Source organism: Urocitellus parryii, chromosome 7 (assembly GCF_045843805.1).
Source record: "Urocitellus parryii isolate mUroPar1 chromosome 7, mUroPar1.hap1, whole genome shotgun sequence".
Lineage (NCBI taxonomy): Eukaryota > Metazoa > Chordata > Mammalia > Rodentia > Sciuridae > Urocitellus > Urocitellus parryii.
In genome coordinates, this window is record NC_135537.1 from 117,348,575 (window position 1) to 117,492,753 (window position 144,179).

At 41.5% G+C, this 144,179-nt stretch overlaps 1 protein-coding gene and 1 pseudogene across 1 annotated transcript; one reads left to right on the forward strand and one right to left on the reverse strand.

Moving 5' to 3' along the window:
• The first annotated feature begins 11,698 nt into the window (after window positions 1-11,698).
• Window positions 11,699-100,171, forward strand: LOC144255848 (uncharacterized). Its single transcript, XM_077800860.1, has 6 exons — window positions 11,699-12,059; window positions 28,308-28,383; window positions 69,817-70,032; window positions 70,139-70,235; window positions 96,590-96,699; window positions 100,158-100,171. Exons 2-5 carry the CDS (start codon window positions 28,337-28,339, stop codon window positions 96,650-96,652), a joined length of 423 nt encoding a protein of 140 aa, XP_077656986.1. The 5' UTR covers window positions 11,699-12,059; window positions 28,308-28,336; the 3' UTR covers window positions 96,653-96,699; window positions 100,158-100,171.
• Window positions 64,465-65,283, reverse strand: LOC113178249 (bromodomain and WD repeat-containing protein 1 pseudogene; annotated as a pseudogene).
• Window positions 100,172-144,179: the final 44,008 nt, after the last annotated feature.

Genomic DNA, 144,179 nt, shown 5'->3' on the forward strand with positions numbered 1-144,179 from the left:
CAGTACTAATGAATTCTTGTTTCTCTTATAGACCACCTATCACTCGAATGGCCCTCCAGCCTATTACTTCTCAATTGGACTGTTAGCATGGACCACTCGATAGACCCGATATTTTTAAGGGGGACTCCAAACTGCTTGCCCCACACCGTCCCTTTTCAGCCTGAAGAAGCCAGAGAGATCATCTTCGTCCCCCTTCCTCACAGCAGTAAGGAGTTCCCAAATTAGAGGGGGGGAATGAAGCCAGATTTAAAGTTAGGTAGTCAGTGTAGTTAGATAAATTGGGGTCTAATATCGAGTGAAATCTAAAATGGAGGCCATGCTGGGAATGACTCAGGGAAAACACAGGACAATGGATATAAGATTCTATCCATGATAAAGAAAAAGGGGGGAATGAAAGACCCTAGCCCAGTTAGCCCAGTTACCTAAGGCCAAGATATGAAACCAAGATATCAGGCAGGCCATAAACAGGTTCAGGCGCCAGGCATGCTTTCCGCCAGGCATGCTTTCCGGACAACCGGTTGAAGAACAGAGCACCCGCATCCTGAGGCATGAATGAATAAACCGGAACAGATAAGCAGGAACAGAAAGAATAGAATGCAGACCTGTACCCCCTAGGTGGCCTATATGCTAGATTTAAACAAACCAATAAGAAACCTGTTGCTTCCCGCGCGCGCGAAACCTGTCCCAAACCCTATAAAAATCTCTGTATCCCCAAGCCCGGTGTGCCAGTTCACCAAGGCTCCGGCTGAGGTTCTACTGGGCACCCGCAGGCGCCTGTGTCCCAATAAACCCCCTCGTGCTTTTGCAGCCAGTGTTTCGTGTGATTCTCCTTGGACAGGGAAACGGGGGTCTTTCATAAACGGGGTGCCTTTCACTACAAGGTGGGTACAAGCATGTCCTCATTTTCAAAGATAAGGGAACTGAGTCACAGAAAAATGAACTTAACTTACTGGGAGGCAGAGAAGCTGAGAAAGAAATGACATCCGCTCTCATTCAGCAAACTCAGGATGCCAGGGCTCCTCCTTGGACCCCTCTTCCAACATTTCCTTGGTACCTGATGTTGGACTTGAGAATGTTAGCTTCAAAGATCAGCTCTACCATTTGTTGATACTGTGACCTTCTGCAACTCTTCCCCAGACATCAGTGTCCCCATGGGCCCTGGTGAGGGAGTGCCTGATCTTTCCTTCTCTGCCCACAAGCCCTTTAGGAATCCTTTCCTTGGCTGGATGGCAGCTCTGCTCCCAGGGGCAGGAGAAGGTTTGGGATGCAAACACAGACTTCCTGAATCCTCCCCTCACTCCAGCTGTGGCTTTGGCTCTGGGCAGGGGCTCCAGGGCCTCTCCCAGTGGGTGCTGGAGGCCAGAGCTGCCTTTGTCTGCCCCAGGAGCCAGCCAGCCCCTGCCCAGGCCTGGGAGATTTTTTTTTTTTCCCTGTGTGTTGCAGCTTGGACCATTTATAATAGGAAAAAAAGAGATCGACCAGGCCAGCCAGCTGGAAAATAAACAGACTTAAAAAGAAAAGGGCTAGGCCTGTTCTTCTCCTGTGGAGGCTTTGGTTAAGCAGAAAGTTTTAGTTCCTTTCTGAAAGGCATTTGGGCTTTTGAAGTCCCCTGCAGGAGCTCCCACTGGTCCCTGGGAAGCCAGGCCCTGGCATGTCCCAATGTGCCTGGCCAGGATGGGGCCAGGCCACTCAGAGAAGGCAGCAGCAGGCCCTGGGAAATGTAGCACCAGACTGGGTCCATTGGGGCCTTGGGCCCCACCCACTCTGCTCCTCTCCCAGTGGGGCCCAAGCCCCATAACCTCCCTTTAGTGGCCTCCTGCCTGAATTTCCTCTGCTCCCTCTGGCTTTAAACGCTGGCTGGGTGCCATTTGGGCCAGAGGGTGGGAATGGACTGCTTCTTCATTCAGAGAACCAGAGAGATTTTGCAAACAGGGAGACTGAGGCAGAGAGGGCTTACCCCAGGCCATTCAGGAAAACTAAACACACTGAGTTGTCATTGTCCTGTAAATGTGAACAACAGCTACCATTTCTTAAGCACATATAATATGGAAGGATGCAGTTGTTGAATCCAGGAATTCACCTGGCAGAGGAAACCCAGCCATCTGTCTCTCAAGGACACTGCCTGGCTAGCTCTCTTCTAGTCTTATTTAGTTCCAGTCCTTGCAAATGAGCCTCTTCTTTGTGTGGCCACCCGTCGCTAGGGTCTCAGCTACATCTATTACTGATGAAGGAGCACTATCAAAATATATCTAATAGCTGGGCATGGTGGTGCACACCTGCCCAACTACTCGGGAGGCTGAGGCAGGAGGATTGCAAGTTCAAGCCCAGTTTCAGCAACTTAGCTGAGAATCTGTTTTCCAAAAAAAAAAAAAAAAAAAAAAAGTCTGAAGATGGGGCTCAGTGATAGAGTGCCCCTTGGTACCACAAAATTAAAAGGGCTGGGGATGTAGCTCACTGGTAAAGCACTATAATTACCAGTACTGCAAAAAAGAAAAGAAAAGAAAAATTAACAACAAGCACCTACTAGGTGCAAAGTGTCATGTGCTAGACTAGACATGTTCCAGCTTTAGCCCCCTCTCTGCTCTCCACACAGCAATGAGCCTGGTCACTGTGGTGCTACCCTTCCAGGGCACCCCCCTCCCATGACCTACTTCCTCCAACAAGGCAACTAGGCCCTACCTCCTATAGTGTCCACTACCTCCTGATGGTTTGTTCAAATATGTAGATTGATTCACTGATAAAGACAGAGCCCTCATGATCCAATCACTCCCCAAGCCCTGCCTCTGAACATTGCTGCTCTGGGGACCAAGCCTTCAAGATAGGAGCCTCTGGGAAAGGTTTCAGGTACAAAGCGCAAAAGCTGGTAAATAGCACGCCTGGGATTCGAATGCAGCCCTGCCTGGTTCTTTACGCAATATGAGCCTGTGTGCTATGTGGCGGCCCTCTCTGTCCAGTGCCCACCTCTGACCTCTGGGCATTGCCCTGACAGCTACTCCAGTCATCCCTCATTCACTGGGCAGGGAGTAGCACCATGATGAGATGGGGGTATATATCAAAATCTAGGCCTCTGTCCTGAAAGAGCTTTTGGTTTATTTGGGTGGGCCAAGCTTTCTACCCCTGGTCCTCTTGTCCACTAGAGAGCCTTTATGTGACAGTGGTTGAGTGCACTGTATATGGACCTCTCCTCTATATGCCAGCCAGGATGCTGGTCTTTCTCTTGATGACATCACTGCATTCCGAGCATCCGTAGGGCACAGGGGATGTAAAGGGAGCAGTAGACCCAGAGTGGATGACAGCATTTCCCTCCTTTCTGCTGGTGGTGGCAGGGTGAGAACTAGAAGCAAAGAAGGGCATACGCTCTTCTCTCTTGCCTTACACTCTTGTGAATGCCTAGAAACTTCAAGACCAGCTGGGTGTTGTGGCACATACCTGTAATCTCAGTGACTGTGGAGGCAGAGGCAGGAGGATTGCGTGTTTGAGGCCAGCCCAGGCAATTTAGTGAGATCCTGTCTTGAAAGAAAAGGGGCTGGGGATGCAGCTCAGTGGCAAAGCGCTTACGTGATGTAGGGAGAGGTCCCAGGTTCAACCCCTATGACCACAAAAAATGAAAAGAAGGAGAAGCCAAAACCTCAAGATGAGGAGGCTGAGGCAGGTGGATTGCAACTTTGAAGCCAGCCTTGGGAACATAGGGAGGCCCTGTTTCAAAATTAAAAACAAAAAGGACTGGGAAGGTAGCTCAGTGGTAAAATGCCACTTGTTTCAAACCCCAGTACCAGAAGAAAAACCCCCGTCAACAACAACAATACAACCTCAAGACCAGGTTCCTGGGGAAGAAACCCTCAATCTGCCCAGACACTGGCACACTGGGAAAGGAGCAGCCAGACCCATCCTGGTGGGTGGCTGCATGTGTTGTGCCTGGCTACCTGACAGATTCAAGGAGATTACATGGCCATTGCTTCCTTACTGCCCCCTTTGACAGGATGCCCAGGGAAACATGGATTCCACAGATAGATGTATCATTAAATGCAACAAAAACACACAATGCTGAGGCTCTGGGTTCAATCTCAAGCAAAAGTGCCCAGAAAGCATACTGTCTCCTTGGTAGACCTAAAGCGGTAATCTTCTACAAAGCAAACACAAGTCTGTCTCAAGAGAACATGAGATGGGGGAGTGTCTGAATGAAAGGAGGGAATTTACAGTTATGTGGTTGGCTCTCTCTAAAATGGCATTGACCTTGGCGTGGTGAAGGTGAGAGATGGGAAAGGAAGAGAGGGAAGTGAGGCCTGGTAACAGCTGTCTCATGGCCTCTTTCTAGGCTAGACAGGCAGTGCTTACTGACATGAAATTCTCAGGACAATCTCATGAGATCTGTGCTATCAATGCTCCCATTTTGCAGATGAGAAACTATAAACACAGACAGCCCTTTTCTTGAGGTTCTCCAGTGAGGCAATGAGGAAGATGGATTGGAAAGGGGATGGAATTGGTTATAATGCCTCCTTTGGTTCTTTGCAGGAGCTGTGACAACTTTTCACTGCAACCACCCAGCTTCCTCTCACCTCAGGCCCTTTGCACATACTGTATATTCTATCCTTTTCCTTGACTCCTTCCTTCTCTTCCTTCAGCATGTTAGCCAAACCACTTTTGACCCTTATTTTTCTGGCTTCATTTGTACTATCTTTTTTTCTTCTCGGGATTTGTTCAAAACTGTTTAAACCATTATTCTCATGATCTTCTATTAAAAGTTAGCCCTTAGGGCTAACTTTTAATACCACTAAGCCACAACACCCCCCTCCCCTGCCCTTAGGGGCTGGGATTGTAGTGATAGAATGCCCGACTAGCATGTGTGAAGCCCTGGGTTTGATCCTCAGAACCACATAAAAATAAATAAATAAAATAAAGGTATTGTGTTCAACTACAACTAAAAAATATATATTTTTAAAAAATAGTAGCCTTAGTTGGGTGCGATGGCACACGCCTGTAATCCCAGCGGCTAGGGAGGCTGAGGCAGGAGGATTACAAGTTCAAAGCCAGCCTCAGCAAAAGCGAAGCACTAAGTGACTCAGTGGGACCCTGTCTCTAAATGAAATACAAAACAGGGCTGGGGATGTGGCTCAGTGGTGGAGAGCCCCTGAGTTTAACCCCTGGTATCTATCCCCCCAACAAAATCCTCAAAAAAAAAAAGGCTTTTTCACCACCCTAGCAAACAAGCCCCAGCAGGGAAGAGTTATAATCCTTCTGCATTGTTGTACCCTCAGTCTTGGCACACAGTAGGCACACAATCAATAAATAAATGTTGAATAAATAAGTGAACCAAGGAAGTTATAAATCTTCCTCCCCAAAATGACTGATTTTTCAGGGGCTGATGCAAGTTCTCCCCTCAGACAGTGAGACTTTCAAGTAATTAAACAGCAAGCAAAAGTTGCAAATTTCAGATTGCATATATACAAGTGACAGGTGTCACTTAAGGTAAGTGTGCATGTGTGTGTGCACATACAAGTAGAAATATGTAGGGGAGAAGGTGGTCACTGGGTCACTTATTGCAAAGCATCTTTTTTTTTTTTTTAAACTGGTAATTGGGACTTGAATCTAAAGATGCTCTACCACTGAGCTCCATCCCTAGCCTTTGTGTTTTGTTTTGAGACAGTATCTCCCTAAATTGCCGGGGCTGGTCTTGAATTTATGCCCTTTTTGTCTCAGCTGCCCTGATAACTGGGATTACAGGTATGTGCCCCTGTGCCTGGCTTGTAAAGATTCTCGTAAAAGACTCTGGGAATTATTCAGGATCTAATTTAGAGGCCACAAAAGGCACTCTAACATAGGATTTTGTTGGGGGTGGGGGGTGGATACCAGGGATTGAACTCAGGGGCACTCAACCACTGTGTCACATCCCCAGCTTTATTTTGTATTTTATTCAGAGTCAGGGTCTCACTGAGTAGCTTAGCACCTCGCTTTTGCTGAGGCTGACTTTGAACTAGCAATCCTCTTGCCTCAGCCTCCTGAGCCACTGGGATTATAGATGTGTGCCCCCGCGCCAGGCTCTACAGTTTTACAGGTTTGTTTCTGTTGCTGACTGGACTCTTGAATTCACCAGATCGCTCTGGATGATTCACTTGCCTCTTCTTGGAAATTCAGAGCAGCAGCCTCACTTGCTCTATATTCAGAGACACATTCTCAAGATGTATCATTTGGGAGAATGGCAGCTCTTTGGCTTCCCCTCCTCCAGCTACCTGATGACTGAGGGAAAATGCCTATTTATGTGAGCAAGTCTTCTTTGTTTTCAAAATCATCAATTTGTAATCTTTCTTGCATTTATGATGTTGGTTTCTTACAGTTTACTCTGGGTTTCAAAACCACTTCTCTGAGCAGGGCAGAAGAAGTTGCCTCCTCTAAATCTTGATCCACCTAAAGCAGATGAAATTGAGGTCAGAAAATGCCTTTAAAGTGTTATAATTGCCATGTGCGGTGGCACAAATTGTAATCCTAGCAGACCTGTAATCCTAGCAGCTCAGGAGGCTGAGGCAGGAGGATCACAAGTTCAAAGCCAGCCTCAGCAAAAGCGAGACACTAAGCAACTCAGTGAGACCCTGTCTCTAAAGAAAATAAAGCTGGGGATGTGACTCAGTGGTAGAGTGCCCCTGGGTTCAATCTCCAGTACAAAAAAAGTTATTGTTTCTATTATTATTATTATTATTATTGGCATTGTGGATTGAACCCAGGAGCACTCTACCACCAAGCTACATACATAGTCTTTATCATTTTTTATTTTTGAGATAGGGCCTCGATAGATTGCACAGCCTGGCCTCAAACTTGAGATCTTCTTGCCTCAGCCTCCTCAGTGGCTGGAATAACAGGCAGGCACCTTGGGCCAAAGGGACCTTTTTCACAAGAGAGGGGCCCTAAACCCTGGATTCCCTGCTGGAGGTAGGCAGATGGTGTAAAATACATCACCTAAAAATGACTTTCTGGTACACAGTTACCAGATTGGTGAGAAGCAAGGCCCAGGCTTCAACAAATGTCCCTTGAGACCCTTCTGGTATGAATCCAAGCTCAAAAGGGCTAGGGTAATAAGGGGGACAGTACTGATTTTTTGCAGCTCTGAGATTTTCCTTATAACAACATTTTTTTTCCGGAAGGAGTTTAAAATGAAACAAGCTTTAGAGGAAACAGGAGAAAGGAGGCTCCAGGAGGTCAAGCTCCCTCCACACGCTGACACACCCTGACAGGGACACAGCAGGGTGGGGGCGTGGTGAGGGTCTAGTGGCAAACATGCTTCACAGCAGGGCGCGCAACTCATCCAAACAACAACAACAACAACAACAACAAAAACTTTGTGTGCTACTCCAGGACCCTCATCCTTGAGGATTAGTTCCAAAAGGTCTTTGGTCATCCCTGTCACCCTCTCCCCACCCTCCGCAATTCCCCCGTTTCCTGCCCAGTCTATTCTGTCACCTCCACCTCTGAGCCTCCTGCAGTTCCCTTAGGACAGAGAAAGGGCAGAGGCACTGATGCCCCTTCCTGGCGGATGACCCCCTCCTTTCCTCCAACACAACCCATCCCCACCTCGCTATTTTTGTTTGCCCCCTCTCTCCTGGATGGGTACGATCCGCAGTTTCCACCCCCCACCCCCGCCCGCCCCCTGCCCCCAAAACCCGGAGGGCAAGCTGGGGCTTGTTCTCCCCCCTCCCCAGGAGAGGCAGCCGGGACAGGGGCACCCCAGAGCCTAGGCCAATCCCCCCCTCCCCCAGTGTGTGCCATGTGCTGCCTGTCAGCCTCTCTCCAGGGGGCGCCAGTGGGAGTGTGGGGGGCGCTGCTGTTTCAGCCCTTCCTTCCTGGCTCTTTCCCAGGGGCCTGGCATGGGCCCTTGACACTCTTCAGTCTAACCCTGGCCATTCCTGGCTGCAGGAGGTGGCTCCTTGGGGGATGTTGGATATTCTTGGACTCACAAACTGGGGAGGGCGGTGGCTGAGGGTGACAACCCTATTCCGGAGAAGGGGAGGACCTCAGGGCCTAGGTCTTACTTAGTGAATGACCTGGCCTTAGCCTGTCCACTATCCTCACGGTCCGTGTGTTTGCCTGGGCATTGCATTCCTCCAGTTGTTACCGCTGTTGACCGGTGAGTCCTTGCTTCCCCGATGTTGAAGAATAACACCAAAGAAGCACGCTGAGGCAAGGTCAGAGTAGAAATTAGAAATTTATTAAAGGACAGCAGAAAAGACTTCTCCCGGAGGAAGAAGGGGACCCAGAAGGTGGAATCCAGTTAGCGGGCAATGTGTTCCCCTTTTTATAGGTTTGGTGATGGAATGTAGGTTGGAGGGCCGGAGGGGTGGGACACAGGTGGACATAATTATCACCTTTTGGGATGGGATTATCACTTCTCTGGGATGGGCTATCTCCAAATCTGTTGGGGCTGTTGGTTAATACTTCTTCCAGGTGGACTTTGGCCTAGGGCCTTTTCGGAACTTCATTAACATTCCATGAATTGTCGTGTTTTCCCTGAGTCATTCCCAGCATGGCCTCCATTTTAGATTTCACTCGATATTAGACCCGATTTACCTAACTACACTGACTACCTAACTTTAAATCTGGCTTCATGTCACCCGACTGTACCTCGGAGATGGCCTTGGGCGCATGCACAGGGCCCCCCTGCCTAAGGCCTTTCTCAGCATCTGCTGGCCTGCTCTCCCTAGCAGCAGGGGTGTGGGGGTGGCATCTACCTCCGCAATCAGCCCAGCACAGGGTTGGCACGCAGGGCCCGGAGGAGGGACTGCTAAGCTAGCTGAGGGGGGCTCGGGCCAGGCTGGCGGGCAGGCAGGGGAACCACAGGGTGCAGGCACCCTGCTTGGGGCGGCGCTGCTGCTGGGCTGGCCCAGCGCTTCTCTCTGCAGGCAGCGGGTTTTTCCGTGAAAGATTGCCCTGTGTAACTCCATTCCTAGGGGACACAGCCCTCCCCTCTCCAAGTTGCAATTTATCAGTCCCAGAGATTGATAACCCCTAGCGCCAAGCGGCACACGGGCTCTCCGGGCTCAAGGCAATCCGGCCCAAGGTGGCGTCACTTGCCTGGGAGGGGGAGGTGTAGGGGCCTCTCCCCTACCCGGGACCTGGATGCCTGCAGCTGGCGGGGGAGGGGGGGGAGGGGACTCGTGCTAGGAGATCTGAGCCTCAACTAGTTCAAGAACTACAGGGGGGGCTGGGGATGTGGCTCAGATCCCCAGCACCACATACCAACAAAGATGTTGTGTCCGCGGAGAACTAAAAAAAAATAAATATTAAAAATAAAATTCTCTTCTCTCTCTCTCTATCTTAAAAAAAAAAAAAAAAAAACTACAGGGACTTGAGGCGCCCCCTGGCAAAACTTTGTGGAAAGTAGCAACTGGGGGCTGGGGATGTGGCTCAAGCGGTAGCGCGCTCGCTTGGCATGCGTGCGGCCCGGGTTCGAGCCTCAGCACCACATACCAACAAAGATGTTGTGTCCGCTGAAAACTGAAAAATAAATATTAAAAAAAAAAGAACTTCCTCTTAAAAAAAAAACCTCGGAAGGAAGGGGTGCTATTGCAGTTTTCTGGAAGTGCGCACCAGGCTCAAGAACCCTACAAATGAGGGTATAGGCTAGCCCAGTGGGGTAAGAATGGTCTTGGAACACCAACCCATCCTCAAAAGTCAATTGAGAGGGAACAGCTAGGTCTGAAGATAATTCTAGTGCGTGGGGCACAAGAAGCAACGCTAGGATAGCTAACCTGTTTGCTCCTCCATTCTTTCAATTTTTGCAGTTTGTAATGCTAATGCATCTGGCTGAGCTTGACAGCCCGCGTGGGGCTTCTGTTCCCTCCTCCCGCCCCCGTGCACCCAGAGCCCAGCCAGCGTGGTGCCTGCCACCGCTGCGGTTTGGGTTTTGCGGGCGGCTGGAGCTGTATTTCCAGCGCTGTCCATTGCTTGGTGCTGTTGGTTGGCTCTCTCCGTCTGATCCAGCCTGAGCAGTGCGGGGCACCCCACGGATCAGAGCTCCTCCGCTCCTCACATCCTCCTGCTGGGTTTCCAGCTAAGCCTGGCTTTATTATGTGTCTCTGCAGTGCAGCCCCAGCAGCCGGATAGGGAGGAGGAGAGCCAGCCACCACAAAGAAGACAGGAGCGCGAGGGAGACTGGCGGGCAGGCCGGCAGCGGCTGGAGCGCAGAGGAGCCGGTGAGCAGCCTCCGCTGCCCAGGAGGACTGGAGCCCGGTTGCAGCCGCTGCCTGCTCGTCCTCCTCCTCCGCCACCGCGGCAGCCGCCTCCCCCCTCTCGGAGACCCTGGCCCATGGAGGCAGCTAGCGGGGCCGCGACTTGGCATCGGCCTGGGGATCGGCTGCGCGCCCCGCCTGAGGGCCCCCGCCGCCCCTTCCTCCTCTGGGGGGCCTGAGCCGGACCTAGCAGAGAGCCAGAGAAGGGGGCCCCAAGCCGGGGCTTCGGAGCCACTATGGTTTTGAGACTGAAAGACCCTAGCCCAGTTAGCCCAGTTACCTAAGGCCAAGATATGAAACCAAGATATCAGGCAGGCCATAAACAGGTTCAGGCGCCAGGCATGCTTTCTGGACAACCGGTTGAAGAACAGAGCACCCGCATCCTGAGGCATGAATGAATAAACCGGAACAGATAAGCAGGAACAGAAAGAATAGAATGCAGACCTGTGGTTTTTGGAATGCAGACCTGTACCCCCTAGGTGGCCTATATGCTAGATTTAAACAAACCAATAAGAAACCTGTTGCTTCCCGAGCGCGCGAAACCTGTCCCAAACCCTATAAAAATCTCTGTATCCCCAAGCCCGGTGTGCCAGTTCACCAAGGCTCCGGCTGAGGTTCTACTGGGCACCCACAGGCACCTGTGTCCCAATAAACCCCCTCGTGCTTTTGCAGCCAGTGTTTCGTGTGATTCTCCTTGGACAGGGAAACGGGGGTCTTTCATTAGGGGTTGTTTCCCGGGCTTGGGGATACAGAGATTTTTATAGGGTTTGGGACAGGTTTCGCGCGCTCGGGAAGCAACAGGTTTCTTATTGGTTTGTTTAAATCTAGCATATAGGCCACCTAGGGGGTACAGGTCTGCATTCCAAAAACCACAGGTCTGCATTCTATTCTTTCTGTTCCTGCTTATCTGTTCCGGTTTATTCTTTCATGCCTCAGGATGCGGGTGCTCTGTTCTTCAACCGGTTGTCCAGAAAGCATGCCTGGCGCCTGAACCTGTTTATGGCCTGCCTGATATCTTGGTTTCATATCTTGGCCTTAGGTAACTGGGCTAACTGGGCTAGGGTCTTTCAAGACCCCACCCCCAAGTAGGCTGAGTTGAGGTACCCTCTGGCCACCCATCCATCATAATCTCCAAACCGGGCGTTTGGGCATTTTTTGAGCCCTTAATATTTATTTGTGTGTGTGTGTGTGTGTGCGGCAGGGGATATTTGAAGCCTTTTTTTTCCGGGGGATACTGAGCTCCAGCGCTCCCAACCGCCTTCCGGTCTCCTCCCCTCCTGAGACCCTCTAGACTCCAGCCCCGTTCCCCCTCCTCAGATGGGTTCATTGTGAGCTCCGCAATGGGGCTGCAAAATCCGGCAAGGGGCGGAGGAGGAGGAGTAGGAGGAGGAGAGTGAGGGTGGCGGTGGGGTGGGAGAGGGAGGGACGGGCCGCAGGGGGGTGGGGAGGAGGAGGGGGGCGGCTTTTTTTTTTTTTTTTTTTTTTTGCATAACTCGTTTTTGCCGAGTGGCCTCCAGACTCCCAGCCACCGCTGCTGGGACCAGAAGCCCCTCGGGTACCTGCATTGCAACAGGCAGGGCCCCAGCGTGCCCCCGAGCGGCCTCGGCCAGCCCGGCCGCCACCCCCAGGGAGGCCGCCCCGGACCTGCAGTCCGCTCCCCACAGCAGCCGACCAGGCTGCAAAAAAAAAAAAGAAAAAAGTTTCCGAGAGACAGGTGGAGAAAAGGGGAGAAGGGCTACCCAGAGCGGCGGGGGCGGGCGGGGGAGCCAGCCGCGGAGGGCAATGGAGCACCCGGAGCCCCGGACAAGTCCAGGCGGAAGCAGGTGAAGCTGCACTTGGTGAAAGGTGAGTGAGCAAGGCGCGATCCAGCGAGGAGGGAGAGAGAGGGCGGAGGGACCGGCAAGCGGGCGGGCTGCTGGGGACCCGCGCAAGCCAGCGGAGAGAAGGAGGAGGGGGAGGAGGAAGCCAGGAGAGGGAGGCCGGCGCAGTAGAGGGGGGCACGATGTGGACACCCTACCAGCCCGGACCCTTTCCGGGCCTCCAGGAGCCACCGCTCGCCAGGGACCGGGCCTGGGGTCACCTACAAGGGCCCTCTCGCTCCCCCCTTGAGGACCCCTGCCGCGTGGCCAATCAAGGGGTTCGGCGGGACTTGGCGGGGATTGCAAATCTCGGTGCTGGCTAGAGGAAGGAAGAGGCGGCGAGGACAGTAGCCAGGGAGGCTGGCAGCTTCGAGGCTGCCCTTGCTGGCCCCGAGCCGCGCTGGCTTTCTCCAGCCCCCTCCTTGTTGCCCGGAATGTGGAGAGCTGAGGGCGCTGCCTGCCCGCGCTTCAGGCGCGGCATCCGGCCGGCCACCCGGCTCCCCCTCCCCGCCCCCTGCCCAGGCCGCGCTCCCGGCTGGGGCCCCCCCCGCACTTCCTGCCTGCTCAGCAGAGGCCAACCGAGCTGGGAGCCTCCACCTGGAGTTCATTGTCTGCGCTGCGCGGTGGGTCGCAGGTCCTCTAGGGAGCGCTGCGATGTCTGCGCAGTATGCCCTTTACTCACCTTCTGCACCCCGCCAGCTTCCTGCACCAAGTCCCCAGGGTGTGCACGTTTATGATGAGCTATGGATGTATAGGTACACACACACGCACTGCACTCCTTCTCCTTGCTTTGCTTTCTATTTACACGAGGGTCCCGGCTCCAGGGGCCCCTGGAGAGCAGAGGCCCTGGGGAGAGGCAGTGCGCAGGTCGAGCCCCACCTCTGCCCTTTTTCCCTAACAGGCCGCCCTCTCCAGGCCTGGCCTGCTGCTTTGTCCCAATTGCAGCCCCTCTGATGGTTGCTTAGCTGCCTGGACACACTGAGGGATGACTGAGGAACAGGATGAGAGTGGCTATATGCCTCTGAAGCCTTAAAGTCCTGAGGCCCGTGTCCTCTCCCAACTCCCTTGATGACCTCTGGCCGCACCCAGTTCTGCTCTGAAAAGTTCATTTCCTGAAGGCCTGAGAAGGAAGGCGCTGCAACCGCACTCTCTTCCTGCCAGCCTTGCTCTTGGCTTGAGTAGTTGAGACTGAATCTGGCAACTCTGATGGTACACTAGCCACCTCCCTCCTTCTAAAGTCCCAGGAAAGCCAGTGGCAGCCTGCCTGAAGAGACGATCCCTGTCATCTTAGAAGAAAACCAACTCAGTTCAACTTTCAGCAGCAGGACTGCACCTCTATTATGCTTTGGGAGAAGATGGTCTTACTTCTGCTCCTTGTTCTGAATCCCAATTCGGAATAGCCTGTTCTGCCCATAGAAGTGGGGGTACCAAGGGTGATCTGATCAAGAGAAGGAAACCAGAAGAGAGACTCCCAGAACAGAAGAGGGAAGAAGGGTCGATGTTTGTCCTTTACTGAATAGAAGGGCACCCACAGCTTTAAGTAATATTTGATTTCTTTTCTCTTTTCCTGGCTTATTGCTCACTCCTTCCAGAGCCACTTAAGAAGAAGATATTGGAATTGGAACTACTGGATGCAAAAAGAGTTTTCTTTAAATCGGGCAGTTGATTTTGGGTTAAACTTGCAGATTTTTTTTTTTTTTTTTTTGGTAAAGATGCAAAGCTTGCTTACCTATAACCTGGCAGTGTGTCTTCAGATCTCCTTATTTTAGAAGGCGAGCCACAGAAAGGAAAGGTAGAACAGTTTGTAGTGAACAGATGGGTGGGTGTTTCAGAGTTGCTTGAACCGAATTCTAAAACCACTCTGTGGATCTCAGAGAAAAACTCAAGAATTGGTCTTTAGCCTCTCACGAAATGAGCCTTGAATTGATTTTAAATGAATCTACATGTACATGTGTGTATATGTAGCAGATAATTCAAGCAAATTAAGGAAGAAAGATAGCTAGGTGGAAGAAGACTAGTGAAGGCATTTTGAGAAGTGTTGTACCTACCAGCCACACAATCTTTCTGCAGAACCTTGGCATCGGAAGCCCCCTGATTCTTCCCATGGAGCTTTACATTTTCTAAAAGCAGCCACAACCTTTGTCTCTCACCATTTTGCCTTTTATTCAGTTTACTGGAGTGCATAGGGTGGAGATGTGGCCACTTATCAAAGGAGGAATTAAGAGAGTAGATTATTTGAATAGATAAGAGTTATAGCAGGTGAGGGATTTATTGCTTTTCAAGAACTGCCCCCCTTCTCGAAAGCAATATTAAAAAATGTGTGCTTAAGTGTGGACAGCTCCGCACCAAATGTTTGAAGTGGCAAGGTCTTCACCTTTAAAGATGCTTGAAGGTGCTTCTTAAGGAACAGTGGTGCCTTTTACATTTTATTTTATTTTATTTTGCTTCCACTGCTGTGTGTCAGGGCTAATGTGGAGGCATTGTGGACTTCCCCAGCTCCATGCTTTCTGCAGTGGAAGTTGCTTGACCATAATTCATAATTTATTTTTTTTTAATTTGTAACTGAACTTTTTTTTTTTTTGGTGGTGGTACTGGGGATTGAACCCAAGGCCTTGTGCATGTGAGGCATGTAATTCATAATTGATCTTGGAAATATGAAAGCCTGTAGCAGGAAGGAAAGACAGAAATGTAACAATTTTGAATGGATGCTCAGAGAGTGTGATTTGAAAGCATAGGCGTTGCTGCTTTGAAAATCAAACAGGCCTCAGAGGGGCTCACTTCCCACTTCAGGGACATAGCCTCCCTCTGGAGTGGGGGGTCATTTGTCCCCACAAGATGTTTGTCCTTCTTTGGAAAACCCAGATTTACCGGAGGGAGGATACCCAACAGATAGAGAAGGGGCTGGGGTGGTAGGGCAGGGAGTGAGCAGCCTCATTGGTTTTCCAAAGCCTTGTGATTTTGTTAAAGAAAAAAACCCAACAAATCCATGAATGTTACCAAAGTCGCATTTTCTGACTTATTTTCTACACCCCTTACCCCTTTTTTGGGTCCTGGTGGTGGGGCGTGGTAGTTGCAATGATTTGTTCCCTTTGATAATTTTGGCCTCATTCTATAGGATGTTCCCATCTCACTCACTGATGTTATTTCGGCTGATGATATCAGATGGTTTGGTAATGATTACCTCGCAGTTCCCTCTGTCAACGTTAAGGAGCCCTGTCTCCCTTTACCCTATGGCTGGCTGCTGCTGGCTTCCTCAGATCCACACAACAGCTTCTCTCATTTCTATGGAAAAGGAATACATCTTTTTTCCCAGCCTCAGTTTAAAACTTTTGAATAATTTGTACTGCTGTCAGTTTTTCTCCATCTAGCAACTGCCTGTTAATTACAGTTCTTAATATTAATTAGCACTCAGGCTGTGTCCACATACCCCCACCCCAACATCCAAAACTACCCCCAGTGACTTTTCTCTCCTTCCCTCCCCTTCTTTGTCTTCTGCCAGCCCCGAGCTCCTCCAAAGTCCATTTTATAAATTTGGTAGTCTAGGGATCTGGGAACAGTGAAGCTTGCCATTGCTAGCGTTTCCATGGAAATAATTGAGATGTAATAAATAAAGGCATTCTGAGGTTACAGGTTTCTTGATTCATCTGAGACCACATTACAAGTGTAAATTGTCGACATTTGTTTGGCTAAATGTACATGATCTTGCAGGAAGGGCAAAACAAATCCTTTGTACATTCCATAGCTTTCTATGTGGACTCCGGTAACTGATATTTAATCCTAATATTTAATCCCCCCAATTAAGTTACCTATTCTTAGCTTTGGAGGGCCTGTTTCATTCTAGAAAACATTCTTTATGTCTAGTAACTGCTGTATAGATTCTTATACCTATTTCTTTGCAAAAACTTAATAAGCAATAAAATAAGATAACTATGTGCCTCTGGCAGGAGAATCCTGCTAAATGTTTAACCATAAGGTGCCGAGTGTGCATTAATAATGAAAGGTGCAAAATGCTGGTGACTTAACAGTCATAAAGAAATTCCACAGAACCCGCCAGCCCTGGCAAATGTTGTGGCCTGCTACAGCGCGTTCACAGGGGAGGAGAAGGGGGAACCATGCAAGGAGGAAACCGCAGCTAGGCATCTTGGAGTACAGCTCTCCTGGCTGGAGTCAGAAGGCTGGGGATCTGGTTCAATCTAATACAAAGTTGCAGTAATTGCTATATCAGTAGCCAACTCTTAAGCTGGTGGCTGTGGAATTCTTTCCCTGATGTAGGATTTAATAGTCTGGCAATTAGATGCATTGATTTCTCTCAACTGTTCATTTGGATGTGTAAACGAAAGGAACTCACCACTGAGGCCAGCGTGCAGACTTGCTGCCAGCTCTGGAAAAGACTCATTTAGGTGGCAGTGGTGGGAGAGTGTGTTTTCAAGGCAGCGTTAGGACCAGCTCCCTTTTCTTTTAACATTTCTCACCATTTTAGCGCTGAAATGAAGGGAGCCTGTTCTTCAAACACTGTTTAAAAAGACACAACAGTGTCTACTTCTGTCTGGAAAAGTAAAAGCAAACATTGCTGTCTCTGGTGCTTCGAAAGTAACATCTTTCTCTCAGGGTGACTCCACTTGGTTGCATACTTTTGGCATGTGGTCTGTTGGATATCAGAGGGACAAAACACTTTGTCTGGGCTCTTCAGCAGAGAGCCTTTCTCTCTTCCTCTCCTCCTTCACAACATTCTAGGTCTTGGAGCTACCTGTACCAGGAGCTCTGTCAAGCCCTGAGTGGGGGTGACCTCCTTTGGGTGTTAAGGCCATCATCTTGGACCTTTTGGAAGGCTGGTGGCTGGATACATCAACGGTTCAGAAAGTGTGTAGACTATAAACTCTCTTGAACATTAGTTCCCCCTTACTTCCTGCTCCAGGACCTGCAGTTTTCCTTAAGTGTCACTAACTTACAGCATGCAGGCATCTTAACTGTTTTGAGGTAATTTAGTGGTGGATGGCTGGGTTTCCTGATGGCCCCATCCATTTTGCAAGGTGGGTGGGTGGCTTTAGGTGCTTGTTTTTCCTGAAACCTGGCTGAAGTAAAGTCCAGACTTGTCTATGCATGGTACACTGATGTTTGCAAAGAGTATTATTTTTATTTCTTGAAAATATTTGTATAGATATCAGGGTTTCTTCCTATCTGAGTGAGTGTCTAGGGTAATTAAAACTGAAGAGTACCTTGGAAACTCTTAGTGCCTGGTTATAATAGGTAACCTCAATAGGTGTGGTTGGGCCAGTTTGTCAATTTCTGCAAATTCCCATTGCCTTGCAAGGGCGTTTTGTATGTAAATATATTAGTCTGTTATCAGAGTAGTTTTGCACTCAAAATGGACTAGTGAAGCCTGGATTGGTTATATATCCCACTTGAAGTTTTCAGCACTGGCTGTCAGTTCCCTTAGCCTGCTATGGGCGCCAGGCAGGGTGAAGTGAGTGGGGGAGATGAAGATGGAAACTTTTGATTCATAGTGTACCTGCCAGGATGGGGTGGCAGCCAGCGACTGGGGTTGTACACTCAGTAAATAAAAATACTGCTTTCAAGGATCACCAATTATCTGATTGCTCCACATGGCTTTCTTTAAGGAGAGTGCTGTTTTACCTATCTTCTTGTACAAAGGTTTGATTTTTAATGTCTTGTGAAAAGGGTTCTCTTTATCTTGATTGATGTCAGGAATAAAAGCATGATAGTAATATCCCTTTGAAAGCTATTGTATTTTCAGCCCTGCCTGACAAGCGGGAGGGCCTCCCAACATTATAGATTAGTGCTGTGAAAACAGTGACATTTTCTTTGTTATGTTGCTGTTGTTCTACTTGCAAAGTCAATTACAAAATGTGGGAGCTCAGTTACCCAGTTGACTTTGGAAATAGCAATGTTTTCATTGTCTTCTTAAAGATATAATTTTGTATTGTTATTGTTGTTTTGTTTTCTCCCTTTCCTTTTGAACCTGCCTCCCTCCCTGATTACCTCCCCTTCCATGTGCTAACAGCAACCCCCCACATGCCCCCCCAGAGTCTGAACATGTGAGCAAGGCAAACACTCTGGTTTCAATTGTGACCGTCCAAATTCAAAGACCTCTACATTATTATCTCTGAATTCTTCTGCTCATTCACATCTCAGTGGCTTCTTATTGATATAGTGACTACAGCAGCCAAGATACATAAAAAACCCATCCAACGAGATTATAGTGTTGATAATCTCTTATCAAGTGGGTTGTTCTCTGGACTGGGGGTCACTAAGGTTGGCAAATTCAGAGCTTGCTTTTTTATTTTTTTCCCTCCTCCCACTTCCTAGAGCCTGCAATTCGAGCTGAACCAGGTTCCCTGGTAGATGGGCCCCTGGCAAACAGTTTTTGTTGTTGTTGTTGTTGTTTTTTGTTGTTGTTGTTGTTTTTAATTATTATAGCAGATGTAGCATTCAGCTAGAGCCATTGAGTTTGGGATTTAGGATCCTGGATGGCCTTTTGTCACGGGTGGAAGTTGTCTCATAGGAGAAGCATGCAGTTCATTCTCCCACTGCAGATGACAAATCAGGTTATAAGGTGTTGTTCTGAGGGGATTCCAGTCTGCCTTTTTGGGCACACTTGGGCTTGGGAAGGATTTAAATCCCTGTGTGAAATCTTGCTAGTGAATGGAAGGAAGCCTCCACATGTCTAAAGCTGAAAATGGTTCCAGAGGGTGTTTTTATTTACCTGCCATCTTCACCATCACTCCCTTCTCCAGAAAATGTGAAAGTCCTGAGTTCCCTAACCTGGTCACAGGAGCAGGGGCTCGCAGAACCGTCTCTCTCGCCCCACAGAACAGGGTGTAGGAGATGCGCTGGTGCTGCCCACCACCACCACAGACTGCAGATGACGGGTTCCATCAGGAAACTCTGTCCGAGGACACTAATTGTGGGCCCCTGAAAATATTATTATGAACCACCAGACAAGAGCCTGTGTTCACCAGCAATTTGTCAGAACTAATTTTGTTTTTCTCCAATAATTGACAATTAATGTCTTGAAGTGAAAGCAGATGTTCATTTCATCTTCTTAATTGGGATATAAAATGGGGCTCTGAGGATGTGCTCACTAATCTAACAGCAATTTCCCTCTCCTCCATAATGGGGGTTGCTTGGCCTATGTCACATAAGGCCAGGAACTGGGAGCTGAGAGAAGGGGGCCTGGGTGGCACTCCTTGTGCTCCTTGGGGGTTTGTTTGGGAGGGAGACTGCGCCAATAAAAATCTTTTTGTTTGAGCTCCTGGAGAGTTCATTGTTGAGGATGTTCAGTCACTGGAGACATATTTGCTGAGATAATTCAAAGCATTGTGCTGGGATAGGTAAGGGGAGCCCTGGCAGGGGGAGAGTGGCTTCCTACAGATTTGTGGGTCCCCAACTGTCATGTCCTTTCGCTGTTTCATGGTGAAGGTGCTTAAAGTCATGCCTTCCTGAGCCTGGATCCCAGAGACCTCTGCTCCCCTGGCTGACCTGAGCAGGGGCTCAGGACTCTGCATCCCTCCTTTTTTAAAAATGGGGGTAAAATATGCATAATACAAAATTTACATCTTAACCATTTTTAAGTAGTATTTAAATACCCAACATTGCAGCTGACACCACCCCCAAGTAGTGATGGTTGGGGGAAGGCCATCAGTTCAAACTTCAGTCTTCCAGGGCAGATGTGAAAAAACTGGCTCAGAAGATGATGTAGGGTCTCAAAAGCTCACGGTTCTTTTTCTTAGTCCCGAGTGAGAGGTGAGTCAGGTCTGCCTGCTGCTAAGAGAGAGCAGGAGCCCTGCCCCATCAGGGCCAGTGGGACTGGGATGCCAGGGACAAGGACAGGAACTTTCTAGTGGTCTGGTAACCATTCCCAGGATTAGAACATTTGTCCTCTCTTTGGGGGTGCCATTCTTCTGGAGACTAAGCCTGGCTGGGTGTGAGCTCCCCTAGTGGCCCCCATAGGCCAGATCTTGAGTGGCTCCCACACTTGCCTGCCAGGGCCCAGGCAGCATCGGCTCACCCAGCCCAGTGCACCTGGGGCAGTTTTGTCTGTGATGGGGAGAAGGGAGGAGCAGCTGTTACAGGACAGCCACCTGGCTGCCTTGATTTGTAGTGTCCTTGAAGCCCCATGTTGGGCCTGCAGGTCTGGGCTTTGCAGGTGTGGTCTCCTCCTCCTCCTTGAAGCCCCATGTTGGGCCTGCAGGTCTGGGCTCTGCAGGTGTGGTCTCCTCCTCCTCTGCCTCCTCCAAAGTGCTGGGAAACTTTTTCCTCCCCTGATTACCCTGTAATTGAGATTTACCCTTTCATTACCTGGGCATGAATTATTTTGTGCAGCGTTGTCATGTTGTCATTCCCTGTCCTGCTGTGAGGTTTATCTCTTCTGTTGATCCTAATTAAATAAAACATACTGTTCACCTAACTCCTGCTGCACCAAATTTTACTGCCTGAAGGCAGAGTGATGGCCATCTGGGCCTAGTCAGGGAGCAGGGCATTCCTGTAGATAGCGGGGTGGGGGGGGTGGTGGCAGATGAGGAGCTGTGCCCCTTGGCCTGGGTGCAGTGGAACTATGGAGCACCGGCAGCATACAGTGTGTTTCTGCTTCCTGAACAAGAGGTTTGGTTTTGTCCTTAGCCCCCATGGGGCTGTAGGTTTGAATTTGGGGAGATGGGAGACAATCACCAGCTCCAGGGACTCCCCAGGGAGAGGACAAGGGAGGAGAGCAGGCAGGGAAGATGGAAAAAAGGGACAGTTTCCCGTGACCTGAGGTGGAGGCTGCAGAGAGCGCTGGGTTCTCTGGGGTTCCACGAGCAGTACACCTGTTCTTGGTGTCCCAAGAGAGCTTCTGCAGATGCCCTGTGCCCCCTGGTCAGCCAGGGCCCTGGGCATGTACATTGGGAAGATTCAGGCCTTTACTGTTGTTGCCTTTGAATCTCTCAGAATTCTGAAAACCACGGAAAAGGGATCCTGGAATTCCTTCATTCAGACGTGTGTGTGTGTGTGTGTGTGCGCGCGCGCGCGCACCTGGACCTGCACACTGCTGTTCTCAGGAAGTTCTCTCTCTCTTTCTCTGTGCCACATCCGTGCATCTTTAATTTCACACATCCATCTGCAATCTGGCTCCCACAATTTAAGTGCATGGGTACTCGTTCCACCTGTTGGGGCCACAGAGAACTACTCAGGTTCCCAGTCCCCAGAGCAACCCTGTTGAGAGCTGGTCGGGCTGGTCCTGCCTTCCTCATGGGAGAGCACCTTGCCTGGCACAGGGCAGCCTGGGGGGGGCCTCTGGGACCTCATGCTCCATCACAGATGAGGACCCAAGCTGGGATTCTGGACGACTGTGTTTAAAAATAAAAGGACTTCTGAACTGAATGAGTGAAGGTGTATACTGTTGAGGGAATGAACCGGTGAGCAAGCGAGTAAGTGAATGATCAGGTCGTGGCTAATGAATTCCTAAGAGAAACAGAGAGTGGGTGAGCACCCAGGCAGGCCTTGGGCTCCCGTGGGTGTTACTCTCTCTGGTCTCTCCTGCCCTCCTGGTCTCCCTCCGCCTTTTTTCCTGCTCAGGAGGTGAGGCTGCCAGCCCTCGTGCCCCGGAGCTGGGGGTGGCTTGTGCCATCCTCTTCCTCCTCAGGTGCTCCATGCAGTAAGAGGGTAGTTGCTGCTCACGGGGGACCTGTGCCCTGTATGGTGCTAGGCTTGAAAAATAGTCTTTTAAAACTGATAAAAGCAATATGAGATTTTTATATTAATTTGAAATGAAACAGAATGTTAGACTCAATAAATTCCCATCCTGCTGCTTATGGTCATCCTGCCACAGAGATTCAGGGGTCAGATGGGACATCCTTAACTGGCTTGGTGCTGGGCAGTTCAGCTACCATTGAGTGGCCTTCAGGGCCCTCCTCATCTTTCAGGGAGGGTTTGCCCCAGGATTAGCCCTAAGAGTGAGGGGTAGGGTTGGGAGAAGGAAGCAGGAGGGAGGAAATGGGCAGTACTCACAGGGAAACCAGCTGCCCAGAGTAGAAAACCAAGGCTCACTCTGAGCTGGCAGAGTGGTGCATGCTTGTGATCCCAGCAAGTGATCTCAGGAATCTGAGGCAGGAGGATTGGAAATTTGAGGCCAGCCTTGGCATTTTAGTGATGCCCTTAACAATTTAGCCAGATCCTATCTAAAAATAAAAAAAATAAAATAAAATAAAAAGGGCTGGGGATGTAGCTAGGTGGAAAAGCACCTCTGCATTCAATAATCCCCAGTTCTGTAAAAACAAACGAACAACCCTATCTCCAAGGTGAGGCTCAAAATGCTTTATTTTTCTTGTGGGGGATGAGTGTGGGTTGGAGGCAATGTGTTCCATGATCTGGGGCAAGATAGTGTCCTCTTTCACTCTCAGTTTCCCTATCTATGAAATGGGATGGAACCAGTTGGATCAGCTGCATGTCTTAGGTGGTATAGGATTTTAATTCCTGGAACACAAGAAGCGACAAACACACAAAACTTGGGTTTTAAAATAATGCAGGCTAAGCTGGGTGCGGTGGTGCAGGCCTGTAATCTCAGCGACTCAGGAGGCTGAGGTGGGAGGATCACAAGTTCAAAGCCAGCCTCAGCAACGGTGAGGCACTAAACAACTCACTGAGGCCCTGTCTCTAAATAAAATATAAAATGTTGCTGGGGATGTGACTCAGAGGTTGAGTGCCCCTGAGTTTAATCTCCTTTACCAAAAAAAAAAAGGTTTATTTTCCAAGCGCTGGGGCCACAGTGGATACATCTGAGTTGGCTGCTCTAGGGCTTCTGCTGCAGGGCAGCTGGGTCCTTTCTAGCCCTTTATAAGGTTTAGGGTGAGCAACAGATTGGGAGAGGCTTGAGGCTTGACGGTGATGTTTCCAGGTGTCTAAGAGGGAGAGTTGGTGGTGATGGGCATCTCTGGTCCCAGCTGGGGGTGTCCCCGGCTGGCTCTTTGGCTCCAGGTGTTCTGCAAAGCATTGCTGGTCTTCTGGGTGCTGCTGTAATCCAGTGGTGACCAGGCCAGACACATATCCATCCAGAGTCACCAGCCCTGATCCCTGGGGAGGACACACAGAGGGACAGTCAGGACCTGGCTCTTTGGGCACCATGGGGCTCTGTCTTTCTCTTGTCCCCCATTCCTCCATGAGATTCTCACAGCAGCTTTCTGATTTACTTATCTCAGTTTCACAGGTGCGTAGTCTGAGGCACAGAAGTCCCTTGCCCAAGGTCATACTGCTAGAAGTAGTAGAGCTGGGATTTGAGGGCGGGCCTTATCTAGGTCCAGAGCCTGAGTCAGTCACCACCACCTTTATTTATAACTACCTCTGCGGCTGTGAAGGACAGCAGAGGCCCACCTCTGGTCTGGGTGAGACAGCCATGAATAAAGGCACCCAGGGGGAGCCCTCCTTCCCACCCATCTGTCCATCCGTGGAGTTCTGCCTTTAGGGCTGTCCATGTTCCAATCTGGGGGAAAAAATATCGACATCTTAAAAAACAGTCCCGCTCCTTTTCCAGAGCACTAGCATCCTGGGTGCCCCCTTCCTCAGGGCCTTTTCAGTGGTGCCTTTACACTAGACCTGGGTGTGTACACCTGGATGTGTCAGTTTAAACATAGATGGTGCCTGCTACTCCCTGGCTACACTGACTCTCATTCCATATTTTCACGTCGCAGAGATTTCAGTTTGGGTTGCACAATTACCATCATTGTAGGCACTCAAAAATAAATAAATAAATAAATAAATAAATAACTTGACCTGGGCCCAGCCTCTGGAGTCTTTGAGGAGGGGTTCCAGGTCAGTGTTTCTTTGAAAACTTCTTGGGAAACTTGAATGTGCAGCCAGGGTTAAGGATTGTTGGTGAAGGAGTTAGCACCACGTGTGCGTCACTCTTCTCCATGTTACAGCCATAGGGGCTCTATGGAGAGGATGCACCAGAATTATTGATTATTTTCATGGTGTTGGGGATCAGACCCAGGACCTTCAGTACCCTAGGCAAGAAGTGGACCACTGAGCTACATTCTCAGCCCTCTAGAACTTACAGTCCTTTAGCAGTGGACATACAGTTGCTTTCTAGTGTTTTGCTGTTAGTGACAGTGCTGCAGCGAGCATTCTCAGGTATCCATTTTTGTGTTCTTGTTTGAGTATTTCTTAGGCTGTACTGTGAGAAGTGGAATTGTTGGGTCTAAGGGTATCACTAAAAAAATTTGATACTTTTTTTTTCTTGTACTAGGGATTGAACTCAGTGGGTACTTGGCCACTGAGCCACATCCCCAGCCCTATTTTGTATTGTGTTTGGAGACAGGGTCTCATTGAGTTGCTTAGTGCCTCGAGTTGCTGAGTCTGGCTTTGAACTTGTGATCCTCCTGTCTTAGTCTTCTGAGCTGCTGGGATTACAGGCTTATACCACTGCGCCCAGCAATTTGGTAGATCTTTCTGAGTCACCTTGTGCAAAGGCTGTGTTGGGGAACTCTTCCACAACAGGGCCCAGGTGCATGGCACGTTCCTCTGAACCCTTTCCCACCTAGGAGGCTTTCTTTCTTCTCTATGTTTCTGTCATCCCCCTTGCCCTTTTTTCTTTTTGCCCATCAGGCAAGCAAGACATTGCACATTGTTTTTGTTTGTACTTCTCTTATTATTATTAGCAAAGCTGACCACTTTGGTTTAATTTCTTCTCCGGGCAGCTGGGCTGCACTGGGTGCAGGGCAGGCTGCACCCAGTAGGCATCTCTTTCCTTTGGTGAGTCATTCAGTCCTTCCCCCACCTTCCTTCCATACATCCATTTTTCCATCTAAATCCAGAGCATCTTACCAGCTGAGCTTAGCCCGGACTCCCAGGAAGATGCCCGAGAACCAAGAGGAAGCCATGTGTCCAGGGAGCCCATAGACTGGAAGGGGAGGAGGCCTCAAGCCCCAGACCAGACAGGGCAGTCCAGCATTGAGGTCCAGGCTTAGGGCTGGGGAGGGGGTAGGGGAGTTGGAGGAGATTCTTTTTGATAGGGGAAATAAGGCAAAGCATAGGGAATGGCAATTTGTTTGGACCCTGAAGGGTGAAAATCAGACCACAAGGAGAGAATAACATCAGAAGAGCACCCTTGGGTACAGGTGCCTGCCTGTGTTTTTTAAAGACAGAGTCTCATTTAATATTGGCACTAATTGACACTTAGGCAGGGGCCTCAGGCTTTCTTTTTCATGAGCAACAATGGATCTTGGAGAATCCTCAGCTGAGCATTCTTCTCATATGGATGGTCAGACTTGCCCAGAGAGATGCAAGCCAGGTGTCCAAGGTTATACAGTGAACTTGTGGCAGAACTGTGCCTAGGGGAGGGGCAAGATGTGCTGGGGGAGCTTGCTGTGGCCAATGACCCAGGCTAGGACCCACTTTGGAGACTGCCTGGAGACCCCCTAAGCTTCTGGAGTGTGAGGGAATTCTGAGCAGATGGGTCTGGGCTCCCAACCCTGCTCCCACACACCCTTGCTGTGTTCCTGCTGAGTCTTAGTTTATTTTCCTCCCTCCCAGGGGAAGTGTGAGGATGGCTCCCTGGAGCCGAGTGCAGGCTTATAATCCTAGTGATTTAGGAGGCTGAAGCAGGAGGATCACAAGATCAAAGCCAGCCTCAGCAACTTATTGAGGTCCTAAGCAACTCAACAAGACCCTCTTTGGCATTTCCTGTCTGCCTCCCTTTCATTTTGCACCCAGGCTCCCCAGGGGTTTCTCTGGGGGGGAAAAGAGCCTACTCTAACCTTTCTCCCTGGTGACAGGACCTGAGTTGGCCTGGCATTGCTGCGGTCCCACTGAGCCTGGGGTTTGGCTGGACCTCGTCTCCCTACATTTCTCCGCACCCACCTTCTGGCTGGGCAGCGGGGTCCCAGCCGGGCCCCCCTCCATGTCTGAGACAGAGAGCCACGGTCTGAGATGCTCCTCAGAGACCCCTGGGCTGGGGCCAGTCATGCCTGTGGGCTCCGGAAGAGGCTGAAGGGTTGGGGATGAGGAGAGGCAAGCACTGGCCTTCTGGGGCAGGAGCCAGGAATGAGGACTCTCTGGACTTAATTCTGGGGCGGTTTTGAGGACCTCCAAAGCCACAGCACCTCGCTGCGCTCCCCGCCCCCCAGGCCCACCCCACAAATGGGTTTGCCTTTCCAGGCATCCTCCCCTGGTCCCCTCCCCCTGGGTGCCTTCTTGAGCTCCCTGGGCCCCTCTCCCAGCCCTCCTGGGCCCCCTCCTTCCTCCTTGACCCACTTTAGTCCCCTGTTGCTGGGGGAGGGGAGCTCACAGCTGGTGGCTCTGATCCTGGCTGCCTCCCCCAGCATCCCTTGGGGCTGGCTCTGGATGGAGCCAGCAGGCTGAGCCGGCCTGGCCCCAGGGACTGGCACAGTGCGTGCTCCTAGTGGCAGCCTCCCTGCCCCCTCCATGGACAGACAGTTCTGGACAGCTGCCCTGCCCAGGCCCTGAGGAGGCCCTGCCAGGACCCGGCTCCAGTTCCCCCCAGCCCCAGGGAGCAGTGGCTTCAGAGGTTCCTCCTACCTTCTTGCCAAGCACCATTCCCAGGGGAGAGGGGGGCAGGGCCAGGTCCTGGCCTCCACCTATCCTTACCCTAAGTCTCTGCTGGACAGCCCGAAGCTCCAGTCAAGTCCTGTGTCTGCTGTTAATCTGTGTGACTTGGGGAGCTCCACCAGCCCTCTCTGGGCCTCATCTGTGCATTTAGGGAATGGAGCAGATCACTGACGTTTATCAAGCCTCACTGTGTTCCAGGGACTCGGCTAACTGATGTACATTGTGACCTCAGGGGCCCATGGGAATGCCATGAACACACTTTCCTATTCAGAATGTGAGGAACTGAGGCACAGGAAGGGGAAGGAACATGCTTTTGAGATCACTCATACATGGGGTCCCGGGCAGCCTGATGGGTGACTTGTCTTCACTCTGCCATTCTCTAATTGATCCTGGCACTGGGACTATTAACTCTTCAGGGACTAGGACAGGGCCCACTGAGGACTTGAGATGGGGGCTTCTCCCTGGGGGGGGGGCATTCATTGTGTCCTTCTCAGGTGCCCTGCCGCCCTGCCACATGACAGACTGTGGGAAGCTGAGTCCCCAGACATCCCAGCTGGGGACACCCCCTCCCCCATCCTGAGTCCTAGTCCTGGGGTTCAGGGACCTGAGTCCAGCCTGACTGTGCCCTCGAATGAACATCACCCCCAGCACAGGGGGGGTCCCCCTCCCAGCATGTCAGCTGCAGGGCCAGGAGCGGACAGGAGTTGCCTGTTAGGACCACAGCAACTCTCCCTCCTGTTTCCCAGCCAATGAGAAATGCAAAAAATAGGGTGGGCAGGCCCTGAGGGGCTGTTTGAATTTGGGAATCTGCACTCTCCTCATCTCCACCTTTGCCTTGACATGTGTCCTGCCTCTGGGAACCTTTTCATGTCACCTCATTGTCTTGCTGAATAAAAGAGGGGGTGGGAGGTGGGAGGGGGCTCTGGGAGTGAAGTCAGGACATTTTTCTTATTTGCCTAATTTCCTCACTCAAATATGTCTTGTCATTAAATATTGCTTATTCTATCCTGTGTGCTTAGGTCAGAGGCCAGGTTTTTTTTTTTTTTTTTTTTTTTTTTTCTGAACAGGGAATTGAGAGTATCTGGTCTTTCCATCTTGAGATTTCTCACTCCATTCCCTCTCTTTCTCTGTTTTATCCCCCACTCCTGGAAAAGCCATGGTCTTTCCTTCTGGAACCTATCTGCTCTAGAGAGAGCACATGGGTGGTGCCAAGTGTCAGTCAAAGGCAGTGTCCCTTACAGTGCTCACTCAGTAGAAAAGACTGCAATAACTAGTCATGCTGCCCTCCTTGGCCCAGGGTAAAGCACCTAGCAGAGTGGGCAGTGGATAACAACAAGTCCTGTGTTCCTGGTCCTGGTCCTTCTGGCCTTGCCTGAGCCTGCACTCCATCACTGTGATCTCTCGTGGCCCTTTACATACCTGCCCTTGGGGGTGATTAAAATACTGCCTTTCCTGAGCCTCCTAGCCATGGCCTCCTCTCCTTGTCTTCTTTTCCCTGGTTCATCTTGCAGTCACTCTTGTTCAGAAACCTCTGTGGCTCCAGTTACAGCTGGGTTGGGGATGGTCAGGGTGAGTTCACTCTTCTAAAAATAGAAAGAGAAGATATCAGGATGTTACTGTCTATGAAGGAAGAAAAATTTTAAATTGTCTTCTAAAACACAGATAAAATTTACAGAGCTTACTGTATGCCAGACCCGAGGCTCGATGCTTTGTCCACCCATATCTCTAAGTCTTCCTGAAAATTCCATGAGGTGAGTCCTGTTCTTCCCCTTTATTAATAAGGAATCAGCGTAAAGAAGTTAACCTTGCTAAGCACATGTGGTCTGGGTGTGTTCCAAGGCCTTATCATTTTTCTTGCCCCTTTGTCTCTCTATGAGTTTATTGGCACCAAAACAAGCATGCTAAATGGAGAGTAGGTTTCCTGTTAAATTCCCCCAGAAGTTAATCGGGCCATGCATTGCAAACTAATGTCTCTCAGGCCCAAAGTGCAGCCCCATGGCTCCCGGACTTACCTTGGTTTCCAAGACTTCCAGTTATGTGGGGTCTCCCACTCATCCCCACAGCCAGTACCACCATAGGATCCAAAACTGCATAAGTCCCACTTGGCAGATGTGGAATGAGCAGGGGGGTTGCTGGAGCAATTAGCCAAGGCTGTGGGGTGTGTATGTGGCTGGACTGGAAAACAGACCCATGTTCTCACAGTTTCTGATATACTGCAAGAGTCACTCACAGGCTACAAAACACTGGAAAGTCACATTTTTTCAGCAAAAATAGCCATTGAGGATCTAAATCCTGAGCTTATAATGGAACAGTGAGAACTCCATCTTTTATTTTTCTGCCCACATCTTTCCCAGGAGGTGACTTGGGGACAGAGCCCCGCTTTTAATAAACAGAGCATAATGGAAGTTGGAGTTGCAATGCCTATGTATATATAATTAGATTAACCACCCTCATTCTTGTATTTTAGTCAATATTTAGATTCAATATATCTCAGAGCATTTGAGAGCCTTACAGTTGACTATTAGAATAAACTAGGACAATGTAACAGAATTAGTTCATTGGGACTTACTTGCAAGACAAATTTATATATGTCTCAACCCTATCATACCACTTGATTTTGATTATATTATCATTTCAATCCCTGGGTACCTTGCAAACACTTTGGTCTTAACCAGATGTAATTCAACTATGGCCACTATTGGTGGTTATGGAACAATGTAACAAAGCATAATGAGAAGTGACTTTTGGACATATGTGAAGTCCAGCTTTTGGCCAATGGAATGGGTGATTCACAGTGCCAAGCTTAGGCACCCCTTCCCCAGGATGTACAATGTGAATCAAATGGGTGAATGGTGAGAATGGCCTTAGGCCTGAGCCTAAGCAACTCCATTTTAAAAACTCCAGTTTGAAACCCGCAGTCTCACCAGGCACACCCACAGATCCATCCAGTATGACCTCAGATAATTACTTCCCCTTACTCTGATAAACAGAGTGAAGCCTCTGGCAGGTTGTCCTCTCCTGATAAGATAAAGTGAGAAGATAAGGGTCAAGACCACCAGACCAGATGTTTCTGACCCCAGGGTAAATGATGTCCTGGAGAAATCTGGTGGTAGCTGATAAGGATTACAAGGGGGGGTCATAAAGCCCCCAAATTTAGTGTAAAAATAGAACTAATGAACAGGGATTCAGCCAACTGAAATAAGATGCACTCCAGATGGAGAGCCTGATGAGGAACTGGACTGACATCTCATTATTTTTCATCATTCTCCTGACCCTCTGTGAGATCCTCATCTCTCTCAAACGCTATAACTTCATCTAGACCTTGGTGAGAGCCTCAACTTCTTCCTATGACCCTCTTCTCAACAGGGCATCCACTCCATGCCAGGAAAACCTGCCTTGGTTCTGGACTCGATTACTGTGAATCTTCTTCACAGGATATCTCAGAATCAAATTAATTAAGGTGGCTTTATTCTCACCAAGGAGACAGTGTTCTAAAAGCAAAAGCAAAATCATTAAAAAATATTTCCTGACTAGGTACCTGACAAGTACTCTTTCATAGCCACACATTTATATAAGCCATAAAAAATAAAAAGAGACCTGACCCAAAGTTTGGAGAATACATTCGGCATTTGACTAGCATAGGAGTAAAATCGCATTACCAAATTTCTGTACACAGATAAACCTAAAGGACTACTGATATTATGGCACTAATTCTGCCTTTTGTAATAGAGGAGGTTTATACAGCTGTTCAGTATCAAAAAATATTTTCAAAGTCCCACAAGTACTGTGTGTATGTGTGTGTGTGTGTGTGTGTGTGTGTGTTTATATGAGTGTAGTACTGGTGGTTAAACTGAGGAAATATTATTCTGAGCTATATCTTTAATTTTTTCTTTTTTTTTTAATTTAGATACAAGATCTTGCAAATATGATTTCTTGTGTGCCCACAATTTTTAAGTACATATCAACATCAAATATGCTTGACCCAAAGACAAATCTATCTCATTTAGGAGCCATGATTCATCATTATTTTTAAATTCTCTTTTTTTTTTTTTAAAGAGAGAGTGAGAGAGGAGAGAGAGAGAGAATTTTTTAATATTTATTTTTTAGTTCTCGGCAGACACAACATCTTTGTTGGTATGTGGTGCTGAGGATCGAACCCGGGCCGCACGCATTCCAGGAGAGCGCGCTACCGCTTGAGCCACATCCCCAGCCCTTTAAATTCTCTTAAAAGTTAAGTAGTGACATTTTTTTTCACAAAGGGGGGTTACACACATATGGTGGCTCATGTCAGCAATCTTAATAATTTGGGGGATTTAATCAGGAGAATCACAATTTTTAATTCAGTCTAAATAATCTGAAAGGGTCCTAAGCAACTAGGCAACACTTTGTCTGAAAACTAAAAATACAATAAAATACAATTAAAAAGGGCTGGTGATAGAGGGGTTTAGGAGAACTATCCTGGGTTAAGTACTATTTCCTCTCCCCTTAAAAAGAAAAGAAAAGAATAAGAAAAAAAACCCAAAATTTTTACAACTGTTGAACTTTTTATTCAATGGGGATAATATGTTTAAGAAAAACTTCTGAAGCTTATAGCAAGGATTGAAAATAAACTTGGGAAATGGCTGAGAACTAAATTGAAAAATCAAGGTCAAGCAATATTTTAAAATTTCTTATCAGGAGAAACTTAAAAACAGATATATTTCATTAAAGTCATGATAAAAATGCAGCATGGTATAGAAACTGCAACAAAACCACTGTATTTGTATCACAAAAGTTTTATAAATGGAGAATATGAAACGTTAAACACTATGTAAAAAAGTGAGGGGGAGACAACATTAAGGCAATATATGTAATCTAAAATAAATAATACACTAAATATCCACTGTATAAATATTATCTGGGAGCATGTCCACAAAACAGCACAATACTCCTTGCATAAAGCAGAGGATTTGTGATAGTCTCAAATTAAAAATAGTTTCACATCTGTGGCTGCTGTGTAGGGGCTCATATCAAAAAAGCAATGTTTGGGGCTCAAAGATTTTGAAGAAGATGTGAGTAACTTTTTTTTAACTATATGATTCATTTTTATTATTACTTTTTAGTCATACATGACAGCAGAATGTATTTTGACATATAATACATACATGAAATGTACATACATCAATCATATTGTCTATTCTATTCTGCTGCCCTTCCTATCCTCACTACTCCTTCCCTCCTCTCCCATCCTTTCTCTCTGTCCTATCTAACGTGACACACTTTTTTTTCTTTTTTCTCATCACAACATCATATATGTATTCTGTATAACAATGAGGTCCTCCTTCCATCTTCCATGCAACTCCCCTTCTCCCTCTTTTTCCCTCCCACCTCTGTTTCGTATTTTACTGGTAGTCTTTTTCTCATGCTCTTCCTCCCTCTCCCATTTTGAGTCACCCCCCTTATATCAGAGAAGACATTCTGCATTTATTTTTTAGGGATTGGCTAACTTCACTTAGCATAATCTGCTCTAATGACATCCATTTGCCTGCAAATTCCATGATCTTGTTATTTTTTAGTGCTGAGTAATATTCCATTGTGTATAAAAGGCAGTTTTTTAATCCATTCATCTATTGAAGGGCATCTAGGTTGGTTCCATATTCTAGCTATTGTAAATTGTGCTGCTATAAACATTGATGTGGCTATGTCCCTGTTGTATGCTCTTTTTAGGTCTTTTGGGTATAGTCCAAGAAGAGGAATATGTGGGTCAAATGTGGTTCCATTCCCAGCTTTCCAAGGAATCTCCATACTGCTTTCCAAATTGGCCACACCAATTTGCAGTCCCACCAGCAATGTATTCCCCCCCCCATCCTCACCAGCAATTATTGTTATTTGACTTAATAATGGCTGCCATTCTAATTGGAGTGATATGGTATCTTAGTGTAGTTTTAATTTGCATTTCTCTGATATCTAGAGATGGTGAGCATTTTTTTCATTTATTTGTTGATTGATAGTATATCCTCTTCTGAGAAGTTTCTCTTTAAGTCCTTGGCTCCTTTGTAGATTGGGTTATTTGCTTTTTTGTTGTTTAACTTTTTGAGTTCTTTGTATACTCTAGAGATTAGAGCTTTATCTGTGTTTGAGGGGTAAAAATTTGTTCCCAGGGTGTAGGCTCTCTATTCACCAGATGTGAGAAACTTTTGAGATGGTAGGCTTGCTTCTTCTGAAGGCAGCAATAGCCCATAACCAGCCTCTAGCTTTTATCCCTCAGCCCCAAAAGTTATTAAATAAAAAAAAAATTTTAGGCAGGTCAGACAAAGAAGGCATATCAACAACATTTGACTGATGTAAGAGCATGCTCACAAACAAATGTTTTTGACCTTGAGTACATACATTGAATCTGAGTGTTTATGACCTTGGCTACTTGCTAAAAACATTGCCCTCTGGAAGCTGTAATAACACACTTGGTCTTTTTTTGGCCCTAAATGCCTCATGGTATTGAGCATTTTACAACTTCTACTGTAAGGAGCAATGCTAACCTCTCCATTTTTAAAGTGCAACACAGAATGCTGTTTATCTCTAATTCTTACAGACAAAAAATAATAATCTTGCTCTCTTGACACCTGGGTAAATTATTTTTTTTTAAGTCCATCAGTTCTGCTTAACAGGTAAAATAGGTTAAACCTGGATACCTGGGCTGGCCATGGCAGTTGTTCACTGGAGCCATTGGCTGCTGTTGTTTCATTTTATGCATCACCATTGACTGGACTTGAAGGCCTTTATCCTTCTTCTTCTTTACAGACTCAACATCACAATGGGGAAGGTTGATAGGTATTTTCAAAATACAGAGATCTTACTCTACTGAATGTATTTTGGATTCCTAGATCTCTTGATTATCTTGCAATTCCTCATTCTGGTAGTCTCTCATACACTTGCATCAGTTTTTGCTGTCAGATCTATAGAAACCATTCATCCCATGGCCAGAGCAGCTGGACATGACTCATTTGACTACTTCTCCAAATCATCTATGCCACTGCTGCAACTTTTTTCTTTGGCCAGCGGCTGGGGCTTAGGCTTCAACACCTCATTGACACTTCAACTTGCGGGGTTCATGTTTGCCCACAGTGCAGTCAGAATCCTTATTTCTGTTTACAAAGAACTAATCCCATTATATCACAACTCTTCATAGGAGTCCACTGTAATAGGACTTTGGCAACTAAGTGTTATATGCTTCTTGGTGTTCATAGGTGCCACCACTCCCCTAACAACCTCTATTAATCTATCAGGACTGAGATATCTCTCACCTGCAAATATCCTAAAGACTACGCCAGTTGCTGTGTGGGTGTTGAGACCCAGAATGTAAAATTTTGGTCTCTAGCAATTGAGAGATGTTAGGCAGAGTTGGCAGTGTAGTCATGTTTATGCAAAAAAAAAAAACCCAACAACAACAACAACAACAAAAACAATAGCTCCCAGACAGCCCAGAGCCTTCAACCCTTAGATTTCTGCATCATTCCATAGGCCTTTTCATATTTAGGCCAGAAAACAAAGGTGCATGGTCAATATTTTTCATAGTGAACACATACTCAAAAGAAAATATTTATGACAATGAATGCATACACTAAATCAGGGTATTTATTACTTGAATAAATAATAATAATAATAATAATTATTATTATTATTATTTTAACTTTTTGGAAGCATCAACAAGAGAGTAGCTATAGCCATGTTTGGCCTTTCCAATGATCCACCCTTTTAGGATTCATCATCAAAGAATCTACACACCTGAAGACTTCTGCAACTGCAATGATCTTTTAGCAAGGAAGTAAGAGCTCTGCATCCACAGGCCACAAAAAATACAATGTATTGTGATATGACTAAAACACAATCTCCCTGCCTAGGATTACTAAAAGCAATCTCCAGATAGTATCCTGACAAGCTCATCATTCTTTCAACTTATCATTGATCAACTGCTTTGTGGCTGCAACTAAAGATGTAATATGTATTGAAGTAATACTGATATTATTTTGGTGATCTAGAATATACATACAACTGAATATGGCAGAAATCCATTTTGGGTGCTGCTGTTAACAAACCAAGTGCCATGTGATTTTGCAAAACAACTTTTTGTATTTGATATTTTTCTCTATTAATAGAGATGGAGCCTGCTTTGTATGATTTAAGATTTGACTGTGTACTCTGTATCTTATTCACCAAGGATACATAAAAAAAAAATACATCATCCTAGTGAGTTTAAAATTTTATTTATCACATAGTCTTCTCTTTAGCTATAACCACACCATAATTTTCCATAGGATGTAAGGTTTGAACCTAGTATCCTAATAATGCCAGCAGAAAAACCAGAAGTTCAAACATATTGAGTAACATTTTCAAATTAAATCAAAGTTTATTCAGTAAAAAATTATCTGGATAGAATGGAGATCAACAGACATTGACTATAATAGATAATGTTACCTTCAATATACATTGAAATATGGGTTTCAATATTTAAACCTTAGGAAATAAGCCAGAATTAACAAAGGGGTGATTATAACAAGTGTTCCTCTGCTTAGCATTTCAATTTTTTTTTTTTTAAAGAGAGAGAGAGAGAGGAGAGAGAGAGAGAATTTTTAATATTTATTTTTTAGTTCTCGGCGGACACAACATCTTTGTTGGTATGTGGTGCTGAGGATCGAACCCGGGCCGCACGCATGCCAGGCGAGCGCGCTACCGCTTGAGCCACATCCCCGGCCCCTTAGCATTTCAATTTTGCCTGTTCATAAACCTGAAAACAAAAGCCAATATTTTAATGCATGTCTGTAATTTTTGTGACTCAAGAGGTTGAGGAAGAAAGATTTTAAGTTCAAGGTAGACTCAACTACTCAGTGAGGCCTTAAGCATCTTAGTGAGAACATGGCTTGTCTTAAAATAATGGGCTGGAGATGTGATTTGTGATAATGTGCCCTGAGTCTAGTCCTTGGTACAAAAAAAATCCTGCTTTTTTTGTGCCACCACCTAACTTCTAAGACAATAATGAAAAATTGATAATTCGTGTAATCTAGAGGCTCACATAGAGTTGATCCTGAATTCCAGTAAAGTTGGTTAATATTTGTGAGACCTTTCAAATATTCTTTCACACTGAAAAGCTATGTAAATCTCATCTATTACAACAGGCAAAATGATACTGAGTGTCAACATATTAGCAATTCTTTAGCCTTATCTGTACACATAAAGTTGACAATGTGTTTTTACTCCTCTTTTAGCCAAAGTGCAGAGTATGTTTCCCAAACTTTGGATCTGAGCTCTTATTTTTTTTGTGTGACTTATGTAAAGCTGTTTCTATGAAAGTGTATTAGTCAGGAAACATTTTGAATACTTTGTTTTTGCTTTCACAACACCGTCACCTCCATGAGAATGAGTCCACCTTAATTTATTTGATTCTGAGATGAAAGATGCTTTTTTTTGGCAACCATATCTCCCTCTGAAGTACAGTAACCTTATCAACTATCACCTAATTATATGCAGTAAAAAGATCCCATATGAAACCAGCCTTAATTGATGATAATTCCACAAATGAGACAATAATTTTTATATAGTTTCTTCTTATTCAGTGATAGATAACTAATCCACTAACCATAGGCTGAGTTGCAGGATTCAATCACACATGGAACTGAAGTTATGTGAAAAACACATTGTGCCTTATAGGGAATGGTTAAATTTTTATTAATTTAAATTTAAACTTTAATCTCTTGACAGACTTTATTGAATTATATAGAAATGTATGTAGACTTCTATGCTTTAATATTTGATGATATCCTCACAGTACCCTATACCAAAGAAGAAAATTGAAATCACAACCCTGCATTAGGCTAAAGACAAAACTGCAAAATAAGTTTTTCTTTAAAATGTTTAGACTCTAGTTTCTGGATTACTGATAATCTGATGACCTAGAGTCTTCTCTCCTATGATACCCATCTCTTTTGGTTACACTATGAGAACAAAAATGGAAATGGATCTGTTCCCAGAATCCTGTGAGAAACAGGGTGCACTTTTGTACACTTCTGAGTTGTAGATGGCAGCTCTCTCAAAGTGCACAGTCTCTCCTGTTCTTTGGCCCTGAGAGAATGTTGTTTGGTAAGTTTATTTCATAACCTATGACACACAACTAAGTTGTCCAGTTTTTTCACCTTGCTGAGGTCAGGATATTTATAGATCTCAAACACGGAATATAGCTGTGGTGAACGAACGTAGATATCTCTGAGAGGCCAAGAGTAAAGTTTAGGATGAAGCTTGAAAAATACATTTATTTATTAGTCAATTTATATTGTCAATAATAATAATATTTTGGATATAGTGGTTTAAGTTATTGCAATTGATTTAAGCTGTCCTTAAGTTTTAATAGAAAATTTTAAATTATACTGGTGTGTTTTATTGTTTTTCTCTCTGGAGAAATATTACTGCCTTAGGACATTGCTTAGATGTTTAAAATACAATTTGCCTTCTCATAAGACCAGACAGCAGTAAAGTTAAATGAAATTTTAAAGTAATTGTGATGAAATTTTTATTCATAAAAATATATATGCTGGGTGTGTGAGAGACCTTGCCTCTTGGTTTTATTTTCCCCTTTGGGTTTCTCCCCACTGAAATTAAGTTTTCATGACATGAGAAGAACATCACATAATCTTATTCCCTTCCCCTTTTCACTAAGGTCATTATGTGGCTGTAGAGTTTAAGAGTGGTGATGATAATGCAAATGATGAGAAGTAATGAGATGTCATTGAAAGTCCTCATTAGCCTCTGGAGCTCAAGTGCATTTTTGATTGAGCTGGCTGAACATGTGTTCATTTGCTCTACTATTTATACTAAATTTTAAGGCTTTTTTACCCCCTTTTCAATCCTTATTAGTTACCACCAGATTTTTCCATGACATCATTTACTCTAGGGCCAGAAACATCTGGTCTGGTGGTCTGCACCCTAGCCTTCTCACCCTTCCCTCTTATTAGGTGAGGACAACCTGCCAGAGGCCTCACTCTGTTTATCAGGGTGAGGGGAAGTGATTTGTTTATGTCTGAAGGCAATACTGCAGGAGTGCTTTAGACGTGCCTGGTGAGACTGAATGTTTCAAATTGAAATTTTTAAAATGGAGTTCTTTAGGCCAGGCCTAAGGCCATCCTCCCAATAGTGTAGTTAATTTGTCCAAAATTAAGTTGTTTTGTTTTGTTTTGTTGTGTTCGTGTGTTTGTTTCTTTAATGTATTTGTCTGTCCTCAATTGAGTTTTTTTTTTTTCTTTTTTTCTTTCTCTTTTTCCTTTTGTACCAGGTATTTAACTCAGGGGCACCGAGACACATCCCAGCCCCATTTTTTTTTTTTTTTTTTGGTATTTATTTAGAGAGAGGGTCTCAGTTAGTTGCTTAGTGCCTTGGTTTTGCTGAGGGTGGCTTTGAACTCATGATACCCATGTGTAATTCTCCTGAGCCACAGCGGTTATGGCCTGTGCCATCAAGTTTGCTTTCAAGTGAGTTTTTAAATATGTAACACAAGTTTATTAAAATGACATTTAGAAGCATTCCTATTATTCAAGCAAACTATTTTGTCCTGGTGTGGCAGGAGATAAAAGTGGAACTGGACTTTAATTTAAATTACAAGCAAGTTCAATTGCAAAGGCTTAATTAGAACACAGTTAATTAGAAGATCACAGGCCATGGCACTATTGTACTTTTTTAAATAATTTTTTTCTTAGTTGTAGATGAACACAATATCTTTATTATTATTATTATTATTATTATTATTATTATTATTGTGGATCCAGTATCAAACACACTTCCTCATGCATACCAACAAAGCACTCTACCACTGAGCCACAACCCCGGAACCTTACCTGTTTTTATTTTATTTTATTTATTTTATTTATTTATTTTTTGAGATAGAATTTTAATATATATAATTTTTTAGTTTTCGGTGGACACAACATCTTTTTTTGTATGTGAGGCTGAGGATCGAACCCGGGCCGCACGCATGCCAGGCGAGCGCGCTACCACTTTAGCCACATCCCCAGCCCTTTTTTTTTTAACTTATATTTTATTTATTTATATGTTGATAGACCCAACCTTTCTTAAAATTGGGCATCTCGCCATAAAACCATGAAAAGATAATTTCGGCTTTACTATAAATTACTGCAAATTCTGAACCTACTTGGAATGCCTGCCCGTGCCCTGAACTCACCCTGGTCCGGTTTCCCCTGACCAGATAACAACCCTTTCCTAAACCTTAGTGACGCCTCATAAATTCTGGCCCTCCCTGGCCAGATAAAGACCCTCTCTGAGTCTCTAAGATCTCCATAAATTCTGATGCCGGGGGCCAGCAAAAACGTAAACTTGTGTTATGCTCCTCAGAGTGCTGTTATCTGTAACCCCCCCTTTGTGTAACTTTTGGGCTATAAAACTGGGCCACAAAGAAGCCTCGGGGCTGTCTTGTTCCCGCCGTTTTGGGAGGGAAAGGCAGCCCGGCCGGTGGAAATCATAAGCTTGCTTTAATTTGATTTTAATTGGAGTCAGTGGTCTTTTCTTGCTTCCTGGTCTAACAATGTGGTGCTGAGTGTTAGGCCGGTGGCGACTTGGAGGCGACTTAGTGGCAACTTAGAACAAAGCAGCCCGTGCTGCTTTGAACATCAATCAGATGCCAGCAGAAATGCCTGTCAATCAGCCAGATCGCCTGAGTAATGCCTGTGAATCAACAGGACCCCCTGGCCAATCCTGGAGTTCAGTCAACTCCCCTGACCAACTCCAAGGGGGCAAGAGACTCTAAGAACACCTTTTCCTGTCCTAAGCCCTTCTCTTCCTGCTGTAAGCCCCATAAAAATCCAGTCCCATCGAGCTTCCACACGGTTTCTCCTCAGACCCTTCTCCTGTCCCCTCTGCTGGTCTGATGGAGTTTCACCCGGGAGTGATATCTCAATAAAGCCTTTTGAGCAGCCCTTTTAAATCTGCCTCCTTTGGCCGCTGCCCGCCTTGTCTGATCTGACACTAAGAATTAAGCTCAGGGCCTCATATATGCTAGGAAAGCACTGCCTCACTGAGACACACCTTCATCTCTTTCCTGTACTTTTTAAATACCTGTTTTAGATAAATTTTAATTAATAGCCTTAACCCTTTTCCAATATCTGTTTGGATTAAATCAATAACCTAGAAATCAGTGTAGCAGAGAGTCTAGTTTTATCTCAACCTCTGATTTTACTTCCTCTTTCTTCCCCAGACTCAGACACCTTATCACAGTGTCTGAGTTGAGATTCCCCCTTGAGGAATTTACTGTATGTTGTCCACACTCCAAACCCAATATTTACCTATTCCTTAGTTTTAGAAAAGTCTTACACAATTTGCCCAGCTGTACTAAAATCTATTGGAGTATTCAGAAAAAATCAGCATCTCAATCTTGCCTTTTAGGGTGCACTTTGAATTTAAGTATGCAGCCTTTAAGGCAAGTAGAAGGAAGAAACCTTTTCATCAATATCTTGTATCTAAAATGCACTTCATTTGATTCATTTTATTAGGTACTGTGAATAAACCTACAATGAAAATGGAAATGAAGAAATTTCTTTAACAAAAGCGTTCCAATTTTTTTAGCTATATATTCAGAATTATAATTACTTGGTTATAGGGCATTTTTTAAACCAAGAATTGTTATTTATTTTTATTTATTTAGTCACTTTACCAATGTGTTACATCCCTTTTTTTTTTTTTTTTAATAATACAGGGTATCACTGAGTCACTTAAGCCATTGCCAAGTTTCTGAGGCTGGTCTTGCACTTCAGTTCCTCTTGTTTCATCCTCCCAAGCCACTGGAAGTACAAATGTTCACAATAATACTCTGCTTCAAAAAAATTACTATTAGTGGATTATATGCCATTTTTATTTTGAGCTGTTAGAACAATGATAGTTTTTTGAAAAGTATCTTTATTAACTCTATATTCTAACCAAAATTTTTATCTATACATATACACATATACTCTGGAGTCCCCACTATCATTCAGATATTTGTTTGGTTTGGTGTGGTTTGGTGCTAGGAATTTAACTCTGGGGGTCCTAAACACTGAGTTATGTCTCCAATCCTTTTTTTTTTTTTTTTTTAGACAGGTGATATATCACTAATATAGCCTGGCTATGTTGTTAAGGCTGTCTTTCAAATCACAATCCTCCTGTCTCAGCCTCTCCAGCCTCTAGTATATTTGCCACCACACCTAGCTCTTTTATATTATTATAATAACCTTTTCAACAACACTGCCCAGGCTACAGAAAATCTCTTTGACTGATGCAATTTATCCCTGAGGAAAGTTTATATGAAGTAGCCAATGTAGGACTATTCTGTAAAGATTTGTTGAAATAAACAGGGATCATTGGTTTTTAACCTTCTTTCTGAACTACTGTTTGGTATCATAGTTCATAAAAGTCCTGGGAAAAGAATGTAAATTCATTTGTTTGAAATCTACAGAGATTTACATAAGCTTAGTCACCTTTTGTTCCAGATCTTGGAACTTTAGGACATAGTAATGTAAACAAAATATGTTAAAGTTGAGACATTCAGTAAACACACACACACACACACACACACACACAACTTTTTCTAGGAGCAATTGGTAATTTTGGCATTATATGCTAGTGTGTCAGGGTTGGGGAAGGATTCAAGAAGTGCTAAAATCTCATTCAACCTAAGAATAGATTACTAGATTTCTCCCTATTTCACCTAAAATACAAGCTAGTGTGAACTTCATCTGTCAGCAACAGCAGTTGGGAAAATATGCTGGCAGTTGTTTTTTTTTTGAGATAAATTGACACCTTTGATATTTGGGTATTTCTGTGTCTTGATCACGGCTGGTGAAACACTTGTGAAGGCTTTTATGGCTCCTGAATATCACCACAATTTTTGATGTATCAGTTCTCCCAAATTTCCTCCTCTTCCTTTTTTTTTTTTTTTTTTTTTTTGTGGTGCTAGAGACTGAACCCAGGGTCTTGTACTACAAGGCAAGCACTCTAAAAACTGAGCTACATCCTCAGCCCCTCTCTCACATTTCTGTGTATTATAGGTGATGATTGTAATTGGGGATTTTGTCCCAAATGTGGTACATTGCTCAAGACAGTGTATCTAATATAGACAGTAATATCCAGTGTATCTAAATCTCTCTACTTTTTCATGATTTTGCAAAAGAGACACTCATAATAGTTTTTGTCTTAAATGTATCTATAGATGGAGGGAGAGTGTCTTATTTAATATTCTGCTTTATTTTCAACATCATTTCCTCTTAACATTTGCCTTTTATAGTGTTGCTAAGGTTGGAACTGACTACCTTGCACATTCTGCACACACACTCTTACAATGAACTTTGCCACTAGGTCCCAATTCTAACTTTATTTATTTATTATTTTTAAAGAGAGAGAGAGAGAGAGAGAGAGAGAGAGAGAGAGAGAGAGAGAGAGAGAGACAACATCTTTGTTTGTATGTGGTGCTGAGGATCCAACCCAGGCCACACGCATGCCAGGCGAGCGTGCTACCACTTGAGCCACATCCCCAGCCCCCAATTCTAACTTTAGGTTGGATAGATTCATTCATTCAATCTAATGTTATTTTTCATATGGTTGGTTTTATATATGCCTTTCTATGGCTCTTAACGATACTATTGACGTACATATGGTTTCAGATTTGATTCATGTTATAATTTATTCTTCTGTATTATTGCAATATAGTTAAATGTGTCACATAAGAATAACTATATTATTTGTTTTTTAATTAATGGTTTTGAGGCGTTTTATATATTTTATTTCCTAGATAAATTTATTTATTTTTTGGTCCCTTTTCTTTTCTTTTATTTGGTACTGGGAATTAAACTCAGGGGAATTTAGCCATTGAGCCACATCCCCAGACTTATTTTGTATGACATTTAGAGACGGTGCCTCACTGAGTTGCTTAGGGCCTCACTTTTGCTCAAGCTGGCTTTGTTCTCAATACACCTGTCTCAGCCTCCCAAGGTGCTGGGATTACAATTGTACACTACCATGTCCAGCTCTCTTCTTGTATTTAAAGAAAAACATGCTGGGCTGGGGATGTGGCTCAAGTGGTAGCGCGCTCGCCTGGCATGCGTGCGGCCCGGGTTGGATCCTCAGCACCACATACAAAGATGCTGTGTCCGCCGAGAACTAAAAAATAAATATTAAAAAATTCTCTCTCTCTCTCTCTCTCTCTCTCTCTCTCTCTCTCTCTCTCTCTCCCACTCTCTCTTTAAAAAAAAAAGAAAAGAAAGAAAAACATGCTAAAATTTTGATGGAAAAATATTATATATTAAATTGAGTTACAATCGTTGTCTTTCTAATGATTTGTTTTATTTACACACATGGTATTTTATGTGATTTTGTAAATTTTTATTTAGTTTGTGATAAGTTCTACATATTTTCCTTGAAAGCCATTATACATGTAACATATTTAAGAGATATAACTTCAGTATAATACTTATGTGGTATTTTGTACTGTAATTAAACCAAAAATCTTTCTGGGCTCTAGAAACCAATTTTTCTCAAACTTTATTATATTTATTTTTTTGAATGTACCTCTTCTTTCCTCCTAGGCCCCAGATTTCCACTGTGTTGACAAGTATAGCTGTAGTCTTATGCTATCATGTAACTATATGCTGTCATGGTACACACATACTATAATTTCTATAGGTCTAAGCTGCTTAGTGAGGTGTATTTTTATATAATATATATATATATATATATATATATATAAAATTATATAATTATATAAACAGTTTTCATAAAGAAATAACAGCATTTTCTATTCCATCTTTACTTCATGAGAATTTGTTTTGTGTCCTCATCAATACTCTGTATTCTTTTGGTTGTTGTTGTTTCTTACTGGAAATTTAAATCAGGGGCACACAGAGACTGGGTCAAACATAGTTGCTTAGGGACTTGCTAAGTTTCTGAGGCTGGTTTTGAACTCAGGATTATCTTGCCTTAGCCTCCCAATCCAATGGGATTAGAGGTGTGTGCCATGGAACATTGTTCTATTTTATTTTTATATTGAAATATATATTACTTCTAAAAATAATTTATTCTTGATATTAAGAAAGCATAGAATATCATTTTTCCCCACAAATAACTTCCTTTTTTTGGAAAACATGTCAATTTTTTTTGAAAAGATGTCAGTAGTGCCAGATGTATACTTTATTGTTGTCTAAATGGCAAGTTGTTTATTATTATTATTATTATTATTATGCTAGGTATTAGTTACAAAAGTTTATCTCTTTATATTATTATAAGGTATATACTTTTTTCTATAACTTCATATCATACATCAGTGTGTATCAAAATGACCTGTTGGGGGTTGTGAGGGAAGGGAAGTGTTTATGGGGTTAGAAATGATGGTGGAGGGCTGGGATTGTGTCTTACTGGTAGAGTACTCACTTAGCATGGGAGGGACCTAGGTTCAATTCTCAGTACCACTTAAAAATAAAGGCATTGTGTTGTGTCCATCTACAAAAAAAGGTTTCTCTCTCTCTCTCTCTCTCTCTCTCTCTCTCTCTCTCTCTCTCTTTAAAAAAAAACTTTATTAAAAAAAGAAATGATGGTGGAATATGATGTATATTATTATATATAAAGAAGTTGATTCATATAAATGTACTTAGTATAAAACCAGAGAAATGTAAAATTGTGCTTTATATGTGGAATAAGAATTGTAATGCATTCTGCTGTTATAAATAATTAAAAAGTAATTAAAAATGAAAAATAAATGTTGTCATTATGTTCTAATTGGAAATAAATACTACGCCTTTTAAAAATTGAAAAAAAGGTCTGTTGGCCAGTGATAAACTTCATAAAGTATAAAATGTATCCTGAATATTTGGTAATACATAAACCTAGATGTAAGTATTTATAGTGTGGTCAGCAAAATTAAAAAAAAATTACTGTAGAGTTCATTTCTTGCAATATACACTCATAATTATATGAGATGCATTTTGTACATATACATATATTCTATGATTATATATAATTAATAAATGATTAATTACTACATCTCACATTAACCACATTTACTTCAGATTAATTTGTCTTTTGAAAGCACCACTACATGACACTCTTTGATATATACACTTGGTGTGTCTTCAAATTTGTCACTTTTATATATTATGTTCTTTTCTTTATTCTCCTTTTTTATAGAATTTCTTTTTCTAAATTATTGAGATGAATGAATTTTAGACACTTCAGTTTAACAGTGCAGTCTGTAGATTTTCTTTTTAACCTCAGGTAAAATACATCCCACTTTTTAGAGGCTTATTTTTATGTAAATTACCTCTAAAAATCTGCATATGTAAACACCCTAACCTGATCTTACTCTGGACTATTGATATCTGAGTTGAGGGGATCTCAAAGTGATCCATGGAAAAGGCAGAATCCGGATGGGTCAGGATGTGAGATTGGTGGATGCTGAGTAGGTAGTAGTGAGTATTCATGAAAAAGTATTGGTGGAGTAGATAGGGGTAGAGAAAAAAAGTGCTGTGAAGGAAAGAGAGAAAGAATGACCAGCTCAAGGATTCAGATTTAAAATGTCTAATGGTGGATCAATGGTAGCATGAGGGTAAGGGGTAGTTTCTTTGTAGGGATAAATAAGGTAGAAGCAAAAGAAAAAGGTAACTCTGGCACAGTCCCCAAGAGAAAGAGTCAGATGAATGGGTTATGTGTTTATTTATTCTCACCTTGGAGTGGAATTGAAAATTCACAGAGTATGTGTAAGTAGGTAGGATAAAACAATTTCCATGTAGCTTTACAAATTTGTGTGGCCACAATCAACATTTGAAAATTCCAGTCACATAAAATCTTTGTACTTTTTCATCTGTTTTATTTATTTATTTATTTATTTATTCATTCCATTTTTTTCATTCACTTTTGCTTTGCTGATATTGTGTATACACTCCTGGTGAGTGTAAAATGACACATAGATGCACACACACACACAATTGTATATATATAATGCTAACTTCTATAACATTAGATTCTATAAGATTAGATTAAAGTCACCCAGCCTTAGCAACTTAGTGAGGCTGGAAGAAAATCAACAAAACCCTTTTTCTTTTTTTTTTTTTTTTAAGAGAGAGAGAGAGAATTTTTAATATTTGTTTTTTAGTTTTCAGCAGACACAACATCTTTGTTTGTATGTGGTGCTGAGGATCGAACCCGGGCTGCATGCATGCCAGGCGAGCGCGCTACCGCTTGAGCCACATCCCCAGCCCCCAAAACTCTTTTTCTTTATTGAATATTTTATTAAAGGCTGAGAGTGTTTCTTAGCAAAAAAGCATATCTGCTTTCAATTTGTAATATGAGAGAGTTAGAGAATGAGAGAGAGAGACAGAGAGAGAGACAAAGAGAGAGACATATATCTTGCAAAAATAAAAAAGTAATCAGTGAGACTCTTAGTGTCAAGGATGTAAATTATTTAAAGGTAATAGTGAGCTAGTTGGAAAACTCATCTAGATTATGAACTGCTGCTTTAGGAAGTTAGTTTGTTCTCCAACAGCAGTTGGGAAAAAAGTTGCAGCAGTGGCATAGATGATTTGGAGAAGTAGTCAAATGAGTCATGTCCAGCTGTTCTGGCCATGGGATGAATGATTTCTATAGATCTGACAGCAAAAACTGATGCAAGTGTATGAGACACTACCAGAATGAGGAATTGCAAGATAATCAAGAGATCTAGGAATCCAAAATACATTCAGTAGAGTAAGATCTCTGTATTTTGAAAATACCTATCAACCTTCCCCATTGTGATGTTGAGTCTGTAGAGAAGAAAAAGGATAAAGGCCTTCAAGTCCAGTCAATGGTGATGCATAAAATGAAACAACAGCAGCCAATGGCTCCAGTGAACAACTGCCATGGCCAGCCCAGGTATCTAAGTTTAACCCATTTTACCTGTTAAGCAGAACTGGTGGACTTAAAAAAATAATTTACTCAGGTGTCAAGAGAGCAAGATTATTATTTTTTTGTCTGTAAGAATTAGAGATAAATGGCATTCTGTGTTTCACCTTAAGAATGGAGAGGTTAGCATTGCTCCTTACAGTAGGAGTTGTAAAATGCTCAATGCCATGAGGCATTTAAGGACAAAAAAAGACCAAGTATGTTAGTACCTGGCTAGGCTTCCAGAGGGCTGTATTTTTAGCAAGTAGCCAAGGTTATAAACACTCATATTCAATCTATGTACTCAAGGTCAAAAACATTTGTTTGTGAGCATGCTCTTACATCAGTAAAATGTTTTTGATTTGCCTTCTTTGTCTGACCTGCATAAAAATATGTTCTATTTAATAATTTGGGGGGCTGAGGGATAGAAGCTAGAGGCTGGTTATGGGCTAATTCTGCCTTCAGAAGTAGCATGCCTACCATCCCAAAAGTTCCTCACATCTTCTTTCAACTGCTTGAGCCCCAAGCAGGGGCTTTTTTGATATGAGCCCCTGCACAACAGCCACAGATGTGAAATCATTTTTAATTTAAGACTATCAAAAATCCTCTGCTTTATGCAAGGAGTATTGTGTTGTTTTGTAGACATACTCCCAGATAAAATTCGTATAGTGGAGATTTAGTATATTATTTATTTTAGATTACATATATGGCCTTAATGTTGTCTCACCCTCACTTTTTAATGTAGTGTTTCATATTCTCCATTTACAAAACTTTTGTGATACAGTCCTTTTGTTGCAGTTTCCATAGCATCCTGCATTTTCATCATTACTGAAATGAAATATGCCTGTTTTCAAATTTCTCCTGATAAGAAATTTAAAAAATATTGCTTGTTCTTGCTTTTTCAATTAAATTTTCAGCAATTTCCCAAGTTTATTTTAAATCCTCGCTATAAGCTTTAGAAGTTTTTCTTAAACATATTATCCCCATTGAATAAAAAGTTCATCGGATGTAAAAATTTTGTTTTTCTTTTTTTTTTATTCTTTTCTTTCTTTCTTTTTTTTCTTTTTTTTTTTAAAGAGGAGAGGAATGAATACTTAACCCAGGATAGTTCTCCTAAACCCCTGTATCATCAGGCTTTTTAAATTGTATTTTATTTTAGTTTTAGTTTTCACACAAAGTTTTGCTTAATTTCTTAGGCCCTCTCATTATTTAGGCTTAATTTGAAATTGTGATTCTTCTGCTTAAGTCTCCCAAATTATTAAGATTGCTGACATGAGCCACCATATGTGTGTAAACCCCCTCCCTTTTTGAATAAATGTCATTACTTAAAAATGTCACAACTTAAAAATAATGATGAATCATGGCTTCTAAAGGAGGTAAGTTTTGCCTTTGGGTCAGACATATTTGATCTTGATATGTACTTTAAAATTGCGGGTACACAACAAAGCATCTTTGTAAGATCCTGTCTCAAAATAAAAAAAAAATAGAAAAAAAAATTGAGGATATAGCTCAGGAATAATAATTCTCTCAGTTAACCACCAGTACTACACTCATATAAACATACACACACACACACACAAACAGTACTTGTGGGATTTTGAAAATATTTTTTGACACTGAATAGGTGTATAAACCTCATCTATTACAAACGGCAGAATTAGTGATATAATATCAGTAGTCCTATAGCCTTATCTGTGTACAGAAATTTGGTAATGCAATTTTACTCCTACACTAGCCAAATGAAGAATGTATTCTACAAACTTTGGGTCAGGCCTCTTCTTATTTTTCTTATGGCTTATATAAAGTTGTGGCTATGAAAGGGTACTAGTCAGGTATCTGGTCAGGAAATGTTTTTTTAATTTTTTTTTTTTTTGTTTTGCTTTTAGAACACTGTCTCCTCAATGAGAACAAGCTCACCTTCATTTATTAGATTCTGAGATATCATGTTCAGAAAATTCAGGATGCTTTTTTTTTTTTTTTTTTTTGGCAGCCAGATCACCCTCTGAAGTTCAGTAATCTTAAGAGCTAAACACATGCAGCAAAAATATTGCAGATGAATGCAGTTCAATCCAAATGTGAACTAGTAAGTTTTAGAGTGACTTTTTACACAGTTATAGACAACAATATATCCACTGGAGGGAAAATGTCAGGTTTTAATCACATGTGGTTCAGAGAATATCTGGAAAACAGCAGATATCTTATAAGTAATATTTTAATTTCTCTTATTTAAGTTCATATCGCCAGCCCTGATCCTTAGTCTTTTAACAATGAAAATGGAACAGCTTGCCTTTTGGACTTGATTCTGGGCCCAATTGGCTTAGGTTGGATGCAGTGCCTGAAGACTTGCCCAATCAGTCTCATAGGTGCCATTCTTTTAATCATTTTGTAGGCTTTCTGTCATGGATCAGGAGCCCAAGTTTCTGTGCTAAGAAGAAGCTGAAAACAAATCACAGGGAAAACTCTGAAAACCCTGAAAGCAAGAAAATGATAAGTGGGCTGGGGATGTGGCTCAAGTGGTAGTGTGCTCGCCTGGCATTCGTGCGACCCGGGTTCGATCCTCAGCACCACATACCAACAAAGATGTTGTGTCCGCCAAATACTAAAAAAAAAAATAAATGAATATTAAGATTCTCTGTCTCCTTCTCTCTCACTCTCTCTTAAAAAAAAAAAAAAAAAGAAACGTGTTTTGGTGGTGGTTGTTGTTTCCTGCTTTCTCAACAAAAAAAAAAAAAGAAAATGATAAGTGTGCCTTGTTATCTTGAGACTGGATAAGTAGGTCATTTGAAGCTGACAAGAGTGGCAATGGCGGAAAATGAAAATTGTTGCTAGGGACTTGTGTGAGAGGGCAGCAATTGTGACATATGCAGTACAGGAGAGAAATAAAGAATGTCCATGCACTTCTGCCCCTTTCAATGCTTTATTCATTCAATTACTCAAAATAATTTCACTCTATAGGTTCTTAATCAGGAAACAACAATTCTTAATGCTAGCTACTGCAATAGACATAATACATTCACAGCTAACAATTATAAATTAATTCTAAGCACTGCAAAGCACACATAATAATGGCAGGCTAATTACAGACATTCCCTCTGCATGCTAAGTTCAAAAGTCTCAAACCTTAGGCTTTATGTCCAGCATATGCACACTCACTCAGACCAGGTTGATCAGGACAAAAACCAAGGCAGGCCTTTCCTGGTGTGGAGCAGATAGATGTCTGGTTGAGGAGAGAATGATAGGGATAAGTTGCAGGTCTCACCAGGGTCCAGACAAGGGCATAGAGTTTGAGAGTGCTGAGGATTAGGAAATGAAGACAAGTGATGGGATGTCAGGTCCTCATCAGGCTCTCCAGCTCAAGTGCATTCTTGTTTTGGCTGGCTGAATCCCTGTTCATTAGCTCTATTATTTATATAAAATTTTGGGCTTTTTGACCCCCCCTTGCAATCTTCTTCAGCTACCACCAGATTTCTCCTTATCATTTACCCTGGTGTCAGAAACATCTGGTCTGGTGGTCTCCACCCTGATCTTTTTGCCTTTTCTCTTATCAGGCTAGGACAGCCTGCCAGGGGCTTCACTCTATTTATCGGGGTACGGGGAAGTAACTTGTTTGAGGCCATACTGGAGTGCTCTGTGTGTGTGCCTGGTGAGACTGCAGGATTGAAACTAGAGTTTTTAAAATAGAGTTGTGTAGGCTCAGGCCTAAGGCCATCTTCACAGGACTCCTCAGAGGGTCTCTGTGGCAGCTCAACCTTCACCACCCCCTCTCCTTACTAGTCTACTGAAGCTTAGATTAGCAGTTAAAAACCTGGGCATTTTGTTCCATAATTGTATGGTGTTTTCAGCTTGTCTCTAAAGCCCTTTGTGGGCATCCATGTGCCATGAGTCCAGCATGTCCCCACATTGTGTGGTGAAGACTGGGATAATTATTTGGAGAGAACACCAACTTCATTTGTTGTTCCCATGCAAAAGAGAGATTCTACTTTTATAGCTTGTTACTCATGAGGTTTTTTTTTTTTGTGTGTGTGTGTGTCTTTTATTTTCTTTTTGGTACCAATAATTCAACCCAGGGGCATTCAGCCACTGAATCATATCCCCAGCACTTTTAAAATATTTTTATATGGAGACAGGGTCGCTTTGAGTTTCTTAGGGCCTCATTAAGTTGCTGATGCTGGAATTTAAACTCAATGCTCCTCATGACTCCTGAGCTTTTTAAATGTAGGGGAAGCAGTATCACAAATTCAGAACAACAATATAAATTCCAGAACTTCAGCTTAGCTCTTCCTAGGTCTGAGAATAAACCCCTAGTTTTCTAGCTCTCTGTTTACATATTCAAATCCAGAGTTCTTTTTTTCATAGTGAATAAGTATAAAATAGAAGGGATAGTAAAATGACAGTGTAATCAGGATAATTAACCTCATTCTACCACAGCTGGAGGCTAACTGGAAGATATGTTAATGAGCACCTTTAAAGGCCAATTTCTAATGTAAAATCCTTAATGCCAACTTTTGGGAACACCTTCAACAAAGTTGCAAGAGGAAAGATGGGTCATGGAAAAAAAGAAAGTGAACCCATGTGGTAGTCAGGATACCTTTCCTAAAACCTATTTTAAATAATTTTTTTCCATGTCTGCTGAAAAACATCTGTAAACTTTTAAGATGGCACACAAAAATGAGTTTATCTGGTATCATTCCCCATCCCACATGTATTTATTTAGAAAGAGGGTCTCACTTAGTTGCTTATTGCCTTCCTTTTGCTGAGAGTGGCTTTGAAATCATGATACCCACGTATAATTCTCCTTAGCCACAGGGGTTATGGCCTGTGCCATCATGTTTGCTTCAACTGAGTTTTTAAATATGTAAGACAAGTTCATGAAAATGACATTTAGAAGCATTCCTAATATTCAAGCAAACTCTTTTGTTCTGCTGTGGCAGGGAATAAAAGTGGAACTGGACTTTAAATTACAAGCAAGTTCAATTGCAAGGGCTTAATTAGAACACAATTAATTAGAAAATCACAGGCCATGGCACTGTTATACTTTTTTAAAATATTTTTTTTATTTGTAGATGAACACAGTATTATTATTATTATTATTATTAATGTAGATCCAGTATCGAACACACTGCCTCATGCATACTAGCCAAGCACTCTACCAATGAGTCACAACCCCGAACCATTACCTGGTATTATTTTTTAATATTTACTTATATTTTATTAATTTATATGTGGTGCTGAGAATTAAGCTCAAGGCCTCATATATGCTAGGCAAGCACTGTACCACTGAGCCACACCTTCAGCTCTTTCCTGGTACTTTTTAATACCTGTTTTAGATAAATTTTAATTCATAGCCTTAACCCTTTTCCAATATCTGTTTGGATTAAATCAATAATCTAGAAATCAGTGAAGCAATGTCTAGTTTTATCTCATACTCTGATTTTACTTCCTCTTTCTTCCCCAGACTCAGACACCTTATTACAGTGTCTGAGTTAAGATTCCCCCTTGAGAAATTTACTGTGTGTTGTCAACATTTCAAACTCCAATATTTACCTACTCCTTAGTTTTAGAAAAGTCTTATACAATTTGCCCATAGGTACCAAAATCTCTTGGAGTACTCTGAAAAATAAGTATCTGAGTCTTACCTTTTAGAAAGCAGTTTGAATTATAAGTATGTAGCCTTTAAGGCAAGTAGATGGATAATCTGCAGCTGGAAGGAACCTTTTCATCAATACCTTGCATCTAAAAGGCACTTATTTGATTTCTTTTATTAGATACTGTGAATAAACCTACAATAAAAATGGAAATGAAATAATTTCTTTAACAAAAGTGTTTCAATTTCTTTAGACATATATCCAGAATTATAATTACTGGAATATAGGGAATTTTTTTTAACCAAGAATTGTTATTTATTTTTATTTGTTTAGGCACTTTACCACTGTGTTACATCTATCTATCTATATATATATAATCTATCTATCTATCTATCTATATATATATATATATATATATATATAATTTTTTTTTTTTAAATAAGACATGGTATCACTGAGTCAGTCACTTAAGCTATTACCAAGTTTCTGAGGCTGGTCTTGCACTTAAATTCTTCCTGTTTCATTCTCCTGAGCCTCTAGGAGTACAGACATTCACAATAATACCCTGCTTCAAAAAAATTATTATTAGTGGATTATGTGGCATTTTTATTTTGAGCTTTTAAGAACCACGATAGTTTTTTCAAGAGTATCTTTATTAACTTTATATTGTAACCAAAATTTTCATCTCTATATATATACACATATCCCTACTATCTTTCAGATATTTCTTTGGTTTTGTGTGCTTTGGTGCTAGGAATTGAACTCTGGGGGTGCTTACCACTGAGTTATGTCCGTAGTCCTTTTTCTTTTTTCTTTTTCTTTTTCTTTTTTTTTTTTTGAGACAGATGATATATCACTAATATCTCACTAAGTTGCTTATAGCCTTGCTATGTTGTTATGGCTGCCTTTCTATACACAATCCTCCTGACTCAGCCTCTCCAACCTCTAGAATAATTGCCACCACACCTAGCTCTTTCAGATTATTATAATAACCTTTTCAACAACACAGCCCAGGCTACAGAACATCTCTTTGACTGATGCATTTTATCCCTGTGGAAAGTTTATATGAAGTAGCCAATATAGGACTATTCTGTAAAGATTTGTTGGAAAAAACAGGGATCATTGTTTTTTAACCTCCTTTCTGAAGTACTGTTTGGTATCATTGTTCATAAAATGGTGTGAAAAGAATGTAAACTCATTTGTTTGAAATCTACAAAGTTTTACATAAGCTCAGTCACCTTGTGTTCCAGAGCTTGGAACTTCAGGACATAGAAACATAAACAAAATATTTTAAAGTTGACACATTCAGTACCCACATACACACACACACACACACACACACACACACACACACAAAATAAAACAAAACAAAAAAAAAACACTTTTTCTAGGAGCAATTGGTAGTTCTGGCATTATTACTAGTGTGTCAGGGTTGGGGCAGGATTAAGGAAGTGCTAAAATCTCACTCAAACTAAGAGTAGTTTACTGTATTCCTCAATATTTCACCTAAAATACAAGCTAGAGTGAACTTCATCTGTCAGCAACAGCAGTTGGGAAAATATGCTTGCAGATGTTTTTTAAGATAAATTGACACCTTTGATATTTGGGTATTTCTGTGTCTTGATCACAGCTGATGAAACACTTGTGAAGGTTTTTATGGCTCCTAGATATCACCACATTTTTTTTTAGTATCACTTCTCCCATATTTCTTTTTTTTTTTTTAATAGTGCTAGAGATTGAACCCAGGGCCTTGTGCATAAAAGGCAAGCACTCTAAAAACTGAGCTACATCCTCAGCCCCTCTCTCACATTTCTTTTTACTATAGGTGATGATGGTATTTGGGGATTTTGCCCCAAATGTGGTACCTTGCTCAAGACAGGACTAATATCCAGTGTATCTAGATCTCTCTACTCATTCATGATTTTTTCAAAGAGACACTCATAGTAGTTTTTTTTTTAATGTATCTATAGATGGAGAGTGTCTCATTTTAATATTCTGCTTTATTTTCAACATCATTCCCTCTTAACATTTGCCTTTTATAGTGTTGCTAAGGTTGGAACTGACTACCTTGCACATTCTGCACACACACTCTAACTGAACTTTGCCACTAGGTCCCAATTCTAACTTTAGGTTGGATAGATTCATTCATTCATGTCTAATGTTATTTTTCATATGGTTGGTTTTACATACACTTTTCTATTGCTCTTAACAATACTATTGACATACATATGGTTTCATATTTGATTCATGGTATGATTTATTGGTCTGTTTTATTGCAATAGTTTAATAATATACATTAAATGTGTCACATAATAATAACTATATTATTTATTTTTTTTATTAAAGGTTTTGATGTATTTTACATATTTTATTTCCAAGATAAATTTATGTTCTTTAATCCCTTGTTTTCTTTTATTTAGTACTGGGAATTAAACTCAGGGGAACTTAGCCATTGAGCCACATCCCTAGACCTATTTTGTATGATATTTAGAGACGGTGTCTCACTGAGTTGCTTAGGGCCTCACTTTTGCTGATGCTGGCTTTGAGTTCACAATACACCTGTCTCAGACTCCCAAGGTGCTGGGATTACAATTGTGTATCACCATGTCCAGCTCTCTTTTTGTATTTAAAGAAAAACATGCTAAAATTTTAATGGGAAAATATTATATATTAAATTGAGTTAAAATAGTTTTCTTTATAATGATTATTTTATTTACACACATGGTATTTTATGTGGTTTTGTAAATTTTTATTTAGTTTGGGATAAGTTCTACATATTTTCCTTGAAAGCCGTTATACATGTGATGCATTTATAGATGTAACTTCAATAAAATACTTATGTGGTATTTTGTACTCTAATTAAACCAAAAATCTTTTTGGGCTCTAGAAGCCTATTTTTCTCAAACTTTATTATTTTTATTTTTTTGAATGTATCTCCTCTTTCCTCTAGGCCCCAGACTTCCACTCTATTGATAAGTACAACTCTAGTCTTATGCTATCACATAACTGTACGCTGTCATGGTACACACTTATTATAATTTCTACAGGTCTAAGCTGCTTGGTGAGGAGTATTTTATATATATATATATATATATATATATATATATATATATATATATACAGTTTTCATGAAGAAATAACAGCAATTTCTACTCCATTTTTAGTTCATGAGGATTTGTTTTGTGTCCTTATCAATACTCTGTATTCTTTTTGTTGTGTGGTTTCTTACTGGAAATTTAACTCAGGGGCACACAGAGACTGGGTCACACATAGTTGCTTAGGGCCTTGCTGAGATTCTGAGGCTGGTTTTATAAACTCAGGATTATCTTGTCTTAGCCTCCCAATTCAATGGAATTAGAGGTGTGTGCCATGGAACCTGGTTTTATTTTATTTGTATATTGAAATATATATTACTTTTTAAAATAATTTATTCTTGATATTAAGAAAGCATATAATACTATTTTTCCCCACAAATAATCCCCCCTTTTTTTGGGAAAAGATGTCAGTAGTGTCAGATGTATACTTTATTGTTGTCTAAATGGCAAGTTGTTTATTATTTCTATTATATTATTATTATTATTTATTATTATTATGCTATTTATTAGTTACAAAATTTTATTTGTTCATATTGTTATAACATATATACTCTTTTCTTTTTTTATATTGTAGTAAACTGTTTGAATTATTCAAAGTTTTACCAACTATAATATACTTTAACAGAAAAGCCCTGGAGATTTATTACACTATTTCTGAAGGGGGCAAAAAAACCCAGAAAACTTAGGACATCTCAGATACAGCAGCAACAAAAACATTTGTGTAGCACTTTACAGTTCACAAAGTGCTTTCCACATATATTATCTCATTAAGCCCTCACAACAACCCTGTGAGGTAGGTGTTTTCACCAATTTACAAGTGAGGTAACTGAGGCTCAAAGATTTTAGGACCATTAAAGAGATCCAAGGCAAATGATTAGTAAAAATGGGCCATAAAACCAGATTTTTTTCAAGTCCCATTTAATGCCAAATAAGTGTTAATTTTTCCTTGTAGAATTATACTATACAATATTAAAGATTAAAGATGTTAATCACAACTGGTCCAACTTTTCAAAAATTGAAAATTGAGAAAAATTTTAATTCTTTCACATATAAAAGTCCTTGAGTTGTTTGGTCTTAAAATTAATTTGGCCAGTACTGCCATGACTTTGTTCTCTTTAGGAAGTATTGACAAATTAAATAGCTTTCTCTTCATTTTAGGATCACAGATAATCTTTTACAGAACGGCATATAAGTAGGATCTGTGAGTCTGAACATAACTCAAAAAGTGCCATCCCTCCCTGACCTACAAGAAAAGAACTGAAGAAAAAAAGTCTTCCCTCCTAGGAGTCAGCAGCAGAACACAGGTCATGGGCAATCTGCTGTGCTCAAGTTTAGCTACCTCACAACTCAAAAAGACAAGGGAGGGACAGCATCATAGTTAACCTCCATGAACCTAGGGTGCCCCAAACTATCAGGCATATTGAGTTTTACATAAATGGATCCATTACCACTATCATGACCAAAGAGCAGTTACCAGGCATCCTCTCATAGAACCAGTACAAAACAATAGAGAAACAGGGCCCTACCCTATGCACTTGACCAAGTCTATTCTAAAGTTTGCCAGTTCTAAAACAGTGCTCATCACAGAACAACATTAAGCTTGACACAGAAAACAGAGGAAAACATGCTGCCCCAGTAACTACTGAGTAACCACCTACAACAGAGTAATTACAAATGAATAGGAACACAGAAAAGGAAGAATACCAACAGTTTCCTGATTAGAGCCAACATGTGGCATGGCTACAGAGCACTAGGAAACAGCTACCTGGACAAACCTGTCTGGCAGCGGAACCAAGAGGGAGGCTGTTCTTCCTCAGTCAAGCTTTATCCTCATGGTGCCTCTAAAGAGGGAGCATCCCAGCGACTGCTCTTAGAGAGTCAAGGGAAGAGCCTCAGGATCAGAGGAACCAACCACCTTGCCCATTAGCAGTTTAGCCACATTATACATAGATCATATCACATACGTATAATTAAGTCTAAGTCATTTGTGAAAGAATTCCCCATGCAAAGACACTTCCCCAGGAGAATTCCAATTTTATTGCAAAAGGCTGTGTGCTTATGTAGAACTAAAGGGGAGATGGTAGGGCTTAGATAAATGGCAGGCCACCCGTTTATTGGCAAGCTCCTCCAGATATCAGCTCCAGAGCCCAGGAATTAGTTCTTATTGGGGCTAAGGTTCCCTACTGGTGAGATTTGAAATTGGCTCCGGCAGGAGAGTTCACATGGGCGGGAACTTTTCGTGCCACTGCATAAAAGAGGAAGGTAGGAAGAAGAGGTCCTTAAGTGTCATGTTGGGGTTTTTCTCTGGGGTATGGCTGCCTTTTATACTTTTCCCAAAATTCCTCCCTTTTTGTTTTCTTAGGAAGTGGGGCGTCGTTGGTCAAATCCGGCTGCTTCCTGCTCTGTGGGGGCCGTGTGGGGCCTTAAAAGGGAAGTGGAGGAATGTTGGGGGGGGCAGGTCTGAGGATATCATGGCAGCCAGAAATAAAACCCAGTGGCTATAGACAGCTACTTCCATAGGGGTGAAGTCTATGAAAGTTCCCTGAAGCCACAAGTCGCCGATGCCATCGATCCAGTCCTGGATGGAGGAGATTGTTGGTCCTGTAACAGAGTCTAGGAAATACTAGAAGCATTGCCTTGACATGACGTCACCAGCACCTGAAGAAGATCAAGCGAATAAAAACAGGATGAAGATAAAAATTAAAGCAAAGGTCAATTTTTGGCAGAAGTTCCATGTTGGGGGACTGACAGAGAAGAGGCCAAGGGCCATGAGGAGGCTTAAAAGGACATAAAGACTCATGAATCCAGGTTCTCCGAACTCGTTGTCTTCCACTATCTGATGTCCGTTGCATTCCATCGTGTCTGGTAGTGAGCTTCAGCACTGAATGAACTGTTCTCTTGAAGATGTTGGGAGTTCATCGGTCATCAGAGGCTGGTAGTGCCTAAGCAGAAGCTGGTTGAAAGTTTGATTAGAAATTGGGTTTGAAGGAACTTCATTATGCAGGGCAAGAGAGCACAAAAAAGGAGCATCCCAATAAGGGGCCCCAAGATAGGTAGTAAGTATGTGGCGAGAGAGGATTGGAAGAACCCAGTTATGGGATTAGAGGAGGTGGGTTTGAGCAATTGGGTAGATAATTCCTGCAATTTAACAACATTTTTTTCTATTATCCCAGACTCATTAACATAGTAGCAACATTCCTCTCTGAGGAACAGGCATGTACCCCCTTTATCTGCAGTGAGAAGATAAATTGCCCTTCAGTTCTGTAAAGCCACCTATGCCAATGAAGTAACCTGCTGCTGCAAGGAGCCCAGAGACTCAGCAGTGGTATCTAGTGCTTCCTGCAGTTTTTGTTGAAGGTCATTGGATGCCCATAGAGCATGACCTATAGCTCCACCAGAGAGTCTGAGACTCGCCACTGAGGTTGTTAAAGTGAGGCCTACCAGAACCGGCAGAAAGACTGCCCTACGGGTGCGGGAAGGTAGGGCCAACTGTAGGAATTCGGTAGGAGTATACAAAGACAGCTGAGGAACTACAGTAACCAAGAAACAGGTGCCAGAGACACTGGTCGTTGAGGTACTTAAAGACCCGTTACACCAGAGGAAATGTCCAGGTGGCATAAACGCAGGGCTCGATGGGGTGCTATAGCTCAAGGAACAAATGGGTAAAGGATTCATTGTTGGCAGGTGGAAACAGATGAAAGGAAATGAAGTATTGGTGGAATAACTTTCCCATAGGGGGATACGTGTCACATGTAGGGGTTGTCCTTTCTTAGAGAAATTGTAGGTTTTTGCTGAAATATTTCCTGCCGCTAATGGGACTGCTGCCAGAATTGGACGACTAAGTGAAGCACAGAGAAAGCACTGAGAAGTAGGCACAGAAAGAGTGGTAGAGTTTAATAATCGAAGAGTTTGGTGTAGCAAATTGAGCCATGTGGGAGGGGGGCCTGAGGGGGTTGAAGGCTCTGAATCCTCTTTGGATGGGCTATGGATAAGATCTCGAAGTTTTGATTCTGACTCCTTGATGTGTTCGACTACCTGGACGGTTGCCTTAGGTGGCGTAATCAGGGTGCGGCCAACAGTCATCCACCCTGTGGGTCTGGCTGAGGTTGTCCGAGCATAGACAGCAAACTCAACATAGTCCCAACGTTTGGCCTTGGGGTCGGGTATATCTAAAGTATACTATCCATTGTTATCAGATGAAGAGTCTTTATGCCGTTTTAGGTAACTAGAAGTCCACCCTTCAGGGTAGCCAAGTGAGTGGTAAAAATAGCTACCGCGTTCATCATGGAGCCTGCATGACCAATAGGGGCACCCATTATATATCTCAGGCCACCAATGACAATAGTCTTTGGTTTGATCAAAAAGGAAGCAAATGAAAGGCCAGTTCCAGCTACGGGGAACGAAGAAGGTCCTGGAAGGTGACAATTTTAGGGAAATAGAGGTGCAATTGTGGATGACGCAAGTAGTTGCATCCACTATGCGGACGTTCTGCATGCCATGTTCTGAGTATCGTTCCCGAAGAGTGAATCGATACATGGTAGAAGAGGAGGGTAAAGACCAGTCCTGACAGAGCACAGAAAACAAGCAGAGCACAAAAATAAGCAGAGAGAGAAGACTGGGGTGTTGGGAAAGCTCATTGTGCCTTTTTAAGAGGAATTGGGCTGCGGGGAACACCGTGTGAGCCGCAACTTAAAGGAGTGAGATGGGTGTGGAGAGCAGGAGTAAAGGGGAGGTTCAGGAGGTGATTCTTGGAGTTCCTCTGGGGTGGTCCTGTCGTCAGCAGGTGGGGCCTCCTGATGATATGGCTTCATCCTAGAAATGTGAATCCAGGGAGTGAGACGGTTGACTGGTAAGGAGAGTTTGGCGGCGGTGGGGGTACAGAGAATGACAGGATAGGGGCCTTCCCATTTGGGGGTAAGAGGCCCTTTCTCCTCTGGGGTATTATAATAGACTAGACTTCCAGGTGTTAAGGGAGGAGTGTTTGGAGAGGAGACTGGGTCCGGTCCTGAAGAAGCCAGTCCTGATATTTCCAGAGTTCCGAGTGGAGATGAAACGAGAGGCAAAGACAAATCTCATGTGAGAGGTCCTTGTGAAACGACTAACCCAGGGGGTATGAGAGGTCTTCCATACATTATCTCAAAGGGAGACAGTAAAGATGGTTTCTTAGGGAGAGCTCTGATTCAAAGCAAAGCCAAGGGAAGGAGTTTGACCCAGTCTAAGTTTAATTCCATTGTCAATTTGGTAAGGACTTCTTTTAGAGTCTGATTTACCCTTTCCACTTTCCCTGAAGCCTGGGGGCGATATGGACAGTGGAAATGCCACTTGAAGGAGAGGGCTTGAGAGACCTTTTGTGTGATCCTAGAAATAAATTCAGGGCCATTGTCAGATTGCAAGGAAGTGGGCATTCCAAACCTGGGGATGATGTCTGTCAGTAAGATTATAGCTACAGTGGAAGCCTTTTTATTGGAAGTGGGAAATGCCTCAACCCAACCAGAGAAAGTGTCCACAACGACAAGGAGGTATTTAGTGCGCTGTACTGCAGGCATGTTGGTGAAGTCTACCTGTCAGTCAGCAGCAGGAATGTGTCCCTGGGCTTGGTGGGAGGGAAACCGTTTGGGCCTTAAAGGAGTATGAGGGTTGGTCCGCTGACAGATATGACAATTAGAGGCTATATTCTGTAGCATGGCTTTGTCAGAGGGGGTAAGGGAAAAGAAGCTCTGTAAAAAGAGGGTCAAAGACTGAGAATTGGAATGGAATAGAGTATGAAGGAACTCGAAAAGATCCTTGTTCTTACTGGAAGAAGTAGGGGCTTCAGATGAGCTGTCTAAAGTGGCCATTATATGTCCCCCAGGGGGGCCATAATTGGAAGTGGTAGCAGCCATCCGTGCTGCCTAGTCAGCTTTGGCATTGCCCTCAGTGATAAGAGAGTCGTCCTTCTGATGGGACCTACAATGGACAACTCCCAACTGGGTGGGTAAGTGGGAGGCCTCTATCAGATTGGTTATAAGAGCCGAATTAGTGATCGCATTACCTTTGGTGGTAAGTAGGCCTCGCTCCTTCCATATTGCAGCATGGGATAATAGAATATGGAAGACATATTTTGAGTCAGTATAAAGGATGAGGGATTTGCCTTTTGCTAGAAGGCAGGCACAAGTGGCTGCTATAAGTTCAGCCTGCTGGTTGGTAGTTCCTGAAGGCAGAGCTTTGGCCTCTATAATCTCAGTGGCTGAAACTACAGAGTATCCAGAGTAATGAGTGCCGTTCTGCCTAAAGGAACTGCCGTCAGTGAACCAGATAAGGTCAGGCTTGGTGAGTGGTCCCTCAGAAATGGAAGAATGACAGGGGGTATAATCATCTAAGGTTTCCAAGCAATTATGAGTTGGTGTGTTAGATGTGGGGGTCGTTGGGAGCAGTGAGGCAGGGTTCAGTGCAGAGCAGGGGAGGAACGTAATATTAGGGTTTTCCAGAAAGGAAGTGAGGAGTGACAGAACTCTGGATGGAGGAAGGGTTTGAAGGCCCTTATAAGCTAAAAGATCCTTCAAGTGATATGGGGAGTGGATAGTTAAAGGGGCCCCAAAAGTCAGCTTAGAGGCTTCTTTGTATAAAATTTGTCTAGCAGCCAGAGTTCTTAAGCAAGGGGCCCACCCATGAATGGTAGGGTCTAGTCGCTTGGACAAATATGCCACAGGTGCAAATGTAGGCCCATAGTTTTGACCTAAGACCCCAAGTGCTTGTCCCCCTTTTTCATGGACATATAGATGAATGGTCTTGAAGGATCAGGAAGGTGAAGGGCGGGTGCCTTTAAGAGGAGTTGCTGAAGCCTTCGGAAGTGGTAGCAGGGGGGAGGAGGCAAGAGATTCACCAGGGGGTCCCTTTGCTAGGTCATACAGGGGTTTAGCTAGAAGAGATCCAGGCCCTAAAATAACCTGCTAGTCCTAGGAATGATAGTATTTCGGCTTTCATATGAGGCACCAGAAGATTAGAGAGGAGTTTCCTCCTATCCAGTGTTATTTCCTTTTTCCCGGGTGTAAGGCGAAAACCAAGGTAGGTGACAGAAGACTGGGAAACCTGGGCCTTGTGGGAAGACACCCTATATTCCTTGTCCGCTAGGAAATTAAGAAGCTGGGCGGTGTGGGATTAAGAGTGTTCCCAAGAGGGACTACATAGAGGAAGGTCATTGACATATTGAAGGAGAGTAGAGTCAGGACAGGTGGAGTGAAAGGATGTGAGGTCCTGGGCAAGAACTTGGCCAAAGAGATGGGGGCTATCCCTGAATCCCTGCGGGAGGACAGTCCAGGTAAGCTGACGAGAATTGCGGGTTTGAGGGTCAGTCCACGTGAAAGCAAAGATATTCTGAGATTCTGAGGACAAGGGAATAGAAAAGAAGGCATCTTTCAAATCTAGGACTGAGAAGTGGGTAGTAATGGCAGGGATTTGAGAAAGGAGAGTGTAAGGGTTGGGCACTAGCAGGTGGATGGGGACCACAGAGGAGTTGACAAGGCAAAGGTCTTAAACCAGTCTGTAGGACCTGTTAGGTTTCTTAACTGCCAGAATGGGGGTGTTGAAAGGAGAGTGTGTAGGCCTAAGATACCCCTTTCATAATAAATCCTGAATGATGGGTTCTAATCTGAGGAGGGCTGTGGTTGTAAGTGGATATTGTGGTTGACTAATATATCTTGAAAGGTCCCGTAAGACAATATGAATAGGACTGCATTTAGCCATAGAGGGTGTAGTTGTGTCCCAAACCTCAGGGTTAACTGGTTCAGATAGTTGTGGAAGAGTGCGTGAGGGAGGTGTATCTGCCCCTAGGAACATCATGAGGAAATGAGAGGTAGGAGAGTTGTGGGGTGAAATGTGAATGGGACTTTCAATAGTGAGAGTATGTCCCTTCCCAGAAGGGGAGTGGGGCAATGGCTCATAACGAGAAAGGAGTGTGTGAAGGACAAAAGGGATCCCTGCATATAACATAATAAGGAGGGGGGGTTTCGAGGGAAAATCTGTTTACCTCCTACCCTGACAATAGGAGTTTTTGAGGGTGTGGTAGGACCCCAATACTCCCTCAAGACCGAAAAAGCGGCACCAGTATCTAAGAGGAAGGTAATGAAGCGTCCATCCACCAGGAAGGTGACCCTAGGCTCTTGCTTCTTGATGGTAATAGTTGGGAGGGAATGCCCAGGGCTCCTCAATCCTCCTCTGCCAAGCCCAGGAGTGGCTGGGGTTGTGGGGCGGCTGACCAACCTCCCCTCTGGGTTGTTGGGCAATCTGCCCCCCAGTGCCCCTTTTGATGGCATTTTGGGCAGGGGGTGGAGGGTGTCCTAGGCGAAGGACAATCCCTGGCCCAATGTCCCTCGTTACCACATTTGAAAGAAGCTCCAGGGGGTGTCTTGTTAGGACGGCGTGGTGATGATCTTCTCTGAATGACCTGGGCCAACATTTGGAATTTGGCATTTTCAGCCCTCTGCCTATGGTGTTCACTTTCATCCTCTCTACCATGGAAAACCTTGAAAGCGACCGCGAGGATGTCTGTCTGAGTAGTAGCAGGGCCCTGTTCAAGCTTCTTAAGCTTGGCCTTAATGTCAGGGTAGCTTTGGGCCAGAAAATATGTCATTAAGACACTGCAGAAAAGAGGAAGGTAGGAAGAAGAGGTCCTTAGGCGCCATGTTGGGGTTTTTCTCTGGGGTACAGCTGCTGTTTATACTTTTCCCAACAATTTGTATCAAGCTAACAGAAAAATATCAATTTCAAACATTTTATTAGCACATAATTTGCCAAAAAAATATAGTGTAAAAAAAGAACCATGCAATTTTACATTTTTGGTGCTTGTTTTCAAACCGCTACCAACCTTAGAAAATCACTTTCCCTTATAACAAAGGACTCTTGGAATCTAAATAGCAAAGGAATATTTCTAGCATTTCAAGAGTTTATTAGACACATAAAATTGCATTCAATAAGTTATGAGTGAGCTACAAAATGAAAAATTAAGAATTCATATTCATAAAAACCTCAAACACATCTCATAATAAATTCAAGCTTTTTAGCTTAACATCTGTATCTTGAGCAATTTTTTAAATGCAGAAAAACTCATTAAAAACTTATGTAATAGGATTCAATGTTCTATGCTAAATGCAGAGAATTTTATAGTTCACAGCATGATTTATAGTTACATATCACCTTTCTTCCACAATACTTATTACATCACAATTATAGTAATTATTAAGCTATTAATACAAGGGAGAACATTTCTTCAAATTAAGGTAGCTTTTGCTGTATGTAGCAAAGACTGCCTTCCTGCACCAAGAAGTGACTCTTGGTGGAATTTCTTCATCCAACATAGGGCCGATATGCTGGCAGATTTGCAACAGCTGATCACGAGCCACATGCTTATTGGACAAGACCAATTCCTCATAGCTCATGTTGTGCTCATTGCCCTCCCAGTCCAACTTCTTGGGCAACAGCTGGTACTGCTCCAGCTCCTGCACCAGCATCTGGGTGGCTCTGCAGCACCAGCCGACTGATAGGTACAGAGCGATGAGGAAGTACAATTTCTACTCCATGAGCGGCACCTGAAGTAGGGTGGGCGCAGGGCGGGGCGAGCAGGCAATCAACGCCTGTAGGCCCCGCTGAGGCCTCACTGCGCAGGCATCCCCTCTCCTCAGTTGCGCCTCCAGCGCCTGTTGCCTCCTTGGGGAGGCTCTTTTCTATAGTTCATATCATACATCAGTGTGTATCAAAATGACTTGTTGGGGTTGGGAGGGGAGGGTTCATGGGGTTAGAAATGATGGTGGAATATGATGTATATTATTATATGAAGTACATGTATAAAGAAGTGAATTCGTGTAAATACACTTTGTATAAAACCAGAGAAATGAAAAATTATGCTCTATATTTGTAATACAAATTGTAATGCATTAGGCTGTCATATATAATTAAAAATAATTCAAAAATAAAAATAAATGATGGCATTATGTGCCGCAGTCTGGCTGGGCACGAATAACCGAGCCCTCACAAAGCCTTGTTGGTTCAAACAGCAACTACTTTATTTCAAATCTCACCGGCACTGCATGTGCGCTTTTCTGCCAAGGCCACCCATGTGGCCCTTCCAGAAAACCCCCACACTGGAAATCCCTCCTCCGGATATCCCTCCTCCCGCACTTCCCCAACCAATGGGAACTCTCCAGGAATCCCAGGGAGAACTTCAAAGTAGCAGGCCAAGGCCGACAGCAGAGGTCTAATATACAACTGAATACACAGCTTAACATAACCATTATCATCTCAATGGCTTGCTGGTGTCACCTCTCAACCACTCCATTCTGGCAAAAATGCCATGCTTTATTCCAATTTGGCTATGGTTCTCAGCAATTAGGTTCTAACTGGAAATAAATACTAATCCTTTTAAAAATTGGAAAAAAAAAACGTCTGTTGGTCAGTGATGAACTTTATAAAGTATAAAATGTATCCTGAACATTTGGTAATACATAAACCTAGATGTAGGTATTTATAGTGTTGTCAGCAGAATTTAAAAAAAATAAATTACTGCAGAGTTTATTTCATGCATTGTATACTCATAAGCATATGAGATGCATTTTCTACATATGCATGTATACTACCATTAATAAATGATTAATTACTACATCTCACATTAACCACATTTATTTCAAATTAATTTGTCTTTTGAAAGCACAAATATATGACACACTTTGATATATATATATACACTTGGTGTGTCTTCAAATTTGTCACTTTTATATATTACGTTATTTTCTTTACTCTCCTTTTATAGAATTTCTTTTTCCAAATTATTGAGATTAGTGAATTTTAGACACTTCAGTTTAACAGTGCAGTGTGTAGATTTTCTTTTTAACCTCATCTAAAATACATCCCACTTTTTAGATGCTTATTGTTATGTAAATGACTTCTAAAAACCTGCATATATAACAACCTAACCTGACCTTACTCTGGACTATTGATATCTGAGTGGAGGGGATTTAAAAGTGATCCATGGAAAAGACAGGATCTGGACAGGTCAGGATGTGAGATTGGTGGATGCTGAGTGTGTAGTAGTGAGTATTCACGAAAAAGTATTGGTGGAGTAGATAGGGGTAGAGAAAAAAAGTGCTGTGAAGGAAAGAGAGAAAGAATGACCAGCTCAAGGGTTCAGATTTTAAAAGTCTAATGGTGGATCAATGGTAGCATGAGGGTGTTATGTCAACATGATTCCTGGGACCCCAATAGACACCCAGGAGCCAAATCCAATGCAATCACACAAGAGTATTTATTGCAAGCTCAAGCCTGGACTCACAACTGTTCCTGATGCAGCAGTCCCAGGGAGTGAGTCCCCCTCCTTTGTTCAGTGAGATTTTATAGGTTTTGGGGAGGGTACTCTATGCCTCACAACAGCACACAGCAAATCATTCCATACCGCAGGAAAAGCAAAAAACAACTCTTAACATTGATTAGCACATTCAATGGCAGGAATAAGTTGGGTATGGGTGATTGGTTAGTACAATAGTGGGATTCATTTGAACTGATTGGTTTACACCACGAGGGGTGTACATGCTAAACTACATGGTTTTCCAATGTGTTATTGACCACCATAAACTACTTGAGTCATCTGGCATTTCAGGTATTTTCTCTGTCTCATGCTGATTGGAGGTTGCTAGAGGGGTTGCTATGGGTCCTCACCTAGCCTAACTGAGTCAGGGACATCTGGCACCTCAGACATCTCATGTTATTTACAGACAAGCAACTCAGCAGGCTGGGTATGTGCTTAGGAGTGCTTTCTGGGTTTTTCCAAGGACAAGGGTCATGCCCCCTTCCTTAGGTCAGGCCTTAAGGTAGAAGTTGCTGTTATTTATTTATTTTTAAAAATGGAGTTACATTAGTTTCTCAAGGGTAAGGGTAGTTTCTTTGGAAACATAAATAAGGTAGAAGCAAAAGAGGAAGGTAACTCTGGCACAGTCCTCAAAAGAAAGAGTCAGATGAATGGGTTATGTGTTTATTTCTTCCCATCTTGGAGTGGAATTGACAATTCTCAGAGTACATTTCAGTAGGTAGTATAAAACCATTTCCAGGTAGCTTTGCAAATTTGTGTAGCCACAATCAACATTTGACAATTCCAGTCACATAAAAATCTTTGTACTTTTTCATTTGTTTTATTTTTTTTACTTATTTATTCATTACATTTTTAATTCACTTTTGCTTTACTGTTATTGTGTATACACCTGGTGAGTATACCATGGTATGTGTGTGTGTGTTTGTGTATATATATATATATATATATATATATATATATATATATACACAAACACACACATATTATATGATAACTTGTGTATATATATATATATATACACACACAAACACACACACATATTATATGATAACTTCGATAACATTATATTAAAGTCAGCAGGCCTCAGAAACTTAGTCTCTAAGAAAATCAGCAACACCCTTTTTATTTATAGAATATTTTATTAAACGCTGAGCATGTTTCTAAGCAAAAAAAAAAGCATATCTGGTTTCAATTTGTAATATGAGAGAGAGAGAGAGAGAGAGAGAGAGAGAGAGAGAGAGAGAGATCTTGCAAAAATAAAAAAAGTAATCAGTGACACTCTTAGTGACAAGGATGTAAATAATTTAAAAGCAATAGTGAGCTAGTTGGAAAACTCATCTACATTATTAACTGCTGCTTTGGGAAGTTAGTCTGCTCTCCAATATATAAAAGTGAGAGAGGAATTCTTTATTAAGGTGTGTATAAGAAAAAAGAGGAGTTTTGACACAGCTTTTAGTTGACCCAACTTTAGTGGGTGATTAGGATTCTGCCAAGATGATAGATCCTTGAGTTATTTGGAATAATGTGATTTTTTATAGTCTTCATGAACAAAGATTAAGGTCTAATATAAATCAGGCTTGGCAAAGGAAAAACATTTAAATGAAAAGTAAATGTATGAATAAACACATAAAACACTATTTAAGAGAAAGTTAACATTCAGAATATGTATTTAATTATATAATCACCAGTAATGTAAAAACAATGACAACTAAAGAAAAAGTGAATTAATAAAGAAGCAAATAAATAATGGAATGAATGGATTAATTAATGAATAACGAACAAGTGCAAAGATGTAATGTGACTGGAATTGTCAAAGTCAGCTTGTAGCCATGACAAAGTGTAAAGGTACATGGAAATGATGTTTTACTACTTACTGTGACATACCCTATGAACTATAAATTCCACTCCTAGGTGGGAAGAGTTGAACACAGGACCCATTCACCTGGCTCTCTCACTTGGGAACTACAAAAACAATTACCTTTTTCTTTCCCCCCAAATTTTATTATTGCTTCCACAAACACTATCCTCTATATTCATGCTATCTTTGTAGACTTATAGCATATGAACCTGTCTACTGCTCAAGTTTCTCTTTTTTTCATTTCTCTTTTTCTCCCTACCCCATATAGTCCACCAATATTTATTTTGTATAGCAAAATCTACATACTCAGCAATCACCAGTCTTACATCTTACTATATCCTTTTCCTGCCTTGTGCATGACCACTTTGAGATCCCCTTCATCAAGACATAAATAGTCCAAAGTGATCAAAATTGGGGTAAAATATGCAGAATATTAGACATCAGTTACACAACAAGAAAGCTATAAAAAGTGGGCTTCATTTAAATGTGAAAATAAAAAGAAAATCTATAGATTTCATTAGTTAAAATAAAGGATCCAAAATTTATGAGTCTCAATAAGATGAATTTTACCTGTGAGTCACTTTTTTGGGGAAAAGGATATGAGGACATTGCTAATGAGTTTAAAGCTCAAACTGTTTTTTTTTTTATGAGACAAAGGACAGGAAAGTTAAAAAACATTAAAATAATTGTGATTTCATTTTCATAAATAAAAATATATACATATTTATTCACAAATTGCTTTAACCTTATAAACAGTTATAAGTGTCCATGCATTTCTCTCTGGGCTAGGTCCTATTATTGGAAGAAAACTTTGCCTTAAAATAACCCTATACAGAGGCATTTAATGCAATTTACAGGCCACCAAATAATAATAATAATAATAATAAGAAGAAGAAGAAGAAGAAGAAGAAGAAGAAGAAGTAAGGTGGGGAGGATTTCAGGGTTGTGAAGCATACCTGTAATATAAGGTATTGAAAAGCCATCACAGGAGAATTTTATACACTATCTGAAGACATATATGTATAAATTATATATAAAAAGTGTTTATGAGTTCTGTAGCGAGGGTGCACAAGTCCAATACAGTCTTTATTTTTCCTTGAATATTTTTTCTTGTAGATGGACTCAATACCATTAGTAGTTTGTTCGTTGGTTGGCTTTTTAATGTGTTGCTGGGTGTTTAACCCAGTACCTCATGCATGCTTGGGAAGCACTCTACCACTGATCCATAACCCTAGTCCCCAAAGTCTGTTACTAATTTATTTATTTATTTTTGGTGGGAGTGTATGTGTGCAGTGCAGAGGATTGAATCCATGGCCTTATATAAGCAAAACAAGCACTCTACTGACTAAGCTATATTGTCAGCCCTGATCTGTAATCTTTTTTTAAATATTTTATTCACATTTTAGTTTTCAGCAGAGACAACATCTTTGTTTGTATGTGGTGCTGAGGATCAAACCCGGGCCGCACCCATGCCAGGGGAGCTTGAGCCACATCCCCAGCCCTGCTGATCTGCAATCTTTTAACAATGACAATGGAGCAGCCTGTCATTCAGACTTTGATTCTGCACCCACTTGGCTCAAGTTGGAGGCAGTGCCTGAAGCCTTGACCAATCACTCTCTTAGGTGAGAACTGTCCAATCCTCATGCAGCTGGTGATGAGGGGGCGGGCTTCCACAATCTTACGTTCCCTTGGTGCCTGGAGCCCACCATTTTTTCAATCTTTTTGTAGGCTTCTGTCCTGGATCCGGAGCCCAGGTCTCTGTGCTATGCTGAAACTGAAAACAAGCCACAGGGAGAACGCTGAGAACCCTGAAAGCCAGGAAATGGTAAGTGTGCCTTGTTATCATGAGACTGGGTAGGAAGGTGGCTTAAAGCTGACAGGAGTGGCAATGGTGGAAACTGGCAGTCATGGCTAGGGACTCCTCATGGTCCTCTTCAGAGTCTTGTGGCCAGAGGGTCTCTGCAGGGCAGCTTAGCCTTCACCTGCCTCTGACTAGTCTAGTGAACCTTAGATTAGCAGTTGAAAACCTGGGCATTTAGTTCCATAATTGTGTGGTGTTTTCAGCTTCTTTCTAAAGCCCTTTTGGGCTTCCATGTGCCAGAGTCCAGCATGTCTCCAGATTGCATAGTGAAGACTGAGATAATTATCAGGAACGAACCCCAAATCCATTTGTACTCATGCATGAGAGAGGCTGCTGAGTTTAGGGCTTGTTACTCATGTGGGTTTGTTTGTTTATTTGTTTATTTATTTTATTTATTTTTTTTGGTACCAGAAATTCAATCCGGAGGCATTTATCTACTGATTCCCATCCCCACCCCTTTTTTATATTTTTATTTAGAGGCAGGGTCCCTGTGAATTTCTTAGGGTCTCATTAATTTGATGATGCTGTCTTTTAACTCATTCTCTTCATGAGTCCTGAGATTTTTAAATGTAGGGGAAGCAGTATCTCAAATCCAGAACAAAAATCTGAAATCCAGAACTTCAGCTAAGCTCTGCATATGTCTCAGAATAAACCCATAGTTTTCTAGCTCTGTGTTCACATATCCAAATCTAGGGTTCTCTGTTCACAGTGAATAAGTAAAAAATAGAATAGATAGTATAATGACCATGTAATCAGGATAATGGGCTCACTTAACAACACCTGGAGGCTAACTGGAAGATATGTTAATGAGCACCATTAAGGTCTATTTCAAATGGGGACACCTTCAACCAAGTCCTTTGTCCCAGGTTGAATTTGAAGAAAAAAGGTGGGTCACTGAAAGGATGAAAGTGAACCCATATGGTAGTCAGGATGCCTTTTCCAAAGCCTATTCTAATTGCATTTTGCTCCCTGTTCTGCCCAAAACCATCAGGAAACTTCTAAGATGGCACACTAAAATGAGGTTTTTTTTTTTTTTTTCTGTTATCATTCCTCATGCCACATGATGGGAGTTCCATTTCTTCTTACTTAAATAGATTTTTTTCTTTAAAATTCATGAGACAAGCACCCAGATGCTTGAGAAATTTTGGTTTAACAAAAAACTCCACTTTCAGCATTATCAATCATTATTTTCTCATGTTTTATTTCAAATGTATGTACCATTTATAATGTTTTTCTTAAGAACTGATTAATTGAAAGATTTTAATTTATCATTCTGAGATTTTCACATGAGAAGAAAGCAGAATGAAATTAGGTGATATTGACAAGAATGAATATCTCCTACATGAGGTTTATGTGTCCCTCTAAAGGATTTTTAAAAACTGTAATGGGTCCTCAATTGAGGGTTTATTTATTTATTTATTGTTAGTCCATTTTATTAAAATAACCCACAGAAGGGGCTGGGGTTGTGGCTCAGCTGTAGAGCGCTCAACGAGCACATGCAAGGCCATGGGTTTGATCCTTAGCACCACATAAAAATAAATAAATAAATATGAATGAATGAATGAATGAATAAATAAATAAATAAATAAATAACCCACAGAAACATTCCAAACATTTCAGGAAATTTTCTTCTGGTGTGGCAAAAAAAATAAATAAATAAATAAATAAAAGTGAGACTAACTTGAATTTAAATTACATGCAAGTTCAATCTCAGATCTCTCTCTCTCTCTCTGTACTGGGGATTGACCCCAGGGCCTCGTGCTTAGAAGTGAAGCACTCTACAACTGAGCTATTTACTCAGCCCCATTTTGAGGGGAGGAAGACCAGGGATTGATGTCAGGGTCACTCTACCACTGAGCCACATCCCTTCCCCTATTTTGTATTTTACTTAGAGACAGGGTTTCACTGAGTTGCTTAGGGCCTCACCATTGCTGAGACTGGTTTTGAATCATGATCCTTCTGTCTCAGTCTTGTGAACAGCTGGTATTACAGGCATGCACCACCATGCCTGGCCGACTTCAATCTCAAGGGCTTTACATAGCAAATTAGATCAGAGTCCATGTTAATAACTTGGTACATTATTTAAAAAATATTTTTTTTTAGTTATTGATAGACCTATATTTTTATTTATATATGGAGGTAAAAATCGAACCCAGTGCCTCACATGTGCCAGACAAGTGAGCTACCACTGAGCTCCAGCCGCAGCCCCATGCTACATTTTTTATGCGGATATTGGAGATTGAACTCAGGAACACTGGACTACTAAGACACATCCCCAGGGTTATTTTACTTTATTTTTTTACTTTATTTAGAGATAGGGTCTCACTGAGTTTTTTAGCACATCACTTTTGCTGAGGCTGGCTTTGAACTTTTGGTCCTTCTTCCTCAGCCTCTTCAGCAACTGGGATTACAGGCCTGCACCAACACACCCAGCCTGTGGTATATTTTTAATACCTGTTTTACATAGATTTTAACCAGTAGCCTTAACTTTTTTTCTAATATATGTTTGGATTGAATCCATAACCCAGAAACCAATGAAACAGGGAATCTATTTTTTTATCTCCAATACTGGTTTCGGTTATGACAGTGTCTGAGTTAAGATTCCCCATTAAAGAATTTACTATGTGTTGTGTTCTCATTCTGACCTCCTATATAACCTAGTTCTGAGTTTTAGAATATCTGAAACAAGGTTCCAGAGATTCCAAATTTTTTGGAGTATTTGGAAAATACCAGTATCTGAGTCTTGCCTTCTAGGGACCAATTTGAATTTTAAGTGTGTAGCTTCTGAAGGAATAGACTAATTGGATGCTTTGCAGCTGGAAGGCATTTTCTGATATACTTTCTATCTAAAAGGTACTTCATTTGTTTCCTTTTATTAGATACTGTGAATAAAGGTACAATAAAAATAGACATGTGGCAATATATTTAGGCAAAGGATTCCAATTCCTTTACATATATATCCAGAGTTATTATTAGTGGATTGTATGACATTTTTTTTTTACTAAGAATTATTATTTATATCTTTTTATTTATTTAAATACTGGAAATTAACCCCAGGGCACATTACCAGTGTGCTACAAAGTCTCCAACACATTTATTTATTTATTTATTTATTTATTTATTTATTTTTGAGAAAGGATTTTACTGAGTTTCTTAGGACCTTGCCAAGTTCTTGAGGCTGGATTTAACTTGAGAATAAACCCCTAGTTTTCTACCTCTTATCCTCCTAAGCCACTGGGAATACAGGCAGGTACAACCTTGCACTGCTACCCCAAATTATTATTGGTGGATTATGTGGCATTTTTATTTTGTGCTTTTAAAGAACCTTAACACTTTTATAAAAATATATTTATTAAATTTATATTGTCACCAATATTTTTACATATTTGTGTACCCAAGAATCCCTATTAATTATGAAATATTTGCTTGGTTTTGTTTGGTTGGGTGCTAAGTATTGAACCCAGAGGTGCATACCACTGAGACACATCCACATTGGTCTTTATGTTATATTTTGAGACAGGCTCTCACTAAGTTGATTGTAGCCTTGTTAGGTTAATGAGGCTGTCTTTGAACTAACAATTCTCCTGCATCATTTTTCATAGCTTCTAGAATTTCATTCATATGCCACCATACATGATAATTTTAGATTTTTATAATAGCCATTCCAACAGCACTGAATAGGCTGCAGAAAATCTATTTGATTAATGCATTAAATCCCTGAGGCAAGTTTATGTGAATTAGCCAGTGTAGGAGTGTTGTGTAAAGATTAGCAAGGATTGTGGAATGTGATAGACATTATTATCTAAAGTACATATATGAACAAAGGAATTGATGTGAACATACTTTATATACAAACAGAGGTATGAAAAATTGTTTTATATGTGTAATAAAAATTGTGATGCATTCCGCTGTCATGTATTTAAAAAATAAAACCACAAAAAAAAGATTTCTTTATATGTATTGCTGAGAATCAAAATCAGTGCTTTGCACATGCTAGCAAAGTAGTCTACCACTGAGATACAACTCCAGCCCGTGTACCCAGCTTTTTATACTCTCTTTGTAGTAATCAGAAACAACTTTAAAAATTAAAATTGCATTTATATCACTTTTCCTAGTACAGTAATGTATTCCTAACTAAACTTATTCTTAGTATGTTTTAAAAATGATCTAATGGATGACTGTTATTTTTTTCCAGAGATTATTTTATCACTTCTATAGGGCTTGGTGAAGGGTCTTTTTTTTTCAGAATATGGATGTCTCCTATTATCAAATGGGTCCATGCTAAGTGTGCTGAAAATAATGATTCTAAAAGTTCACACAATCCACACATTTAATATACTATAGGGGAAAGGGAAAGGACAATATTCACAACCAAGAAACCATTTCCCATGGAAGCATAGTATCAGTGTCCAACCTGGAGTGTAATTCAGATCTTTCAGTGATAAGGTTGTTTAAGAACTACAACCATAGGTTTTTGTGATCCTCTAAAGTACACTGAATGGCTTTAAATCATTTACTCTTCTTCAAAATAAAATTTTTGCTACCTACTTAAAAAATAAAGCACTATGAATGAGAAAGGTGAATGAGACTTAAGGTCTGTGGAGGTACTGAGATTGACCTTTAATTATAGTTTATAAATAGTCAAATAAGAAGGGCCTTAGAGTTGTCTCATCTTTTCCAACACATGATATGGAATACTTAGATGAACTGACATGAAATAATGAAAATCCATTTCAGGGAAGTGATATCACAGAAATTTTCAGGGTAGAATCTTTGAAATGTGGGAAAAATATATTCATATACATATGCATTTCTATAGAAAAAAACAAGTGATAAGTACATGAGTATGAGGATAAATTCACTGTGCCTCATGCATTGTAGGTAGAAGGTAATGATATAGTAACTGAGGGAATCCAGAACTCTATAATTGTGGGAGACATTAATAGCAATGTAGAAAAAGAAAATAGGTTTTAGAGGTAAAAAGTTTATTTCTGTTTTCTATAAGAAAAATAAAATTTCTCTTTGGCCTGAAAATATTTTGATGATTTAAACTTGCTTGGAATTTCTACTTATGTTTTGAATTTACCTATGCCTGGCTATCCCTTTCCAGATAACAACCCTCTCTAAAACCTTACTGGTTCCTTATAAATCCTGGCTCCCACTGACCAAATAACAATTTTCTCTAAATCTCAGTGGCAGCTCATAAATTCTAATGTCTGGAGCTGAATTTATTCCCTACCTTGAAATGTTAGCCATGTAGATCCTTAACCTGCTATCTGCCTTTGTATTATGAAATTCAAAATCTTGTTAGCTTTAAGTACCCTAGACACCCACCTCCTTTGTAACTTTTTGTGCTGTAAAAACATTTCCCTGAATATCAGGAGGATGATCTCTAGCATGGGGTCTTGTAAGAGACAGTCCTGTCCAGTTTTTCTGTACACAATACAATCTTGATTTAATTTGATTTAAAATTTGAGTTGGTGGCCTTTTGTTTGTGTTTTGGATCAACATTAACCTTTTTTTTTTTTTAACTTCACTATAAATAAAACCAAAGAACACAACAAAACTCCTGTAAATGAGCCAGGTGCATAATAATAGTCATTCTTTACTGAAAGCACAGTATTCATTATAAAAATGATATAAGCTTAAAAATTTAAAGATAGCTCAAATATGAAGGGAGTTTAGGAGTTAGAATTTTTTTTTCTGAATATAGGTAGTAAAATAGGACAAAAGAGAAAATGTGAAGCATAAATATATTAAGTAATATGCAAAAACAATCACCAAAATATTTATTACAAAAACAATATCTACAGAAATGATTCAAAGAATCAGTCTTTGTGTCAGGAAAAAACATTTGGACAGGAATGGAAGTTTTGGTTTTCTTTTTAAGTAGTTTTACTCACAGTGAATAATCTTTACACTATTTCTGCATTTTACTGGTTGGAATTAATTATAATTCATATATCTGCAAAAAAGGTACTGAATGCAGAAAAATATTATTGTTCATGTTTAAATCACCTACATTATTTGAACTTCCCCTTTCTATAACAAAATCTGCATTAAACCATCTCTTAATAAATATCTCTATCTCTGTATATTAGCAGCAACTGAGTTATAAAATTTGCTATGATAACTTGTCTCTTCATGTACTTAAAAACTAAGAATTTGCTGCTTAGCATTTACGTATAATTTTCTATGGTGTTTTCTACTTATTTATGTCTCTATGCCAAGTTTTATACCAAGCTCTTAGTATGTGCCTTAATTACTCTGTGTAGCAATGTAGGATCCATGTTTTATTTGTGACATTTTGTTCTCAGAACTGAGTGTATAGGGAAATATGTACAAGATGATTATCCAGAAAAAAAATCTATCTAATATTATATTTTATTTTATATTCATTTATATATTTATGTATACATATTTTTATTATTTAGAAACACACTTTGGTCTGAAACTACAGTGATACTAGTGTATTTTAGCTTGAATTGGTTGTGAGAAACAAACTAAAAAGACTTTTCTCTTTGTTGGTTGGTGAATTCTGCAACCTCAGGAACCTAGTGAATAATGGCAGAAATAAATAAGTAACTCTAGTTTTAGGCAGAACCATCAAACTAGATAATGTTTTGATTCTGCTTTCTATCTTGATCATTAGAAACATACCTTTAAATTTACATGGAACACTTTTGGAATTCTGTTCTGTTAGCTCTTCTAAAAAAATCAATGAAAGTGAAAAATAATGCAGGAAAGATAAATGATTAATTTCAAACAATTTATTTCTTAAAATAAATATTTTTTTCCAAATTACCAAAAATTCTGAAAAGTTAGAAAAGTTAAAAGCTTTAGGTATAGCCTAAGGCAATCTCTCTTTTGCTCAGGACAGTAGACTATATCTCCATCTCTCTAGAATTGGACTGTGTGCAAAATATGAAAAAAAAGTGCTAAAATGCCCCACATGGCTTATAAGTTTTAAAATCCTGACAGGAGCTCAAATCTGCCATTTTTCTACTTTACAATATACCAAATCTTAAATTTGTATACTTTTCAAACATTTGCAGAAGTGTAATTCAAAATGACCTAAAAAAATGAAAAAATCATTGAAGGACTGACCCACTGAACATGAGGACTTATAATATTGAAGCCCTTATATTAAATGTTTTTTATCATTGTCAAAATTTTCCATATTTATATTATCAATATTACTCAAAATTTTTATGCACTTAATAACAAATATCTTAGTTCCTATTTTACTCGGTCTTTAAAAAATTAGTATTAATTAATATTAATAATTTAATGCTCTTACTTGTTAAAGAATGAAACATATACTTAAAAGCTATGGCTATAGCAAGTGAAAAATCCAGCCTAATTTCCTTTTAAGATTGGGAGCCATCTTGTCACAAAAGTATTAAAAGTTAATTTCTGCTTCATTATAAATTACTGTGATTTGTAAGCTTGCTTAAAATGCCTGCCCATGCCTTGAACTTACCCATGTCTGATTTTCCCTGATGAGATAACAACTCTCACTGAAACTTTAGTGATGACTCATAAATTCTGGCCTTCTCTGGCCAAATAACAACTCACTCTGAAACTATAGTGATAAATCATAAATTCTGATATTGTGATCTAAACTTAATCCCTAAGTGCTGAACCATTTAGACACTTAACCTACTACCTGCCTTTGTATTATGCTTGTAAAAATCCTGTTATCCGTGTAAGTTCTCAAGACATCCCCCTTTTGCTACTTTTTGTGCTATAAAACTGCAGTCCTAGAGAACTGGAGTACTGTCTTCTTTTTTTTTTTTTTTTTCTTTTTTTTTCTTTTTTTAATGTTTTTTTTTAAAGAGAGAGTGAGAGAGAATTTTTAATATTTATTTTTTAGTTCTCGGCGGACACAACATCTTTGTTGGTATGTGGTGCTGAGGATCGAACACGGGTCGCACGCATGCCAGGCGAGTGCGCTACCGCTTGAGCCACATCCCCAGCCCTACTGTCTGTCTTCTTTTCCCATGGGTTTCAGGAGAGACTGTTATGCTCAAATGCGGGACACCCAAAAGACCACCAGAGACCAAGATCGATGAAAGCAGCAAAGAGTTGTTTATTGTGAGCTAGCTCAGTCCCCACACACACAGCAACTGGTGGCTTAGAGGTCCTGAGCCCAGGGTTTTCAGCAGTTTTATACACTCTTTGGGGAAGGCAGGTACCCCACATACATCATAGCATCTCTTAGCAAATCATCACACACCTTGGGAAAATCATAAACAACTCTAAAACATGATTAGCACATTCACTGGTGGGAAGAATTTGGTAAGGGTGATTGGTTAGTACAAAAGTGGGATTCATTTGAACTGATTGGTGTAGGCCACAAGGGGAGTATGTGCAGAACTATATTGTTTCCCAAAATGTTATCAACCACTATAATAAACTACTGGAAGGGTCATCTAGCATCCCAGGTATTTTCCCTGTCTCATGCTGATTGGTGGCTGCTAGGGGGTTGCTATGGGTCCCCACCTAGCCTAACTGAGTCAGGGACACCAGGCACAGCACATCTCTCCTGTTATTTGTAGATAAACAACTCAGCAGGATGGGTATGCCCATACCCATAGGAGTTTTCTGTGTGTCTTTCCAAGGACAAGAGTCATGCCCCCTTCCTTGGAGAGTCTTTGCTCTGAAGTAGAGGCTGGTTTTTCACCTTGTACCTTATGTTTTTTTATGTATTTTTTTTTTTTTAGCTGTAGCTGGACACAATACCTTTATTTCACTTATTTATATTTATTTGGTACTGAGGATTGAACTCAGGGTGTTGCACATGGGAGGTGAGCACTCTACTGCTGAGCCACAATCCCAGCTCCTTATGTGTTGTTTTTATTGGGCATTTTTACTTTAGGGTGTTTCTTCCCAGTTTAATGTTCAATCTGTCACCTAAAAAGATCAGAGATAAAAAAAAATAAATAAAATTTGATAGTTATTGTCATTATTTTGTATCAATTCCTGAATAATATACAAGCATATATAATCCATAAACTGAAATGACCTTATTTGTAAGTTTAAATGAAAATGTTCTGTTGGTTGGGTTAGTTCCCACTTATGGGGAAAAACAAACAAACAAACAAACAAACAAAAACTTGCCTTAATATAACAGCAGCCTGAGACCCTGGGGTACTCAGACTAAAAAAAAAAACAAAAACAGTATGCAGCAACATGAGATTCTAGCCCTTATTCATTCTTGGATTGTATAATATTCCCTTTCACTCAAAAAAAAAAAAAAAAAGACTCACTTCGCTCAGATTCAATGTTCATGATCTGAAGTTGAGAATACTTCTTATTCGTGTCTCTCTTCCTTAGAAACTGAACCAGAACTATGCTTGACCCTGTAAGGGGAGCACCATAACCAATCAGATATATAGAAAAAATGTTGATTGATTGTATATTCTCTTCTACGAATTCTCTGTTCAGATCCTTTGCCCATTTCTTGATTATTTTGTTGTTGTTGTTGTTGTTATTATTATTTGTTTAGCTTTTTGAGTTCTTTATGTACCCTACATATTAGTGCTCTATCTGATGTGTGAGGGGTAAAAATTCATTCTAGTATTTAGGCTCTCTCTTCACCTCACAGATTGTTTATTTTGCTGAGAATAAACTTTTTAGATTGATTTCATCCCATTTATTATTTGTTTTAATTCTTGTGCTATAGGTGTCTTATTAAGAAAATTGGGGCCTAATCCCACATGATGAAGATTAGAGCCTGCATTTCATTCTATTAGATGTAGAGTCTCTTAGGTTCTTCATACACTTTGAGTTGAGTTTTGTGCATGGTGAGAGATAGTGATTTGTTGAAGAGGCTATATTTTCTCCAGAGCATGTTTTTTGGCATCTTTCTTTAATATATTATAATTGTAATTTTGTGGGTTAGCCTCTGTGTCCTCTATTCTGTACCATTCATCTTCCAATCTGTTTTTTTTTTTTTTTTTTTTTTTTTTTTTTTTTTTTTTTTTTGCCAATGCCATGCTGTTTTGTTACCATTGTCTGTAATCTAGTTTAAGGTCTGGTGTAGTGATGCCACCTGCTTCACTATTCCTGCTAAGGATTGCTTTAGCTATTCTTGGTCTCTTATTTTTCCAGATAAATTTCATGGTTGCCTTTTCTATTTCTATGAGGAATGCCATTGGGATTTTGATCAGAATTGCAGTAAATCTGTATAGTGCTTTTGGTAGCATGGTCATTTTGATAATATTAATTCTGCCGATTTATGAGTAAGGTAGATTTTTCCATCTTCTAAGGTCTTTTTTGAATTTTTTCTTTAGGGTTTTGTAGTTTTTCTTGTTTAGATTTTTCATCTCTTTAATTAAGTTGCTTCCCAAGTATCTTATTTTTTGAAGTTATTGTAAATGTGGTAGTTATCTTCATTTCTTTCTCAAAAGATTGTTCACTAATATACAGAAATGACTTTGATTTATGGGTACTGATTTTATATCCTGCTACTTTGCTAAATTTATTTACTAGTTCTACATGTTTTCTGGTGGAGCTTTTTGAGTTTTCTAGGTATATAATCATATCTGGCATATGCAGGTAAATGGATAGCATTGGAGAAGATAATGTTAAGTGATGCTAGCCAATTCAAAAAAAAAAAATGCCAAATATTTTGTCTGATATAAAGAGGCTGACTTGTGGTAGGTAGGGGGAACATGAGAGAAATAGATGAATTCTAGATAGAGCAGAGAGGTGGGAAGAAAAGGAAGGGGGCAGGGGATTAGTAAGGATGGTGGAATGTAATAGAGTTCATCATCAAATATACATGTATGAAGACACAAATTGGTATCACCATACTTTATATACAATCAGGGATATGAAAAATTTTGCTCTATACATGGAATAAGAATTGTAATGCTTCTGTTGTAATTTATTTTAAAAAATCGATAAAAAATATGAAAAAATTGTTTATAAATTATATACATTAAATATATGCATGTTATATATAGAATATATATATGTTTATATATAGATCTAGAGGAAGGCAAGTCTCTTTCCTGAATTTAAAAAAAAAACAATTTATTAATTTGTTCTCACTTGCTATTAGAGCAGAATACATTTCACTTCATAGTACACAAGTGGAGCACAAAATTTTATTTCTTTTTTTTATGATAAGTAATCTTTATTTTTTTTATTGGTTGTTCACAACATTACAAAGCTCTTGACATATCATATTTCATACATTAGATTGAAGTGGGTTATGAACTCCCAATTTTACCCCAAATGCAGATTGCAGAATCACGTCGGTTACACATCCACAATTTTACATAATGCCCAATTAGTAATTGTTGTATTCTGCTACCTTTCCTATCCCCTACTATCCCCCCTCCCCTCCCCTCCCATCTTCTCTCTCTACCCCATCTACTGTAATTCATTTCTCTCCTTGTTTATTTTCCCATTCCCCTCACAAACTCTTATATGTAATTTTGTATAGCAATGAGGGTCTCCCTTCATTTCTATGCAATTTCCCTTTTCTCTCCCTTTCCCTCCCATCTCATGTCTCTGTTTAATGTTAATCTTTTCTTCCTGGTCTTCCTCCCTGCTCTGTTCATAGTTGCTCTCATTATATCAAAGAAGACATTTGGTATTTGTTTTTTAGGGATTGACTAGCTTCACTAAGCAAAATCTGCTCTAGTTCCATCCATTTCCCTGCAAATTCTATGATTTTGTCATTTTTTTATTGCTGCATAGTACTCCATTGTGTATAGATGCCACTTTTTTTTATCCATTCATCTATTGAAGGGCATATGGGTTGGTTCCACAGTCTAGCTATTGTGAATTGTGCTGCTATGAACATCCATGTGGCAGCATCCCTGTAGTATGCTCTTTTAAGGTCTTCAGGGAATAGTCCGAGAAGGGCAATAGCAGGGTCAAATGGTGGTTCCATTCCCAGCTTTCCCAGGAATCTCCAAACTGCTTTCCAAATTGGCTGCACCAATTTGCAGTCCCACTAGCAATGTACAAGAGTACCCTTTTCTCCACATCCTCGCCAGCACTTGTTGTTGTTTGACTTCATAGTAACTTGCAATCTTACTGGAGTGAGATGGTATCTTAGGGTGGTTTTGATTTACATTTCTCTGACTGCTAGAGATGGTGAGTATTTTTTCATGTACTTGTTGATTGATTGTATATCCTCCTCTGAGAAGTGTCTGTTCAGGTCGTTGGCCCATTTGTTGATTGGGTTATTTGTTATCTTATTGTCTAATTTTTTGAGTTCTTTGTATACTCTGGATATTAGGGCTCTATCTGAAGTGTGAGGAGTAAAAATTTGTTCCCATGATGTAGGCTCCCTATTTACCTCTCATTGTTTCTCTTGCTGAGAAAAAACTTTTTAGTTTAAGTAAGTCCCATTTGTTGATTCTTGTTATTAACTCTTGTGCTATGGGTGTCCTATTAAGGAATTTGGAGCCCGACCCCACAATATGTAGATCGGAGCCAACTTTTTCTTCTATCAGACACAGAGTCTCTGATTTGATATCAAGCTCCTTGATCCATTTTGAGTTAACTTTTGTGCACGGCGAGAGAAAGGGATTCAGTTTCATTTTGTTGCATATGGATTTCCAGTTTTCCCAACACCATTTGTTGAAGATGCTATCCTTCCTCCATTGCATGCTTTTACCCCTTTATCAAATATAAGATAGTTGTAACTTTGTGGATTAGTCTCTGTGTCCTCTATTCTATACCATTGGTCCACCCGCCTGTTTGGGTACCAGTACCATGCTGTTTTTGTCACTATTGCTCTGTAATATAGTTTGAAATCTGGTATAGCTATACCACCTGATTCACACTTCCTGCTTAGAATTGCTTTTGCTATTCTGGGTCTTTTATTTTTCCATATGAATTTCATGATTGCTTTCTCTATTGCTACAAGAAATGCCGTTGGGATTTTGATTGGCATTGCATTGAACCTATAGAGAACTTTTGGTAATATCGCCATTTTGATAATGTTAGTTCTGCCTATCCATGAACAGGGTATATTTTTCCATCTTCTAAGATCTTCTACTTCTCTCTTTAGGGTTCTGTAGTTTTCATTGTATAAATCTTTCACCTCTTTTGTTAGGTTGGTTCCCAAGTATTTTATTTTTTTGGAGGATATTGTGAATGGAGTGTTTTTCCTCATTTCCGTTTCAGAAGTTTTGTCGCTGATATACAGAAATGCCTTTGATTTATGTGTGTTGATTTTATATCCTGCCACTTTGCTGAATTCATTTATTTGTTCTAGTAGTTTCTTTGTAGACCCTTTTTGGGTCTTCTAGGTATAGAATCATGTCTCCCGCAAATAGTGATAATTTAAGTTCTTCTTTTCCTATTTTTATGCCTTTAATTTCTTTCGTCTGTCTAATTGCTCTGGCCAGTGTTTCGAGAACTATATTGAATAAAAGTGGTGATAGAGGGCATCCCTGTCTTGCTCCAGATTTTAGAGGGAATGCCTTCAATTTTTCTCCATTCAGAATGATGCTGGCCTGAGGCTTAGCATAGATAGCTTTTACAATGTCGAGATAAGTTCCTGTTATCCCTAGTTTTTCTAATGTTTTGAACATAAAGGGATGCTGTACTTTGTCGAATGCTTTTTCTGCGTCTATCGAGATGATTATATGGTTCTTATCTTTAAGTCTATTGATGTGGTGAATAACATTTATTGATTTCCATATATTGAACCATCCTTGCATCCCAGGGATGAATCCTACTTGATCATGGTGCACAATTTTTTTGATGTGTTTTTGTATTCGATTTGCCAGAATTTTATTGAGGATTTTTGTATCTAGGTTCATTAGATATATTGGTCTGTAGTTTTCTTTCTTTGAGGTGTCTTTGTCCAGTTTTGGAATCAGGGTGATGTTGGCCTCATAAAATGAATTTGGAAGAGCTCCCTCTTTTTCTATTTCCTGAAATAGCTTGAAAAGTATTGGTGTTAGTTCCTCTTTAAAGGTTTTGTAAAACTCCGCTGTATACCCATCCAGTCCTGGGCTTTTCTTGGTTGGTAGTCTTTTGATTGTTTCTTCAATTTCATCCATTGATATTGGTCTGTTCAAATTGTGTGTATCCTCCAGACACAATCTGGGCAGATCATAAGACTTAAGAAATTTACCTAGGCCTTCACTATCTTCTATTTTATTGGAGTATAAGGATTCAAAATAATTTCTGATTATCTTCTGTATTTCTGAAGTGCAGGGTGGACACATTTTTATGAGTGAATGAAGCCAGATTTTTGTTAAAAGCACATATCACAGGATTTTGTTTATATATAATTCTAGAAAATGCAAATTATTTTATAGTGTCAACAGGTTGGTGGTTACTTGTGCTCAGAGGGTGCAATTACAGAGAGCATAAATAATCTTTTGGGCAGAGTACAGTGGTGCACACCTGTTATCCCAGACACTTAGGAGGCTGAGGCAGGAGGATCACAAGTTTGAGACCAGCCTGGAGAATTTAGTGAGACCCTCAGCAAAGACCCTATCTCAAAACAAAAAAGTTAAAAAAATAAAGGGGTTGGGAATCTAATGCAATGGTAAAGTACCCCTGAGTTCAATCCCCAGTATTAAAAAAGAAAAAGAAAGAAAGAAAATTTGAGGATGATGAGGTGATGGAGAAGTTCACTATCTTGATTGTGTAGATGGTTTTGTGGATGTATATAATAAATTGTTCACTTTAAAATATGTGGTTGACTATCTGTAAAAAATATGTATTTTGGGGGCTGAGGTTGAGGCTCAGCAGTAGAGCACTCGCCTAGCACATGTGAGGCGCTGTGCTGGATCCTCAGCACCACATAAAAAAAAGAAAACAAATAAAAGTAAAGGTATTATGTCCAACCACAACTAAAAATAACATTTTAAAATATGTACTGTTGATTGCACATTGTTTAACCCTCAGTAAAGCTGTTTAAAAGTGAATGCCACTATACCAACATCCATCAAGTCCCACAGTGTAATTATGTGAATATCTTCCCGATACTTCAGTCAGGTAGGCCAGCACTGGCCACATCGTTCATTCCTTCATTTATCAAATGTAACCTCCATTAAGCAGCCCCAGTGCTAGGACATGAAGATGGACATGCTGGGTGCCTGATCTAAGGGGAGAAATGGATGAGGACACAGGTCCACATGGTGAGGCATGGGCCCCTGAAGACCCACACACAGGAAGCCACCAAGGCAAGGAGGAATTGGCTTCAGAGAGGAGGAGGCAACATTTTTATGGGTCTTGAAGAATGTGTAGGAGTTTGCCATGAGAAAAAGAGATATCTATTGCTGTGTAACGAATTACCCACCACTTAAAACTTCAAGGAACCATCTTATTATGTTCTTAAGAGTCTACAGGTCAGGGGCTGGGGCTAGGGCTCAGTGGTAGAGTGCTTGCCTTGCACATGTGAGGCCCTGGGTTTCATCCTCAGCGCCAAATAAAAATAAATACATGAAATAAAGGTATTGTGTCCATCTATAACTAAAACAAAACAACCGTCAGTAGGTCAGAAATGTGGGCAGGGCAGAGGGGAGGGAGCTTGTCTCTGCTCCTTAGGAAAACTAGAGACTGGAGCAACTTAAAAACTGGAGGCTGAAATGATCTGACATCTCCTGTGTCTGGCCAGGGTGACCCAGAAACTGGGACTGCCAGCCCCTCTCCCACAGGTGTGGCATGTGCTCTTTCCCATCAGGGTGCCCCGGAGAGGAAGTATTGCACTGGAGAAGAGGTTCTGCACTGCGTTGTGTGACAGCCTTGGAAGTCACAGACAGGACTGCCCCTGCATTCTATTAGCTGAAGCATCCTAAGCCCACCCAGATTCCAGGGGCTCTGATGGGGGAACTGCTCCACTGTGTTCAGGGAGTGTCGCTGATGATGAAAACATCTGATGTCCATGGAGCACTTACTTACACATGCCAACACCATTCTGAGCGCTCTTTAGTCAGGAACTCATGGAGTCTCCCCATCATCCTGAGGCATGGGGAACTTCTACAAAGTCAGAAAGTGGGCAAGCAGGAGAGCTGAGATTTGTACCCAGGCAGCTGGCTCCAATGTCCAGGCACCAGCCATTATACCACACTGCCTCCTATTAGCAGAGACCAGTGTGGCTGGACCATGTGGCGCCAGTGGGGAGGGCTGGAGCTGTGTCTGTAGGGGGGGCACCGGGCCAGGGTCTGAAGACCCTTGCCAGACACATGGAAGAGCCTGGAGTTCAGGCCAAGAACAGTAGGGAGCCGTGGAGGGGACTTCTGCAGAAAAACAGCGTGACCAGATCTGTGTCTCAGAATGAGCCCTGTAGGGATGAGCAGAGCGGGATCTGAAGGAGCCAGAGCCAGAGATGGCAGGCAAATCAGCAGTTGTTGCAAGGGCTCAGGGAAGACCTTGATGTGGGGAAGACAGGACGGGCTCCATGAGGGGGTCAGTAAGCGCTGTCCTTCAAATGGTCTGCAGTCCTTAAATATCTTGCGTTTGAATGACATTCTTTCTTTCTTTCTTTTGATGTTGGAGATTGAACTCAGGGGTACTCAACCACTGAGCTACATCCCCATCAACCCCCTTAAAGACGTTTCTTATTTTAAGACAGGCTGTCTCTAAGTTGCTGAGGATCTCACCAAGATGCGGAGGCCGGCCTTAAACTTGTGATCCTCTTGCTCCAACCTCCTGAGTTGCTGGGATTATAGGCATGTGCCACTGTGCCTGGCTGGAAGAACATTCTTACAATATATATACAATTTTAAAATTCTAAATAGTACAATACATTTAACATTTTAAAACATATGTGAAGTATAATAAATAAAATGTTTATATATTATGTAACAATACATAAATACATAATGTAAATATACAAATAACATAAATATAGAACATAATATCAATGCATAAATAATGTATAGATACATAATATAAATAATATATGTATGTATATATATATATATATATATATTTGTATTATAAAAGTGATATATAAAATTTTTTGGTGCTGGGGATGGAACCCAGGGCCTTGCTCATGCTAAACGTGTGCTCCTCCACTGAGCCATACCCTCAGCCCCTAATTTATATTAATTATAAATTATAACAAGTTAAATTATAATTTATATTATTATGCTTTTATAATAATATGTATTGTATATAAAATAACAGAAGCCCAGCTTAAAATAGAAAGCTCAAACTGTACTCCAATTTATTTCTTTATTATCTATTTCTTTACTTTGGTGGTCTCAGAAAGAGCCTTAAGTGTGCTGAGTGAGTGTTCTACCACTCACTGATCAACATCCCTCTCGTAATCTCAATTTATTTTATTTTATTTATTTATTTTGGTCCTGGGAATTGAACCCAGGGGTGCTTTACCACCAAGCTACACTCCCAGCCCTTTTCATTTTTTATTTTGAGAAAGGGTCAAACTAAGTTGCTGAGGCTGGCCTTGAACTTGCTGTTTTTTTGGTGCATTGCTGGGATTACAGGTTTGCAACACCACGTCCAGCACCTTGATCTTTATTGATTTATTTTTTATTTTTGTTTTTGTGGTACTGGGGATTGAACCCAGGGCCTGCTGCACTGAAATACATTCACAGTCTTTGGTTTGTTTAAAATGTACTTACCTCCTGTGCAGTTTACTCTCCTCCAGCCTCTACCTACTCTCTTGCCTCTCTGTCCTCTGGCATTCCAAATACTGCAGATCTCCTCAACCGGGCTCCTCTCTCTTGGGTGTTCTGAGTCCTTCTAGGTAAGGCCACAACTCCTGGTGGCCCTTCTGCCACAGCTCCAGCACTCACTGCATTCTGGCAATACCCCTCCTCACCCCTCAAATGATACAACTACACACACACACACACACACACACACACAGGTTCAAATTATAAATAGCACTTATTTATTTATTTTCAGTTTGACCCAATACCTTTATTTTATTTATTTATTTTATATGGGGCTGAGGATCAAACTCAGGACCTCCGCTGAGCCACAATGGCAGCCGGGTATTTTGCATTTATTCAGGTGGTAGGATTAGAGGCATTTTTCTATAATTTCTACTTTTCTAATTATTTTGCAATGAACTCATATAACTTTCATAACTTAACAAAATAGCATTCTGGGGCTGGGAGTGTGGCTAAGTGGTAGAGCGCTTGCCTAGCATGTGCAAGGCCCTGGGTTCCATCCTCAGCACCACCCAAAACAAATAATTACAAAAAGTCTTCAAGTCTCTTCTCCCCACTCCCCTCTCTCTTGCATCACTGGCTCTGGAGGAAGCCAGAGGCCCTGTCATGATGACACTCAAGCAGCCCCATGGAGAAGTCAGCATAATGAGGAACTGAGGCCTCCTGCCAACAGCCCTGCCAAGGTCTCGGCTTGGCACAGAATCACAGGCCACCACACACCTTGTAGATTCAAACAGCAATCCTTTATTCCCGAACTCACACCGGCCTCTACAAACACGTTCTGGGGAAATCCAAGTTCTGCCCGCACAATTCACCTACTCCACGAGGCTTTATCCCAAATCCCATTTGAATCTCAGGAGAACTCAATGGGAACAAGCAGCAGGAACACCCTAATCCCAGCAGCAATAATCTTCAACCTCCAACTTCCCTAAAACCCCTATTGTCTTAAACCTGGAACGCCTGAAACTTGTCTTAAACTGGGAACGCCCTAAACCCAAATTATCTTAAACCTGGATACTTCCTAAAACCTGCAGGATACACCCTCATCCTGGATCCACCCTGGTCATTGAGCAGGGTCACCTTTCTCAAACACACATGCAAGGGTCACAGCAAATTTCCAAGGCAAGTCCATTTAACATGGGGTACGCTGGCAAGGAAATATCGATGCGTCATACCTACTTGGCAATGGCCCTCAGCACAGCCCAGAGAGCGAGCCATGTCGCAGCAAATCCTCCAGCCCCAGTCCAACCCTCAGAACCGCGGTCCTGCAGCCTCATGAGACTGATCCAGAAGCACCCAGCTGAGCCACTCTGATTTCTGACCCACAGTCTATGTGGAAGAGGATTCAACGTATTGTGTTAATGCCACTTTTAAGTTCTAGGGTCATTTGTAACAGAGAAACGTCACTAATAGAGCGTTAGGAATGCATCCCTGAATTCCAGTTTGGATGTTAGGTTAGATGAGATTCAAGACTGGGAACTGTCATGGGGAAGAGGATAGTCTCTGTTTGGGGGATGTTGAGCTTGGGGGTCTTGGGTGAAGGTGGACCATGGACCATGCATATAAAGGTTTGAAGGTTAAAAGAGAAAGATCAGGAGAGGGAGAGGTGGGAAAAGAAACTTAGGGAAGAGTTCATGGAGCAGAGAGAGTACAGGGCCGAGGAAGGGCCTGAGATAAGACCACAGTGGAGGGGGCCTAGGAGAGGCCATCAAAGAGGCAGAAAGAGACTAGGGAACAGAGTAGTGTTTGGGAGAGGGAGAGCTTTGGAAAGCCATGGACTGAGAGGGGACTGTGAAGTCCCCAGGGGCACCTTGGTGGCCTTGCTGAGAGAGTAGCTCCAAGCTTTCAGTCTTCTAAGTTCTTGTCTGAGAGCTTTCCTCAGTGAAGTCACTCCTCGGTATCCTGGACACCCTCTCTGTCCCCACACGGATGCCAAAACCCCTGGGTGCTCAAGCTTCTTAAACAAAATGGCGCAGTATTTGTGTGTCACCTGTGCCTACTTCCTGTGTATTTTCAACCACCTCTAGAGGACTTAGAGTGCTAATTCGATACACATGCTATAGAAATTACTGTTATACTGCAATTTTATTTAAATCATCTTTTATTGTTGCATTTCTATTTTTAAAAATCTTTTCTCTCCATGGTCCAATTGGTGGATAAGAAACCTGAAGGTTGGGCCGACTGTCCGTTCTCCCACAGACAAAGGACAACCCACCCTCACCCTGGACCACGAATGTTCAGGCAAATTCTCCAACCCTGGGAAACGGATCACCTAGAGCTTGTGGGGAGAGGGGCTCCTCACATAGGTGGCCCCTGTTCCTTATGCTTACTCTGTTGGGAGTGGGTTTGTTTGATTTTTTCCTTGTACCTTTCAAGAGCTTTCTCAATTTCCTCTTCCTCTTTCCATGCTCCTGTCTGGAGAATGAAGTGTAGAGAAACCCACCTCTAAACATACACTCCACAGAAACGCACTTACGGATCCATGTTGGAGGGGGGGTTCCTCTTAAGATCCGTCCTCTTCTTGAGTAATTTCAGTGGTGGCAATTTCAAGGGGAGGGAAGGCTCCTTCAAAACTCCACGCAGCATCCACGTGGGACCCACTTGCCTTCCCTGGGTTCTCAAAGCCCAATGTAATCCAAGCTTATTAACACATAACATTTTGATTTGCCTTTTCAATATGTTCTGCACTGCATAAGCATAACAAATTTAATAATATCAGAAGTAAGGATTTCATATGTTAATTACAATGCTCTATGTCTTCAAGAAGCTCCATCCAGTTGGGCGTAACCCCTGTGGAAAAGAGATTGCTGTAAAGAGAGACAGTTTTTGGTCCTTTCTCCTGTTGAGGGCCACAGCCGAGTCGGGATGAATCATGGCATTTTTGCCAGAAGTAGTGGTTGAGAGGTGACACCAGCAAGCCATTAAGATGATGACTTTTGAGTTCTCGTGGAGTTCCCATTGAGTTCAGGTTGAGCTCTCGTGGGGATTCCTGAAGAGTTGGCATTGGTTGGGGAAGTGTTGGAGGAGGGATTTCCGGTTGGGGGTTCCTGGAGGAGATGCGTGGCGTTCAGGAGAGTTCCCACGAGCGTGTGTGGAGTGTGCTGGTGGAGTTCAGAAATAAAGTTGTTTCTGCTTCAGTGGCTCATGATTTGTGCCCAGCCAGACTGCGGCATCCTCCTCCCCATCCCCAAATCGCTGTATTGAAAGAAATCCCAAAGGAAAAAAAAATAAATTTCTTAGGTACAAAAAATGAGTTGAAATCTCCTGTTCTCCAGTGTCTCTGGGTGGGTTGCTCCAGAAGCAGAGAATGAGCTAAGGGTCCCAGTGTATGCTGTTTACTTGGAGCTAGGATGTCCCCGAGGGGAGAGGGAAATTAAGGGGAAGAGGAGCCATCAATAAAAGATTTATTATGGATCCTGCTGCCCATCCTGCTGGGAACTCTGGGACCCACTACAGGACATGTCCCATTTCAAAATTATCACCAGAGAGGGGAGCATCTGTTAATCACTGGTTAAGAGCTATTTCCAGGGGCCATTAATTCCCTGGCAGTCCACTGCATGGTGGCAACATTGGCCCCAGTTCCCAGATAAAGCCACAGACAAAGGCAGGCAGGTGCGGGAAGCAGAAGTAGGGCTGGTGCATGCTGAAGGGGTCAGAGTAGGGGAAAGGGGGTGGGCATAGATATCCCCAGGATGATACAGCGCAGACCCAAGTGCCCCTCGCTCAACCTCCAGCCCCAGCATAAGCTTGTTAGTTCCTGGATTGTGCCAACGTTCAATGCAGCTCTGAATTTTCCTGGGCCAGGAGAGATTCTGAATCTTCAGAGCTAAACCAGCCAGTAAATATTTTTTAGCATTTATAAGGCACTAGGTAGATACTAGTTAGGCCTGGAGACTCAGTTATGAGTCTTGATTTTTGTGCTGTACATGCATACAGTGTGCAGACTGTCAACTAGAGGTGGCATGTGAACCTCTAGTGGCAGACAGGGTCACTCTAGGGGGTTGAAAGAACACTTTAAATTTTTACTTTGTTAGTTATATATTTATTTTAATGAGTATCCAAAACATATTTTATAATTCAACTCTAGTTTGGTTTTCCTTTTCTACAACACTAAAGATCAAACCCAGAGCTGGGCATAGTGGCCCACGCTTATAAACCTAGTGACTCAGGAGGTTGAGGCAAGAAGATTGCAAGTTCAAGGTCAGCCTCAACAACTTAGTGAGACCCCACATCAAGATAAAATATTAAAAAGACTGGAGATGTACTTAAGTGGTAAAGCACCCTTAGGCTCAATTGCCAGTACATAAAAAAAAAAAGTTCCCACCCAGGGCCTCATACCTGCTAGGTAAGTAATCTGCCCCTGAGCTACATCCCCAGTTCTTGGTTTTCATGGATATTATTGCTTAGGATCTGACTGAGTTTAGAAGGTGAGCCAATCCAAAAGGTTACTAATGGGTGAATGTATTAAAAAAAAAAAAAACATGGTTAACACCAAACCCGGGTAAATATTAACCATAAAAAAATAAAATTCTGACACATGCTCTAACATAGATGCACCTTGAAAGTGTTATGCTAGGTGAAATAAGCCAGGCTCAGAAAACAAAATCATGGCAAAATTCCACTTGCCTTAGGTATCTCAAGTGGGAATATTCATGGAGACAAAGTAGAATAGGTATTACTGGAGGCTGTGGGGAGAAGGGAATGGAGTTATTATTTAATGAGGACAGAGCTTCTGTTTGGGATGATGGAAAGTTCCAGAGATTTGTAGAGGAATGGTTGTGTAACTTATTGCCACTGGAACCTGAAGTGAATGATGGTTAGGGGCTGAGGAGGCTGCTCAGTGGTAGAATGCTTGTCCAGCCTGCATGAGGCCCTGGTCTCAACCCCTAGAAACACACACACACACACACACGCACATGCACACACACATGGGTAACGTGGTAAACTTTATGTCATGTCTTTCTTACTACAGTAAAAAAGTGTGAGCATATAAAAACATCGATCTAAATAAAAATACCAAGTAATGTACACCTGGCAGTGCCCTGTAACAAAGGATGTTTGAGGAACTGGCAGGTGAACTTAGAGAAAGGACAGGTAGGTGGCTGGATGAAGGGTCAGGTAGACTCAGGAAGCAGATCCAAGAATCTGCCAAGGTGAAGAGGGAGGAAAGACACGGCAGGGGACATACTCTCCTGCCCTGGGGACAGCGGTGCTCTGCTCTGCTGGGGAGGACAGGGCAGAGCAGGTGCTGGTCGTCCCACTGGAGGGGTAATGTGGCTGGCTGCAGGCTGCTCAGAGAGCACAGCTCTTCCCCACTTCTGGTCCAACTCGTGAACAACGTCAAGGGGCCAGAGAAAACCCTTCAGAAGTCAAGGGTTGTCAGCCTGAGGCCACAAGATGGGCACGCCCACCATGGTGAGTGCGGGGCCTATGACATGTGCCAACCGTGTCCATGACAATAGTGCGGCTCCAGGCCTGGAGTGGTGGTGCACACTTGAAACCCAGCAGCGCAGGTGGCTGAGGCGGGAGGATGGTGAGTTCAAAGCCAGCCTCAGCAACTTAGTGAGACCCTGTCTCCAAATGAAAATCTGAAAAGGGCTGAGGATGTGGCTTCATGGTTAAGCACCCCTGGGCTGAAACCCAGGTACAAAAAATAAAAATAAAAAAGTGGGGTTCCATCCTGGTAATGTTTTATATTGCGACAAGTTCTTCCTGATGTATGGTGGGGGGAGAGAGGAAAACATCCTTCCAACACAGGCTGCTCTGCCCACCATGCTCTCCGGGAGTAAGCCCTGCCCCTCCTACCTTCTTTGGCCACAGGCCACCTGAGACCACATCCCTGCATTGAGGACACTGGTAGACTTTCAAGATGTATATTCTTCCTTCCACTTGATCCCTCAGTGCAAAACATAAACATCACCCAGTCCTAACTTAAAGACACTGGCCATGTTGGTTTGTTGGGAGAGACCCAGGGCAGGTAGGGAAGGGGTCTCCAACATGGCACTTACCTGAGACACAACAGATGCCTCCTTTGAGGTGTCCATGCCCTCATACTCTCTCTTGCTCTTCGGTGACCCTGTCTCATTTGTCATCACTGACTGGATGGTCCCCCGTGAGTCTCAGCTCCACAGAGACAAGGCCAAGGCCAAGTCAGTCACACTGCTGTGTCACCACCACTAACCTGGGGCCTGAGGCCAGGAGGCACTCAGTAACTACCCATCAAATAAACTCACAGCACATGCTGGTGCCTGACCCCGAGCCACAGACTTGATGACCGTTCTCTTAACAAATTACAATCACCCTACGACATAGAGCTTCTGAATAATTTTTTAATTTTATATTGTTTTGGGGGCTACCAGTGATTGAACTCAGGGGCACTTGACCACTGAGCCACATCTGCAGCCCTATTTTGTATTTTATTTAAAGACAAGGTCTCATCGAGTTGCTTAGCACCTTGTTGTTTTTTTAAATTTTTATTCTTTAGTTTTAGGTGGACATGATATCTTTATTTTTTTATGATGTTGAGGATGGAACCCTGTTCCTCACACGTGCTAGGCGAGAGCTCTGTCACTTGAGCTACAACCCCAACCCTTAGCGCCTCGCTTTTGCAGAGGCTGGTTTTGAACTCACAATCCTCCTGCCTCAGCCTCCCAAGCCGCTGGGATTTCAGGTGGGCATCACCGTGCCTGGCTTTATCTTATGTTTGAGGCGAGGTGTTGCTTACATTGACCAGGTTGGCTTCCAACTCCTGGGCTCCAGTGATTCTCGTTGTCTCAGCCTTCTGCACAGCAGGGACAGCGGGGACTACAAGGTCATGCCACCATGACTGGCTTCTTATTTTTTTAAACAAGGCTGTTCTGGAGCTGGGGCTGGGGCTTGGTGGTAGAGCTGCTTGCCTAGCTTGGGTGAGGCACTGGGTTCGATCCTCAGCACCACATAAAAATAAATAAAATAAAGGTTAGAAAAATACAACAACATGATTTAAAAAACAGACAAACAAGCAAGATTGTTCTGATGTCTCAATTTTACAGATGAAGCCGTGGAGGCTGGGGCTGGGTAACTTGCTGTAGCAGACACTGTGGGTGCTCCACCCACGACCCCCTCCCATCCCGCTCAAGGCCCTGACTGTGGGGGGGCATATTATTGGTAGAGTCTGGGACACATACGCTGGCAGAGGCTCAGCCACTTAGTTTCCCCACTTGTCCTGGGGAGTCCGTGTCTTGCAGCATGACAGATGAGCCATGTCTTGCAGGTATAGTGAACTGTGTGTGGACAGTCAAAGGGGTGGGACTGGAATGAGGGTGAACAGGAGAAAATAAGGTCCCTGTGGCCCCCAGAGGGAACCTCAGTTTTCCCACTGTCATTACTGGGTTTGGGCAGCCTAAGCCATCCTGTGTCACAGAATCAAAGCCCCAGGCCCAGCACCACACTTGCCATCCCAAGCAATCCTCCCTGAGAAATCTCCAGTGGGGTGTGCCGGCTGGGTTTTTTGTTGTTTTGGTTGGTTTGGGGTTTGGTTTGATTTGGTTTTTCAAACACAAAGCAACTGAAACAAACACAGAGCCATTAAAACCTCCAAGTGAGGGCAGCCGCTGTCCTCTGGCAGAGGGTGGCCAGAGTCGGCCCCTGGGAAGCTTGCCCTGTTGTTCCTCAGTGGAACACGCTGGTGGCCAGTGGACTTGTCTGTGTGTCAAGTGTCAATGAAAACAAGTTGACTTACAAAGTACTAAAGTCCCAGATGTGGTGTCGCACGCCCGCAATCCCAGTGACTCGGAAGGCGGAAACTGGGGAATCGCGAGTTCCAGGTGGACCTGGACAAGTCAGTGAGGCCCTGTCTCAAAAACAGAAGGGGCCACACACATGTGGGAGGCTGAGACGGGAGGATTGCAAGTTCAAAACCAGCCTCAGCCTCGGGGAGGTGCCAAGCAAGTCAGTGAGTCCCTGTCTTTAAATCAAATAGAAAATAGGGCTGGGGAGGTGGTTCAGTGGTGGAGTGCCCCTGAGTTCAATCCCCTCCCAAAAAACCAGAAGGGGCTGAGGGTGTGGCTATGAGGTCAAGTACTTTTCTAGCAGGTGTGGTCCTGGGTCCACATTCAGTACCAAAAAAGAAAGAGGGAAGAGGGAGAGAGGAAGAAAGGAAGGAGGCAGAGAGGGAGGGAGGGAAAGAGAAAGTCCTGAAGTGGTGCTGAATGGACGGGTTTGGAATCATTTCCAACACAGCCAGTGGCGTGGTGCGTGTTGTCTGCAGGGCAGGCTGAACAGATGTTGGCTGCAAGATAGCCCATGCACTCAAACCCCCCTCTATCTGGTCCTTTATCACCTGTTTGTGTCAAGTCCCGCTCAAGGCTGAGCACTCAACCCCCCTTGGGCCAACAAGGCAGCTTGCAGACCCAGAGGCCCCATTAGATTTGGGCTATAAAAACTCCCTCCTGCCAGGCCCCCCTCTCTCTTGCTCTCTTTCTCTTGCTCTTTCTCTCTTGCTCTCTCTCTCTCTTGCTCTTTATCTTTCTTGCGTGCACTCTGTCTCTCTCTTGCTCTTGCTCTCTCCCTGTTCATCTCTTCTCTTCTTTCTCTCTCTCTCTCTCTTTCTCTCTCTCTCTCTTTCCTTCCTTCTTTTCTCTTTGTTGCACTGCTGCAATAAAGATCTTTTGGTCACTCCGAGTGTTGTGGTCACTTTCCTTTCAGTGCGGGGACAGGAGGAAGATGTCTGCGTCTGGCATGCGTGTGGCCGAACACACAATTGCCTAGAACCAGGCAGCAGAAACTAGAACGACGGTGGCCTCCCGGAAATGCAGGTGGGTGGCTGAGGGTTGTTTTTAATTTTATCCCGTATGCATTCATGAGCAGCCAGTGTTTATAAAAGTGTGTGTCTGCCCCATCCCCAGGGTGCCCGTGTTCCCTTGGGGACAGGGTATTGTGGTGCTCCACCTCCACCCCCTCACTCTAACCTGTCCCTGCTGGGTGGTGGGGCCCTGGAGACATTCTTGGCCTCTCTCAACTCCCATTTCCCTGTGGTACAAGGTGAGACTGGACCAGGTTTCCCCCAAGACCCCTCCCATTCCAATGTCCCATGTGCTGTGACTTGGTAAACCCAATCCAGGGCCCAAAGCTGCCCTGATGGGCAACAAACTTCTCCACCCAGCCCACCCCACGACCCGGACCTGGGCCTCTGAAGCCTCCCAAGATGGCGGGACAGCACACCCAAACAGCAGCAGTGCTTGGGCAGGTGTCCCCGCATCCAGGCAGCCTCTACCCCGCCTCTGCTACCAGCACCCTGACTGTGCCCTAAGACCCCCCTCACCCTGTGTGGACCTTGAGAGACCCTCCCTGCTGACCCAGGATAGTGCATATGCTTCCCCAGGCCCTGGTTCCACAGCCCAGGGACGCGGTGACACCAGGACGAGGGGCTCTCCCCACGGTGGGGTTCCCTGGAGAGTGGTCCATTCCTTGGTCCCCCAGGGTCTGGAGCCACCCAAGCCCTAGTCCTCCTCCCATCCATCCCAGCAGCTCTCCCCTGACCAGGAAATCCCTCTTTGGCCTAAGTTGTCACCTCTGTCATGTGCGAACCCTGAACCCTGATGGACAGGAGAGCAGCCCTGTTGCTAAGACAGCAGCTGAGATCAAGTGCATCTTCACCCTCATCCCACCCAGGAGCCACCTGGGGAGGGTGATCTCAGCAGGCCTGAGAGCCCACAGCCCTCCACTCTGCCCTGGAGAGTCAGGCCCAGGCCCCACCTGGAGGAAGAAAGCAAGCTCTTTCTTCCTGGAGGGCGGCAGGGCTCACTGAGTGCCCACTTCCTTTTCTAGAGCCCAGAGCGGTCAGGAAGCAGCCAGCGCAGGAAGGGCAGCCTGTGCCCAGGGACTGGCTAGAGGCTGCCAGGAGTCCCCTGCTGGGTTCAGGTTCCCCCAGCCATTGGGAACTCAGGCCTGGGATGGACGAGGCCTTGGAGACAGTCACAAGCTCAGCCCTCAGCAGCTGAGGACGTTGGCCAGAGCCTATGACATTAACATTTTCAGACATCACCTAAAAATGGGGGGATTCAGCCCCTTTCCCAAGAGGAGCTGCAGAGGGGGTGAGCTGCAGGGGGAGCCTGGCAGAGGAGGTTACCCTTGTCCTTTCCATCAAAGGGACACAGGCTGGGAGTGGGCACGGACAGTGGTTCTCCTTTTTCAGATGGGAGAACCAAGGCTCAGACAGGACATGCTGGGTCCTGAGAACTACGAGACCCCCCCCCCCCATTCTCCAGGTTCCTCCTAAATAACCACAGCAGCTGTCCGGGCTGCACAATGTGGCCTATGGAGCTTGGTGAGCAATTATCACACCTGCAAAGAACCACAAGGGTCTTTTGGCTCGATGGGCCTCCTCCCTATCCCATCCGAGGGCAGCACACAGCACCACTGACCCTTGCTGTGCAAGAACTCAGTCCAGGGCTGCCAGATCTCCTGATCACCTGGAACCCGGGAACGCAGCCTGGGTCAGCCCTGGGGGAGGGAAGCCTGGTCCTGAGCACATAGCCAGAGGGGGACTTCCCTGTGTGTGCCGATGGCCTGCGAGGAGGGCTAGTGCAAGAGGTGGCAGGGTCTCCCCAGGGCACTGGCCTCCCCTTTGTCACAGGGCACCTCTCTACACCCACCTCCTCCCAAGCCACCTAAGGAACAGAAACAGTAGTTAGGGCCTCCACTGTCTGCAATGACACAAACCTGGGCTCTTGGCCACTTGTAGCTGTGTGACTTCTGGCAAGTTACTCAACCTCTCAAAACTTCAGTTTCTTCATCTGTAAAACAGGGGAGGAGAGCCTCTCTTTGTAGGAGAATAATGCTGCTCAGCAAATCCCATCATTCTTATCAATAAACACATCATGGTTCCAGAAGCCTTGGCGCACGCCTGTCATCCCAGCAGCTCAGGAGGCTGAGGTAGGAAGATCACCAGTTCGAGGCCAGCCTCAGCAACTTAGAAGACCTTGTCTCAAAAATAAAGGAGATGGAGGCTGGGGATAGAATTCAGCAGTAAAGCACCCTGGGTTCAATCCCCAATACCGCAAAAGAAATAAAAATAAAAAGGTATTGTCCATTTCCTGTTCTAATACACTTCATGCCCCCGGCTATGGGGTTAACACAAGTAGTTACCCAGGAGTTTTCCAGCCCTGGATAAACAGGGAGTCACCTAAGCAAAATCTTATGCCCAGGCCTAATTCAAAAAGGAGAGAAGGGAGACAAGGCAGCCCACCTCTCAGCCTTGCCCTGGCTTAAAGTGGAAAACCACTGATCTAGTCTACTGGCCTCCAGACAGATAGGGAAACTGAAGCACAGTGAGGTGGTGTGACTGAAGCAAAGTCACACAGCAAGCAGGAAGCAGGGCTGGACCAGAAGTTCCATGCTGACTCCTGCGTGCTGCCCCAGCTCATCTAACCCTTAGTGTGTTAGCAACACTCAAGGCCTCCAGGGCCAGACATGAAAGTGGCAAAGAGGGCTCAGCTGCACTTGGGTATCGTGGAAACTGGCAGGACAGCACCAGCAATCCTTGCTGTGTGAGAACTCAGTCTGGGGCTGCCAGATGTCCTGGTAACTTTGAAGGACAGTTAGAAACCTGAGTTTTTGTGCAAACTTTCCTGAATCTTAAGAATACGTTCTAGGGCTGGAGTTGTGGCTGAGTGGTAGAGGGCTCACCTAGTATGTGTGAGGCACTGGGTTCGATCCTCAGCACCACATAAATATAAAATAAAGATATTGTGTCCTCCTAAAACTAAAAAAATAAATATAAGAAAAGAATTACGTTCTAATTCCAAGCAAATTTTTTAAATATTTATTTTTTAGTAGTAGTTGGACACAATACCTTTATCTTATTTATTTATTTATTTATTTATTTATTTTTATGTGGTGCTGAGGATCCATCCCAGGGCCTCTCACATGCTAGGTGAGCGCTCTACCACGGAGCCACAGCCCCAGACCCCAAGCAAATTTTAAACCTGAGCAACCAACCAACAAAAACCTGGAGCCAGGTGCGCTCCTCCGGTTACTGTAAGTTTGCGACCTCCGTTCAGGATTTCAGGGTAGGACCTGGGGATGATTTTTTGGCACCAAGTCAGGATGACATGAGAGGTTCTTGGAAAGTATCTGTCTCTGTAGATCAGTGTCTGGTCCTGGTGGCTCGAATTCTGCCGTTAGCTATGTGTTCCTGTGAGTGAAACAGTGCTCTCCCCGGATATTCTTGCCAAAAGATTTCGAAGAGTTAATTACAAATATCTTTGTCTAGAGGACAGATCTAGGTAGTGTCCTGGACCTGGAAGAACAGAAAAAAGTAATATTGACAAGAGCAATTGGACGACACTGAGCAGTTCTGATGCCCCAGGTGCCACCCCAAGACCTAGGGACACAGAGCGCCACCAAAGCTTCTGAGAGGGTGAAGCAAGGCACGTGTATATTTTAGGTAAGAAGCTGCCAATATTCCCCCAAAATACCACCCCTGAGGCTGAGATCAGACAGCTGGTGTCTTGCCAGCCAGAAAGCATCCGCCACATTTGCCATCTCAAAATAAGTCTGGTGTCTTCCAGGGACAAAAGTTTTAGCTGCCAAATGAATCGCTGGGGCTCAGCGGAGGCTCTGGCCACCTGACGTTCTGCCCAGAGTCCTCGCAGTGCCGAGGGGACGGCAGAGGGAGGCGGGCAGGCAGGGGAAGCTGTGCCTCGACACTTTTCCATAAAATGCTGATCTTAGGTCTAGACAACAGAAAAGATGCCGCTAAAATTACTACGAAGCCTTTCCCCAAAAGGCATTCAGTTACCTCGAATTTGAAAACTGCGCTGGTGGAAGCCTCTCCTCTTGGCCTGTCCTGGGTTTCCACACGAGGGCTCTGGAAGAGGACTCCAAGATTAGGGATGCAATGAAGGAGAGGCAGAGGCCTGGAGAGGATTTCCCAGGAAACAAATGGGGGTGTGGGGGAGGACCAGATTCTTCACAAACTCCCTTCTCTCTACTCCAACACGCTGAGTTCATCCAGTGTGCCAAGCCCTTCCCACCACGGGGCCTGGGGATCTGTGGACCATCGTCACCAATGCCCCAGCCCCCAAGCCCGTACACATCACCTCTTTACTCCTTAGGCCCAGCCCTACCATCCCTTTTTCTCAGGAGCGGTCTGTACGTCCGAAATTCAGTTCCCTTGCTCCTAGCAGCACCCAGCCCAACCGAATCGCACTGTAGCATCATACCCACTGCCGAGCTTGCCTGAGCAAAGCTGCGTAAAAATCACCTGGAGAGTCTGTGCAATCTCGGATTCCTGGGCTCCATCCACAGAGATTCTGGCTCAGCAGATCCAGGGGCCTGGGAATTGCATTTCTAACCAGTTCCCAGGTGAGGGTGATATCGGGCCTGCGCTATCCATGACAGTAGCCATTAGCCTCCTGTAGCTACTTAAGTGAAAATCAAAGTTAAATCAAATTAAAAATAGTAAGCCAGGTGAGGCAGAGCCCATGCCTATAGTCCCAGCTACTTGGGAGGTGGAGGATGGCTGGATTTTAGGAGTTCAAGGCCAGCCTGGGTAGCACAGCAAGAGCTCATCTCTAACAAAAGTAGTCACACTAGTCACATTTCAAATGCTCAACAGCCACATGGGGCAGGTGGCAGCCATGCGGGATGGTCCAAATGGAGAACATTCCCCTGTCTGCAAAGGTTCTCTCGTCAGCTCTGGTCTAGACTCCGGAGCACACGTCATGTTGGAAATCGTGGGCTCCCCTGTGAGTTTTTCACGGCTGCTGTCTCGAGCAATCAGAAAGCAGATTCCCCGAGGACGGGGACTAATGCTGTTCAGCTCATAGGAAGAAATATTTGTTGAAGAAAAGGATGGCTAAACAATGGATGGATGGAGGGAGAGACTGATGGTCAGCTGGACAGAACTCCAGAAGGGTTAGAGATACCTGGTGGCCTGAATCCTCTTTGGGATCAGATCCACACCTCCTTTACTGACCGGGCACGCTCCCTCCATTCAATACTAGAATCCTGACCCCAGACTCGAGCAGCCGAGGACTGTCCCCCAGGTCCTGGACGGCCATGCCCTGTTTAAAACTGAGAGGAAGCCACTGATGGAAAAGAATGTCGATGCTAAAATGCCTTTACTCTTTTGTGTTCCTGGCTACCTAGCAAACAGGGGCTGACAATCTGCCTTTAATAGCTCCAGCTCTGAGTGTCTTAAACACATTTCTTTCCAACTAAGTAACCCAAATAAATTTAGCAAATTTTTTTAAATAATGAGAAATAATTAAAGAACAGATGGTGTTGCTTACTTTGAAATTTTTGCTCTAAAATAGATTTTGTGTGCACCTTGGTTAGAGTTCATCCTCCCCCCCCCCTTTGTATCCATGTGTTAGAAAAGGAGATCAGCTCACTAATGACCTGGCTGTCTTTTCCCTACAAGATCCCAATTTAAGAATCTCATTTCATTCTAAGAAAATTAATTCAAAATGCCAAAAGATTTAAAAATGTATTAAGATTCCCCTTAGACTAGAAAGCAAAAAAAGGAGTTTTCATTTGTCAGCTTAAAATCACCTTGGGTAGTAAAGACTGAAATTTAGTTTTTAAGACTTGATCCCTAGAATTGAGCTCTTGGCAGAACTATAGGTTCCATATGTCCACAGAATGTTTCATTTAAAATATATGTGCTTTTAAATTGGTCTCTGACCATTTCTGTGCCATGGTCTCTAACCACTCCATGCATTTTCCCAACCCTTAGAGCCTTGTTCTCCTCAAAAGTGAGACTCTTTTATTTGCATTGGAGGTAACCCCTTTCCAGCATGCCAAAACCTGTTCACTTTCAAAGCCACTTTTGGAGATTTTATAGCCTGAAATGAATGGAATAAAATTTAAATTTAATAAAATGTGAGATCTGAACTAAAAAAAAATGAACTTGTTTAAAAGTCAGCTACCCAGAAAATATTGAGGAAAATATTCTGAGGAAACCCCACAGGGCAGAGGGAGTGGAAAGCCAGACCATCGTTAGCCTGTCAAACGTCATTTGGGGCTGGCTTTAGAAAAGAACCAGAACTGGGGATGCAATGCAATTATTTAAATCCAGAAAGAAAAATGTTTGCTCCCAAATCTGGCAGGAGATGATTGCCTCTGACTCCAACTGATTCTGCACATGGGCCCGGGAAGCTTCCGGCCTAGGAGAGCGCCCAGGACACCGTGTCACACCTGGGCTTGGAGTGTAGTGTGAAAAGGAGAAGGGCCTTCCTGGCCTTGCCTCAGATGGACTCAGGGTTGCACTCGAGGCCTCCTGGGGGAGCCAGCCACATTTTTCTTTAAACCATAGGTTATAACAAGAGGGGATTTCTCTTCCTTTGTTTCTCTGTCTCTGCCTTTGTCCCTGGCTGGCACCCCCTCCTATGCCCCTGCAGCTCTCTGTCTTTCCCTCCTTCTGGCTCCTGGGAGTGCGAAGGCCTTGGCTGGCTGTCACACAGGCCCAGAGAAGGAGGCCACTCAGGGCTCCACCAGCCTCAGGGTATTTATTACACCCTCCCCCAGCCCCAGTCCCTCTGCAGCCTCCAGGGCTGCAGCTTCAAGGCCGTGAGGTCTGTTGCACACACCCACGGAAGGGCCTCTGGTGGATTCATATGAGGCCCCCAGTTGGGCTTTTCGGCCTCCCCCAGAAAATGTTCAGTCACCTCCGCACCTCCTCTCCCACTGCGGGGAAGACACGCAAGAGGAGCGCTCCAGCGACCGTGGCTGGCTCAATCTCTGGGCAACTCTGTGATATGAGGCCACTCCTAGCCATAATCCAATCAAACAAAATCTAATCTATGGCAATCATTTATCATATATCATGTGAATGCTTATTATTTCAACAATGCACTTGTGTTTACATGGCTGGAGTCTCAGAGTCCTCCTCCTAACCCACTTGTGCTATTTGTCTGGATGTGTTTCCTGGTCTCTAAGGAAACTGCCCCTGCTCAAACCCACTCCAAAAGATAGTAGGAGACTCCCATGGCCTGTGTTTTCCTGATTCCCATGACAGGGGCTTCCAGGGTGATGGTCCCTACCAAGCATGATGGTGGCTGCTGGAGGATGGGAAAGGGGGACACTGGTTCCTTGACAGAGTAGTGGGGAAGTTCCTGTAGGCCATAAGGAAATCTAGCCACTCCTGGGGAAGCACTGGGGTGGAGACTGAGGCAGGGCCAGAGTGGAGGACAGCTCTGCTTTTCTCAGAGGATGCTTGGGTCCTACACTCAGAGTAGGGGGACTGAAGGACACAGTCCTGTTCTCTGGCTTTAGGATCAGGAAAAGAAGACAGGAGAATGGCAGTGTGACTTTGGAGACTTGGAAGGCAGCTGAGTAAGGGTCACAAAAGTCACTGGACCAGAGGGCCACACTGCTGGGTTTTAGTTCTGGAGCTTTTTAACTGCATGCTAGAGACAGGCCACCTGTGCTTTCCTTACAGACCTGGTGCAAACAGGAAGGTTGGATAGGAAGGCGTTAAAGATTCTTCCAGCTGGGGAACAATCTGAGCAGGACAGTCTCATGTCACTGCTATGACTCCACAAACACAAGCATTTTACCCATATGTGTGGCAGAAAATAGAAAGGGTAGGGAAGATGCAGAGGGACACACCAGGCAGAATGAGCATATGTGAAGCCACCATGGCCACTGGGCTTGACATCTATGAGAGCACCCCAACCAAAGTGCCTTAGAAAACACAGACTGCTCATCTCACATGATAGGTCCCAGACCACAATTTGCCCAACTGAGAACCATTCTGATACTTAAATAGACCACAATAACCATGATAATGGCTTCAACTATTGTCACAACTTTTGGTACCTCTGTGTCCCTAACACAGGCCCACTGCTCCATCTGTTAGTCAACAGAAGAACAACCAGTCTCTTAATATGGAAAAACACCTGTGCTGGTATTAGAAAAAACTAGCAGATGAGTCTTCACGGCAAGTTCTTCTTACAGACTCTTCAAAGATGACTGTTTTAGTTTTCTGTGGCTGTAACTGAATACCACACACTGAGAACTTTATACAGAACAGTAGTTGATTTACCTCAGAGTTCTAGGGGCCAGAAATTCCAAGGTGTGGCATCTGGTGCATCTCTGGCTGCAACACAACATGGCAGATGGCTTCTCAGGCAAGACAGGTGCTAGAGAGAGCTCACTCCAAGGCTAACCCATTAAACCATTAATTCAGGAATGGTTTCATCCACTAAATCAGGAATGGATTAATCCATGCATGAGGGCTCTGTTTCTCAAAGGCCACACCTATGAACACTTTGAAAATGGTCACCAAGTTCCGTATACATGAAACTTGGGGAACACATTGGAACCACAGCAATTTGTGATTCAAACTGTGTTTGGTTTTCCACTCCATGTGCTGATCTTAGAAATACTGAGACTACACCCATGGCAAATGCCTTGGGTGGTGTATGCATCTGTGCTGAAACCTTGGAGGCATCCTACAGAGCTAAGATTTGAGTAGAGTCACCAGCTCAGTCTTTCCCTGGGAGTCTGATGACAGCAATACAAATAGCTAATTTGTATGGAGGACCTGCCACAGGCCTGGTACCCTGTGAAATCCTTGACAGACACATCTTCCTCTCTTTTTCACAACAATCTCATGATTCATTCAGCAGCTTATTTATTTTTATTGCCCTCCTACTGCATGCCAGAGACAACCCTGGCTCCAGGAAGACAGCAACGAGTAAAATCAATCCAAGTCTCTGCTGCTATGGGGTTGCATCCTAGTAAAGGAGAGAGATGATAGATGCATACACATGATGTCAGGTGTTTATGAGGCCTGTGGGTAGAAACCAAGCAGGCCATGGAAGTGAGAATGGCAGAAGGAAATATGGGCACTATAGTGTATTCAGAAAGGGCAAAGAGCAAGAGACTGAGTCCCAGGTCCAGGTAGAGAGAGCAGCAGATGGCCCCCTCTATGGAGGGATACTCAGCAGCTCCAGTGTCTCTTGTTTAATAAGAGGTGATGATCCCACTGCATCACAACATGGCATCTGCTTCCCAGACCAGAGAGATATGGGTGGGGGACAGCTAGGACCACATGGGGCCAGTAGTAGCTCTGCTTGCAACCCCACACATTAGGCCAGTCTCTTAATGCCAGTACCCTGCCTGGAGACTGCCCAGGGTGGCTGAGCTATTCTGCTTTCTGGGGCCAATGGAATAAGAGCCAGACACACTGACAGGACACAGAGGACTTGCATAATTTCCTGGTGGTTTCTTTCTCCTTATCCTACCCCAGAACCTCAGGTCAAACAAAGTGACACTGGAGTCTGATTTTCAGACAGTACTCAAAAGTGACCAAGGACTCTGCAACAAGACATATGGACTTTTGCCACAGGTGACAGGGAGCTCAGTGGCTGGAGCTCCAGGCTGCTCTCTAGGGCACCAGGACCTGTGTCTACCCCACGAGGGCTCTGTAAATGAGATTTCTGGGATTGGCACCACGTTTTACCTGGAGTGATAGTGGAGACTCTTCCTGTGAAGAGTAAACAGAGAAATTTGAGGGCAGGGACATAGCTCAGGTGAGACACTGGTCCAGTAGGTCCAAGGCCCTGGCTTATGTCCCTGGAAACACTACACAAATTGATAGAAAAATAATAAAATAGAACTTAGAAATTGGGTTTGAATGTAAAGTTTCTGAAAAAGTTCCCAATGGATTTAAAGCCTCCAGGGGCAGCTTTAAAGCTATATAGTGGGCACAGCATTATTTTTGATGAGGATGCCTCTGTTCCAGGTACTCTAGAAAACTCTAATCTAAGGTTTGGAGGGGCCAAGGGGGCAAGATCACCAGGTGGCCACAACCTTTTCTCTCTCCCCTCTGCCCTGATGGATATGATGATGGGTGTTATGGGTTGAATGTGAGGTGTCTCTCCAAAGCTCCTGGGTTAATATAGAAATATTCAGAGGTGAAGTGATTAGACTGTGAGAGCTGGAACCTAATCAGTCCATTCCATTTGGAATGGACAGGCTGGGTGGTAGCTGTTGGCAGGTGGGCATGGCTGAAAAAGCTGGGTCTTCTGCAGCCTCTTCCCCTCCCTCTCTGTCTCTGTGCTTCCTGAGCCCACCATAAACTGAGCAGATTTCTTCTCCTGGATCCTTCCCCCATGATATCCTCCAGTCTCACCTCAGGCCTGGAGAAATGAAGTCTGCCATCTATGGACTGGGACCTCTGAAACCATGAGCCCCTGATAAACTTCCCCTCCTTTAAGTTGTTTTCATTGGGTATTTTGATCACAGTGATGCAGAAGCCCACTGAAACACTGGGTAAGGCACAGCAAATACATGAAGGTGTACACATGTACACACACACACACACACACACACACACACAAGTTTTTTATTCATTACATGAAGTTTACTTATTTTTTCAAGGTTTAGTGCTTTAAAATCGAAATTGGGTGAGGAAGGATTTCTTCTACTATGTACACTTCAGAAAGCATATAATTTCTACACTAACAAAACAAGAAGTCTTATTGATCAGGTGGATAAGTAAAAAGAAGAAACTTAAAAAGATGTTAAAAGCCAGAGTTTGGTGTCTAACCCACAGCTGAGAGGGAGATAATTTCCCTTAATTTCACTGGTAGTCTCTGTTTAAAAAGGTGTCTAGGGCATGTCCAGGTTTTCAGGCATCTCTGGCATAGTTCAGCCAGTGCTGGGGTGTGCACATGTGGTCCACAAAGAGAAATACAATGGAGTCTCCCAGCCCTCTCTTAATGGCCCAGGGAGCAGTGAACAGTCACTGATTTCCAGTGAATATTGGCTTTTTCCTAATTTTGGTGATAACAATTTTCTACTTTGGCGGGTCCCACGGTTGCAATTTAGAATTGCTTCGCACAGCCCACTGAGGCCACGGGACAAACCGTCACTGTGGGGCAAGCACGCAAGAATGTGCTTCTGAGTGGCCTCCTCAGATGTACCTCCCCTCCTTTTTTCCCTAGGGGTGGTGATGTGGGTGAGCAGTGTGAGCCATGTGTGTGTGCTGGCAGAAACCTTGCTAGAGGGCCAGAGAGTAGCAGGTAGTAGCAGGAGGAATCCGGGGGCTTGGCACATTTTTTGGAGGGCAGCTACTGAAACCATGGACAACATGCCCACCTCTGGAATATTCCAAAAAGAGAAGTCTACTTCTGGTCTCTTTCAGCTACTTCTCTTGTTGTTCTTATGTTCCTACTTTCTTTGTTTAGCAATTTATTTTCTACCCTGACCATAACCTGTTGAGTTGATAAGACACTGAAGTTCAACGTGGATTCAGAATGCTGCAGTTTTGCATCACTCTGTGCCTTCCTTGAATGCACAGGCTGAAGGTCTGGACTGGGATTTTCACTGCTGGCTCTGGCCTCTGATCCACACCACCTGCCACCCAGCCTCCAGGTTGACTGTGGCTCTTCTCAGACTGCATATTTATGTTAACCAGTGCTTCATGCTGTCTCTCCTCCTTTCTTACCTCCCCTAATCCTTCTCCTCTTTCTCCCCCACCCTCACATCTATTCTGATTCTTTGGGGAATTCTGACTCATGTGTGTACTACCACCACACACACACACATACATAAAATCTGCACGATAAGGCCCTAAAGGCTCAGGAAAATTTGCTGTCTCTTGGAATGAAACTTAATTTATGCCAAAGCTCTATGGTTTGATGGATGTTTTTGAGTCCCTGTGAAGTCCCATACTAAAACACAGGGCATATAATGTAATGATTTTGTTGGTAAGATAAGTCAGTTCCAGGACACATGCAAATAGATAGGGAGGAAGAAGGTGCAAGCCCCAAAGCAAGAAACAGCTGCCCCAACATCTGAAGCAGCACGATGTGGGCCACTGATGAAAAGATACACTTTATGCATGTAAATATAAAAATAGATATTAAATATATTAAGATATATTTTATGTATAAATGTGTGAATGAAATGATATAATTATCATAAATATAAAATATAAAAATAGATATGTATTTATTATATAGATCTATATACATACATGCATATAGATACATGCACATGCACACATGACTACATACATATATACATATATATGGTCATTAGATTAGGTTTTTCTTGGTTCTAAGGAAACATAAATAAATAAAACAAGCGAAACTAATAACTTTCTGGAATGTTACAACTTTGGGTTGTGGGAAGACTGGAGACAAATCAAGGAAGGCTCTGGAACACTAATGGTACTGATGAAAAGACTCAACTCTCTGACTCTATCTTGGACACCTTAGCTAGGGGCCTGTGCAGTCGATTAGTGAGAGGTCAGTGGCTCTGACTGGTCAGCTGTGGCACTGTGCACACACCCCTGAATCAAGATGCAGCCAGAAGTAGGACTGGAAAAGGACATGCAGAAGCAGGCACCATGGCTGACCCTGGCAGAGCAGGACAGAGAAAGTTCCACAAGCAAAATCCTTGGTTTGCGTTCCCAAAGTAGGAAAGATAATTCCTGGCTAGGCCAAAGCAATAGGTATTTATTATAATACTCGCTCCCACCTGGGGATTTCCTTCCAGCATTTCTTGGGAAAATGATACAGATGTATTTTTCTGAATCCCACATTCTAAGAAATTGAGCTTGGGATAAGAGGTTGTGAGGGGAAAGGGGAAAAAAACAACAAGGTAGATAATTGAATTTCAGCATATGGGGTAGAGAGAGAATATGGGAGGGGAGGGGAGGGGGGATAGTAGAGGATCAGAAAGGTAGCAGAATACAACTGTCACTAATATGGCATTATGTAAAAATGTGGATGTGATTCTGCAATCTGTATTTGGGGTAAAAATGGGAGTTCATAACCCACTTGAATCAAATGTATGAAAAGAGCTTTGTAATGTTTTGAACAACCAATAAAAAAAATCCGGAATGAGTATCAACTGTAACATGCAAATATTTTAATTTTCCAAATTCTGGCAAGTGTGTGATGTCCATCTGCCAAATATGGTTAGGTATCAGTTCTCTAGGATTGACTCCAAGATTAACTTGTGGTAAAAAGGTCACGCAATTTTGACATTGTTTTATTATTTGTCTAGCTTGTTCCTTAGTTATTTTAAAACACTTTTGTAAAGTATTAGCATTGACATGGAACCTTCTATGAAAATTTGTAGCTTTTTCTAGTGTAGAGAAAATATGTATGTCACGTGTAGTTTTATCTGCTAAATCATTGCCCAAACTAAGGGCTCCAGGCAATCCTGTATGTGCAGTGATATGTCCTATAAAGAATGGATCTTTTCTGTCCTAGATTAGACTTTGTATAGTGGAAAACAAAGAGAAAACAGTAGAGGAAGGGGAAATCCTACCAGCGTCTTCAAGGGATACTATAGCATTGAGTATATACTGACTATCGGAAAATAAGTTAATTACAGAATCTTTAAACATCACAAATGCTTGTAATATTGCATTAAGCTCTATCTTTTGAGATGATTGTTTGAGTACTAAAAATGTAAAAGTTTGATCAGGGGTAACTACTGCTGCTGTACCATTATTTGACCTATCAGTGAATATCTTTGGAGCATTCATGATAGGGGTTTTTCTTGTCATTTTTGGAAAAACTACAGGATGAGAAGACCAAAAATTAGATTTGCACATGATTATTGCCCAAGTATTTAACTCATTAGCTAACTCATCTATTTGATCCATAGTATATGGAGTAATAATTTTATTGGGAGAAATTCCAAACACTCCCTTTGCTGCTTTTATTCCTTTGAGTATCAATTGTCCTACAGCCTAAGGATACCTAGTAAGAATAGTGTTAGGAGAATAAGATAAATGTATGCACAATAATGGACCTTCTTGAGAAAATACTCCTGTAGAAATATTTTTTGTTGGTAGTACAATAAATAATAAAGGCAAACATATCAATTCTATCCAAATGCATATTTTCCATATATGTTTCAATGATTTTTAATGTCTTTCTTGCTTCAGGTGTTAACATTCTGGGTGAATTTGGATCTGATGGACCTTTTAGGATATCAAATAAATGTCCCAACTCTCCTGTTGGTATGCCTAGATAAGGCCTTATCCAATTTATGTCTCCTAATAACTTTTGAAAGTTGTTAAGTGATTTGAGTTGATCTACCTGTATTTGAATTTTTGGTGGACTGACCATGGTTGAGGAGAATAGAACTCCTAAATAATTAATTGGAAAATTTAATTGTACTTTATCTATTGCTATCTCTAGATTATAATTTTTTAATAAATTTGTAAGTGTGGCATAACATTCTAGCAATGTGTTTTTATCTGTGTGCTAATAATACATCATCCATATAGTGAAATATTTGTAGTTCAGGATTTAGGTTTCTAAGTGGCTCGATTGCTTTGTTAACATAAATTTGACACATAGTTGGGCTGTTAGCCATCCTTTGAGGGAGTACTTTCCTTTCATATCTCTGATCAGGACCTTCATGATTCAGTGTATGGATAGTAAATGCAAAATGTGGACTATCCTCAGAATTAATTGGAATTGAAAAAAACCAATCTTTAATATCCATAGCTAAAACATACCAGGTTTTGGACAAAGCAGACAATTGGGAAATCCCCGATTGAGCAGGTCCCATAATAACCATCTCATTATTAAAGGCTCTTAAATCTTTCAATAATCTCCATTTACCAGATTTCTTTTTGATGATATAAATGGGAGTATTATGGGGAAATACGTAAAGTTGTATATGTCCCTCCACTATTTTTTGTTTGACCAGGTCATGGGTTGCTTGTATCTTTCTTTAGTCAGGGGTCACTGAGGAACCCATACTGGTCTTTCTGATTTTCAAGTGATTTTTATTGTGTCAGCTACCCCTCCTGAATACCCAATCCATGTCTATCTATTTCTTGATCTATTTGTATTGGTGCCACTATACTTTGTCCTTTTTCTCCTAATCCTTTTCCTTTCTTTAAAACTTTTCTAGCCATAATAGTGGGCACATTTGAATTGATGTTATTTGTTAATGTCAAACCTAATTGATCTAGGACATCTCTTCCCCATAAATTTATAGGAAGATGATCCAATACATATGGCTGTATAGTTCCTTCACATCCTTCAGGATCCTTCCAATCTAATACCATTGCACTTCTATGAGGATTAGTCGCCATTCCTAGGCCTTGAAGCATTTGAGTGGCTTGTTGTAATGGCCAATGTTTTGACCATTCTTAATGAGAGATGATGCTAAGGTCTGCACCTGTGTCCAGTAGCCCATTAAATTCATGTCCTTGAATATTTAGTTTTAGCTGGGCGAGAATCTAAATTTAAAGACAGCATAGCCCAATCTATACCTGTGGACCCTAATCCCCTGGAACCTCTTTCAATAGTACTACTGGAAAATTTATCATGCAGGCTGGGTATTATAAATAACTGTGCTATTCTATCTTTTGGTGAAATTACTGATATACCTCTTGGAGAGCTAGCCATAATTTTTATTTCACCTTCATAATCGGGATTAATTACCCCAGGACTCTTCTTTTAGAGTAGAAGAACTGCATCCCAATAATAAGTCTACTGTTCCTTGGGGAAGAGTTCCTTTTATCCCCGTGGGAATGATTTGAACTCCCATCTCTGGAGTTAGTAGTGCTCTGGCGGAGGAGCAGATGTCCAACCTTGTGCTCCCTCTGGTTTGTCTGATGAGTGATCTAATGGATAATGTGCACTATCCTGATGGTGTTGCTCGGTTCCTTCAGTGCTCCATATATTTGTGGTCATGGGCCCTGTAGCATTGGGCCCTGCTGTCCATTTTTGGTGATGGAGTCCAATGGTTTTCTCCATGATATCATGGGTAAACACCTGGTCTTTGTCTGTTTTTTGATAATGGAGTACCCTCAATGGTGGTTTGAGAACAGCATTCATTAGGCCAATGTCTCACTCTATGGCATCGTGGGCAAATACCCAGTATTCTACCCCTTTGATACCTAGTTTTGTTAAACCCTCCTCCTATAGGGAAACTCCTTTTAAAATGTCCTGTGTGTTCACAATTGTAGCATGTTTTTGGCCTGGCATCTAAAGCCTGTTGTGCTGCAGCAGCCAAGACTTGCCCTTGTTCATTAATGTCTCTACATAATTTAATATATGTGTTTAAATCTTCATGTTTCCATGGTCTAATGGCCTCCTTGCACCAATGATTTGCTTGTTCAAAGATAGCTGTTTAATTAATGGCATTGCTTGTTCTGTATCCCCAAAAACTCTGGTAGCTGTTTGAATAAGCCTATCTACAAATTCAGCATAGGTTTCATTAGTTACTTGTATTACCTTAGAAAATTGACCTTGTAAATCTCCATGTCCATGTGAAGTCTTCCATGCCCTAACAGCATCTGCAGCAATTTGTGAGTGTATAGCAAGATCATATCTAATTTGTTGCTGCTAATCCTCAGAAGGTCCCTTACCAACAACATACCTAGATTACCATGAGGATAACTGGCTGCTGCATTTCACCTAGCCATCTACATGCAAAATTCCTGATTTGCCAAGTGGGCATGGTGTACTGATCATTACCTGAAAGTATCATCAAGATTGGGTGAAAAAATATTTGCTGAGGTTTCAGGAAACTCGTAGTTTTTTGGAAGCTTGGAAACCCCTTTCAATGAAAGTGATTTTCACCAGACTCTGCTTAGGGCTACATGAATAGGAAACAAACCACGGAGATAGAACTTGGAACTAATTTATTGTGTCAAATATCAAAGAGCTAGCACAAACCGTCTTTTATTTAGAGTTCCAAATATATCTAACCATATAAGAGAAAACAGAGTGAAACCTAAAAATTAAAACTGTTACTGCAAACCAACGGTTTAACCTAGAAGAATGAAATGTGGTGAGCCAAGTGGGATTGGTGTACTGAAAATTACCTGAAAGTATCATCAAGATTGGGTGAAAAATTATTTGCTGAGATTTCAGGAAACTCGTAGTTTTTTGGAAGCTTGGCAACACGTTTCAATGAAAGTGATTTTTGCCAGTCTCTGCTGCTGGCTATATCAATAGAAAAAAACCCATAGAGATAGAACTTGGAACTACTTCATTGTGTCAAGTTTCAAAAGCTAGCACAAACCGTGCTTGATTTAGAGTTCCAACTACATGTATCCACATAGGAAAAAACAGAGTGAAACCTAAAAATGAAAACGGATACTGCAAACGAACGGGTTAACCTAGAAAAATGAAATTTGGTGAGCCAAGTGGGATTGGTGTACTGATCATTACCTGAAAGTATCATGAAGATTGGGTGAATACATGTTTGCTGACATTTCAGGAAACTCGTAGTTTTTTGGAAGCTTGGCAACCCCTTTCAATGAAAGTGATTTTCCTCAGTCTCTGCTTAGGGCTACATCTATAGGAAACAAACCATAGAGACAGAATTTGGAACTACTTGATTGTGTCAAGTTTCAAGGAGCTGGCACAAACCGTGTTTGACTTAGAGTTCCAACTACATGTAACCATATAGGAGAAAACAGAGTGAAATGTAAAAATGAAAACGGTTACTGCAAAGGAACGGTTTAACCTAGAAGAACGAAATTTGGTGAGCCACGTGGGACACGTGTACTGATAATTACCGGAAAGTATCATCAAGATTGGTTGCAAAAATTTTGCTGACATTTCAGGAAACTCGTAGTTTTTTGGACATGGCAACCCCTTTCAAAGAAAGTGATTTTCGCCAGTCTCTGTTTAGGACTACATCAATAGGAAACAAACCTATTGATAGAACTTGGAACTTCTTTATTGTGTCAAGTTTCAAAGAGCTAGCACAAACCGTGTTTGATTTAGAGTTCCAACTACATGTATCCATATAGGAGAAAACAGAGTGAAACCTAAATATGAAAACAGTTACTGCAAACGAACGGTTTAACCTAGAAGAACGAAATTTGGTGAGCCAAGTGGGATTGGTGTACTGATCATTACCTGAAATTTTCATCAAGATTGGGTGAAAAAATGTTTGCTGAGATTTCAGGAAACTCGTAGTTTTTTGGAAGCTTGGCAACCCATTTCAATGAAAGTGATTTTTGCCAGTCTCTGCTTAGGGCTACATCAATAGGAAACAAACCATAGAGATAGAAATTGGAACTACTTTATTGTGTCAAGTTTCAAAGAGGTAGCACAACCCGTGTTTGATTTAGAGTTCCAACTACATGTATCCATATAGGAGAAAACAGCGTGAACCCTAAAAAGGAAAACAGTTACTGCAAACGAACGGTTTAACCTAGAAGAACGAAAGTTGGTGAGCCAAGTTGGATTGGTGGACTGATCATTACTTGAAATTTTCATCAAGATTGGGTGTAAAACTGTTTGCTGAGATTTCTGGAAACTCATGGTTTTTTGGAAGCTGTTAAACCCCTTCAATGAATGTTATTTTGCCAGTCTCTCCTTAGAGCTACATCAATAGGAAACAAATCATAAAGACAGAACTTGGGAACTATTTTATTGGGTCAAGTTTCAAAGAGCTAGAACACAACGTGTTTGATTCAGAGTTGCAACTAGAGACATCTATATAGGAGAAAACAGAGTGAAACCTAAAAATGAAAACAGTTACTGCAAATGAATGGTTTAACCTAGAAGAATGAAGTTTGCTGAGCCAAGTGGGATTGGTGTACTGATCATTACCTGAAACTATCATCAAGATTGGGTGAAAAAATGTTTGCTGAGATTGCAGGAAACTCATAGTTTTTTGGAGCTTGGAAACCCCTTTCAATGAAAGTGATACTCGTCAGTCTCTGCTTAGGGCTACATCAATGGGAAACAAACCCTAGAGATAGAACCAGGAACTACTTTATTGTGACAAGTTTCAAAGAGCTAGCACAAACCGTGTTTGATTTAGAGTTCCAACTACATGTATCCATATAGGAGAAAACAGAGTGAAATTAAAAATGAAAATGTTTACTGGAAACGAACGGTTCAACCTAGAAGAACGAAACTTGGTGAGCCATGAAAGTGTAATCAAGATTGGGTGAAAAAATGTTTGTTGAGATTTCAAGGAATCTCGTACTTTTTTGGAAGCTTGGCAACCCCATTCAATGAAAGTGATTTTCACCAGTCTCTGCTTATCGCTACATCAATAGGAAACAAATCATAGAGACAGAACTCGGAACTACTTTATTGTGTCAAGTTTCAACGAGGTAGAACAAATGCTGATTGATTTAGAGTTCCAACTACATGTATCCACATTGGAGAAAACAGAGTGAAACCTAAATGTGTAAAGTGTTACTGCAAATGAACGGTTTAAACTAGAAGAACGAAATTTGGTGAGCCAAGTGGGATTGGTGTACTGATCATTACCTGATAGTATCATCAAGATTGGGTGAAAAAATGTTGGCTGAGATTTCAGGAAACTCGTAGTTTTTTGGAAGCTTGGCAACCCCTTTCAATGAAAGTGATTTTCCTCAGTCTCTGCTTGGGGTTATATTAATAGGAAACAAACCGTAGAGATAGAACTTGGAACTACGTTATTGTGCATCGTTTCAAAGAGCTAGCACAAACCGTGTTTGATTTAGAGTTCCAACTACATGTATCCATATAGGAGAAAACAGAGAGAAACCTAAAAATGAAAACGGTTACTGCAAACGAACGGTTTAACCTAGAAGAACGAAATTTGGTGAGCCAAGTCAGATTGGTGTACTGTTCATTACCTGAAAGTATCATCAAGATTGGGTGGAAAAATATTTGCTGAGATTAAAGAAAACACGTAGTTTTTTGGAAGCTTGGCAACCCCTTTAATGAAAGTGATTATCGCCAGTCTCTGCTTAGGGCTACATCAATGGGAATCAAACCATAGAGATAGAACTTGGAACTACTTTATTGTGTCAAGTTTCAAAGAGGTAGCACAATCCGTGTTTAATTTAGAGTTCCAACTACATTTATCTATATAGGAGAAAACAGAGTGAAACCTAAAAATGAAAACGGTTACTGCAAACGAACGGTTTAAACCAGAAATATGAAATTTGGTAAGCCAAGGGGATTGGTGTACTGATCATTACCTGAAAGGATGATCAAGTGTGGGTGAAAAAAAGGTTGCTGAGATTTCAGGAAACTCGTAGTTTTTTGGAATCTTGCCAACCCCTATCAGTGAGAAGTGATTTTCGCCAGTCTCTGCTAAGGGTTACATCAATGGGAAAAAAAACCATAGAGATAGATCTTGGAACTACTCTATTGGGTCAAGTTTCAAAGAGCTAGCACAAACCGTACTTGATTTAGAGTTCCAACTACATGTATCCATATAGGAGGAAGCAGATGAAAAATAAAAATGAAAACGGCTACTGCAAACAAACGGTTCACCCAGAAGAATGAAATTTGCTGAGCCAAGTGGTATTGGTGTACTGATCATTACCTGAAACTATCATCAATATTGGGTGAAAAAATGTTTGCTGAGATTTCAGGAAACTAATAGTTTTTTGGAAGCTTGGCAACCCCTTTCAAGGAAATTGATTTTCACCAGTCTCTGCTTAGGGCTACAACAATGTTAAAGAAACCATAGATATAGAACTTGGAACTATTTTATTGTGTCAAGTTTCAAAGAGGTAGCTCAAACCATGTGTGATTTAGAGTTCCAACCACATGTATCCATATAGAAGAAAACAGAGTGAAACCTAAAAATGAAAACAGTTAATGCAAACGAACGATTTAATTGAGAAGAAATAAATTTGGTGAGCTTAGTGGGATTGCTGTACTGATGATTACCTGAAAGTATCATCAAGATTGGGAGAAAAAATGTTGTCTGAGATTTTAGGAAACTTGTAGTTTTTTGGAAGCTTGGCAACCCCTCTCAATGAAAGTGATTTTCGCCAGTCTCTGCTTAGGGCTACAATCAATGAAAAACAAACCATAGAAATACAACTTGGAACTACTTTATTGTGTCAAGTTTCAAAGAGCTAGCCGTGTTTGATTTAGAGTTCCAACTACATTTATCCATATAGGAGAAAACAGAGTGAAACCTAAAAATGAAAACGGTCACTGCAAACGAACGGTTTAACCCAGAAGAACGAAATTTGGTTAGCCAAGTGCGATTCATGTACTGATGATTACCTGAAAGTATCATCAAGATTGGGTGAAAAAATGTTTGCTGAAATTTGAGGAAACTCGTAGTTTTTTGGAAGCTTTCCAACCCCTCTCAGTGAAAGCGATTTTTACCAGTCTCTGCTTAGGGCTACAGAAATGGGAAACAAACCATAGAGATAGAAGTTGGAACTACTTTATTGTGTCAAGTTTCAAAGAGCTAGCACAAAACGTGTTTGGTTTAGAGTTCCAAGTACATGTATCCATATAGGAGAAAACAGAGTGAAACGTAGAAAAGCAAACATTTACTACAAACTAACGGTTTAACCCAGAAAAACGAAATTTGGTGAGCCAAGTGGGATTGCAGTACTGACCATTACCTGAAAGTATCATCAACATTGGTTGAGAAAATGTTTGCTGATATTTCAGGAAGCTCGTAATTCATTGGAAGCTTGCAACCCCTCTTAATTACAGTGATTTTCGCCAGTCTCTGCTTAGGGCTACATCAATGGGAAACAAACGATAGAGATAGAACGTGGAACTACTTTATTGTGTGAAGTTTCAAAGAGCTAGCACAAAACGTGTTTGATTTAGAGTTCCAACTACATGTATCCATATAGGAGAATACAGAGTGAAACCTAAAAATTTAAATGGTTACTGCCAACGAACTGTTTAACCCAGAAGAACGAAATTTGGTGAGCCATGTGGGATTGGTGTACTGATCATTACCTGAAAGTATCATCAGGACTAGGTGGAAAATTGTTTGCTGTGATTTCAGGAAACTCGTAGTTTTTGGAAGCTTGGCACCCCCTCTCAATGAAAGTGATTTTCGCCAGTCTCTGCTTAGAGCTGCATCAATGGGAAAGAAACCATAGAGATAGAACTTGGAACTACTTTATTGTGTCATGTTTCAAAGAGCTAGCTCAAACCGTGTTTGATTTAGAGTTCCAAATACATGTATCCATATAAAAGAAAACAGAGTGAAACCTAAAAATTAAAACAGTTACTTCAAACGAATGGTTTAACACAGAAGAACAAAATTTGGTGAGCCAAGTGGGATTGGTGTACTGTTCATTACCTGAAAGTATCATCAAGACTGGGTGAAAAAATATTTGCTGAGATTTCAGGACACTTGTAGTTTTTTGGTAGCATGGCAACCCCTCTCAATGAAAGTGATTTTCTCCAGTCTCTGCTTAGACTACATCAAAGGTAAGCAAACCATAGAGATAGAACTTGGAACTACTTTATTGTGTCTAGTTTCAAAGAGCTAGCACAAACTATGTTTGACTTAGAGTTCCAAATACATGTATCCATATAGGAGAAAACAGAGTGAAACCTAAAAATGAAAACGGTTACTGCAAACGAACGGTTTAACCTAGAAGAACGAAATTTGGTGAGTAAAGTGGGATTGGTGTACTGATCATTACTTGTAAGAATCATCAAGATTGGGTGAAAAAATGATTGCTGAGATTTCAGGAAACTCGTAGTTTTTTGGAAGCTTGGCAACCCCTCTCAATGAAAGTGATTTTCGCCAGTCTCTGCTTAGGGCTACATCAATGGGAAACAAACCATAGAGATTCAACTTGAAACTCCTTTATTGTGTGAAGTTTCAAAGACCTAGCAAAATCCGTGTTTGACTTAGAGTTCCAACTACATGTATCCATATAGGAGAAAACAGAGTGAAAATTAAAAATGAAAACTGTTACTGCAAACGAATGGTTTAACTTAGAAGAATGAAATTTGGTGACCCACGTGGGATTGGTGTACTTATCATTACCTGTAAGAATCATCAAGATTGGGTGAAAAAATGTTTGCTGAGATTTCAGCAAACTCGAATTTTTTTGGAAGCTTGGCAACCCCTCTCAATGAAAGTGATTTTCGCCAGTCTCTGCTTAGGGCTACATCAATGAGAAACAAACCATAGAGATAGAACTTGGAACTACTTTATTGTGTCAAGTTTCAAAAAGCTAGCACAAACGTTGGTAGATTTAGAGTTCTAACTACAATATGTATATAGGAGAAAACAGAGTGAAACCTAAAAATGATAACGGTTACAGCAAACAAACGGTTTAAACTAGAAGAACGAAATTTGGTGAGCCAAGTGGGATTGGTGTACTGATCATTACCTGATAGTATCATCAAGATTGGGTGAAAAAATGTTGGCTGAGATTTCAGGAACCTCGTAGTTTCTTGGAAGCTTGGCAACCCCTCTCAATGAAAGTGATTTTCGCCAGTCTCTGTTTAGGGCTACATCAATAGGAAACAAACCGTAGAGATAGAACTTGGAACTACTTTATTGTGTCAAGTTTCAAAGAGCTCCCACAAACCGTATTCGACTTAGAGTTCCAACTACATGTATCCATATAGGAGAAAACAGAGTGAAACCTAAAAATGAAAACGGTTACTGCAAACGAACTGTTTCAACTAGAAGAACGAAATTTGGTGAGCCAAGTGGGATTGGTGTACTGATCATTACCTGAAAGTATCATCAAGATTGGGTGAAAAAATGTTGGGTGAGATTTCAGGAAACTCGTAGTTTTTTGGTAGCTTGGCAAGCCCTCTCAATGAAAGTGATTATCGTCAGTCTCTGTTTAGGGCTACATCAATGTGAAACAAACCATAGAGATAGAACTTGGAACTACTTTATTGTGTCAAGTTTCAAAGAGGTAGCACAATCCGTGTTTAATTTAGAGTTCCAACTACATTTATCTATATAGGAGAAAACAGAGTGAAACCTAAAAATGAAAACGGTTACTGCAAACGAACGGTTTAAACCAGAAATATGAAATTTGGTAAGCCAAGGGGATTGGTGTACTGATCATTACCTGAAAGGATGATCAAGTGTGGGTGAAAAAAAGGTTGCTGAGATTTCAGGAAACTCGTAGTTTTTTGGAATCTTGCCAACCCCTATCAGTGAGAAGTGATTTTCGCCAGTCTCTGCTAAGGGTTACATCAATGGGAAAAAAAACCATAGAGATAGATCTTGGAACTACTCTATTGGGTCAAGTTTCAAAGAGCTAGCACAAACCGTACTTGATTTAGAGTTCCAACTACATGTATCCATATAGGAGGAAGCAGATGAAAAATAAAAATGAAAACGGCTACTGCAAACAAACGGTTCACCCAGAAGAATGAAATTTGCTGAGCCAAGTGGTATTGGTGTACTGATCATTACCTGAAACTATCATCAATATTGGGTGAAAAAATGTTTGCTGAGATTTCAGGAAACTAATAGTTTTTTGGAAGCTTGGCAACCCCTTTCAAGGAAATTGATTTTCACCAGTCTCTGCTTAGGGCTACAACAATGTTAAAGAAACCATAGATATAGAACTTGGAACTATTTTATTGTGTCAAGTTTCAAAGAGGTAGCTCAAACCGTGTGTGATTTAGAGTTCCAACCACATGTATCCATATAGAAGAAAACAGAGTGAAACCTAAAAATGAAAACAGTTAATGCAAACGAACGATTTAATTGAGAAGAAATAAATTTGGTGAGCTTAGTGGGATTGCTGTACTGATGATTACCTGAAAGTATCATCAAGATTGGGAGAAAAAATGTTGTCTGAGATTTTAGGAAACTTGTAGTTTTTTGGAAGCTTGGCAACCCCTCTCAATGAAAGTGATTTTCGCCAGTCTCTGCTTAGGGCTACAATCAATGAAAAACAAACCATAGAAATACAACTTGGAACTACTTTATTGTGTCAAGTTTCAAAGAGCTAGCCGTGTTTGATTTAGAGTTCCAACTACATTTATCCATATAGGAGAAAACAGAGTGAAACCTAAAAATGAAAACGGTCACTGCAAACGAACGGTTTAACCCAGAAGAACGAAATTTGGTTAGCCAAGTGCGATTCATGTACTGATGATTACCTGAAAGTATCATCAAGATTGGGTGAAAAAATGTTTGCTGAAATTTGAGGAAACTCGTAGTTTTTTGGAAGCTTTCCAACCCCTCTCAGTGAAAGCGATTTTTACCAGTCTCTGCTTAGGGCTACAGAAATGGGAAACAAACCATAGAGATAGAAGTTGGAACTACTTTATTGTGTCAAGTTTCAAAGAGCTAGCACAAAACGTGTTTGGTTTAGAGTTCCAAGTACATGTATCCATATAGGAGAAAACAGAGTGAAACGTAGAAAAGCAAACATTTACTACAAACTAACGGTTTAACCCAGAAAAACGAAATTTGGTGAGCCAAGTGGGATTGCAGTACTGACCATTACCTGAAAGTATCATCAACATTGGTTGAGAAAATGTTTGCTGATATTTCAGGAAGCTCGTAATTCATTGGAAGCTTGCAACCCCTCTTAATTACAGTGATTTTCGCCAGTCTCTGCTTAGGGCTACATCAATGGGAAACAAACGATAGAGATAGAACGTGGAACTACTTTATTGTGTGAAGTTTCAAAGAGCTAGCACAAAACGTGTTTGATTTAGAGTTCCAACTACATGTATCCATATAGGAGAATACAGAGTGAAACCTAAAAATTTAAATGGTTACTGCCAACGAACTGTTTAACCCAGAAGAACGAAATTTGGTGAGCCATGTGGGATTGGTGTACTGATCATTACCTGAAAGTATCATCAGGACTAGGTGGAAAATTGTTTGCTGTGATTTCAGGAAACTCGTAGTTTTTGGAAGCTTGGCACCCCCTCTCAATGAAAGTGATTTTCGCCAGTCTCTGCTTAGAGCTGCATCAATGGGAAAGAAACCATAGAGATAGAACTTGGAACTACTTTATTGTGTCATGTTTCAAAGAGCTAGCTCAAACCGTGTTTGATTTAGAGTTCCAAATACATGTATCCATATAAAAGAAAACAGAGTGAAACCTAAAAATTAAAACAGTTACTTCAAACGAATGGTTTAACACAGAAGAACAAAATTTGGTGAGCCAAGTGGGATTGGTGTACTGTTCATTACCTGAAAGTATCATCAAGACTGGGTGAAAAAATATTTGCTGAGATTTCAGGACACTTGTAGTTTTTTGGTAGCATGGCAACCCCTCTCAATGAAAGTGATTTTCTCCAGTCTCTGCTTAGACTACATCAAAGGTAAGCAAACCATAGAGATAGAACTTGGAACTACTTTATTGTGTCTAGTTTCAAAGAGCTAGCACAAACTATGTTTGACTTAGAGTTCCAAATACATGTATCCATATAGGAGAAAACAGAGTGAAACCTAAAAATGAAAACGGTTACTGCAAACGAACGGTTTAACCTAGAAGAACGAAATTTGGTGAGTAAAGTGGGATTGGTGTACTGATCATTACTTGTAAGAATCATCAAGATTGGGTGAAAAAATGATTGCTGAGATTTCAGGAAACTCGTAGTTTTTTGGAAGCTTGGCAACCCCTCTCAATGAAAGTGATTTTCGCCAGTCTCTGCTTAGGGCTACATCAATGGGAAACAAACCATAGAGATTCAACTTGAAACTCCTTTATTGTGTGAAGTTTCAAAGACCTAGCAAAATCCGTGTTTGACTTAGAGTTCCAACTACATGTATCCATATAGGAGAAAACAGAGTGAAAATTAAAAATGAAAACTGTTACTGCAAACGAATGGTTTAACTTAGAAGAATGAAATTTGGTGACCCACGTGGGATTGGTGTACTTATCATTACCTGTAAGAATCATCAAGATTGGGTGAAAAAATGTTTGCTGAGATTTCAGCAAACTCGAATTTTTTTGGAAGCTTGGCAACCCCTCTCAATGAAAGTGATTTTCGCCAGTCTCTGCTTAGGGCTACATCAATGAGAAACAAACCATAGAGATAGAACTTGGAACTACTTTATTGTGTCAAGTTTCAAAGAGCTCCCACAAACCGTATTCGACTTAGAGTTCCAACTACATGTATCCATATAGAAGAAAACAGAGTGAAACCTAAAAATGAAAACGGTTACTGCAAACGAACTGTTTCAACTAGAAGAACGAAATTTGGTGAGCCAAGTGGGATTGGTGTACTGATCATTACCTGAAAGTATCATCAAGATTGGGTGAAAAAATGTTGGGTGAGATTTCAGGAAACTCGTAGTTTTTTGGTAGCTTGGCAAGCCCTCTCAATGAAAGTGATTATCGTCAGTCTCTGTTTAGGGCTACATCAATGTGAAACAAACCATAGAGATAGAACTTGGAACTACTTTATTGTGTCAAGTTTCAAAGAGGTAGCACAATCCGTGTTTAATTTAGAGTTCCAACTACATTTATCTATATAGGAGAAAACAGAGTGAAACCTAAAAATGAAAACGGTTACTGCAAACGAACGGTTTAAACCAGAAATATGAAATTTGGTAAGCCAAGGGGATTGGTGTACTGATCATTACCTGAAAGGATGATCAAGTGTGGGTGAAAAAAAGGTTGCTGAGATTTCAGGAAACTCGTAGTTTTTTGGAATCTTGCCAACCCCTATCAGTGAGAAGTGATTTTCGCCAGTCTCTGCTAAGGGTTACATCAATGGGAAAAAAAACCATAGAGATAGATCTTGGAACTACTCTATTGGGTCAAGTTTCAAAGAGCTAGCACAAACCGTACTTGATTTAGAGTTCCAACTACATGTATCCATATAGGAGGAAGCAGATGAAAAATAAAAATGAAAACGGCTACTGCAAACAAACGGTTCACCCAGAAGAATGAAATTTGCTGAGCCAAGTGGTATTGGTGTACTGATCATTACCTGAAACTATCATCAATATTGGGTGAAAAAATGTTTGCTGAGATTTCAGGAAACTAATAGTTTTTTGGAAGCTTGGCAACCCCTTTCAAGGAAATTGATTTTCACCAGTCTCTGCTTAGGGCTACAACAATGTTAAAGAAACCATAGATATAGAACTTGGAACTATTTTATTGTGTCAAGTTTCAAAGAGGTAGCTCAAACCGTGTGTGATTTAGAGTTCCAACCACATGTATCCATATAGAAGAAAACAGAGTGAAACCTAAAAATGAAAACAGTTAATGCAAACGAACGATTTAATTGAGAAGAAATAAATTTGGTGAGCTTAGTGGGATTGCTGTACTGATGATTACCTGAAAGTATCATCAAGATTGGGAGAAAAAATGTTGTCTGAGATTTTAGGAAACTTGTAGTTTTTTGGAAGCTTGGCAACCCCTCTCAATGAAAGTGATTTTCGCCAGTCTCTGCTTAGGGCTACAATCAATGAAAAACAAACCATAGAAATACAACTTGGAACTACTTTATTGTGTCAAGTTTCAAAGAGCTAGCCGTGTTTGATTTAGAGTTCCAACTACATTTATCCATATAGGAGAAAACAGAGTGAAACCTAAAAATGAAAACGGTCACTGCAAACGAACGGTTTAACCCAGAAGAACGAAATTTGGTTAGCCAAGTGCGATTCATGTACTGATGATTACCTGAAAGTATCATCAAGATTGGGTGAAAAAATGTTTGCTGAAATTTGAGGAAACTCGTAGTTTTTTGGAAGCTTTCCAACCCCTCTCAGTGAAAGCGATTTTTACCAGTCTCTGCTTAGGGCTACAGAAATGGGAAACAAACCATAGAGATAGAAGTTGGAACTACTTTATTGTGTCAAGTTTCAAAGAGCTAGCACAAAACGTGTTTGGTTTAGAGTTCCAAGTACATGTATCCATATAGGAGAAAACAGAGTGAAACGTAGAAAAGCAAACATTTACTACAAACTAACGGTTTAACCCAGAAAAACGAAATTTGGTGAGCCAAGTGGGATTGCAGTACTGACCATTACCTGAAAGTATCATCAACATTGGTTGAGAAAATGTTTGCTGATATTTCAGGAAGCTCGTAATTCATTGGAAGCTTGCAACCCCTCTTAATTACAGTGATTTTCGCCAGTCTCTGCTTAGGGCTACATCAATGGGAAACAAACGATAGAGATAGAACGTGGAACTACTTTATTGTGTGAAGTTTCAAAGAGCTAGCACAAAACGTGTTTGATTTAGAGTTCCAACTACATGTATCCATATAGGAGAATACAGAGTGAAACCTAAAAATTTAAATGGTTACTGCCAACGAACTGTTTAACCCAGAAGAACGAAATTTGGTGAGCCATGTGGGATTGGTGTACTGATCATTACCTGAAAGTATCATCAGGACTAGGTGGAAAATTGTTTGCTGTGATTTCAGGAAACTCGTAGTTTTTGGAAGCTTGGCACCCCCTCTCAATGAAAGTGATTTTCGCCAGTCTCTGCTTAGAGCTGCATCAATGGGAAAGAAACCATAGAGATAGAACTTGGAACTACTTTATTGTGTCATGTTTCAAAGAGCTAGCTCAAACCGTGTTTGATTTAGAGTTCCAAATACATGTATCCATATAAAAGAAAACAGAGTGAAACCTAAAAATTAAAACAGTTACTTCAAACGAATGGTTTAACACAGAAGAACAAAATTTGGTGAGCCAAGTGGGATTGGTGTACTGTTCATTACCTGAAAGTATCATCAAGACTGGGTGAAAAAATATTTGCTGAGATTTCAGGACACTTGTAGTTTTTTGGTAGCATGGCAACCCCTCTCAATGAAAGTGATTTTCTCCAGTCTCTGCTTAGACTACATCAAAGGTAAGCAAACCATAGAGATAGAACTTGGAACTACTTTATTGTGTCTAGTTTCAAAGAGCTAGCACAAACTATGTTTGACTTAGAGTTCCAAATACATGTATCCATATAGGAGAAAACAGAGTGAAACCTAAAAATGAAAACGGTTACTGCAAACGAACGGTTTAACCTAGAAGAACGAAATTTGGTGAGTAAAGTGGGATTGGTGTACTGATCATTACTTGTAAGAATCATCAAGATTGGGTGAAAAAATGATTGCTGAGATTTCAGGAAACTCGTAGTTTTTTGGAAGCTTGGCAACCCCTCTCAATGAAAGTGATTTTCGCCAGTCTCTGCTTAGGGCTACATCAATGGGAAACAAACCATAGAGATTCAACTTGAAACTCCTTTATTGTGTGAAGTTTCAAAGACCTAGCAAAATCCGTGTTTGACTTAGAGTTCCAACTACATGTATCCATATAGGAGAAAACAGAGTGAAAATTAAAAATGAAAACTGTTACTGCAAACGAATGGTTTAACTTAGAAGAATGAAATTTGGTGACCCACGTGGGATTGGTGTACTTATCATTACCTGTAAGAATCATCAAGATTGGGTGAAAAAATGTTTGCTGAGATTTCAGCAAACTCGAATTTTTTTGGAAGCTTGGCAACCCCTCTCAATGAAAGTGATTTTCGCCAGTCTCTGCTTAGGGCTACATCAATGAGAAACAAACCATAGAGATAGAACTTGGAACTACTTTATTGTGTCAAGTTTCAAAGAGCTCCCACAAACCGTATTCGACTTAGAGTTCCAACTACATGTATCCATATAGAAGAAAACAGAGTGAAACCTAAAAATGAAAACGGTTACTGCAAACGAACTGTTTCAACTAGAAGAACGAAATTTGGTGAGCCAAGTGGGATTGGTGTACTGATCATTACCTGAAAGTATCATCAAGATTGGGTGAAAAAATGTTGGGTGAGATTTCAGGAAACTCGTAGTTTTTTGGTAGCTTGGCAAGCCCTCTCAATGAAAGTGATTATCGTCAGTCTCTGTTTAGGGCTACATCAATGTGAAACAAACCATAGAGATAGAACTTGGAACTACTTTATTGTGTCAAGTTTCAAAGAGGTAGCACAATCCGTGTTTAATTTAGAGTTCCAACTACATTTATCTATATAGGAGAAAACAGAGTGAAACCTAAAAATGAAAACGGTTACTGCAAACGAACGGTTTAAACCAGAAATATGAAATTTGGTAAGCCAAGGGGATTGGTGTACTGATCATTACCTGAAAGGATGATCAAGTGTGGGTGAAAAAAAGGTTGCTGAGATTTCAGGAAACTCGTAGTTTTTTGGAATCTTGCCAACCCCTATCAGTGAGAAGTGATTTTCGCCAGTCTCTGCTAAGGGTTACATCAATGGGAAAAAAAACCATAGAGATAGATCTTGGAACTACTCTATTGGGTCAAGTTTCAAAGAGCTAGCACAAACCGTACTTGATTTAGAGTTCCAACTACATGTATCCATATAGGAGGAAGCAGATGAAAAATAAAAATGAAAACGGCTACTGCAAACAAACGGTTCACCCAGAAGAATGAAATTTGCTGAGCCAAGTGGTATTGGTGTACTGATCATTACCTGAAACTATCATCAATATTGGGTGAAAAAATGTTTGCTGAGATTTCAGGAAACTAATAGTTTTTTGGAAGCTTGGCAACCCCTTTCAAGGAAATTGATTTTCACCAGTCTCTGCTTAGGGCTACAACAATGTTAAAGAAACCATAGATATAGAACTTGGAACTATTTTATTGTGTCAAGTTTCAAAGAGGTAGCTCAAACCGTGTGTGATTTAGAGTTCCAACCACATGTATCCATATAGAAGAAAACAGAGTGAAACCTAAAAATGAAAACAGTTAATGCAAACGAACGATTTAATTGAGAAGAAATAAATTTGGTGAGCTTAGTGGGATTGCTGTACTGATGATTACCTGAAAGTATCATCAAGATTGGGAGAAAAAATGTTGTCTGAGATTTTAGGAAACTTGTAGTTTTTTGGAAGCTTGGCAACCCCTCTCAATGAAAGTGATTTTCGCCAGTCTCTGCTTAGGGCTACAATCAATGAAAAACAAACCATAGAAATACAACTTGGAACTACTTTATTGTGTCAAGTTTCAAAGAGCTAGCCGTGTTTGATTTAGAGTTCCAACTACATTTATCCATATAGGAGAAAACAGAGTGAAACCTAAAAATGAAAACGGTCACTGCAAACGAACGGTTTAACCCAGAAGAACGAAATTTGGTTAGCCAAGTGCGATTCATGTACTGATGATTACCTGAAAGTATCATCAAGATTGGGTGAAAAAATGTTTGCTGAAATTTGAGGAAACTCGTAGTTTTTTGGAAGCTTTCCAACCCCTCTCAGTGAAAGCGATTTTTACCAGTCTCTGCTTAGGGCTACAGAAATGGGAAACAAACCATAGAGATAGAAGTTGGAACTACTTTATTGTGTCAAGTTTCAAAGAGCTAGCACAAAACGTGTTTGGTTTAGAGTTCCAAGTACATGTATCCATATAGGAGAAAACAGAGTGAAACGTAGAAAAGCAAACATTTACTACAAACTAACGGTTTAACCCAGAAAAACGAAATTTGGTGAGCCAAGTGGGATTGCAGTACTGACCATTACCTGAAAGTATCATCAACATTGGTTGAGAAAATGTTTGCTGATATTTCAGGAAGCTCGTAATTCATTGGAAGCTTGCAACCCCTCTTAATTACAGTGATTTTCGCCAGTCTCTGCTTAGGGCTACATCAATGGGAAACAAACGATAGAGATAGAACGTGGAACTACTTTATTGTGTGAAGTTTCAAAGAGCTAGCACAAAACGTGTTTGATTTAGAGTTCCAACTACATGTATCCATATAGGAGAATACAGAGTGAAACCTAAAAATTTAAATGGTTACTGCCAACGAACTGTTTAACCCAGAAGAACGAAATTTGGTGAGCCATGTGGGATTGGTGTACTGATCATTACCTGAAAGTATCATCAGGACTAGGTGGAAAATTGTTTGCTGTGATTTCAGGAAACTCGTAGTTTTTGGAAGCTTGGCACCCCCTCTCAATGAAAGTGATTTTCGCCAGTCTCTGCTTAGAGCTGCATCAATGGGAAAGAAACCATAGAGATAGAACTTGGAACTACTTTATTGTGTCATGTTTCAAAGAGCTAGCTCAAACCGTGTTTGATTTAGAGTTCCAAATACATGTATCCATATAAAAGAAAACAGAGTGAAACCTAAAAATTAAAACAGTTACTTCAAACGAATGGTTTAACACAGAAGAACAAAATTTGGTGAGCCAAGTGGGATTGGTGTACTGTTCATTACCTGAAAGTATCATCAAGACTGGGTGAAAAAATATTTGCTGAGATTTCAGGACACTTGTAGTTTTTTGGTAGCATGGCAACCCCTCTCAATGAAAGTGATTTTCTCCAGTCTCTGCTTAGACTACATCAAAGGTAAGCAAACCATAGAGATAGAACTTGGAACTACTTTATTGTGTCTAGTTTCAAAGAGCTAGCACAAACTATGTTTGACTTAGAGTTCCAAATACATGTATCCATATAGGAGAAAACAGAGTGAAACCTAAAAATGAAAACGGTTACTGCAAACGAACGGTTTAACCTAGAAGAACGAAATTTGGTGAGTAAAGTGGGATTGGTGTACTGATCATTACTTGTAAGAATCATCAAGATTGGGTGAAAAAATGATTGCTGAGATTTCAGGAAACTCGTAGTTTTTTGGAAGCTTGGCAACCCCTCTCAATGAAAGTGATTTTCGCCAGTCTCTGCTTAGGGCTACATCAATGGGAAACAAACCATAGAGATTCAACTTGAAACTCCTTTATTGTGTGAAGTTTCAAAGACCTAGCAAAATCCGTGTTTGACTTAGAGTTCCAACTACATGTATCCATATAGGAGAAAACAGAGTGAAAATTAAAAATGAAAACTGTTACTGCAAACGAATGGTTTAACTTAGAAGAATGAAATTTGGTGACCCACGTGGGATTGGTGTACTTATCATTACCTGTAAGAATCATCAAGATTGGGTGAAAAAATGTTTGCTGAGATTTCAGCAAACTCGAATTTTTTTGGAAGCTTGGCAACCCCTCTCAATGAAAGTGATTTTCGCCAGTCTCTGCTTAGGGCTACATCAATGAGAAACAAACCATAGAGATAGAACTTGGAACTACTTTATTGTGTCAAGTTTCAAAGAGCTCCCACAAACCGTATTCGACTTAGAGTTCCAACTACATGTATCCATATAGAAGAAAACAGAGTGAAACCTAAAAATGAAAACGGTTACTGCAAACGAACTGTTTCAACTAGAAGAACGAAATTTGGTGAGCCAAGTGGGATTGGTGTACTGATCATTACCTGAAAGTATCATCAAGATTGGGTGAAAAAATGTTGGGTGAGATTTCAGGAAACTCGTAGTTTTTTGGTAGCTTGGCAAGCCCTCTCAATGAAAGTGATTATCGTCAGTCTCTGTTTAGGGCTACATCAATGTGAAACAAACCATAGAGATAGAACTTGGAACTACTTTATTGTGTCAAGTTTCAAAGAGGTAGCACAATCCGTGTTTAATTTAGAGTTCCAACTACATTTATCTATATAGGAGAAAACAGAGTGAAACCTAAAAATGAAAACGGTTACTGCAAACGAACGGTTTAAACCAGAAATATGAAATTTGGTAAGCCAAGGGGATTGGTGTACTGATCATTACCTGAAAGGATGATCAAGTGTGGGTGAAAAAAAGGTTGCTGAGATTTCAGGAAACTCGTAGTTTTTTGGAATCTTGCCAACCCCTATCAGTGAGAAGTGATTTTCGCCAGTCTCTGCTAAGGGTTACATCAATGGGAAAAAAAACCATAGAGATAGATCTTGGAACTACTCTATTGGGTCAAGTTTCAAAGAGCTAGCACAAACCGTACTTGATTTAGAGTTCCAACTACATGTATCCATATAGGAGGAAGCAGATGAAAAATAAAAATGAAAACGGCTACTGCAAACAAACGGTTCACCCAGAAGAATGAAATTTGCTGAGCCAAGTGGTATTGGTGTACTGATCATTACCTGAAACTATCATCAATATTGGGTGAAAAAATGTTTGCTGAGATTTCAGGAAACTAATAGTTTTTTGGAAGCTTGGCAACCCCTTTCAAGGAAATTGATTTTCACCAGTCTCTGCTTAGGGCTACAACAATGTTAAAGAAACCATAGATATAGAACTTGGAACTATTTTATTGTGTCAAGTTTCAAAGAGGTAGCTCAAACCGTGTGTGATTTAGAGTTCCAACCACATGTATCCATATAGAAGAAAACAGAGTGAAACCTAAAAATGAAAACAGTTAATGCAAACGAACGATTTAATTGAGAAGAAATAAATTTGGTGAGCTTAGTGGGATTGCTGTACTGATGATTACCTGAAAGTATCATCAAGATTGGGAGAAAAAATGTTGTCTGAGATTTTAGGAAACTTGTAGTTTTTTGGAAGCTTGGCAACCCCTCTCAATGAAAGTGATTTTCGCCAGTCTCTGCTTAGGGCTACAATCAATGAAAAACAAACCATAGAAATACAACTTGGAACTACTTTATTGTGTCAAGTTTCAAAGAGCTAGCCGTGTTTGATTTAGAGTTCCAACTACATTTATCCATATAGGAGAAAACAGAGTGAAACCTAAAAATGAAAACGGTCACTGCAAACGAACGGTTTAACCCAGAAGAACGAAATTTGGTTAGCCAAGTGCGATTCATGTACTGATGATTACCTGAAAGTATCATCAAGATTGGGTGAAAAAATGTTTGCTGAAATTTGAGGAAACTCGTAGTTTTTTGGAAGCTTTCCAACCCCTCTCAGTGAAAGCGATTTTTACCAGTCTCTGCTTAGGGCTACAGAAATGGGAAACAAACCATAGAGATAGAAGTTGGAACTACTTTATTGTGTCAAGTTTCAAAGAGCTAGCACAAAACGTGTTTGGTTTAGAGTTCCAAGTACATGTATCCATATAGGAGAAAACAGAGTGAAACGTAGAAAAGCAAACATTTACTACAAACTAACGGTTTAACCCAGAAAAACGAAATTTGGTGAGCCAAGTGGGATTGCAGTACTGACCATTACCTGAAAGTATCATCAACATTGGTTGAGAAAATGTTTGCTGATATTTCAGGAAGCTCGTAATTCATTGGAAGCTTGCAACCCCTCTTAATTACAGTGATTTTCGCCAGTCTCTGCTTAGGGCTACATCAATGGGAAACAAACGATAGAGATAGAACGTGGAACTACTTTATTGTGTGAAGTTTCAAAGAGCTAGCACAAAACGTGTTTGATTTAGAGTTCCAACTACATGTATCCATATAGGAGAATACAGAGTGAAACCTAAAAATTTAAATGGTTACTGCCAACGAACTGTTTAACCCAGAAGAACGAAATTTGGTGAGCCATGTGGGATTGGTGTACTGATCATTACCTGAAAGTATCATCAGGACTAGGTGGAAAATTGTTTGCTGTGATTTCAGGAAACTCGTAGTTTTTGGAAGCTTGGCACCCCCTCTCAATGAAAGTGATTTTCGCCAGTCTCTGCTTAGAGCTGCATCAATGGGAAAGAAACCATAGAGATAGAACTTGGAACTACTTTATTGTGTCATGTTTCAAAGAGCTAGCTCAAACCGTGTTTGATTTAGAGTTCCAAATACATGTATCCATATAAAAGAAAACAGAGTGAAACCTAAAAATTAAAACAGTTACTTCAAACGAATGGTTTAACACAGAAGAACAAAATTTGGTGAGCCAAGTGGGATTGGTGTACTGTTCATTACCTGAAAGTATCATCAAGACTGGGTGAAAAAATATTTGCTGAGATTTCAGGACACTTGTAGTTTTTTGGTAGCATGGCAACCCCTCTCAATGAAAGTGATTTTCTCCAGTCTCTGCTTAGACTACATCAAAGGTAAGCAAACCATAGAGATAGAACTTGGAACTACTTTATTGTGTCTAGTTTCAAAGAGCTAGCACAAACTATGTTTGACTTAGAGTTCCAAATACATGTATCCATATAGGAGAAAACAGAGTGAAACCTAAAAATGAAAACGGTTACTGCAAACGAACGGTTTAACCTAGAAGAACGAAATTTGGTGAGTAAAGTGGGATTGGTGTACTGATCATTACTTGTAAGAATCATCAAGATTGGGTGAAAAAATGATTGCTGAGATTTCAGGAAACTCGTAGTTTTTTGGAAGCTTGGCAACCCCTCTCAATGAAAGTGATTTTCGCCAGTCTCTGCTTAGGGCTACATCAATGGGAAACAAACCATAGAGATTCAACTTGAAACTCCTTTATTGTGTGAAGTTTCAAAGACCTAGCAAAATCCGTGTTTGACTTAGAGTTCCAACTACATGTATCCATATAGGAGAAAACAGAGTGAAAATTAAAAATGAAAACTGTTACTGCAAACGAATGGTTTAACTTAGAAGAATGAAATTTGGTGACCCACGTGGGATTGGTGTACTTATCATTACCTGTAAGAATCATCAAGATTGGGTGAAAAAATGTTTGCTGAGATTTCAGCAAACTCGAATTTTTTTGGAAGCTTGGCAACCCCTCTCAATGAAAGTGATTTTCGCCAGTCTCTGCTTAGGGCTACATCAATGAGAAACAAACCATAGAGATAGAACTTGGAACTACTTTATTGTGTCAAGTTTCAAAGAGCTCCCACAAACCGTATTCGACTTAGAGTTCCAACTACATGTATCCATATAGAAGAAAACAGAGTGAAACCTAAAAATGAAAACGGTTACTGCAAACGAACTGTTTCAACTAGAAGAACGAAATTTGGTGAGCCAAGTGGGATTGGTGTACTGATCATTACCTGAAAGTATCATCAAGATTGGGTGAAAAAATGTTGGGTGAGATTTCAGGAAACTCGTAGTTTTTTGGTAGCTTGGCAAGCCCTCTCAATGAAAGTGATTATCGTCAGTCTCTGTTTAGGGCTACATCAATGTGAAACAAACCATAGAGATAGAACTTGGAACTACTTTATTGTGTCAAGTTTCAAAGAGGTAGCACAATCCGTGTTTAATTTAGAGTTCCAACTACATTTATCTATATAGGAGAAAACAGAGTGAAACCTAAAAATGAAAACGGTTACTGCAAACGAACGGTTTAAACCAGAAATATGAAATTTGGTAAGCCAAGGGGATTGGTGTACTGATCATTACCTGAAAGGATGATCAAGTGTGGGTGAAAAAAAGGTTGCTGAGATTTCAGGAAACTCGTAGTTTTTTGGAATCTTGCCAACCCCTATCAGTGAGAAGTGATTTTCGCCAGTCTCTGCTAAGGGTTACATCAATGGGAAAAAAAACCATAGAGATAGATCTTGGAACTACTCTATTGGGTCAAGTTTCAAAGAGCTAGCACAAACCGTACTTGATTTAGAGTTCCAACTACATGTATCCATATAGGAGGAAGCAGATGAAAAATAAAAATGAAAACGGCTACTGCAAACAAACGGTTCACCCAGAAGAATGAAATTTGCTGAGCCAAGTGGTATTGGTGTACTGATCATTACCTGAAACTATCATCAATATTGGGTGAAAAAATGTTTGCTGAGATTTCAGGAAACTAATAGTTTTTTGGAAGCTTGGCAACCCCTTTCAAGGAAATTGATTTTCACCAGTCTCTGCTTAGGGCTACAACAATGTTAAAGAAACCATAGATATAGAACTTGGAACTATTTTATTGTGTCAAGTTTCAAAGAGGTAGCTCAAACCGTGTGTGATTTAGAGTTCCAACCACATGTATCCATATAGAAGAAAACAGAGTGAAACCTAAAAATGAAAACAGTTAATGCAAACGAACGATTTAATTGAGAAGAAATAAATTTGGTGAGCTTAGTGGGATTGCTGTACTGATGATTACCTGAAAGTATCATCAAGATTGGGAGAAAAAATGTTGTCTGAGATTTTAGGAAACTTGTAGTTTTTTGGAAGCTTGGCAACCCCTCTCAATGAAAGTGATTTTCGCCAGTCTCTGCTTAGGGCTACAATCAATGAAAAACAAACCATAGAAATACAACTTGGAACTACTTTATTGTGTCAAGTTTCAAAGAGCTAGCCGTGTTTGATTTAGAGTTCCAACTACATTTATCCATATAGGAGAAAACAGAGTGAAACCTAAAAATGAAAACGGTCACTGCAAACGAACGGTTTAACCCAGAAGAACGAAATTTGGTTAGCCAAGTGCGATTCATGTACTGATGATTACCTGAAAGTATCATCAAGATTGGGTGAAAAAATGTTTGCTGAAATTTGAGGAAACTCGTAGTTTTTTGGAAGCTTTCCAACCCCTCTCAGTGAAAGCGATTTTTACCAGTCTCTGCTTAGGGCTACAGAAATGGGAAACAAACCATAGAGATAGAAGTTGGAACTACTTTATTGTGTCAAGTTTCAAAGAGCTAGCACAAAACGTGTTTGGTTTAGAGTTCCAAGTACATGTATCCATATAGGAGAAAACAGAGTGAAACGTAGAAAAGCAAACATTTACTACAAACTAACGGTTTAACCCAGAAAAACGAAATTTGGTGAGCCAAGTGGGATTGCAGTACTGACCATTACCTGAAAGTATCATCAACATTGGTTGAGAAAATGTTTGCTGATATTTCAGGAAGCTCGTAATTCATTGGAAGCTTGCAACCCCTCTTAATTACAGTGATTTTCGCCAGTCTCTGCTTAGGGCTACATCAATGGGAAACAAACGATAGAGATAGAACGTGGAACTACTTTATTGTGTGAAGTTTCAAAGAGCTAGCACAAAACGTGTTTGATTTAGAGTTCCAACTACATGTATCCATATAGGAGAATACAGAGTGAAACCTAAAAATTTAAATGGTTACTGCCAACGAACTGTTTAACCCAGAAGAACGAAATTTGGTGAGCCATGTGGGATTGGTGTACTGATCATTACCTGAAAGTATCATCAGGACTAGGTGGAAAATTGTTTGCTGTGATTTCAGGAAACTCGTAGTTTTTGGAAGCTTGGCACCCCCTCTCAATGAAAGTGATTTTCGCCAGTCTCTGCTTAGAGCTGCATCAATGGGAAAGAAACCATAGAGATAGAACTTGGAACTACTTTATTGTGTCATGTTTCAAAGAGCTAGCTCAAACCGTGTTTGATTTAGAGTTCCAAATACATGTATCCATATAAAAGAAAACAGAGTGAAACCTAAAAATTAAAACAGTTACTTCAAACGAATGGTTTAACACAGAAGAACAAAATTTGGTGAGCCAAGTGGGATTGGTGTACTGTTCATTACCTGAAAGTATCATCAAGACTGGGTGAAAAAATATTTGCTGAGATTTCAGGACACTTGTAGTTTTTTGGTAGCATGGCAACCCCTCTCAATGAAAGTGATTTTCTCCAGTCTCTGCTTAGACTACATCAAAGGTAAGCAAACCATAGAGATAGAACTTGGAACTACTTTATTGTGTCTAGTTTCAAAGAGCTAGCACAAACTATGTTTGACTTAGAGTTCCAAATACATGTATCCATATAGGAGAAAACAGAGTGAAACCTAAAAATGAAAACGGTTACTGCAAACGAACGGTTTAACCTAGAAGAACGAAATTTGGTGAGTAAAGTGGGATTGGTGTACTGATCATTACTTGTAAGAATCATCAAGATTGGGTGAAAAAATGATTGCTGAGATTTCAGGAAACTCGTAGTTTTTTGGAAGCTTGGCAACCCCTCTCAATGAAAGTGATTTTCGCCAGTCTCTGCTTAGGGCTACATCAATGGGAAACAAACCATAGAGATTCAACTTGAAACTCCTTTATTGTGTGAAGTTTCAAAGACCTAGCAAAATCCGTGTTTGACTTAGAGTTCCAACTACATGTATCCATATAGGAGAAAACAGAGTGAAAATTAAAAATGAAAACTGTTACTGCAAACGAATGGTTTAACTTAGAAGAATGAAATTTGGTGACCCACGTGGGATTGGTGTACTTATCATTACCTGTAAGAATCATCAAGATTGGGTGAAAAAATGTTTGCTGAGATTTCAGCAAACTCGAATTTTTTTGGAAGCTTGGCAACCCCTCTCAATGAAAGTGATTTTCGCCAGTCTCTGCTTAGGGCTACATCAATGAGAAACAAACCATAGAGATAGAACTTGGAACTACTTTATTGTGTCAAGTTTCAAAAAGCTAGCACAAACGTTGGTAGATTTAGAGTTCTAACTACAATATGTATATAGGAGAAAACAGAGTGAAACCTAAAAATGATAACGGTTACAGCAAACAAACGGTTTAAACTAGAAGAACGAAATTTGGTGAGCCAAGTGGGATTGGTGTACTGATCATTACCTGATAGTATCATCAAGATTGGGTGAAAAAATGTTGGCTGAGATTTCAGGAACCTCGTAGTTTCTTGGAAGCTTGGCAACCCCTCTCAATGAAAGTGATTTTCGCCAGTCTCTGTTTAGGGCTACATCAATAGGAAACAAACCGTAGAGATAGAACTTGGAACTACTTTATTGTGTCAAGTTTCAAAGAGCTCCCACAAACCGTATTCGACTTAGAGTTCCAACTACATGTATCCATATAGGAGAAAACAGAGTGAAACCTAAAAATGAAAACGGTTACTGCAAACGAACTGTTTCAACTAGAAGAACGAAATTTGGTGAGCCAAGTGGGATTGGTGTACTGATCATTACCTGAAAGTATCATCAAGATTGGGTGAAAAAATGTTGGGTGAGATTTCAGGAAACTCGTAGTTTTTTGGTAGCTTGGCAAGCCCTCTCAATGAAAGTGATTATCGTCAGTCTCTGTTTAGGGCTACATCAATGTGAAACAAACCATAGAGATAGAACTTGGAACTACTTTATTGTGTCAAGTTTCAAAGAGGTAGCACAATCCGTGTTTAATTTAGAGTTCCAACTACATTTATCTATATAGGAGAAAACAGAGTGAAACCTAAAAATGAAAACGGTTACTGCAAACGAACGGTTTAAACCAGAAATATGAAATTTGGTAAGCCAAGGGGATTGGTGTACTGATCATTACCTGAAAGGATGATCAAGTGTGGGTGAAAAAAAGGTTGCTGAGATTTCAGGAAACTCGTAGTTTTTTGGAATCTTGCCAACCCCTATCAGTGAGAAGTGATTTTCGCCAGTCTCTGCTAAGGGTTACATCAATGGGAAAAAAAACCATAGAGATAGATCTTGGAACTACTCTATTGGGTCAAGTTTCAAAGAGCTAGCACAAACCGTACTTGATTTAGAGTTCCAACTACATGTATCCATATAGGAGGAAGCAGATGAAAAATAAAAATGAAAACGGCTACTGCAAACAAACGGTTCACCCAGAAGAATGAAATTTGCTGAGCCAAGTGGTATTGGTGTACTGATCATTACCTGAAACTATCATCAATATTGGGTGAAAAAATGTTTGCTGAGATTTCAGGAAACTAATAGTTTTTTGGAAGCTTGGCAACCCCTTTCAAGGAAATTGATTTTCACCAGTCTCTGCTTAGGGCTACAACAATGTTAAAGAAACCATAGATATAGAACTTGGAACTATTTTATTGTGTCAAGTTTCAAAGAGGTAGCTCAAACCGTGTGTGATTTAGAGTTCCAACCACATGTATCCATATAGAAGAAAACAGAGTGAAACCTAAAAATGAAAACAGTTAATGCAAACGAACGATTTAATTGAGAAGAAATAAATTTGGTGAGCTTAGTGGGATTGCTGTACTGATGATTACCTGAAAGTATCATCAAGATTGGGAGAAAAAATGTTGTCTGAGATTTTAGGAAACTTGTAGTTTTTTGGAAGCTTGGCAACCCCTCTCAATGAAAGTGATTTTCGCCAGTCTCTGCTTAGGGCTACAATCAATGAAAAACAAACCATAGAAATACAACTTGGAACTACTTTATTGTGTCAAGTTTCAAAGAGCTAGCCGTGTTTGATTTAGAGTTCCAACTACATTTATCCATATAGGAGAAAACAGAGTGAAACCTAAAAATGAAAACGGTCACTGCAAACGAACGGTTTAACCCAGAAGAACGAAATTTGGTTAGCCAAGTGCGATTCATGTACTGATGATTACCTGAAAGTATCATCAAGATTGGGTGAAAAAATGTTTGCTGAAATTTGAGGAAACTCGTAGTTTTTTGGAAGCTTTCCAACCCCTCTCAGTGAAAGCGATTTTTACCAGTCTCTGCTTAGGGCTACAGAAATGGGAAACAAACCATAGAGATAGAAGTTGGAACTACTTTATTGTGTCAAGTTTCAAAGAGCTAGCACAAAACGTGTTTGGTTTAGAGTTCCAAGTACATGTATCCATATAGGAGAAAACAGAGTGAAACGTAGAAAAGCAAACATTTACTACAAACTAACGGTTTAACCCAGAAAAACGAAATTTGGTGAGCCAAGTGGGATTGCAGTACTGACCATTACCTGAAAGTATCATCAACATTGGTTGAGAAAATGTTTGCTGATATTTCAGGAAGCTCGTAATTCATTGGAAGCTTGCAACCCCTCTTAATTACAGTGATTTTCGCCAGTCTCTGCTTAGGGCTACATCAATGGGAAACAAACGATAGAGATAGAACGTGGAACTACTTTATTGTGTGAAGTTTCAAAGAGCTAGCACAAAACGTGTTTGATTTAGAGTTCCAACTACATGTATCCATATAGGAGAATACAGAGTGAAACCTAAAAATTTAAATGGTTACTGCCAACGAACTGTTTAACCCAGAAGAACGAAATTTGGTGAGCCATGTGGGATTGGTGTACTGATCATTACCTGAAAGTATCATCAGGACTAGGTGGAAAATTGTTTGCTGTGATTTCAGGAAACTCGTAGTTTTTGGAAGCTTGGCACCCCCTCTCAATGAAAGTGATTTTCGCCAGTCTCTGCTTAGAGCTGCATCAATGGGAAAGAAACCATAGAGATAGAACTTGGAACTACTTTATTGTGTCATGTTTCAAAGAGCTAGCTCAAACCGTGTTTGATTTAGAGTTCCAAATACATGTATCCATATAAAAGAAAACAGAGTGAAACCTAAAAATTAAAACAGTTACTTCAAACGAATGGTTTAACACAGAAGAACAAAATTTGGTGAGCCAAGTGGGATTGGTGTACTGTTCATTACCTGAAAGTATCATCAAGACTGGGTGAAAAAATATTTGCTGAGATTTCAGGACACTTGTAGTTTTTTGGTAGCATGGCAACCCCTCTCAATGAAAGTGATTTTCTCCAGTCTCTGCTTAGACTACATCAAAGGTAAGCAAACCATAGAGATAGAACTTGGAACTACTTTATTGTGTCTAGTTTCAAAGAGCTAGCACAAACTATGTTTGACTTAGAGTTCCAAATACATGTATCCATATAGGAGAAAACAGAGTGAAACCTAAAAATGAAAACGGTTACTGCAAACGAACGGTTTAACCTAGAAGAACGAAATTTGGTGAGTAAAGTGGGATTGGTGTACTGATCATTACTTGTAAGAATCATCAAGATTGGGTGAAAAAATGATTGCTGAGATTTCAGGAAACTCGTAGTTTTTTGGAAGCTTGGCAACCCCTCTCAATGAAAGTGATTTTCGCCAGTCTCTGCTTAGGGCTACATCAATGGGAAACAAACCATAGAGATTCAACTTGAAACTCCTTTATTGTGTGAAGTTTCAAAGACCTAGCAAAATCCGTGTTTGACTTAGAGTTCCAACTACATGTATCCATATAGGAGAAAACAGAGTGAAAATTAAAAATGAAAACTGTTACTGCAAACGAATGGTTTAACTTAGAAGAATGAAATTTGGTGACCCACGTGGGATTGGTGTACTTATCATTACCTGTAAGAATCATCAAGATTGGGTGAAAAAATGTTTGCTGAGATTTCAGCAAACTCGAATTTTTTTGGAAGCTTGGCAACCCCTCTCAATGAAAGTGATTTTCGCCAGTCTCTGCTTAGGGCTACATCAATGAGAAACAAACCATAGAGATAGAACTTGGAACTACTTTATTGTGTCAAGTTTCAAAGAGCTCCCACAAACCGTATTCGACTTAGAGTTCCAACTACATGTATCCATATAGAAGAAAACAGAGTGAAACCTAAAAATGAAAACGGTTACTGCAAACGAACTGTTTCAACTAGAAGAACGAAATTTGGTGAGCCAAGTGGGATTGGTGTACTGATCATTACCTGAAAGTATCATCAAGATTGGGTGAAAAAATGTTGGGTGAGATTTCAGGAAACTCGTAGTTTTTTGGTAGCTTGGCAAGCCCTCTCAATGAAAGTGATTATCGTCAGTCTCTGTTTAGGGCTACATCAATGTGAAACAAACCATAGAGATAGAACTTGGAACTACTTTATTGTGTCAAGTTTCAAAGAGGTAGCACAATCCGTGTTTAATTTAGAGTTCCAACTACATTTATCTATATAGGAGAAAACAGAGTGAAACCTAAAAATGAAAACGGTTACTGCAAACGAACGGTTTAAACCAGAAATATGAAATTTGGTAAGCCAAGGGGATTGGTGTACTGATCATTACCTGAAAGGATGATCAAGTGTGGGTGAAAAAAAGGTTGCTGAGATTTCAGGAAACTCGTAGTTTTTTGGAATCTTGCCAACCCCTATCAGTGAGAAGTGATTTTCGCCAGTCTCTGCTAAGGGTTACATCAATGGGAAAAAAAACCATAGAGATAGATCTTGGAACTACTCTATTGGGTCAAGTTTCAAAGAGCTAGCACAAACCGTACTTGATTTAGAGTTCCAACTACATGTATCCATATAGGAGGAAGCAGATGAAAAATAAAAATGAAAACGGCTACTGCAAACAAACGGTTCACCCAGAAGAATGAAATTTGCTGAGCCAAGTGGTATTGGTGTACTGATCATTACCTGAAACTATCATCAATATTGGGTGAAAAAATGTTTGCTGAGATTTCAGGAAACTAATAGTTTTTTGGAAGCTTGGCAACCCCTTTCAAGGAAATTGATTTTCACCAGTCTCTGCTTAGGGCTACAACAATGTTAAAGAAACCATAGATATAGAACTTGGAACTATTTTATTGTGTCAAGTTTCAAAGAGGTAGCTCAAACCGTGTGTGATTTAGAGTTCCAACCACATGTATCCATATAGAAGAAAACAGAGTGAAACCTAAAAATGAAAACAGTTAATGCAAACGAACGATTTAATTGAGAAGAAATAAATTTGGTGAGCTTAGTGGGATTGCTGTACTGATGATTACCTGAAAGTATCATCAAGATTGGGAGAAAAAATGTTGTCTGAGATTTTAGGAAACTTGTAGTTTTTTGGAAGCTTGGCAACCCCTCTCAATGAAAGTGATTTTCGCCAGTCTCTGCTTAGGGCTACAATCAATGAAAAACAAACCATAGAAATACAACTTGGAACTACTTTATTGTGTCAAGTTTCAAAGAGCTAGCCGTGTTTGATTTAGAGTTCCAACTACATTTATCCATATAGGAGAAAACAGAGTGAAACCTAAAAATGAAAACGGTCACTGCAAACGAACGGTTTAACCCAGAAGAACGAAATTTGGTTAGCCAAGTGCGATTCATGTACTGATGATTACCTGAAAGTATCATCAAGATTGGGTGAAAAAATGTTTGCTGAAATTTGAGGAAACTCGTAGTTTTTTGGAAGCTTTCCAACCCCTCTCAGTGAAAGCGATTTTTACCAGTCTCTGCTTAGGGCTACAGAAATGGGAAACAAACCATAGAGATAGAAGTTGGAACTACTTTATTGTGTCAAGTTTCAAAGAGCTAGCACAAAACGTGTTTGGTTTAGAGTTCCAAGTACATGTATCCATATAGGAGAAAACAGAGTGAAACGTAGAAAAGCAAACATTTACTACAAACTAACGGTTTAACCCAGAAAAACGAAATTTGGTGAGCCAAGTGGGATTGCAGTACTGACCATTACCTGAAAGTATCATCAACATTGGTTGAGAAAATGTTTGCTGATATTTCAGGAAGCTCGTAATTCATTGGAAGCTTGCAACCCCTCTTAATTACAGTGATTTTCGCCAGTCTCTGCTTAGGGCTACATCAATGGGAAACAAACGATAGAGATAGAACGTGGAACTACTTTATTGTGTGAAGTTTCAAAGAGCTAGCACAAAACGTGTTTGATTTAGAGTTCCAACTACATGTATCCATATAGGAGAATACAGAGTGAAACCTAAAAATTTAAATGGTTACTGCCAACGAACTGTTTAACCCAGAAGAACGAAATTTGGTGAGCCATGTGGGATTGGTGTACTGATCATTACCTGAAAGTATCATCAGGACTAGGTGGAAAATTGTTTGCTGTGATTTCAGGAAACTCGTAGTTTTTGGAAGCTTGGCACCCCCTCTCAATGAAAGTGATTTTCGCCAGTCTCTGCTTAGAGCTGCATCAATGGGAAAGAAACCATAGAGATAGAACTTGGAACTACTTTATTGTGTCATGTTTCAAAGAGCTAGCTCAAACCGTGTTTGATTTAGAGTTCCAAATACATGTATCCATATAAAAGAAAACAGAGTGAAACCTAAAAATTAAAACAGTTACTTCAAACGAATGGTTTAACACAGAAGAACAAAATTTGGTGAGCCAAGTGGGATTGGTGTACTGTTCATTACCTGAAAGTATCATCAAGACTGGGTGAAAAAATATTTGCTGAGATTTCAGGACACTTGTAGTTTTTTGGTAGCATGGCAACCCCTCTCAATGAAAGTGATTTTCTCCAGTCTCTGCTTAGACTACAT

Excerpts from the sequence above, each read along its gene's own strand:
- LOC144255848 (XM_077800860.1), top strand. The coding sequence starts at position 28,337 with ATGCTTTGTCCACCCATATCTCTAAGTCTTCCTGAAAATTCCATGAG. Across the intron at positions 28,384-69,816 it reads CTTCCTGAAAATTCCATGAG|TTTTCAGCAGAGACAACATC; the intron begins GTGAGTCCTGTT and ends TTCACATTTTAG. Across the intron at positions 70,236-96,589 it reads ACCCTGAAAGCCAGGAAATG|TGCGGGGACAGGAGGAAGAT; the intron begins GTAAGTGTGCCT and ends CTTTCCTTTCAG.